Source organism: Geotrypetes seraphini, chromosome 13, assembly GCF_902459505.1.
Source record: "Geotrypetes seraphini chromosome 13, aGeoSer1.1, whole genome shotgun sequence".
Taxonomy (NCBI): Eukaryota; Metazoa; Chordata; class Amphibia; order Gymnophiona; family Dermophiidae; genus Geotrypetes; species Geotrypetes seraphini.
The window spans coordinates 72,153,731-72,275,626 of NC_047096.1; the positions used below are offsets into that span (position 1 = coordinate 72,153,731).

The following is a 121,896-nucleotide window of genomic DNA, read 5'->3' on the forward strand; positions in this document are numbered from 1 at the left end:
GGTGGGAGAGATAGGATGACATAAGGTCTAGGGAGGGGGATGAGATGGACCAGAATAATGTCAGATGCATGATACTGGTTCCCTCCCCCTGTTAGGAAGTTTAGATATCCTCAGAAGGACAGACTGAAGGAGGAGGAGGAAAGAAGGGAGGGGAGAAGTAAAGCAGAAAGGAGGGAAATCAGTGGAGAGAATTAAAGGGATAGGGAGACAAGGAGTGGAAGAAAAAAAGGGAGAGGAGAAACTAAGTGATAAAAGCACAAGAAATCTCTGTCCATTTAGGCATTTTAAAAGTTGTCAGCGTCCAACAGATTTGGGCAAGAAATGCACAATCAGTCCTAAGATCTGCCAGTGGGACGTTGGCAAGTGGGACGCTGTAAAGAGTTCCTTGCATATTTCACTTTGGCTCAGGAGAGGAGAAAGCATTTCTCTGGAAGGTGAATGGATTTCTCTTTAATGTCACTGTGCATTGACTGGGTTGCAAAGATTTTTTAGTCTGTTTGACACATGACCCCAGTTATATAAGACAGAAACAGTAGCAGCTAGCAACACAATTGCTTGGCTGTGGTGGAAAGGAAGCACTGGAGAGAATGCAGGGATGGGGACCTTTGTGTGCATGTAGGATCTGGAGTTGGACATATCTGGCTGTGAATACTTTGAAAACGGCAAAGATTAGTCTGTCTCTCTCTCTCTGTCTGCCTCTACCCATTATCCCCCAAACAGCGCTGTCACTTTACTTTATTCGAAATAACCTTGATTTGTTCTATATAATGTTCTTTTGAAAGTCATGATGAGATCATTTTTGTTTTTTTACAGAACTAGGTTAATATTTTTTATTAGCCAGAAATAAATGTTGGTGAGTTTATATGATGAAGAAAAGGCTCCCACATTTCAGAACATAACCTCTTCCCCCGCAAAAAAAAAGGATTCAGTTCCACAGTAATATAGCACACGATGCATATGTGTATATGGTAGCTGACTTTCTTACAGGCTTTCTAAAATTGCTTGCGACATCGCTGTGCCTGCGTTCGTGACCTCTTTATCTCCCAGTCCCTCCACCTGCTTGCTCTGAGGACTCTGCTTCAGCTGCTGCCCTCTCCTATGGAGGCTACCAATTTTCCCATACACCGTGGTGTTGGACTTCTCTCACCTTCTTGCAGATTTCAACCTCGTCTCCTAGCCCAGTTGCATCGCTTTTCTTCATTTGAAGTCCACTCCTCTACCTCTCTGGATAGTTGTCATTTATCATTCCCCCGACAAGTCCCCTTCCACCCTTCTCACCAAGTTTGACTCCTGGCTTTCCGTCTTAATTGATTCATCTTCACCTTCTCTCCTTCTTGGGGATTTTCACATTCATGATGATGATCCCTCTGACACTTATGTCTCTTGCCTTAACCTTCTCATTTGACCTCCAGTTATGCTCCACTACCTCCACTCACCGGCATGGCCACTGCCTTGATCTTGTCTTCTTCTCTAACTGTTCCCTCTCAGTGGTGTAGTGAGGGGTTGTACCCTAGGTCTTCTTCTCTTCTACCTCTACACCTCTTCCCTTGGTGCCCTGATCTCCTCCTACGGCTTCCAGCATCACCTATATGCTGATGATTCCCAGATCTACCTCTCCACGCTCGAGATTTCACCAAAAATCCAAGAAAATGTCTCCACTATGCTGCTGCCTGGAGGTCCAGCCACCAACTGAAACTAAACATGTCCAAGACTGAGCTGCTTCAATCTGATCCCTCCATTCTCCGTCTCTGTCAATTCTGCTGTTATCGTTCCTGTCTCCTCTGCTTATAACCTTGGAGTCGTCTTCAACTCTGACCTCTCATTTTCTACGTGCATCCAACAGACTGCTAAAGCCTATTGCTTCTATCTTTATAGCATCGCCAAAATTCACTGCAACCTTTCTGAGCACACTACCCGGACCCTTGTCCACACCCTTGTAACTAGGGACTTGTCCGGGTAAATCCGGATGTCTGGTAACCCTACCTGTAACCTCAAACAGACTACTGCAATGCAAACTCTAACAGGTCTCCCGTTGAACCGCCTCTCTCCCCCCCCCCTTCCCATCTGCAGCTTGTGCAAAACTCTGCTGCACAACTCATCTTCAGCCAACCTCGCTACACTCATGTTACCCCTCTCCTCAAATCACTTCACTGGCTCCCTAACCGCCTTCACAAACAGATCAGACTCCTATTATTTATTCAATTTTCTATAGCGTTCTCAGAACGGTTTACATTAATTTATGCAGGTACTCAAGCGGTTTTCCCTGTCTGTCCCGGCAGGTTCACAATCTATCTAATGAACCTGGGGCAATGGGGGGATTAAGTGACTTGCCCAAGGTCACAAGGAGCAGCGTAGGTTTTGAACCCACAACCTCAGGGTGCCGAGGCTGTAGCTTTAACCACTGCGCCACACTCCTCCCCCACACTGACGTACAAGTGTGTTCATTCTGTAGCCCCTCAGAATCTCTCCTCTTTTGTCTCTCCTCATAGGCTTCCCTGACAACTCCATTCCTCCTCCTCCACTGCCAATTCCAGACTTTGTTCCTTTCACCTCTCTGCCCCATATGCCTGAACTGGAGACCCCCAAAAGCTAAGCTTGGCAAGTATTTCATTTTGTATTACACACAATCAGGGCATAGCATGAGGGGGGGGGGGCCTCCTCTAAAATGAACATCTCTCTTGCTGTAACTGGTGGGGATCCCCAAGCTTCACCAGCTGATGACCACCTCCTCCCCCTCCTCAGGTCCAGCGAGCAGAACTCTCCAAGTTCTACAGCTGGCAGCAGTATTTCAGAGCTGCAGGCCCCCCCCCAGTCCTCCCCCAAGACAGCTTGGCGTTCATGCATGCATGGTTGGTGAAGGGACAGCAGTGGCACCTCGGGGATACTGCGATTAGCTGCAAAACTTGAAGATTTCTGGTTGCCAGACTGGAGGAAGAGGTCTTTATTTGGCAGGGCTTGGGATTCCCCACCAGATCAATTATTTATATTTTGCATTCAGGTGGAGAGAAAATTTAGTGCCTGCCACCCCCTCCCCCAATCATCTGTCTGGCTACACCACCGAATACAATACAAAAGCATTTATGATGAACATATCCCAAAGCTAACACATTCCAGTTAATAAATTCCTCCCTTTTTTTCTTTTCTGCCTCTATGCACTCAAATCTCACTCTTCTCCTTCTAAAATTTTCAATCTCCTCTCAGTCCCTGGGTCTCCCATCTCACTCCTTTTCCAGCCTGCTATTTCTTGTGTCCTTTTTGACAACAATATAATAACTTTATTTTTGTGTCCCGTAGTACCTTGCAGTTATGTTTATGTTTTATGTTTATTTTATTAATTTGATGAATCGCCTATCCATAATTTACTAAGCGAGTTACAATAAGATATATAAACATATTAAAAAAACATACAAATAATATTATATAAAAGGGTAAAAAAACAGACATAAACAGACGAAACAAGAACACAAAAGGATAAAAGGGGAAAAGTTACATAGTAAATGTTTTGAAAAGAAGAAAAGGGAACATTCAAGGAAAAGACATAAGGAGGGCTGACTTAGCTACACTATTTGAAAAGTATTTGTTTTAGAGACTAAAAGCATCTTTAAAAATGAAAGTTTTTAATTTATTTTTAAAGAGATCGAGTTCCTTTTCATCTCTTATATTGTGGTAGAGAGTTCCAAGTTTGGGGGGCCACTATTGAAAACATGTCATGACATCTGGTGCCTACCACTTTTAAAGAAGGGACTACCAGTAATCCTTGCGCTAAAGATCGAAGAGTGCGTGATAAATTATACGGGATAAGCATCCGATTTATAAATGATGGCTCACTCGTGGATAGAGTTTTAAATACCAGCAACAAAATTTTATAAGTGATGCGATGAGTAATGGGGAGCCAATGCGACTCGATCAAGTAAGGAGTTACATGGTCATACTTTTTACTATTGTGTAAAAGTTTGACTGCAATGTTTTGAATTATTTGTAAACGTTTCTTTTCTTTTTGTGTTATGTTGATTAGTAACGCGTTGAAATAGTCAAGCTTTGTTATAACCAATGAGTGTATTAAAATATTTAAAGATTTAGGCTCCAGAAATTTAGAAATTGAACGAAGCATTTGCAATCGGTAGAGGCAAGATTTGATAATGTTACTTATATGTTCATGATAGGAAAAATTTTCGTTCAGAGCGGTTCACATCAAGAAAAGCTGCGAATGAACGTTTCCATTTTAAAAGACATGGAAGGGTTCTTATCACTTTTCATGTATATTTTTCTCTATCTCCTGATCACTCTCCTTCTTTACTTTGGCTCCCAGTTTCTGGTTTTCCCTTCTCACTTTCTTCAGCTTTACTATACATCGGGCTGAAATGCCCGTGGTTCGTTCTCACAGGGGTGTGCAGTGGGCTGTGGGAGAATGACTAAATATTATTACTGCTACTTATTTCTATAATGCTGATGTACGCAGCACTGTACATTAAACATGTAAGAGCCAATCCCTGCTCAATAGAGCTTACAATCTAATTAAAACAGACAAACAGGGGTTAGCAAATTTCTTACAGAGGGAATGATCAAATGGACATGGGTACTTTCCAGTACGATTCCTTTCCTCCTCCTTTCTACAGTCTCTCCCCCTCCTCCCAATCGGAGGATCTTGCTCAACCCTTTCCAGCTGATCTGATCAGCAGTGATGGAAGTGGTTCCGAAATGTCATTTCCTGCTGTTTTTCCTTGTCTTCAGCTGCTTTTCTCCTATGTTCTCATCCCTTTTGGGCTTCCCATGTCTGAGAAGAGAAATACACAATGACAAGCTACAGAGTGGTCTCTTTCTGTAAGGGAATGAAGGGATTTTACAGTGTACTGGAACATCAATATGACAGCTTGGGAACTGCAGGGCAGGCAAAATCGTCTTGTTAAGAAATTAGCGATCATGGGTATTGGGAGCCATTTTTAATCAGTGGTGGGTCAGTTAGCATGGAAGGGAATTTGCCCTGTTGTGGAGGAGCCTTGCCTGGGACTGACACAGCTGATAACTGGTATACTGCAGGGGAGGATCTGTCAGTTGGAGCAATGTTCATGGAAACATGCCAATAGCAAATTCTCTTGCTGTGGAATTCACTAATTGGGAGCAGGAAAACATTACAGAAACAAAGATTTGCCCCAATTCAAATTACTTACATATTTTGGTAATCTTCATATTGTAGTTATACTCTGTCTCTCAAAGGCATTAAAACCCTCCATTGACTCAATGACAAAATTAGATTGCACTTGTAAATCTTCCAGGGGTACCATAAGAACATAAGAGTTGTCCATCAAGCCCAGTATCCTGTTTCCAGCAGTGGCCAACCCATGTTCCAAGTACCTAGCTAGATCGCACATAGTAAAACAGATTTTATGCTGCTTATCCTAGGAATAAGCAGTGTATTTCTTCAAGTATTTCCCCAAGCCATGGCCTATGGACTTCTCTTTTAGGAAATTATCCAATTTTTTTAAAACCCTGCTAAGCTAACTGATTTTACCACATTCTCTGGCAAAAAAAATCCAGAGTTTAATTACATGTTGTGTGAAGAAATATTTTCTCTGGTTTGTTTTAAATCTACTACTTAGTAGCTTCATCACATGCCTCCTAGTCCTAATATTTTTGGAAAGAGTGAACAGGCGATTCACATCTACCCTTTCTACTCCACTCATTATTTTATAGACCTCTATCATATCACCCCTGAGCTGTCTCTTCTCTAAGCTGAAGAGCCCTAGTCGCTTTAGACTTTCTTCTTAGAGAAGTCGTTCCATCCCTTTTATCATTTTTGTCTCTCTTCTCTGTACCTTTTCTAATTCTTCTATATCTTTTTTGAGATTTGGCGACCAGAATTACACACGGTATTTGAGGTGCAATCATAGCATAAAACATTTATAACATTTTCATCTTTGTTTTCCATTTCTTTCCTGATAATTCGTAACATTCTATTTGTTTTCTTAGCAGCCGCCGCACATTGAGTTGAGGGTTTCAACATTTCCTCAACTCCTAACATACAACCCGGCATCACACAGCTATAGTTCGGGCTCTTCTTTCCCACATGTATCACTTTGCACTTGCTCACGTTAAACAGTCATCTGCCATTTTGATGCGTAGTCTACCAGCTTTACATTAGAGATTTCTATTCCGCCATTACCTTGCAGTTCAAGGCGGATTACAAAAAAGTTATAAAAGGTGGGTTCCAATATTGGATTATTGGTAAATTCAAGAGAAGTTGAGAAGGCGGGTTACAAAAAGAGATATAAATGGTGGGATACAGTAGATCATATTTAATAAAATAGCTGAATAATATATTAACCATGTAAAGTAAATAACGGTATTGTCTATGCTGTCTATTAAGATGTTTTAATGTCAACTTTGTAGGATGCATACTATTTTATGGTTATTTATTTCAATAATTTATATTTCACATATCCTGCAATTTTATGCGGAGTACAATAGAACATCCAAATAAAAAAGCACAAAAACATATAATCAACATCTTATTGCTTATACTTGACTACTGGCTCGTTCCTCACTGCCACAGATTGAAAAAGTGCATAGAAAGAGACAAGTTTTCAACTGTTTTCTGAACCGTAATACCGATGATGCTTGTCTGGTAACTCAGAAGTTTAACTACAGACAGGGAAGGCACATCAAGAGAAGGCTTATCTTTAGAACGTAAACTCCGCGACGGCACATAAATGTGCACCAACGACCGCAGCAACTCAGGACCACCAACGTTCAAAAGTTTCAAAATTAAGCAGCGTCTTAAATTCAATACGAGCACGGATTGGCAGCCGATGCAGATTTTTCAAAAGAGGCGAAATATGCTCATACTGTGAAACATGCGCCACCGGACGGGCAGTGGCATTTTGAGCCATAACTATGCCATATTGTGTGATGTTATTTGAATAAGTTTACTGCCGTCATTGTCTCTTGCCTACGTTTGGCTGTATTCGTGCCTTAGGTAAATTTCTTAAAAGGCGATGAATAAATCCTAATAAACAAATAGTAAGCCTAGATCAGGGGTGGGCAACTCCGGTCCTCGAGGGCTGAAATCCAGTTGGGTTTTCAGGATTTCCCCAATGAATATGCAAGAGATCTATTTGCATGCACTGCTTTCAATGCATATTCATTGGGGAAATCCTGAAAACCCAACTGGATTCTGGCCCTCGAGGACCGGAGTTGCCCACCCCTGGCCTAGATACAATCTTGTCGTCCCTTGGATTGATTCAAGAAAATATTGCTGTCAGACCTACCGTATTTTTCGCTCCATAAGACGCACTTTCCTTTTTCCCAAAAGTGGGTCTGTGTGTCTTACGGAGCAAATATTGTGTCACAGACCGTGATGTGCAGTGTTCTCCCTAGTGTCTTTAAGCTGGGCGCTCCGCCTGGCTAATTTAGGTGAGCGCCCAGCTGTCTGCCAGGGAAACATACCTTTTTTTGTCTTTTTAAATCCTGGTGGTCTAGCGGTGTATTGGCAGGAGCAAGCTTTCCGCACCCCTCCCTCACTGGATGGCTGGCTCAGATCTCGCGAGAACTGACGACATCCATTCAGGGAGTGGCAAAAGCCCAGGCTGGAGCGTGAAAAGCTCACTCCTGCCTTGTGCGTCGCTGGCCGTGAGAACTGAGGCAGCTGTCCAGCGAGGGAGGGGCTCAGCACGGGGAAGGAGCGTGGAAAGCTCACTTCTGCTAATACATCGCTGGACCAGGTACCGGAGGAGGGAGAAGGGTAAAAAATTGTTAGTCGGCCGGGATGGATTCTTCCTGTCCTGGCCTACCACTATACCACCAGAGGAGGGACAGGATACATAAAACTAGAAGAGTGCTTGAACCTTAAAGTCTCTCCTCATTTGTTAATGACAGGGATGATGGTTCTTAATACCGTTATTTACTTTACATGGTTAATATATTATTCAGCTATTTTATTAAATATATTAGTATACCATTTAGTTCAGAATATTTTTTCTTGTTTTCCTTCTCTAAACCTAGGTGCATCTTATGGTCAGGTGCGTCTTATAGAGTGCAAAATATGGTAAATAATCAAAGGAGAAAAAAAAAATCACCAGAATATCCTCCTTAGATTGTCATGATTTGTCATCATGCACTGTTACAGGAGGAGGAAAGTGTGGCATAGTGGTTAGAGCTATAGCCTCAGCACCTTGAGGTTGTGGGTTCAAATCCCACAAGCGGCTTAATCCTCTACTGCTCCAGATAGATTGTGGACAGGTAAGGAAAATGCTTGAAGTGCCTGTATGTAAACCACTTTGAGTGTGGTTGTATAACTACAGAAAAAGGCAGCATTCAAGTCCCAGTCCATTTCCATTACATTTTAGTGCCCTTCGGCAAACATTTAAACTTTAAGAAGCATCAACATAAATGCAGGTCATGGAATTCCTCAACTCAACTGCTTCCACTTTATGGCAGTGCAAAATTGGACAGGGACCGATCGCTTTGGAGAAATGCTGACAATTTTCTGGTTCTGCCACACAGCTGACTTGTAAGATCCATGACAACAACAGTGTCTTAAGTTACCCACTTAGTCGAAACAAATTAGGTCAAAGGAGCTTACAGGGGAGTGAAGAATTATTGACTTACTTTATGATCAATCCGCTGCAGTAGGCAACTCTGGAGGACATGTCGATCTCTGCTCTTGGTCCCCAAGGGGATGCATGTAATAGGAATCGAAAAAGAGCAGAAATCACTGTTCCAGGACTGGCTACCACAAGTTTTCAGTATAATGTGGGGGTTACACCCCCCACACACCCCCAACATGGCAGCGTGAGGCAGTGCGATCCCACACCCCATGTCAGAGCCCTTTAAAATACGGGTTTTCTTCGGCGCAATTAAGCCCTGTGCTCAGTTGTCCGCACGCGCTTTTGACCTGTCACCCTAATGACTGTGTAGTCAATTCCGAGCGGTTTACATTAGTTTCAGTTACAGTGTTGCAATACATGAGCTTCAGTAATGGTGTTACAATACCTGAATTAATGATGTTACATGAGCTTCAGTAATGGTACAACTATACATGAGTTATGATGTTACAATACATGTGCTACAATTTAAGGAGATATTGGGATAGAAATTGGGATGGGAAAAGCAGGGAGGATAATTAAAGAGGAAGAATGTGATGACAAGGCTTTTTCAGGGGTTTTTCTCAGATATGTTGGAGAAAGGCCAGGGGTGGAATTGGAAGAGTAAAAGTGATGAGTAAATATTTCTGGTCAGTGTTCATAGAAGAAGTCTCTGAAGAAGGACCACAGATGGCCAGGAAAGGTGCAGATGAGAAAGAAGAGTACTTATCAACAATGTGCAAAACTGAACATGGAAAGAAAAAAAAAAAAACATGGGCTGGATGAAATACATCCCAGGATGTTAAGGGAGCTCACCTAGACTCTACTGAAGGAAAGAATAGTGAACTATCCTCCATTCAGTGGAGCAACATTTTTTTTTTTTTGTTTTGTTTTTTAAATTTTTTTTTTTTAACTGGAGACAGATTATATCAAAGGAAGCAGTTTGATTTTTTATTAAATTGGATGACTAGAGAATTAGATCAAGGACATGCATTCAAAGTGCTCTTTGGATTTCAACAAAGCCTCTGATATTGGAGGTTTATGAATATACTATGCAGCTGGGGGAGAGTCTTTAAGGTAGTGGACTGGGTTGACTGACAGACGACAGAGTGTGGTGATAATTGAAAGAGCAAAAAAGTAGTGGAGTACCTCAAAGTTTGGTCCTGGGACTGATTTGTTTCAATATCTTTGTGAGCAATGTTGTCAAAAGGAATGTTTCCTCTAAGGCAGGGATTCTCAGCCAGTCACGTTTTCAGGATATCTACAAAGACTGTGCATGAGATAAATTTGCATTCGCTACCTTTTATTGTAAGCAAATCTATCTCATGTATAATCATTGTTGGCACTGGTGTAGTGAGGGTGGGAGGTGCCCCCCCCCCCTCAGAACTATGAGCATGGGAAAGGAGACAAACAGAGGTTTTTAAACCATCTAAAGATGCTTGATAAGAGAACACAAGGACAGCAAAGAGTCATCATCCAACAAGTGTTGGAATGAACAAATATATTGAAAAGAGCAAAAATAGAACCTGACAACAGAGGAAATATAAGCATTGAAAGAGAGTTGCAAGTCTAGGGTGATGCCTAATACTTAAACGAGTTGACTACCACTACAGGGAAAGTCTGGATAGATGAAGCTAGAGCAGAAAAAGAGGATCTACCTCTTACGTGAAAAGCTGTGGTCTTGGATGGGTTCAATAGAAGACAATTAGTCGTCAGCCGGGCGTCTGCCACATCTAAACAGGATTTTAAGGCAGACAAATCAGGGATATAGAAACCAGAAGGATGTCCTCAGCAGAGAAATAGCTTTTGACATAATAGTGCTGGATCAAAGAAGCTAATGGTTAAGAAAATATTGAAAAGAATTGGAGAGAGGACAGAACCTCGTGGGACTCACAGCAAAGTGACCAGTGGGGCAATAGAGAGCAATCATGGGACATTGAGAAGGACCGATTAGAAAGAAAGAAGAAAACCATCTGAGAACTGGGCCAGTGATCCCAATAGAACAGGAGTAGAGAACTCCGGTCCTTGAGAGCCTATTCCAGTTGGGTTTTCAGGATTTCCCCCATGGATATGCATTGAAAGCAGTGCATGCAAATAGATCTCATGTATATTCATGGCAGAAATACTGAAAACCTGACTGAAATACGTCTCTTGAGGAACGGAGTTCCCTACCCCTGCAATAGAAGATAGCTTAGTACAGGGGTAGGGATGAACTCCAGTCCTCGAGGGCCGTATTCCAGTCGGGTTTTCAGGATTTCCGTAATGAATATGCATGAGATCTATTTGTATGCACTGCTTTCAATACATATTCATTGGGGAAATCCTGAAAACCCGACTGGAATACGGCTCTTGAGGACCGGAGTTCCCTACCCCTGGCTTAGTAAGAAAAAAGAGTGGCTGCCTAGGTGAAAATCTGTGGTAAGATCAATAGAAATCAAGAGGGAAGCATTACCATGAACTAACACAGAATGCAAGTCATTAAGAAGTGAAGCAAAGTCAATTCCAGTCAAATGTCCTAAGCAGAAACCTGCTTGAAATGAATGGAGGAAATCAGAAACTTCAACATGCTGGGTCGGTTGATCAAAGACCATCCTTTCAGCCAGTTTCACTAGGAATGATAAATTGGAAATGCACTTATAGTTGACAAAAATGTTGGGGTCCAGAATAGGTTTGACCACAGAGGTTTTCCATTCAGGAAGCACTTCCCCAGAGGATAAACTATTAGAAAATCATGGCTAGGGCAAGAGGGGCTAGACCAGGGGTGTCCAATGTCAGTCCTCGAGGGCCGCAATCCAGTCGGGTTTTCAGGATTTCCCCAATGAATATGCATGAGATCTATTTGCATGCACTGCTTTCATTGTATGCTAATAGATCTCATGCATATTCATTGGGGAAATCCTGAAAACCCGACTGGATTGCGGCCCTCGAGGACCGACATTGGACACCCCTGGGTTAGACCAATGGTCTCCAACACGTGACCCCAGAGCCACATGCGGCCCCTGAAGTCCTCCACTGCAGCCTTCAAACAGCTAGCTGAAATGCTCTTCTAAGCTTATAAATGTGTTAATTTCAATCTTGCCCACTTGATATAGTAATTGCAAGCAATCTCTTAAGTGTGCTACCTAGGTAAATTTATCCATGTGACTCCTTTGCTTCAGAGTCTTCATTGGCTCCCGGTTTATTTTAGAGTTCAATTTAAATGTGCTTGTGTTGCTTTCAATATTCTATATGGTATCTTTACTCCTCTTATTCCTTTATCTTGGAATGTCCAACAGTTTAAGTTATCCCTTTCTTCCAGGAAAGGGACTAAAGGAGTCAAGATTTTTAGTCAATCTTTGATTTTAAAATTTTCTCATCTTTGGAATGATCTTCCGCTTCTTTTAAGGAGTTCTGGTTCACTTCAATTTTTTCGTAAATCTTTAAAAGCCACTTTATTTGCTAAACATTTTCTTGAAATTTTGTCATTATCCCTTATGGTTTATTTCTGTTAAGTTAACTATTGTAAACCGAGTCGAGCTGTCTTAGAATGATGACTCGGTATATAAAGCCAAACCTTAGATTAGATTTATGGAATTTGCTACTGTTGCCGATACATAATAAAGTGAGTTTTTAAAATATATCCTTGATGTACAGGTATGTTCATGCTTTGTTTTCCTTGAAAAAACAGTATATAAATAAAATATATCCTTGAGGTGCTGCAGAATCAATATTAGTATCAATTTTTACTGTTTAATACCCAATATGAATAAGCAGGCCAAAGTGGTTTAAAAAATTAGTAGTATGTGTAAGCTTGAAATCTTTTGCTGGTCCTCGGAGCTTTCTCATAGTTACACTGTGGCCCTTTGTTGTAGGCCAGTCGGCTAGACCTTGAAGTAAAAAGCTTATCCATGGAGGTAAATACTCTTCTGACAGGACTGGAACAATTTATCAAAGGACGTCATGGACAGAATATTAAAATGTGACAAACTACCCCACCTCCTTTTACTAAACCGCGATAACGGTTATTTGCGCAGGGAGCCACATTGAATGCTCTACGCTGCTCCTGACGCTCATAGGAACTCTGTGAGCATTGAGAGCAGCGTGGAGCATTCAGCTTGGCTCTCTGCACTAATAATCATTATTGCAGTTTAGTAAAAGGGGTGTATATGAGAGCAGATAATCAGGCCTGGAGGAGTTAGGCAGAGGTGAAGGTGAGGGGTCAGGTGAAGAAGGTGGAAAAGAAGAGCATAGCTAATCTATTTTAGAAGCAAAATACAATGCAAAGTCTGTGGCTGCAGGGAAGCAGGGTAAGAAGATGACGGGGTGAAAGAAGAGAGTTGGGACGCTAAATTAAAAAACTTTTTGGGGGCACTGGAGATCAATGATGATAGGACTTTCCAGTACACCTCAACTGAGTGTGATAAGTGAGGAGAATCTGCAGATAACAAGAGTGGTCATCTGCTGAATGGGGTTTATGCCAAATGCATTCTGCCCTATGCTGATGTCCTTTCAGAAGCCAGAGGTCAGGTCTCTGAGCCAGGGCTTCAGATTGGTGCATGACCTGAGGCAACAGAGGGAATCTGGGTCACTACTACGGATCGTAGGGTAGAGTTTCAAAGAGCAGTCTGGTCAGCAACAGGAAGGGAAGGAAAATTGATGGGGAATGAAAACAAAAAAATGGAGATAAAGTGGAGGCGTCAACTTCCTGGAAATCGGAGTGTGGGGCAAATGTTTGAGCAGGTAATGGAAAAGGTTTGATGAGGTTATAAGAACCCTGATAATGAAATGGTCTGAGCAAGGAACAGGGGTGGCAAGAAGTTTACAAGATGAAAGAATTCAGAGGACTGTGACTGCCCCAGATCAAGAGTCTGGCTGGTCTCATGGCTAGGAAAAGGAGCATGCTTTTCAAGATCCAGGTCAGAAAAGAAAGCGTGTCATATCGAAAATGGCCTTCCACGTATCTGAAAGTTATAGAGGTGTCCCATCACTTAGGTGTCTAGCTAGAGTGTACTCTCCAGGTATTTCAACACACATTCTCTTATATTCTCTGCCTCTTCCATTAAAATCAGCATCAGGAAGGCATCAAAACTCTATAGTTTCCCCTCAGAAACCATATATAAACAGCTTTTGCCCCTTTCCTGAAAGAACACAGAACATAAATCTTCCTCTCCTGGTGAGGATATTTCTGCTTCATCTCTTGGATCTTGTGGCCTGGTCTGCTTCCTAAAGCCTGACCTTGTCATTTCAGGGCTACTGCTCTCCTGCTTGCAAAGAAGAGACATGAGAATGTCTGGAAGGCGTAAATTAAACAGTGGCACATACATGAAAGCAGGCTAGAAGCCAGCTGACTCACAAATGTGCCTAGATTGTCTAGCACAGCGGTGTCAAATGTCAGTTCTCGAGGGCTGCAATCCAGTTGGGTTTTCAGGATTTCCCCAATGAATGTGCATGAAATCTATTAGCGTACAATGAAAGCAGTGCATGCAAATAGATCTCATGTATATTTATTGGGGAAATCCTGAGGACCGACATTTGACACCCCTGGTCTAGCAGGTCAAGACCTGTGAACATACCTAGTCTGCCCTGTTGCGTCTTCCTACTGGGACTTACTTATTCTTCAAACATTTCCCTAATTTATCTCCTCCCTCTCCAGTTCCAGTCATGTTTGGTTGCAGTTCTGTTCTAGTTCTTACTGCTCCCTGGAGTAGGTGATTCACACATTCGGCACGCCTCTAAGGGAGAGGAAGGGATAGTAGTTGACATGGCAGACTAGATAGGCCATATGGTAGGGTTCCGGACATGTCTGGGGTTCCGGACGGCTTTTTAAAACCCGGCACTTTGTCCGCGTTTTGAAAGGCTTCCTCGAAATCGCCTTGGGCAGTGGGGGGGGGCAGGGCTAAGTTTAGTTTCAAGTTTATTATAATATTTGATATAATCGCAGTATCCAAATCCAATGCGATGTACAAAATTCAAAGTAGGTAAAATAAAAAAAATTTTTCAACAAACAGGGCATTGAAGACAATTCTGACATAACAACACTAAAGAAAATGAGGGGAAAAAAATGGATTAAATACAATATAAAAATAAATGAAAGGGTGGGTAAGGAAACAGAAGGTTAGGGGACAGGACTGGAACGTAACGGGGCAGGGATGGGTGGAACTGGGTGGACCTGGGGGTGGGTCTAGGGGGTCTGAATTTTACTATAGTAAAATCTGGTAACCCTACCATATGGTCTCTATCTGCCTTCATTTTTTTTTTCTATGCTTCTATGTGTGTCTATGCATGTGAATTTATAAATTTATGACCACACCTGATACAGTGCGTTTTCACTATCCGCACATTTTGTATTCATGGATTCGCTTATTCATGCAAAATAAAATGTAACCCATTTTCACTTATTCTCGGTCGTGCACAATGTGTTCCCATGAGGATGAAGATATTCATAGAGCTGTGTATGATTATTGTTATATCAAAAGACTAAAAAAAAATACAGTATACAAAATACATTTATAAAATGCAGACTATATAATAAGCATGCTGTTCTTTAGAACAGTGTTTTTCAACCTTTTTACACCTATGGACCGGCAGAAATAAAAGAATTATTCTGTGGACCGGTATCGGTCCGTGGACCGGCGGTTGAAGAACACTGGGCTAAGTCGTAGGCCAGACCCCGCCCATCTCTACCCAATCTCCACCCAAGATTCCGCCCCCATAATAGTACTAATTGCACCTTGCACGTCCCGTGCCTCATCTGGGAGCCTTCCCTCTGACGTTGCAACGTCAGAGAGAAGGCTTCCGGTTCAGGTGCAGGACGCCCGTAGGAGCCACTGCCCGTGGCTCTGTGCACTGAATCAGTTAGGAAGAGGGAGCTGGCTCGAAGATAACGCCGCATCGATCGCACCATGGACCGGCGGTTGAAAATCACTGTTTTGGGCCTGATGCACGTGCTGGCCCTGTGGACCGGCAGGAAATTTCTGTGGACCGGCACTGGTCCATGGACCAGTGGTTGAAGAACACTGCTTTAGAAGAAAGGTGCACAAAATGATGAATTTATGGTGTCAGGTAGCAAAAGTGTACACTAAATGGGGGTAACACAGGAGCCTAACCCCCTTTTTCTCAATGGTTCTGTTTTCAGTATTCTTGGGGTTTTCTAGGACCCTAACACCAGTGTATTGCATTTCTTTGAGACAATATTTATTTAGTTATTCAGTTTCCTATATCATTCTCCCAAGGGAGCTCAGAGCTGTTTACATTAATTTATTCAGGTACTCAAGCATTTTTCCCTATCTATCCCAGTAGGCTCACAATCTATCTAATGTACCTGGGGCAATAGGGGAGATTAAGTGACTTATCTAGGGCCACAAGGAGGAGTGTGGGTTTGAATCCATAGCCTCAGTGCGCTGAGGCTGTGGCTTTAACCACTGCACCACACTCTCCCCATTTTCTTCTTGGTTGGGCTGAGAACTTTTAGCGGCCCCTCGTATTGTGATGTCATAATGCCTCATTCCACTGATGTCTAAGAGCCATAAGAACATAAGAATTGCCGCTGCTGGGTCAGACCAGTGGTCCATCCTGCCCAGCAGTCCGCTCACGCGGCAGCCCTCAAGTCAAAGACAAGTGCTCTAAATGAGTCCAGCCTCACCTGCGTACATTCCAGTTCAGCAGGAATTTGTCCAACTTTGTCTTGAAACCCTGGAGGGTGATTTCCCCTATAACAGACTCCGGAAGAGCGTTCCAGTTTTCCACCACTCTCTGGGTGAAGAAGAACTTCCTTATCTTCATACGGAATCTATCCCCTTTCAAGTTTAGAGAGTGCCCTCTTGTTCTCCCTACCTTGGAGAGGGTGAACAACCTGTCCTTATCTACTAAGTCTATTCTCTTCAGTACCTTGAATGTTTCGATCATGTCCCCTCTCAATCTCCTCTGCTCGAGGGAGAAAAGGCCCAGTTTCTCTAATCTTTCACTGTACGGCAACTCCTCCAGCCCCTTAACCATCTTAGTTGCTCTTCTCTGGACCCTTTCAAATAGTACTGTGTCCTTCATGTATGGCGACCAGTGCTGGATGCAGTACTCAGGTGAGAGCGCACCATGGCCTGGTACAGCGGCATGATAACCCTCTCCAATCTGTTCGTGATCCCCTTTTTAATCATTCCTAGCATTCTGTTCGCCCTTTTCGCCGTCGCCACCGCACATTGAGCAGACGGCTTCATCGACTTGTCGATCAGAACTCCCAAGTCTCTTTCCTGGGAAGTCTCTCCAAGTACTGCCCCGGACATCCTGTATTCGTGCATGAGATTTATGTTACCAACATGCATCACTTTACACTTATCCACGTTGAACCTAATTTGCCATGTCGATGCCCATTTCTCAAGCTTGATTATGTCACGTTGCAGATCTTCACAATCCCCCTGTGTCTTCACTACTCTGAATAACTTCATATCGTCAATGGCTTGATTTCCCTATACTTGCCAAATAGGAAAAAATTGTCTTCCCTGTCTAGTATCCCATTCTGATAATTGCATACTTTCCATTGTTAAAATGTGTAACATTCTAGAACACCAATGACTATATGTTGGTCTTAAAGGTCCAATCCAAAGATAAAGTATGACTTTCAAACCTGATAAGATTGTTCTTTGAAGAAAGCCTTTTAGGCCTCTTGGAATAGGATGCTTAACATCAAAAATCCAAAATATGTTATAACTATTGAAATGCCAATCAATCTCCCACATTTGCTCAACTTTAGAAAAAACAACATTCCAAAACTGGCGTATCAAAGGACATGTCCAAAAAAACATGTGAGATAAATTAGCTTTAGGGTGACCACATTTCAAACAAGAGCCTAATGTAGCAAAATTCACCCTATAAGCACGCCAGGGGGCAATATATATTCTACAAATAAATTTATAATCCATTTCATAATAGGTGATATCAGAAAGAAGACCATAATCTTTGAATATGGAATCCCTGAAGGTGAATCCCCAACTCTTCATTCCAAAATTGAGCCATTTTATTGTAATCTAAATTAGGAGAAAGATTCACTAATGAATGTCTAAAATATTTAAGGGGTACAATCAACTGGGCATCTAACCAAAATAATTCTGAAAGAGCATCATAGACTTTAGCATTTAGTGACAATGAAGGATTTCACAAAATACCTCAACTGCAGATAAGAATATATATCCAATTTAGACCAATTATAAACAGTACGTAATTGTGATAATGTTGGTAAATTACCCTCATCAGTTAATATCTGGTAAAAATAGAAAATATTTCCTTGTTTATTAGACTGAAAACCTGCAGATGTTATTCCAGGTAAAGAAAGAGCCATTTCCACAAATAGGTAAAAGTGGTGTAATTCTAAAATCAAACTTCAGTCTTAAAAGACTGCTTTCAGCTGACATGCGTCTTTCTTTGCTAACTGTGCCTGTTGACACCAGAAGGTGAGAGCAACCCGGTGAAGATTGCTGGGTGCCAAATGAATGTCGTCTGCCTTTCAGCCATGATGCGTTAAAAATTTTAAAGCGGGGATCATATTATTACTGAGCTTCACCTGGATACCTAGTAACGACTTATCAATGGCTGTCAAAACACAATGTTAATGAAGAGAGGCACCGCAACCGAAAGCAGCTGTAAGACAATTCCTAATCACTATATTGAATATTCAGTGATAATTACAAGGACAAACACCTCATCAGGAGCTTTCAAAATAAATATTCTTTATGGTGCTTGCTTTTACCCTTTTCACGAGGAGCTCCCATTCCCTCCTCTCTTACAGCTAGAACACTGTCCGGGATGTTAGCTGCTCTGAAACGCTGCTGTCTGTGTAATTTACCTTGGGGTTTTCTTGGTAACAAAAGATAAAAAAGCTTCAGTGTGGAGATATTTAAGTGTAACATATGGAACGTCCCAACAGTACCACAGGGGAGGAGGATGTGCCAGAGAGAGTCGAAACACATTAGGAATCAAATCCATTATGCCCCTGGAAGGGCAAAAGGAGGAAGGGTAGTTAAATATATTCTATTTTTTTTTTGTCTGCTTGATTTTAACTGTGAATTCAGATGTGGGGAAACTCTGGGTAGTCTTAACCCAGAGGCATGCAAACTAGGATAAGAGGCCAGAGCCACAGGCAGGCTCATTCCTATTCAGCCTCTGTAGGTTCATTTGTCCCCCTTCAGATACCACAGGAAAGGCTACATAAGAACATACGAATTGCCATACTGGGACAAGTCGAAGGTTCATCAACAGTGGTCATAAGAACATAAGAAGAACATAAGAAGTTGCCCCCGCTGAGTCAGACCAGAGGTCCATCTTGCTCAGCGGTCCGCTCCCGCGGCGGCCCATCAGGCCTAGTGCCTGAACAGTGGTCCCTGATTAATTTTGTAACTTACCTCTAATCCCATCCCTATAATCTACCTTTACTCTTATCTGTACCCCTCAATCCCTTTGTCTTCCAAGTACCTATCCAAAGCTTCTTTGAACCCCTGTAGCGTGCTCCTGTTTATCACATCCTCTGGTAGCGCGTTCCATGTATCCACCACCCTCTATGTGAAAAAGAACTTCCTGGCGTTTGTTCTAAACCTCTCCCCTTTCAATTTCTCTGAGTGCCCCCTTGTACTTATTGATCCCCTTAATTTGAAAAATCTGTCCCTGTCTATTTTTTCTATGCCCTTCATGATCTTGAAGGTTTCTATCATGTCTCCTCTAAGTCTCCGCTTTTCCAGGGAGAAAAGCCCTAGCTTTTTCAGTCTGTCAGTATATGAGAGGTCCTCCATGCCCTTTATTAGCTTAGTTGCTCTTCTCTGGACCCTCTCAAGTACCTCCATGTCCTTCTTGAGGTACGGCGACCAGAACTGAACACAGTACTCCAGGTGCGGGCGCACCATAGCACGATACAGTGGCAGGATGACTTCCTTTGTCCTGGTCGTGATACCCTTCTTAATGATACCCAACATTCTGTTTGCTTTCCTTGAGGCCGTGGTACACTGCGCCGACGCCTTCAATGTTGTGTCTACCATCACTCCCAGGTCTCTTTCAAGGTCGCTCACCCCTAGCGCTGATCCCCCCATTTTGTAAGTGAACATCGTTTTTTTTTTTCCCTATATGCATGACCTTGCATTTCCCTACGTTGAAACTCATTTGCCACTTTTTGGCCCATTTTTCCAGTGTTGTCAGATCTTTTTGGAGATCTTTGCAGTCCTCCATGTTATTGACCTTGCGATATAGTTTGGTGTCATCCGCAAATTTAATAACCTCACATTTTGTTCCTGCTTCCAGGTCGTTAATGAATATATTGAATAGGAGCGGTCCCAGCACCGACCCCTGTGGAACTCCACTCGTGACCCATTGCCAGTCTGAGTAATGTCCCTTTACTCCAGCCCTCTGTTTCCTGTCCGCCAGCCATTTTATGATCCATCGGTGGACCTCCCCTTGCACCCCATGGTTCCATAGCTTCCTTAGTAGTCTGACAGAAACCCATATAGTAGCAACATTCCAGAGCTGAGATTGTGATGTCATAATGCCTCATTCCACTAGTGCCTAAGAGCCCAACTCATCAGTGATATCACAATGGCTTGATTTCCTATACTTGGCTCACATAAGAACATAAGAATTGTAGTACTGGGACAGACCGAAGGCTCATCAAGCCCAGTATCCTGTTTCCAACAGTGGCCAACCCAAGTATCTGGCAAGATCCCAAAAAAGTAAAAGAGATTTTATGCTGCTTATCCTAGGAATAAGCAATGAATTTCCCCAAGCCATCTCAATAATGGTCTATGGGCTTCCCTTATAGGAAGTTATCCAACCCTTTTTTTAAACTCTGCTTCATGTAAACCTTTTTTTTTCCTTTTCTTCCTATATTTTAAGTTCTTGTAAACTGTGCCGAGCTCCACATCCGTGGAGATGATGCGGTATATAAATTTAAGGTTTAGTTTAGTTTAGTTTATTGATTTCATCACATTCTCCGGCAACAAATTCCGGAGTTTAATTACACGCTGTGCAAAGAAATATTTTCTATGGTTTTCTGTTTTCACCGAAGTCATGAATAGTTAACAAAAGTTTGCAGCAAAGCCTAGTGCCACTGAGGAAGCGCTGAGATATTAGTATGGGGCACTGCAAACCCTGGAATAATATGAAGCTCCAGTTATATCTAGTGTCTTAATATCAGATGATCGACCCTGATAGCCAGTGTCAAACTTCCCCTACTGGCCAACAAGAAGAGCTCAGATACTCACAATAAGGCAAAGAAAAAACCTCATGAAAATCATGGTAGAAAGATATTTTCAATGTGAGATTTGCATGAATAGCTGCAGAGGTCTCCTATATAGCGTTTAAAATGCACAGAGGGTGACATACATACAAGATAAGGTGAGGATTTAACATTTGGTTCCCCTACACAAGCCTCTCCATTTAGCAACTGCAACCAAAGGCCCCTTCTACTGCCTTAAACTAGATGCCACCAGGGTGGCTAATTCTATTTTCAACAAACAAAACAATCTACAAATCCCAGCATGCTTTGTGATCAGAACAATAGCTCCACTTCCAATAACCAGTGATATAAATATTCTAGTGGACACGGAGACACCAGATTACCAGGGTCATATGACTTTTCAGAGAGACCTATATAGTTTGGTTTGGTTTGGTGAAAGAGAGATATCGCAATTACATAGTGGTCAAGTTTTCATTGTTGATAAAAGGACATTATAGGGCAGGTGTAGTGGACGATTGAAGAGTCTAAAAACTACCACAGTACAAGGGGCCACTGAAAAATTTCTGGCCCAACCAAGAAGAGAATGATGTGAAGCAATTAAACCTACAGTACAAGTTATTCCACACTTTTCATGACACTTTTTGTTTCAATGATATGAAATGAAACAAAAAGTGTCAAGAAAAATGTGGAAAAACTTGTAGGTTTCATAGCTACACATCATTCTCTCAAGGTTTTTGGACTTTTAAACTATGGAAAGTTAACATCTGTCCGCAGGTGTTATTGGAAAGTGGACCCTTAAGGTACTCTGTCCTTTTTGGACAGGTCCTTCATGTTCCAAGCAAGTAATAAAAGAACAAGAGGGCATTCAGAAAAGTTGAAAGGGGACAGATTCAAAACGAATGCTAGGAAGTTCTTCTTTACCCAACGTGTGGTGGACACCTGGAATGCGCTTCCAGAGAGCGTAATAGGGCAGAGTACGGTACTGGGGGTTCAAGAAAGGATTGGACAATTTCCTGTTGGAAAAGGGGATAGAGGGGTATAGATAGAGGATTACTGCACAGGTCCTGGACCTATTGGGCTGCCGCGTGAGCGGACTGCTGGGCATGATGGACCTCAGGTCTGACCCAGCGGAGGCATTGCTTTTGCTCTTATGTTAGTCCTGGCTGGGTAATTACATCAATGGAACCAGGCTGCCCTATGGTGCCTTTCGGAGAGCAAATAAAACCGTACTGTTTGACAAATTCATCTCCTAAACAGAAGCCTCACTACTTACAAAGTTATATTCTCCCTCTGTCAATTTCTGTTTAACATGCTGTCCCCTCACTTTCTGCATTCTGAAATTCGCTGATCGTTCCAGCATTATTCCTTGGGTTGCATACATGAGACCTATATTACAGATTCATATTTTCCCTTTTATCTATTTCCTGTTAATAAGTTATACCCTCACTACTTGCATTCTGTAATTCACCGACTATCCAGCTTCATTCTGTAATTCGCTTTATCCAGTATTTGGCTTTTTCTGTAATTCGCTTTATTCCATATTTCACTTTATTCTGTAATTCACCTCATTCTGAAATTCGCCTTATTGTCCAGCTCTATTCTATATTTCGCAGAGTGTCCAACTTTATTCCTTGGAATGTAATTCGCTGATTGTCCAGCCTTCTTTGATGTGAACCGCCTAGAAGTCATTCGACTTTGGAGGTATAGAAGAATAAAGTTATTATTATTATTATAAGCATGAACAAATGGCATGAAGGAGACAGAATAGTTGGTTGGCAAATCAAGGTCAAATACATCATCGTTAAAAATTTTTTTTTACAAAGAAATAAATCGGGACTCCTCTAAACCTTTCATTTCAGGCTTCTTGAGACTGTCAACTGAACGAAGAGAATCCTGTGTCATCTTTCAGTTCAAATATGAAAAAGCAAATTCCATCTGCATATGAAATGTTAAATATCCATGAGATGTTTGTGGAAGGGAAAGCAGGAGAAGTGTGACGGATGCCATGGTTACACATGCTATCATGATACTGAGAGGAGATTGGCTGAACCCAGGAAAATGTTTGAGCTTTCAGTTGTTAACCACCTTTGAACTGGATCCCATTTTTATTCAGAAGAAAAAAAGTTGCGGGAGATGTTTTCAGCAAACTTGTGGTTATGATTGCTCCAGGGAAGGTTCTGGGACAGAATCCCACTTGTTGACTGGCAGGCACTCAACATTCTGTTTACTATTACCAGTAGAGAACTGGGATGCCTGTTCATAATGGCAGCTCGGAAACACTGTTTGAAGAGTACTGATCTATTTAGCGATATTAGGGGTAGATTTTCAGCCATTGGCAGTAAGCAGTCGTTCCAGAAATTCAAGACCCTGCTGAAAATGTAATTTTTCCAAATTAGCTTTTGGACTGCAGATGGGAAGCTGAGTGATTGGCCGTACACTGTAACTGCTCTGTTTTATCTGAGTGATTGAGTGTTTGTATATGCTTTCCTTTTATAATTTGCAGTAGACTGCTCAGATCTGCTTGCCAGCTTGAGCAGTATATCAAATTAATAAACATAAACAGTATTCTGAGATATTTAATGCCGAGCCATATCTGGGCACCGGCATTGAATTTATGCAGCCAGCTTTCTCTTATGTGGTGAAGGGGCTCATTTTCAAAAAAAGGAAAAACGTCCAAAAAGTGTCATAACGGGGCAAATGGACGTTTCTCTCACCAAAACCCTTCCAGTTCGCTATTTTCGAAACCTATTTTCTAGATGGATTTCCATACTGTTTATCTAAATCTCAAGGGGGGGGGGTGTCAGAGGTATGGTTTGGGCGAGGCTAGGGCAGGCTTATGATTTGGAAATTTTTCTGTCCTAATTGAAAATTTTAGAATACGTCCAGGGCACAATTTGGATTCTTGGGGCTAGCCCCTTTTTTAACAACAAATAAGTGCCAAATTGACCAGATGATGACTGGAGGGTTAGAAACATAACCCCCCCCCCCCACTCCCCCAGTGGTCACTGACCCCCTCCTGATCTTCAGCAATTTAGTAGATAAGGACAGGTTGTTCACCCTCTCAAAAGTAGGGAGAACGAGAGGGCACACTCTAAAATTGAAAGGGGATAGATTCCGTACGAACGTAAGGAAGTTCTTCTTTACCCAGAGAGTGGTGGAAAACTGGAACGCTCTTCCGGAGTCTGTCACTCCAGGGATTCAAGACAAAGTTAGACAAGTTCCTGCTGAACCGGAACGTACTCAGGTAGGGCTAGTCTCGGTTAGGGCGCTGGTCTTTGACCAGAGGGCCGCCACGTGAGCAGACTGCTGGGCACGATGGACCACTGGTCTGACCCAGCAGCGGCAATTCTTATGTTCCCATGAAAGCACTAAGTGCTAGTAAAAGGGGTCATGATTGCTTATCAAATGGCGCATATTTGCTGGTCAACCGGGATTCTGCTAACATTCATTGTACAGAATAGCTCATGTGAAGGGCAATTCTATAAATTGTGCCTATAGATATTGTACTTGTGAGTTAAAGGATAGCAGACATATGATTGGCATCACTAATTGGCAATTGTGTTAAGTGCTAGGCGCCATTCTATAACATCTGCGCCAAAATCACTTAGGCCTAGATTCTACAAATGGCGCCTGAAGTTAGGTGCCTAGATCGATGCGCCTAGCCAATCTAGGCGCCTAACTTAATTTTTTAATTAGCTTAATTGGTACCATAAATGAGCAATAATGAGCTCCTAATTGGCAAAATGTAAAATTAATTGGGAGGTAGGCATCTAACTTGGTTGTGCCTACCCCCACTTATGGGTAGGCGCCCACCAGAAAGTGGGCATGGTTAGGGGCAGATTGTGGGCAGATCTTCAGCATGTTTTGTATCTAGAGTTGGTGACTCAGCACCTTGAGGCTGTGGGTTCAAATCCCTCGCTGCTCCTTGTGACCCTGGGCAAGTCACTTAATCCCCTCATTGCCCCAAGTAGACTAGATAGAGTTTGAGCCCACAGGGACAGATAGGGAAATATGATAAAGTACCTGAACTTAGGATATAAGTGGTATATAAGTAATTAACTATAAAATAAACAAGTGTAACTTATAGAATTCTGCCCTGAAATACACTCTTCAGGGAACATTTAGGCTCCACCAATTACAACTTTCTTTGACTTGGCATAATACTTGGCACCGAACTTTAGATGCAACAATGCAGGAGCGGTATATCAAATCTTAAATATACATAAACAGTGCCAGCTTACATTAGTATTCTATGATGGAATCTTGACACCAAGATGTCATTATAGAATTGACGCTAAATGCATGGCATTAGGATGTAATCTTTGCTCCAATGTATAGAATGGTCACCATAGTTTTTCTTTAAGAAACTGTCTAAAGGTACAGTACATAGGTGAAAAGGTTCCAGCATACTTTGGATTTGCAAGTGTTATAGGAAAACATTGCATGTTGAGAGAAGATGATTCCAAAGAAAGTTTGAAAACTTTAAGTTCTTAGATCTAGGAGTAACCTGCATGGAGCAGTAGGTACCACCCTGGCCTCCTTTCTAGGAGCATGCCGTCATTGACTTTGCTATTATTTCTCAACACCAATTATATACATTCATTGTCACTCCCAAGACTTGAGTGCAGATGGCCCCTTTTCTCACAGATACTTATACCTGCCTAGTAAAATGAGAGTATATTGTATTTTCTGTGAGGAGGGGAATTCTCCACCCAGGACAATCTAACAATTTATCTACCAGAAAGGTGTTCACTTGTTTCCAAGGCTTCTTGGAATACTTTAATTCAATGGTCAAATTTCTCAGAGGTGATATTTAGAGAGCTATTCTTGTTACTATGTTACCTTCACCATTGACTTACTGTATGCACACATACAACATGAGATTCAATTTTATTCATATTCTGATGATAGAAATGCCACTTAATGACAAATATGAGCAACCATATGAGAATAAGATTCCCAAATTGAAGAGGAAATCAATACAAAACTATTCACTCTACAATCTTTTCATACCTGGCAGCAAGATAGTGGAATCCTTTATCAGCACAATTAAGGAACACACCCACCTACCAAAACTTTCATAAAGGCCTAAAAACCTATCTATTTGGAAAATATCTTACTCCCCCTCACAAACAATAGGCTACAACCAACAGAAACCAAACAAGACATAAACCACCTCTCCCATCATGATAGATTATCAAGCTCTCTATATACCCATTACCCCACAAATCAAGAAAGTGACACTGATTCCAGAACCCGTAATGTTTCAAGATTACAACTCCAGATATGGTCAATCTTCTCTCCAAACCATAATCATACACCTACATGAACACAAACCAAGATATCTATGTCATAAACTCTAATGAAATAATGTAAATCCTGGACATGGCCATGCTCTTCTAAATTATAAATCGCATTGAACTTCTGGGGCATATTAGCAATCTGTAAATACTCCTATAATGTAATGTAATCTAAAAATAATTACTCTTTCCAAAAATACTAGGACTAAAGGGCAGGCAATGAAGCTACTAAGTAGTAGATCTCATCAAACAAACCAGAGTAAATATTTCTTCACTCAACATGTAATTAAACTCTGGAATTCATCACCAGAGAATGTGGTAAAAGTAGTTAGCTTATCAGCGTTTATAAAAGGTTTGGATAATTTCCTAAAGGAAAAGCTCTTAAGCCATTACTAAGATAAACTTGGAAAATTCACTATTCATTCCTAGGATAAGCAGCATAAAATCTATTGTACTCTTTAGGATCTTGCCTGGTACAGTACTTGTTACTTGAGTTAGCCCCTGTTGGAAACAGAAAACTGGGCATGATAGACCTCCGATCTGTACCAGTGTGTCAACTCTTATGTGTTTATGTATTCCTCTATCTCAGGGGTAGGCAATTCCGGTCCTCGAGAGCCGGAGCCAGGTCAGGTTTTCAGGATATCCACAATAAATATGCATGAGATAGATTTGCATGTCAAAGAGGCAGTGCATGCAAATCCATCTCATACATATTCATTGTGGATATCCTGAAAACCTGACCTGGCTCCAGCCCTCGAGGACTAGAATTGCCTACCCCTGGTATATGGTATCTATTCAGTCACTTTGATTACTGTGTGCAGTTCTGGTCACCGCATCTCAAAAAAGATGTAGAAGAATTAGAGAAGGGACAGAGAAAGGCAACAAAAATGATAAAAGGGATGGGATGACTTCCCTATGAGGAAAGGCTAAAGCGGTGGGGGTCTTCAGCCTGGAGGGGAGATATGATAGAGATCTACAAAATACTGAGTGGAGTGGGACAGGTAGATGTGAAATCTTTCCTGTAGGGTCCCTATACTATCAAACTGATGCTGGGAGTTGGGTTGGGTGTAGGAAGAATAATAAGAGAGAGTGGATGCTATGGATAGGTAAACTGGATGGGCCATTTGGCCTTCATTTGCCTTCATGTTTCTATCCTGGTGTCCAAAGATCTCTTAAACCAGGGATCTTAAAGTCCCTTCGTGAGGGCTGCAATCCAGTCGGGTTTTCAGGAATTCCCCAATGAATATGCATTGAAAGCAGTACATGCAAATAGATCTCATGCATATTCATTGGGGAAATCCTGAAAACCCGACTGGATTGCGACCCCTGTCTTAAACCAAATCTTTGAATCCCTTTAGTGTTAGTGGTAGGCCTGAGTGTGGAAACACAGGGCAATGTCTCAGTTTGCCAGGGGAAAGGCAATGAGGCAGACCTTGTGAAGGAAAGCAGTCTTTATTGATACATAAAAGCTCCCAGGATTCAAAGACAGTTGGCCAACATGACCACATTTCAAATGGCCGCAGGAGGAAACACATTTTTGATCGGTTTTGGTGACGTTTTCCCCGGCTGGTATTCTTGCCCCCGATGCAGTTGGATTTTGGCTTCTTTGCCTTTTTCCACGTTGGATCTAGTGGACCACCTGCCTTGTTGTTTTCTGAATTCACCAGGATACACTGCACCCTAAAATAAATCAATCAAAAAATGGGACAGCAAATCCCACATTAAAAATATGAAAACAAAATATAATAATTTAAGACTTTCAAGTCACATAATCCAATATATCAAATAAAAATCTATTTTCCTCTTTCTGTCTTAGTTTTCTATCTCTGATTTGTCTGTCTTGTGATTCCTTTCCATTTTGTGTTACTTCTCATTTTTAAATTGCTCCTTCTTTACCATCAATCTGATATTTCCCTTTCATCTCACCTGTGGCTCTTTTCATCCCTTCCCTAAGATTTTCATGTCTTTTGCTTTCTCCTTCTCTTTGCCTCTTACTCCACAGTGTCCCCTCCAAAGTGCCTTTCCCATTTCTCCATCTCTATCTCACTCCCACAGTTCTCATCCCAATCCTCTATCACCCTCTCACCTCCATCCTCCTTTTTTCCTCCTATATTTTGACTCTTCTCGCCTGTCTTTTTCTCCTACGCTTTTCCCTTCCCTCCCTGTGCAAGTTCTTATCTCCTCCTTGCTCTTTCTCCTTCTATTGGTCTCCTTCCTTCTTCACTCCCCTTACTGTCTCTCCTCCACTTTCTTGCTCTTCTTCTCTCTGTCCTTCCCTTTCCAGTGTGCTTTGTTTTCCCTCTTTCCCCCACCTCTTGCTCTAGCAGGTCAGTTAGAACCCACCCAGCATGAGGGCTCCTGTTTCCTAGAAGAGTGGTAGGAAAAGAAAGAGCAGGACCCCACTTCAAAAGGTTTGTTCTTCACAATCCCTCTCCTCAAGAACCATTTCTCCTCCACAATCACCCTCTCCATGGACTATCTCTCTTCTTCAAGCCCCAGTTCCCTCCAGACTTTTTTTTTTTTTTTTTTTTTAATATATAATTCTTTATTCATTTTTAAACTTAAAATAGCGCATACATGAATACATTACAGAATATATTTTTAAAAATAGCACTTATAACTTTCAAATAAATATATAAATAACATTTTCACACACATACACCCTCCTATTTTCATATAATCAAGAAAACAATCCAAATATAATATCTCCCTCCCTCCTACCCCCTGGATATGTAAATTCTAATCAGAAGTAAAGGGAAATATCATTCAAGTATTATCAATAAAGTTAGTCAATGGACCCCATATCTTTTTAAGTCCCTTAGAGTTGGATCTGCTCCAGGTGGTGACAGACTTTTTTTTTTTAAATGAAACAGGTTTTGGCTTAGAGCTTGAACAGCAGCAGTAAGTTATAAAAGACCATGAGCTGTGGCGGAACCAGAATGCTTTCTGCTCTAGGTTCCATGGTGGCCACATTGTCTTATGGCTCCATACAGGAGATAGGGCCTGGGAATTAAATGCATGCTGGCTCAGACCCTGGACTTTGCATGTTCACATCCTGTTTTATCTACTGCTATCACAGTTAGACCTCAAAAACAACCGCCTTATTGTCAAACAATTTTTATTGAGCAATAGAACAATGCATCGCACAGTAACCAAAATTCTTCATAGATTTGCTCATTTATACAATGAAAACCAAGGCAAACAATAACAAATTACCCTCCCCACTCCCTCTCAGGGTCCCAATAGAGTCCACCCTCAAACAACTGACTTCAGTACACTGGTGACATTTGACTACACACTGGGAATTACCCATTCAAAGCTCTTCTGCGGCCAACAGAGGTCATTGTGTTCCAGAATGGTCCCCAAGTAGCCAAGAAACGAGACTCTTTACTAGTAGATAGATTTGCACTGTTCCCTCTAAGCTGAGCAGGAGTCCTCCACCCACAGTCTCACCAACAGAGGGTGCTGTTTTACTGTCACATTTTTCAATTGTGAGGGACAGGCAAGTTCTGCAGGACTCCAGGGAACATACCTGTCCTTAGCGACTGAAAATATTCCACCCCCTAGTGGTAGCAATGCAGCTGGAATCACCCGCCATTCCAAGGCTAAATCTTGGATTACTTGTGACCTCCCTTGATTGCAAGGTTGGCCCATCATTTTCCATCCATTTAATCAGTATGCTTAACATTCTGCCTCATATGAAAAGGTTTGCAAGGGAATCGTGAATAGTTGCAGTAGCAGCACAGAGCAGAAGAGAAGAATAAAGTGTGGGAGGATAGACAGGGAGGCAAAAGACTTAGGGCTTTAACGCACGGAATAGCGCGCGCTGCATTGCCGCATGCGCTAGACCAGGGGTGTCCAACCTTTTGGCTGCCCTGGGCCGCATTGGCCGAAAAAAAATGTTTCTGGGGCCGCGCAAATGCTGCAGCAAGACAGAGGAAGGAGCCGGCAAGACGGTAAACACCCGGGGGCAGCAGAGGAAAACACCGCATTGCCCTCGACCGGGGCCACACAAAATACTTCACGGGGCCACAGGTTGGACAGCCCTGCGCTAGACCTTAATGCCAGCATTGGGCTGGCGTTAGTTCTAGAAGCGTAGCACACGGTAATTTCTTGCATGCGCTAAAACCGGCTAACGCACCTTAGTAAAAGGAGCCCTTAGAATACTAGTAATCATATGGTTTTTTAAAGGTCCTGCCAGCTGCCAGACTCCTGGCCAGATGTCAGGCCTGACAGCTAGATTGCAGCTGCTATAAAGTAGCCCTATCATTAGTGTGTTGCATGGAAGAGTCTTCTTGCTGGCCCTAGCACACATTTTAGCAGCTCCGTGGCATTCATGCACTGTTTGCTACTGTTAAGATGTTGTGAATCGGAGCACATATGGATTTCTTGGGGGGGGGGAAACCGAGCTCCAGAAAATATCAGAAGCCAGAGAGCATCTCTTGACATGCCTGTGTGTAAAAAAAAGCCTCAGCTGTTGTGCATTTTAGGCTCCTGGGAGGAGGAGAATGTGACTTGTTTTGTCGCAGCGTAAGAATCATCCCGTGATGATGGTGTATGTGAGCTTTGGGGACAACCTTATCCCTTCTGAAGACATTTAGACATCTGAAGAAGGGCCTGCTGTTGTCTCCGATGTACACAAGCGCTATGGTTTCTGGCTAATCCTGAGCGTGAGGCACATATGTTAGAAATTTCCAACCCAATGCCAGCAGATCTCAAAAGCCTGTGTCAGTCCCGGCTTTGAGTTTTCTCTGTCTCATCCTTCAATGAAGCCCCAGTCACTTTCTATAAAGAATCCTCTCTTGGCAGCTGCCATAATCCATCTGCCGGAAATCCTTTTCAGTTCCCCTTAACCAACCTCTGAATTTTAGGAATCGGCTGAAAATATGAACTCTAGGGTGTGCTGGAGGAGGTGTGGACAGATGGGGGGACGAGAACTCAGTGCGATGGCCTTACTCAGATATTTTGGTTTGCAATTAGAAAAACTTCAACAGCTGACATGTACATGTAACGCTAGAAAATATGATCATAGAAACATAGAAACATAGAAGATGACGGCAGAAAAGGGCTACAGCCCATCAAGTCTGCCCACTCTGCTTACCCACCCCCTGTCTATGCCCTGATGACCCAATTTCCTTATCTTGACCCTTGTAGGGATCCCACATGGGTATCCCATTTATTCTTAAAGCCTGACACGCTGTCTGCCTCGATCACCTGCGCTGGAAGCTTGTTCCAATGATCAACCACTCTCTCTGTGAAGAAATACTTTCTGGTGTCTGCAGCAGCCACTCTCTCCTCTTCTCCCTATTGGCTAAGGCTCTTAACATTTGCATCTCCTCTTCCTATAGGCTAAGGCTCTTTACACCTGCATTGTGATGTCATAGAACTTTCTGATTATAGAAACATAGAAACATGATGGCAGATAAAGGCCAAATGACCCATCATAGAAACATAGAAGATGACGGCAGAAAAGGGCTACAGCCCATCAAGTCTGCCCACTCTGCTTACCCACCCCCTGTCTATGCCCTAATGACCCAATTTTCTTATCTTGACCCTCGTAGGGATCCCACATGGGTATCCCATTTATTCTTAAAGTCTGGCACGTTGTCTGCCTCGATCACCTGCACTGGAAGCTTGTTCCAATGATCAACCACTCTCTCTGTGAAGAAATACTTTCTGGTGTTGCCATGAAATTTTCCGCCCCTGAGTTTGAGCGGGTGCCCTCTTGTGGCCGAGGGTCCCTTGAGAAAGAAAATATCATCTTCCACTTCCACACGTCCCGTGAGGCACTTAAATGTTTCGATCATGTCTCCCCTCTCCCTACGTTCCTCAAGAGTGTTACACCATTATTTATTGGCGCTCACTGGCTCCCTATTAGCCATCGCATATGGTTTAAGGTTATGTTGCTTATATGTAAAACTTTAGCTTACAACGAACCCCAGTTTATATCAAGAATGCTAATTCCCCACAGCTCTACGCGTGCACTCAGATCATCTTTTCAAAATTTATTAGTTGTTCCTTCTCTAAAAATAATAGGTACACAAAGATCAGACATGTTTTCTGTAATCGGTCCCCAATGGTGGAACTCTTTGCCTCAACACATCAAAAACGAAAAAGATATCCCTTCTTTTAAAAAATCCTTGAAAACACACCTTTTTAAAGATGCTTTTAACATTGAAACCTTTTTTGACTTTTTTGATATTTTTTTTTTTTTAACTACCCTGTTTCCTTTTGTTTTTTCCCTTATTTGTCTTTCTCGAAATAACAGATGTATCTTTTTACCCTCCTCCCCTTCCAACTAATGTTTGTCTCGTCTTAATCTTAATGTTCATGTATTTTGTATTTTTTAAACTCTATCCTATTTTATAATTATGTACATCGCTTTGTAAACAGATTCAGCGATTCATCAAATATTTAATAAACCTTGAACCTTGAAACCTTTACCTTTATTATCAGAAGTATATTTTTAGGAATGTCAGTCAAAGGCAGATATCATGGGAAAGAGAAGTTAATTTGATTTTCTGTTTGTAGTGGTTAGTTCAGTTCCGTTTTCTTATATTCTGCCTCTATTCAGTTAGCTCTAGTATGGATTATAGATCAAGAGAACCTCAACATATGAGGAATTATAAATTTTGTTCTTCAAAAAAGGAGGGAAACAAACTCAGACTATTGGGCAGTTATACTAAAGAAATATGTTTGGATAAATTTGCAAAATATTAAATAATCTTTGAATCATCTAATAAGAACATAATAATTGCTATACTGAGACAGACTGAAGGTCCATCAAGCCCGGTATCCTGCTTCCAACAGTGGCTAACTTAGGTCACATGTACCTGGTAAGATCCAAAAGAGTAAAATAGATTTTATGCTGTTTATCCTAGGAAATAAGTCTAATTTGCTCTAGGCCAGGGATCTCAAAGTCCCTCCTTGAGGGCCGCAATCCAGTCGGGTTTTCAGGATTTCCCCAGTGAATATGCATTGAAAGCAGTGCATGCAAATAGATCTCATGCATATTCATTGGGGAAATCCTGAAAACCCGACTGGATTGCGGCCCTCAAGGAGGGACTTTGAGACCCCTGCTCTAGGTAAATAAGACTAACTGCCTCTTTTACAAAACTGCGTGGCAACAGCCCTGAAGCCCTTTAAATCTCTTTGAGCTTCAGGGCCGTTAGCGCAGGGCAGCTGCTAACGCGGCTTTGTAAAAGAGGCCGTAAGAATGTTATAGTTTCTCTGTATCGCTCCACGGTGCGACCTCACCTTGAGTTCAATTCCGGCCGCTGTATCTCAAAAAAAGATATAGCGGAATTATAAAAGGTTCAAAGAAGGGTAACCAAGATGATAAAGGGGATGGAACTCCTCTTGTATGAGGAATGACTGAAAAGGCTAGGGCTTTTCAGTTTGGAAAAGAGACAGCTGAGGGGAGGCTTAGTTGAAGACTACAAATCCTCAGTGGTGTAAGAATGGGTACAAGTGAATCGATTTTGTACTCCATCAAAAATTACAAAGACTAGGGGACACGAGGAAGTTACAGGGAAATACTGTTAAACCCAATAGGAGGAAATATTTTATCACTCAGAGAACTGGAACGCATTGCCAAAGGATGTGGTAAGAGCAGTTAACATAGGCTGTTTTAAGAAAGCTTTAGACAAGTTCCTAGAGCAGGGGTCTCCAAAGTCCCTCTTCGAGGGCCGAATCCAGTCAGGTTTTCGAGTACATGCACATTCATTGGGGAAATCCCGAAAACCTGACTGGATTCGGCCCTCGAGGAGGGACTTTGGAGACCCCTGTCCTAGAGGAAAAGTCCATTGTCTGCTATTGAGACCTGGGATTGGTGGCAAGGAATGTTGCTACAGTTTGTTTTTTTTCCCAGGTGCTTGTGGAAACAGGATACTGGACTAAATGGACCATTTGTCGGAAGATAACTTATACTTTCTACCTTGAATCTCATGTACTGATAAAATGTATCTTTATTGTAAACCGCTTCGAACTTCACGGGGTAACGAGACAACGGCGCGCTGACAACTGAGCGCAGACAACTGAGCGCAAGGTTGACGGCGCGCCGAAGAAAAGCACTATTTTAAAGGGTTCCGACGGGGGGTGTTGGTGGGGAACCCCCCCACTTTACTTAACAGACATCGCGCTGGCGTTGTAGGGGGTTTGGGGGGTTGTAACCCCCCACATTATACTTAAAACTGAACTTTTTCCCTAAAAAACAGGCAAAAAGTTCGGTTTCAAGTATAATGAGGGGGGTTACAACCCCCCAAACCCCCCACAACGCCAGCGCGATGTCTGTTAAGTAAAATAGGGGGGTTCCCCACCAACACCCCCCGTCGGAACCCTTTAAAATAGTGCTTTTCTTCGGCGCGCCGTCAACCTTGCGCTCAGTTGTCAGCGCGCCGTTGTCTCGCGCGATTTTGTCTATGAACCCTTCACGGTATAGCGGTATAAAAGAAATAAATTATTATTATTATTTGTCTGACCCAGTATAGCTATTCTTATGTTCTTAATAAACAGTGGATTTCCCCAAGCCATCTTAATAATCATAAGAGTAAGCTGATTCCACACCAAAGATCCTAAGTAGATAAAAGTCCTAATTGAGTTTTACAACTTATATTTTTTAAACAAAGGAAAATCTAATTTAAGTAAATGAGTAGCTCTCACAGAAAGAAACCGTAAGACGCCAGTGGCAGCCAAGGAGAGAAAGAGGGGCTCTGACTCTGCACATCCATATGTTTAGGGTCAGTATTCAGCTGGCAGCAGTGAGTGTTGTTTTAAATTCTGACTGACGCTGGCAAAGTTTGACATAGATATTCAATGCTGGGCCATGTCTGTGCACCAGCAGTGGATATTTGGGCAAGCTGTGATGCCCAGAAGTAATGCAGGTATGGTCGCTATGGTCGATATCCGGTGCCATCCTCACATAACTAGCTTGGCAAAGTTAGGACTATTATTTATGTGGATCTACTTGCCTGGTTAGCTATACAGCACTAGGGTTACCATATGCCTCCAGAAAAGGGAGGACGGATTGAGACATCCGGGTTTTACTTCCAATGGAAGTAAAACCCGGATGTCTCAATCTGTCCTTCTCACTTCCTTTGCTTTCAGTGGAAGTAAAACCCGGATGTCTCAATCTGTCCTTCTCGCTTCCTTTGCTTTCAGTGGAAGTAAAACCCGAATGTCTCAATCTGTCCTTCTCGCTTCCTTTGCTTTCAGTGGAAGTAAAACCCGAATGTCTCAATCTGTCCTTCTCGCTTCCTTTGCTTTCAGTGGAAGTAAAACCCGAATGTCTCAATCTTTCCTCCTTTCTTCCTTTGCTTTCAGTGGAAGTAAAACCCGGATGGCTCAATCTGTCCTTCTCACTTCCTTTGCTTTCAGTGGAAGTAAAACCCGGATGTCTCAATCTGTCCTCCTTTCTTCCTTTGCTTTCAGTGGAAGTAAAACCCGGATATCTCAATCTTTCCTCCTTTCTTCCTTTGCTTTCAGTGGAAGTAAAACCCGGATGTCTCAATCTGTCCTCCTTTCTTCCTTTGCTTTCAGTGGAAGTAAAACCCGGATATCTCAATCTTTCCTCCTTTCTTCCTTTGCTTTCAGTGGAAGTAAAACCCGGATGTCTCAAACTTTCCTTCTCGCTTCCTTTGCTTTCAGTGGAAGTAAAACCCGGATGTCTCAATCTTTCCTCCTTTCTTCCTTTGCTTTCAGTGGAAGTAAAACCCGGATGTCTCAATCTTTCCTCCTTTCTTCCTTTGCTTTCAGTGGAAGTAAAACCGGATGTCTCAATCTGTCCTTCTCGCTTCCTTTGCTTTCAGTGGAAGTAAAACCCGGATGTCTCAAACTTTCCTTCTCGCTTCCTTTGCTTTCAGTGGAAGTAAAACCCGGATGTCTCAATCTTTCCTCCTTTCTTCCTTTGCTTTCAGTGGAAGTAAAACCCGGATGTCTCAATCTTTCCTCCTTTCTTCCTTTGCTTTCAGTGGAAGTAAAACCGGATGTCTCAATCTGTCCTTCTCACTTCCTTTGCTTTCAGTGGAAGTAAAACCCGGATGTCTCAATCTGTCCTTCTCGCTTCCTTTGCTTTCAGTGGAAGTAAAACCCGAATGTCTCAATCTGTCCTTCTCGCTTCCTTTGCTTTCAGTGGAAGTAAAACCCGAATGTCTCAATCTGTCCTTCTCGCTTCCTTTGCTTTCAGTGGAAGTAAAACCCGAATGTCTCAATCTTTCCTCCTTTCTTCCTTTGCTTTCAGTGGAAGTAAAACCCGGATGGCTCAATCTGTCCTTCTCACTTCCTTTGCTTTCAGTGGAAGTAAAACCCGGATGTCTCAATCTGTCCTCCTTTCTTCCTTTGCTTTCAGTGGAAGTAAAACCCGGATATCTCAATCTTTCCTCCTTTCTTCCTTTGCTTTCAGTGGAAGTAAAACCCGGATGTCTCAATCTGTCCTCCTTTCTTCCTTTGCTTTCAGTGGAAGTAAAACCCGGATATCTCAATCTTTCCTCCTTTCTTCCTTTGCTTTCAGTGGAAGTAAAACCCGGATGTCTCAAACTTTCCTTCTCGCTTCCTTTGCTTTCAGTGGAAGTAAAACCCGGATGTCTCAATCTTTCCTCCTTTCTTCCTTTGCTTTCAGTGGAAGTAAAACCCGGATGTCTCAATCTTTCCTCCTTTCTTCCTTTGCTTTCAGTGGAAGTAAAACCGGATGTCTCAATCTGTCCTTCTCGCTTCCTTTGCTTTCAGTGGAAGTAAAACCCGGATGTCTCAATCTTTCCTCCTTTCTTCCTTTGCTTTCAGTGGAAGTAAAACCCGGATGTCTCAATCTGTCCTTCTCGCTTCCTTTGCTTTCAGTGGAAGTAAAACCCGGATGTCTCAAACTTTCCTTCTCGCTTCCTTTGCTTTCAGTGGAAGTAAAACCCGGATGTCTCAATCTTTCCTCCTTTCTTCCTTTGCTTTCAGTGGAAGTAAAACCCGGATGTCTCAATCTTTCCTCCTTTCTTCCTTTGCTTTCAGTGGAAGTAAAACCGGAAGTCTCAATCTGTCCTTCTCGCTTCCTTTGCTTTCAGTGGAAGTAAAACCCGGATGTCTCAATCTTTCCTCCTTTCTTCCTTTGCTTTCAGTGGAAGTAAAACCCGGATGTCTCAATCTTTCCTCCTTTCTTCCTTTGCTTTCAGTGGAAGTAAAACCGGATGTCTCAATCTGTCCTTCTCGCTTCCTTTGCTTTCAGTGGAAGTAAAACCCGGATGTCTCAAACTTTCCTTCTCGCTTCCTTTGCTTTCAGTGGAAGTAAAACCCGGATGTCTCAATCTTTCCTCCTTTCTTCCTTTGCTTTCAGTGGAAGTAAAACCCGGATGTCTCAATCTTTCCTCCTTTCTTCCTTTGCTTTCAGTGGAAGTAAAACCGGATGTCTCAATCTGTCCTTCTCGCTTCCTTTGCTTTCAGTGGAAGTAAAACCCGGATGTCTCAATCTTTCCTCCTTTCTTCCTTTGCTTTCAGTGGAAGTAAAACCCGGATGTCTCAATCTTTCCTCCTTTCTTCCTTTGCTTTCAGTGGAAACTAAACTAAACCTTAAGTTTATATACCGCGTCATCTCCACGGAAGTGGAGCTCGACACGATTTACAGGAATTAAAAACAAAGAAAGGAACTCCAATGGAAGGAAGAAGGGCTTGGTGAACAGGAAGGAAAGAGGGGACTTAGAATAATGGAGAGGGAGGGTGTAGCAAAGCCTGGATGTCTCAATCCATCCTCCATTTTCTGAAGCCATATGGTATCCCTGTAATAACATGGCTGCCTGCATAATTCCAGGATTGCCCTGACTCCACCTCCAGACCACCCCCTGGTTTCACGGTGGCTGGTTAGAGCCACTATTCGGCGGCAATTAAGTGCCCCTGAATATCAGTGTGTACCAGCTCAGCAAGCCTTAACCGGGCAGAAACCTTTCCTGCCTGGTTAAACCCTTTTGAAAATCTAGAAAATCATTTTCAGATTAGGCAAAGAGGATACAGACTAGGAAAGGTTTTCCTGGTAACTTTCTGAGAAATGCTGGAAGGGCTGGTAATTCTCGCCTGAAATTGTTGTTGCATATATATCTTATTCCTAAGGTATTCAAGTTGGATTTCTATCCTACTCTTCCATTATGTGTGTGTATGGAGAGGGGGGAGGGGGAACAATTTATACCATTTAAGATCAATCAAGGCAGCATACTGTCTTGTTGAAGCTTGTCCTGTTGAGTAAATAGCCCTGTAAATATCCCAGCTCATCGGGTAAAGAAATGTAATAATACAGATTGGGTTAAAAAAAAAAACCCAAGTCTGATATTTTCAAGCAGGTGTTATTCGTTGTACCATGACATTAAGAATTCAGCAAATTGGATCTGGCTCTTGGGACCTTACTTAACTTCCCAAGTGGCATTCATGATTCCTTAAAACTGCCGGCTGGGAATTTCAAATTTTCCGCCCCTTTCTAATGATTTCTGATTATTAATATTATTTTTTTCTGTTGAGAAATGCCTGCTGTGGCTGGGAACAGCAACTCGGAGCCAAGATGGATCTTAATTAACGCACTGGAACCCTTTTCTTCTGGGTGGTGGGTTTTCTGCTCTTCTGCCTGTGTACCACAGTTTGAATCTGTTATTTTCCACTCCAGCGAAGCGCTGAAAATCCGTCTGCAGCAGACAGAGCTGACACTTGGGGGGTGAACGCGGGCTCATTTGCGGGGGCAATTTAAATAAAGAGCTTCTCTTGTTAGTGCCAAAGTGGTAAGAAAAAAGGAGGAGGGGTAGAAGGAAAGTGCCCATCTTAAGTGAAAGCAAAATGCTGTGTCTGCCATGCCTGGATTGTTTATCTTTAGACCTAAGCAACAAAGATATATTTGTCTGTTTTATTTTATTTATGGAAACTGCGCTGCCCAACGTACAAAACTCCAGGTGGCATATGACGGGAGTGCTGAAAAGTTCTCGGTACAACCAACCATCTTCCTAAATTCCGAGCGTTATTTTGCCACTGTAGCTGAAAAGAGTGTTATCTTATTTCGTTAAGTGCCAATCTGCAGAAACAAAATTCTATGTTTTGGCATCGATTCAACCATATCCACGTCATTCTCCTCTTGGTTTGGTCGAGAACTTTTCAGCACCTCCCTCCTAGTGTGAAGTTTGGTAACCAGAACTGAGATTGTGATGTCATAATGCCTCATTCCACCAGTAAGAGCCAACCTCATCAGTGATGTCACAATGACTCGATTGTCCTATACTTGGCTCACTTTTATTACATACAAAGGGGTGCTGCAAAGTTCTCAGCCCAACCAACCAACCAACCAACTTTCTAAATTCTGGGCGTTATTTTGCCACTGTATCTGAAAAGAGTGTTATCTTATTTTGTTAAGTGCCAGTTTGCATGTTTTGATATTGTTTCAGATCATTGATTGAACCATATCTACGTCATTCTCTTCTTGGTTGGGCTGAGTACTTTTCAGCACCCCTACGTACAATTGCCATATGTGCTGACAAATTGAAATCTAAAAAAATTGTTGAAAATGCAGCTATTTGTATCTGCTTTCATGTAAAAAAAGATTTTAATTTGTACAGGTAATTGATGGAAGTGGGCAAGAAACGTCATGAAGACTCAGCTTTTTGTAACGTTGCTTTTATGTTATGTATGTTGTATATGGAAACCAGCCATATATAGTTGGTATACAGTGCTCTCCCGCGAATTTGCGAATCGCAAATTCGCGGTCTGCTCTGACCGCCTCTTCCTGTAGTAAAATCGGGCTACACCAATCAGGAACTGCATGTCAAAGCAGTTTACTTTACTATAGGAAGAGGCGGTCGGAGCAGACTATGAGTGATTTTCTCCCAGCATCCCCTGTCTTTTGACATTCACGGTTTTTCAAAATTCACGGGGGTTTCTGGAACAGAACCCCTGTGAATTTCGGGAGAGTAATGTATATGTAAATTCTAAAAATAAATAAATAAATATCACAAAACTCAAACCATAACAAAACATGCAACAGTGAAAGGAATAAAAGCAATTAAGCAATATATGGAACATATTTAATAATAAATCGACTATCTATCCAAGGGTCATACTTCACGTGGGGCATGTGTATATTGCCAATATGCTTTGAACCTTGATCACATTATTTGAGAGATAGGACGGACTGCAATTCGTCCCAAGTTGTGTATTGGAACAGATGTCCATGTGATATGTGATATGTTATATATTGGTCAGACTAGGCAAAGCATTGAGAGTGGCTGAGAATCTGAGCTGCATATGGACTGGAAAAATTGAAGCACCCCATGTTGCCCATTGGCAGGAAAACAATCATGCTTTGGGTGATTTAAGACTTTTTGTCATTAAACAAATTTATTCGTATCAAGGGGGTGATGTCACTCAAGTATTGACGTACCATGAACAAAGGTTGTTGATTTTTGCGTGGCACACTGTGATCTCTAGTGGACTGAACAAAGAAATCAAGTAGGTCATTATATAACATTGCAGGTGTTTTCAAGTTTCAAGTTTTCATATTTTTATATACAGACTATCACAAGTATCTGGTCGGTTTGCAATCGTAAGAAATACAAATTATATTAAAAAAATAAAAAATAAAATTATATATATTAAAAGCAAAAAATAAAAATGAGGGAGTAAGATCGATACAAAGACTTAATTTCAAAGGGTATGAGACATAAGGGAGAAGAGGGAAAGGCAAGTTTTTAAATTACATTGTATAAATAAAAATAAAATGAGGAGAGAACTGAATATCAGTGACGTGACAAGGTGACGGGAAATATACAGTATAGACCAGGGATCTCAAAGTCCCTCCTTGAGAGCCGCAATCCAGTCAGGTTTTCAGAATTTCCCCAATGAATATGCGTTGAAAGCAGTGCATGCACATAGATCTCATGCATATTCATTGGGGAAATCCTGAAAACCCGACTGGATTGCGGCCCTCAAGGAGGGACTTTGAGAGCCCTGGTATAGACTGATGAGGGTAAGGCGTAAGTTCCACTAGCTGTCAGACGTATTTTCTTGTTCAGCCGGGCAGGAAGCTGAGGCTGAATAGTGATACGAGATTTGGCATTTGAAGATGTTAAACTAAACTAAACTAAACCTTGGGTTTATATACCGCACCATCTCCACGGATGCAGAGCTCGGCACGGTTTACAGGAAGTAGGATGAGAGAGGAAATACAGTGGAGAGATTAAGAGTTAGGTGTAAAAAGGGTGAGGGATGGGGGAAAGGCCGAAGAGGGGGGAAGTGTTACAGTTTTGAGAATAGCCAGGTTTTTAGGTGTTTACGGAAAAGTTGGAGGGAGCTTGAGGTTCGGAGCGGGGAGGTGAGGTTATTCCAGATCTCAGTGATTCTAAAGGGGAGGGATGAACCAAGTTTGCCTGCATGGGAGATACCTTTTGTGGAAGGGAAGGATAGTTTAAAAATTTGGGACGATCTGGAGGAGGTAGGGGTTGGGGAGTTCCAGGATAGAGGGATTACGGCAGGAAGGATGCCATGTAGGATCTTGTAGGCTAGGCACGCACATTTGAAGTGGATCCTGGGGATTACTGGGAGCCAATGGAGCTCAGACAGGAGTGGCGAGACGTGATCGAATTTGCCTTTCGCGAAAATAAACTTAGCTGCGGCGTTCTGAATCCGCTGAAGTCTGTGGAGGCTTTTCTTGGTTAGGCTGAGGTAAATAGAATTGCAATAGTCCAATCTGGAGAGGATGATGGATTGTACTAGGACTGCGAAGTGTTTTTGGAGAAAATAGGGTCTGACTTTCCTTAGCATGTGAAGGCTAAAGAAGCATTTTTTTACCAAGGATTGGAGATGATTGTTGAAGGATAGAGAAGAGTCTAAGGTGACACCCAGGACTTTGCTTGAGAGCTCGAGCTGTAATGAGGAGCCGGAGGACAATGGGATGGAGGAGGGTAAATGGACTAATTTTGGGCCGAGCCAAAGGAGTTTTGTTTTGGACTCGTTCAGTTTCATTTGCATTGTGAGTGCCCAGGATTGGAGGTTCGTTATGCATGAGGATATGTTCGTAGAGAGATTAGTGAGGTTCGAGTCGGTCTCAAGGAGGACGAGGATGTCATCAGCATAAGTGTAAAGAGTTTCAAGGGGGGATAGTTGGAGTAGTTTCAGGGAGGACATGTAAATGTTAAAGAGGATTGGGGAGAGGGGTGAACCTGTGATTCCTATTGTATCTAGTATTTGTAGCAGGATGTCGTGGTCTACCAGGTCAAATGCTGTGGTGAGATCTAGTTGAATAATCAGCATTTTTTTGCCTGTGCTGAGGTGTTGTCTAGCTGTGTCCAGAAGGGATCCTATTAGTGTCTCAGTGCTGAAGTTGGTTCTGAATCCAGACTGTGTAGGGTAGAGCAAATTGTGGTTTTCTAGGTAGTTGGTGAGGAGTTTAGCTAAGAGGCCTTCCATTAGCTTGACATATAGTAGAATTGAGGCTATGGGTCTGTAGTTGGATGGTTGATCTGTTGCTCCTTTTGGGTCTTTTAAGATCAGGGTGAAGATGATTTTGGAGAGGTCTTGTGGGAAAAGCCATCTGTGAGCATGGTTTGTATCCATTGCATGAGGAGAGTGCGAAATTTTAGGCTGGCGGTTTTTAATAGGTATGGAGGGCATTGGTTCAGGTCGCAAGCTGCGTGGCTGTATTTTTTTATAAAGTTTGTTAAGGTTGAACTCTATAAAAAATACAGCCACGCAGCTTGCAGTGCATTTCAGTGACTGCTGGTACAAGTTAGGCAGTACGCCACACCGAAGTTACAGATAAGTCTGCATAAATTATAACATTAAAGTTGATATAAATGTTACATCAAATGACATTAAGATCGGAATAAATTCATTTGAAAAATATACATGCGAGAGCCGACGAAGAAGCGTAGCGGCTAAAAAATCTCTATAAATTCTGTACCTTGCGTACAATGGAGTGGCGCTTCTGATGGCTCGTTCTTTTCTAAGAAAAATATCTTGGATTGTATGAAGAAGAATCAGTCCTCTAGAAATGAGATTTACTGCAAAGAGATGTGATTGGTCTGTTTTTGAATCTGAGTTATTTTTTCGTCTACAGCATAAGAGCGGATGGCAAAAAGAATAAAGTGGACGGAAAGGGTGAAAGCACTCAAATATTAGGAGGTCACTTGGAACTGTAAACCAGAAAGGGAACTTCAAAGCTGAAACATAGTTCTTCTCTGACCTCAGAAACAAGAGGGAAGTTGATTGATTCATGGCAAAGAATTTATGTGTGTTTGAAAGGAAGTTTATAGAATTTGAAGATACAGGATTAGTCCTGAAGAGGAGCGTTCTTGCCAAAGCTGATGCATTTTGGATTACAATTGCAAGAGCAGCACAAGATAAGCACAGGATTAAGGTCATACTGTTATTGGATGATTTATTTCACTTTTTTGTTTGTGCTCTTATAGGTATATTGGTTATACTGTGATGTGGCAAGATATTATCTGATGTAATCACATTTGGGGGAGGTTTTAAAACTGAGCACAATCACATACTTTTCTTATATAATTTTGATCGTTTTTGACAGTATTGGGGTTGATAGTAAAAATAATCACCTATTTTAACATCAGAAACACTTTCCCCATTTGTAAATCTCTGTCTACTTCTGGCATTGGTGTAATATACAGGCTTCCTTTACAGACAGAAGACGTTGACAGAGATTTGATAGTAGACATTCATAAGAACAAACGAATAGCCTTACTGGATCAGCCCAATGGCCCATCAAGTCCAATAGTCCGTTCTCACAGTGGCCAATGCAGGTCACTAGTTCCTGGCCAAAACCCAAGGTGTAGCAATATTCCATGCTACCGATCCAGGGCAAGCAGTGGCTTCCCCCATGTCTTTCTCAATAACAGACTATGGACTTTTTCTCCAGGAACTTGTCCAAACTTTTCTTGAAACCAGCTACGCTATCCGCTCTTGCCACATCCTCTGGCAATGCGTTCCCGAGCTCAACTATTATCTGAGTGAAAAAAAGTTTCCTCCTATTGCTTTTAAGCAGCGGTCTCAAACTCGCGGCCCAGGGGCCACATACGGCCCGCCAGGTACTATTTTGAGGCCCTCGGTATGTTTATCATAATCACAAAAGTAAAATAAAACAGTTTCTTGATCTTATGTCTCTTTAGCTATAAATGACAATATTATTATTAAGACTTGGCCAAAAGGAAAGATTTATAAACTATGAAGAGTTTTACCTCATGCAAAGTTGTCATTTCTTTAGTAAGACATTAACTATTTTTTCTGCGGCCCTCCAAGTACCTACAAATCCAAAATGTGGCCCTGCAAAGAGTTTGAGTTTGAGACCACTGCTTTTAAGAGTATTTCCCTGTAACTTCATCGAGTGTCCCCTAGTCTTTGTAATTTTTGACGGAGTGAAAAATTGATCCACTTGTACCCGTTCTACTCCACTCAGGATTTTGTAGACTTCCATCATATCTCCCTTCAGCTGTCTCTTTTCCAAGCTGAAGAGCCCTAACCGTTTTAGTCTTTCCTCATATGAGAGGCGTTCCATCCTCTTTCAGAATATAGCTGTGAAAGGGGAAGTATTACTAATAGGTGATTTTAACATGCCAGATGTTGATTGGGGTATCCCTATTGCAGGGTGTTCTAGAAGTAGGAAGATCCTGGATTCTCTACCAGTTCCAGCAGTTGGTAATGGAACCCACATGAATTGGGGCCATACTGAACTTAGTGCTTACAAACGGGGAAAGTATTTCTGATGTTACAGTGGGTGATCAACTAGCATCCAGTGATCACTGCATGTTGTGGTTTCATATTAAGAAAGGTGTAAAGGTTCTAGACTTTTAAAAAAACTAACTTTTTTCATATGGAGGATTACATCAAGGAATTGTCTGGATGGGAAAATCTGGAAGAAGTTATTGTAAGGACAATGAACCATTTTGTAAGGAAAGTAAATGAAAGAAAGAGGATAAGAAGGCCACTTTAATTCTCAAAAATAGTAGCTGAAAAGATGAGGAAAAAGAGGTTAGCTTTCATGAACTAGAAAAGATCACAAAAAGAGAAAGACAAGCTAAAATATCTGTAAAAGTTAAGAGAGGCTGGTCGAGTAGTCAGGAAAGCAAAGATGCAAATAGAAGAAAAAAATAGCTGACCAGTAAAATGGGAGGGCAAGACATTTTTTAGGTACATTAGTGATAGGAAAAAGTTCAAAAGTGGCAGTGTGAGACTCAAAGGTAAAGGGGAGATATTTGTAGAAGTTGAAAAAGATAAAGCTGAATTGCTTAACAAATATTTTTGTTCTGTGTTCACAGCTGAAGCACCAGGAGCGGGACTGCAGAAGACAAACACAAGTAGGAATGGAAGTGAGGTAGACCCTGATCGATTTTCAGAAGATTGTGTTCCTGAGGAGCTGGCTAAAGTGGGCCGGATGGTATACATCCGAGAGTACTGAAGGAACTTAGGAAAGTTCTGGCAGCTTTGCTGGCTGACCTTTTCAGTGCTTCTCTATAATTGGGAGTGATACCAGAAGATTGGAAAAGAGAGAATATGGTCCCTCTCCACAAAAGTAGAACAAAGGAAGAAGTAGAGAACTACAGGCCAGTAAGTTTGACTTCCGTGGCAAGTAAATTAGTGGAAACACTTTTAAAACAGAGAATAGCGACATTTCTGGATCCTGTGGATTACAGAACCCGAGGCAACATGGATTCACTAGAGGCAGGTCTTGTCAGACAAATCTGATCAATTTCTTTAACTGGGTGACCAGAGAATGGATAGAGGGAGTGTGTTAAATGTGGTGTATTCAGATTTTAGCAAAGCCTTTGACAGTATTCCACACAGGTGTCTAATAAATAAACTAAGGGCCTTCAGGATGAGCTAATTCAGGAACTGACTGAGTGGAAGGCAACAAAGGGTAGTGGTCAATGGAGATCTCTCTGAGGAAAGGAATGTTACCAGAGGTGTGCCTCAAGTTTCGGTTCTTGGGTCTGTTCTTTTTAACATTTTTGTAAGTGATATTGCTGAAGGGGTGTCAGGTAAGATTTGCCTCTTTGTGGATGATACCAAAATCAACAGTAGAGTAGACACCCCTGATGGTGTGAATAAGATGAGGAAGGATCTAGCGAAGCTTGAAAAATGATCTGAAATTTGGCAGCTATGATTTAATGCTAAGAAATGCAAGATCGTGTATTTGGGCTGCAAAAACCCGAGGGAACAGTACAATTTAGAGGGGTGAAGAACTTTTGTGCACAAAAGAGAAGTGGGACTTGGGTATGATAGTATGTGATGATCTAAAGGTGGCCAAACAGATTGAAAAGGTGATAGTGAAAGCTATAAGGATGCTAGGGTGCATAAGGAGAAGTATGGTCAGTAGGAAAAATGAGGTATAAGACTCTGATGAGACCTCATTTAGAATATTGTGTACAATTCTGGAGACCGCACCTTCAAAAAGATATAAAAAAGTTAGAGTCGGTCCAGAGGAAGGCTACTAAAATGAATGGTGGTCTTCATCATAATGAATATGTGCTATAATCACAGTGTGTTTATTGATTCTTAATTAAATTAGTGAATATCTCAGAACCAACACCCGTGAATGGTGAATTCACCAAACTGGGGTTAATTGTGGGACCATCATTGAAATTCACTGTCCCCTCACCATCCTACTTGGTATTAATAAAAGTTTCAAAATGTGGTTACTTATCTGTGAATCGGATGGTTAGATCTTGATATTATTCCCCAGCGGTGAAGAAAATAACTTGTGTTAATAACGTGTTAAAACCCACTGTAGTAACTCCTCCAAACATTATCCGTGTCCCCCCGACTCGAGTTTCGATGGATATCGTCTTCAGGGATGATTCAGCAACAGATTTCAGCCCCAAGCTACAACAGGGAGCCGATATAAGAGTCCTTCCCTGAAGACGATGATGGTCCCCCAATTAACCCCAGTTTGGTGAATTCACCATTCACGGGTGTTGGTTCTGAGATATTCACTATATTTAATTAAGAATCAATAAACACACTGTGATTATAGCACATATTGGTTTAAACTAACATCACAGTATAATAATCATATCTCTCCATATATAAGTGACTATTGGGTCTTCATCATAAGACATATAGGGAAGGATTTAAAAATCTCACTATATATACTTTGGAGGAAAGTTGGGAGAAGAACGATATGATAGAGATGTTTAAATACCTATGTGGTATAAATGCGCACGAGGCAAATCTCTTTCATTTGAAAGGAAGCTCTGGAATGAGAGGGCATAGGATGAAGTTAAGAGGTGATAGGCTCAAGAGTAATCTAAGGAAATGCTTTTTTACAGAAAGGGTGGTAGATATATGGAATAGTCTCCCAGTAGAGGTGGTGGAGACTAGAGAATGACATGGTGGATGTTACCTGCGGCTGGCCGCGAGTAGCCACGGGTAACCCACCAAAACGGTGGAGGGGGGAAAGGTGCTCACCACAGGTATGTGGACAAGGCCATCCACCGCCCCATGAAGCGGTGAATGGCCTTGTCCCCGCAGTTAAGGGAGGGAACGCATGCGTTCACCGATCACACGCGGCCCCCTCCCTCCTTCCTACCTACCCGAATCTATCTCCCTCCCTCCCCCCCCTTACCTTCACGGCGCGTTTTAAGGTGTGAGACTTGTTGAAAGCCGCCGGAGTGTACGTGCGGTCGCGTGCGTGTGTGGGCAGAAGCTTCTCCTCTGACGCAACTTCCCACACCCGCACGCGACTGCACGGACATTCCGGCGGCTTTCAACAAGCTACTCAAACCTTGAAACGTGCCGCGAAGGTAAGGGGGGAGGGAGGGAGATGCCTCGCTTCTCCATTGCAAATTCCAGATTCTGTGGTTTCTGTCTTGTGTTACCGTATTTTGTGCCTGGCTGTTATGACCTTGCTGAGCTGATGCATTTTGCGCTTTCTCACCTCTTTGAGATTGCTTTTAAATCAAGCATATTTTCACTACAATACTTGAATGACTGCTAGACACGGTTTGTACTGTCTACGTGGCTCAGCTAGACTGTACGCAGTATTGATAAGGGACTGTCTTTATTTTAGGTGTTTGTACAGTGCTATGTATACAGTGGTGCCTCACACAACGAACTTAATTGGTTCCAGGAGCAAGTTTGTTATGCGAAAAGTTCGTTATGTGAAACGCGTTTTCCCATAACAATACATGTTAAAAAAAATAATTCGTTCTGTAGCATAAAATATGCTAAGATGACATAAAAAAAGATAAATTTTTGGTTATTATTTTTATTTAGATACATCTAAAAACATAATTGTTTTTTAAAACAACACACATTTTTTAAATTTAAAGACAGACTAAGTAGAGTCTAATTTTACAGTGAGAGAGGGCAGAGTCTCAGCGGCAAAAACTGGGACTTAACTGTTCATTTTTTTTTTTTTTTTCTAGCATCGGGGAAGCGGCGAGAGTAGCTCCGCCCCCCCAACGCATCAGCAGTAGGCGCCGGGCCCCTGCGAGCCGACGGTCCGCCACTGCACAGGGAGCCAGGCGGAGAGAGGGCAGTGAAGCGCAGTGCCTGCGCGGAAGGATGCAGCTCGGGCGACTTCGTTGTGTGAAACGAAGTTCGTTGTGGGAAGCAAGACCTGAAGTTCGTTGTGCGCAGCGTTCGCTGTGCGAGGCGTTCGTTATGCGAGGCACCACTGTATCTAATAACGCTATAGAAATGTTTAATAGAAGCATTCTTATTCTGACGCTGACTGCCATAAGGAGAGGGGAGCAGACAGTTCTCGGAGAGCGCACAAGTGTATCCTCAAACCAATTCCAAGTTACTTCTATGGCATTTTGGCTCTGATTCTATAAAGCAGGGTTTCCTCAACTCGGTCCTGGAGTTGCCAGTCAGGTTTTCAAGACAGGATCCTTTAGAAAGCTCACTTTAATGGATATGGAAGAGCTCCATTAGAAAATGTTGATAAGCTCCCCACTCGCCCACCTATGGAGAGTACTAAGTATATGCAGCAATTATTTATTTATTCAATTTTCTATACTGTTCTCCCGAGGAAGCGTAGAACGGTTTACATACATTTATTCAAGCATTTTCACGGTATGTCCCGGTAGGCTCTAATGTGCCTGGGGCAATGAGGGGATTAAGTGACTTGCCCAGGATCACAAGGAGCAGCGTGGGTTTGAACTCCCAACCTCAGGGTGCTGACGCTGTAGCTTTAGCCACTGCGTCACTCTAGAAATCAAAATGTAGTAAAAATGAGCCAAGTATAGGACAATCAAGCTTTGTGACATCACTGATGAGGTTGGCTCTCAGGCATTGGTGGAATGAGGCACTATGACATCACAATACCAGTTCTGGTGATCAGAGGCTGAAACTTTTCACACTATTTATATATTTAATTTTCTATACTGTTCTCCTAGGGGAGTTCAAAATGGTTTACATGAATTTATTCAGGTACTCAAGCATTTTTCCCTGTCTGAACTGGTGGGCTCACACTCTTTCTAATGTACCTGGAGCAACGGGGGGGATTATGTGACTTGCCCAGGATCACAAGGAGCAGCATGGGTTTGAACCCACAACCTCAGGGTGCACCACAGAATGCAGAGAATGGGACTGCGTAGTGCAATTTCTCTTTATTTCCCACCCACCTTCTTGCTGTCTCTGACCCCCCAAGATAAAACAGGCATGCATGCGGCATATTTAGCCTGAGTCTCTCTCTAGGTGCAGGTGTTCCTAAGTACAGGATTTGCAGTGCTAGTTGTGTTATGCATTCTCTTAGATCTGAGCAGCAGGCAGCTCCTGAAAATAGCTCCTTCCCTCTCTCTCCCTTACTCCAAATGAGATCAGAGAGAGAGAGGAATACAATCAGTAGAGTACTCTGGAAATGATACAGGCCTTGTGTCAAGGGTAGAGGAGCAACTTGGCATGCAATGGAGAAAGAAACTGCACAAGACATTGTGCAATGCACATGACCAACTAGAAAAACATCTGAAGTCATAAGTATATAAATAATGTGGGTGTATTTATATAAAGAGATATTTTTGCCACCAAACTTTTCTACTATGCACTGAACTTGAGCCTTGAATTTCACCAAATAAAGAAGTTTCTGAACCAAAAGTCTCATAAAAAACAATCTGAATAATCCCTAGGATAGTCTCGGACCCTGGACAAGCTACATTAAAGATATTTTCGAACTGAGTTCTGCGTATTTGCATGAATGAGGGAGAAGAGTATGGGGAGAAGTTGTTTTTTTAAAAAATTCTTTATTGATTTTCTAAACTTCAAAAGTGCAATACACATATATATATATATATATATATATCATATAATAAGTTAATAAAAGCACATTCAATTTACAAATATGAATAACCAACCATTTTCTCCCCCACCCAATGATTATTCAATAAAACACAGAAACAGACTATCCCAATAACCTTACTCTATTCCGATTAAAAATATACTCCCACCCCAGGTGGACATACTCAAAAGTCAAATTAGGACAGAAATAGCCCCCCCTCCCCACCTCCTCTTTCCTGGATGTGTACGAAAATAAACCAAAACTGACTCATAATCAAAGATCTAATATATAATAATATAATATGATATAATATAATGTACTAGTCTTATAGCCCATTACATTAACGGGTGCTAGAATATATGTGTGTGTGTCTATCTTTTTTATTTTTTCTCTCTCCTTAGCCGCTTTCTGTATTTCTGTCTGTCTTTTTTTTTTTTTCCTTGGCTGTCCACCAACACCCCTTGCCTGCTCCCCCTGTCCTTTCTCCCTTCCTTTTACCTCCCGTGTCCTCCACCACCCCATCACTGCTCACCTTATCCAGCAGAAGCCCTTCTCCCTTTGTTTTACCTCCCCCTGTCCATCATCTGTCCAGCAGTAGGCCTGTCTTCATTTTTCTGCCCCCCTCCCTGTTCATCAGCACCTCTTCCCCTGTCCATCAACCCCTTTTCTGCCCCTCCATTTCCGTGTGTTGCAGCATTTCCCTCCCACCCCACTTCCCTGTGCAGTATTTTCCTCCCCCCCATACCTTCCTCCTGATCTCCATGCCCTACTTATGTCGACATCCGCCTCGGGGGGGGGGAGGAAGAGAGAGAGTGAGCTTCGGGCGGCCAGCAGCCGCCGCGGCCAACATCCGACTCGGGCCGCCGCGGTCGACATCCACCTGTGGGGGGAGGAAGAGAGAGAGAGAGCTTCGGGTGGCCAGCAGCCGCCGCGGCTGACATCCGCCTCGGGCTGCCACAGCCGACATCCACCTCGGCAGGGGGGGAGGAAGAAGACCAAAAGCCGCGCATGCGCACTTCCTAGCTACAGCTCACGGAAAACGGACGCACGCATACGAACTGCGCATGCGCGGCTTACTGTTTTATTATATTAGATAATATATATATAATATAATATAAAGAGGTAATATATGATGTCAAAGTCCCCAACCAGCTTAAATAAATTACTGTGCCCCAAACTATCGGCATTCGTGTTTTCATATCTATAGCTGGAGTACAAATTTGCCCACCAAATCAGGGAAAATAATATCTATTCATTGCAATAATTTGTTAATGGTCCACACACATCTTGAAATTTATTAAAATTCCCTTTCTGAATGGCTAATGTTCTTTCCATTTTATAAATATGACATACTGAATTCCACCAAAAACTGTAGTTTAATCTATTCCAATTTTTCCAATTACATGAAAGAATGGGGTGGGGGGAGGGGGGTGGTATTGAAGGGATGGGAGGGAAAGGGATAATTTTATGTAATATGAAGAACTGTAGTATTTCAAGTGATGTATTTAAATCAAAATGGTGTTACTTTTTGATGCACTTGATGTAAGTTATAAAAATGAATAAAGAATTAAAAAAACAAAACAAATTTGCCCACCAGAAAGGAAAATTTAGGCGGTTATAGTTCTTCAAATTTTGGGTTACCATCTGCATGGCTATCCCTGTCATGACAAGAAAAAGGCGGCATTTATAACGATCCATAGGGGGTTTAACATGTAATAACGTTCCACATATGACCGCCTCATACGTCAGTGGAATTGATGATTCCAATACGTTGTTAATCGTACCCCATATTGACCTCCCAAAGTTAAGTAGCAAAGGACAATAGAACAACAGACGTTCCAGCGTCCCTATGTCCAGATGACAATGCCAGCATCTATTAGATTTAGATTTTGAATTGTCTAACTTGTGCAAGCTAACAGGGGTCCAAAAAGATCTATGTAACAGAAAAAGCCATGTTTGTCTCATAGATGCTGACACTGTACATCTCATCCTCCAAGTCCAAATTCGGGAGAAGTCTAAATTTTAGGAAAAGCAGCTGGTCAGCCTTAGTGTAAGTTCAGAAGGTGCTAGGGGACATGACCTTGGCAGTGAACGAAGAGGGGCACAAAAAGGAGAGGTCTAAGGTCGCATATAACTCTTTCTGCCTTGATTAGATCAATCAGAGTAAGAGTATGGAGATATAATATGCAGATGAGGAAAAAGATAAAATGGTCTCATCACAGAAGTCTTAGAAACATAGAATATGACGGCAGAAAAGGGCCTACGGCCCAACAAGTCTGCCCACTCAAATAACCCTCCCCTCTAAGTTTCTCTTTGAAGTGAGCCCACGTGTTGATCCCATTTGATCTTAAAATCAGTCACGTTACTGGCCTCAACTACCTGAAGTGGAAGATTATTCCAACGGTTGACCACTCTTTCGGTGAAGAAGTACTTCCTAGTGTCACCATGGAATCTCCCTCCCCTGATTTTCAGCGGATGCCCCCTTATCGCCGTAGGGCCTGTAAGGAAGAAGATATCTTCTCAAGTTTCAAGTTTATTCGTTATTTGATTGATCGCCTATCACAATTCCTAAGCGATTTACATATACAAAAAATACATGATAAAACAATAACAATAATATAGTAAAAATATAAAAATCATTTAAAAAACTAGACAAATTACAACAGGAAACACTGGGATAGAGGAGAAAGAAATACAATTTATAATAGGAAAGGAGGGACCGTTAAGGGTAAAATACAAAAGGAAAGGGAAAACAAAATAATTTTTGGAAATAGTATACATAGCTGGCTAAAATGAAAGGGAGTTATAAAGAGCAATTGGCATTTCAATTAAATATTGAAAGCATCTTTAAAAAGAAAGCTCTTAAGTTGGCTTTTGAATTTATCAAGATTTTTCTCCTCCCTTAAATAAAGTGGGAGAGAATTCCATGTTTGTGGTGCTGTAACAGTGAAGATATATTGTCTTCGGGTATTTATGAATTTAAGAGTGGGAATGACCAATAAAAGTTGTTCATTGGATCGTAAAGTTTTTTGAGAGGAGTATGGAATTAAGACTTTATAAATAAATGCGGCCAGTAACATATTTGAACGTCTCTATCATGTCACCCCTCTCTCTGTGTTCCTCGAGAGAGTAAAGGTGCAACCTACCTAGTCGTTCTTTTTAGGGCTCCTTTTACTAAGATGTGCTAGTGTTTTTAGCCCACGTTAGCTGAAAAATTACCGCCTGCTTGTTGCATTTTAGCTCACACTATTCCGTGCGTTAAGGCCCTAATGCACCTTTGTAATAGGAGCCCTTAGAGCAACTTTTGTTGGCATAAGCTAAAGCCAGCTCTCCCAAAATAACCCCAATTCGTTTTTCAGCTTTTGGCCTAACACTTTCAAATACAGCATTTGGGATCAGATTCTTTAAATGGCGCCAAACATTTGGTGCTAAAAAAAAACCCCAATGCTCAATGCTATTCTACAAAGGGCTCTTCAGGATGAGTTGTCTATAGAATAGTATCGAACGCTGAATTTGGCGCTCAATTATGGGTCCGAGGACTTACGTCAGCTGAGACCTCTTAAATCCTGGCACCCAAATTCTGTTCTGTGACACTACATGTGTATCGTGTGAATGCCCCTGGCCTGCCCATTTCCCTCCTATGGTCACACCTCCTTTTGAGTTGCACACAATCTAATTTAGGTGTTCACTAGAACATAAGAACTGCCATCTCCGGATCAGACCTTCGGTCCATCAAGTCCGGCGATCCGCACACGCGGAGGCCCAGCCAGGTGTACACCTGGCGTAATTTTAGTCACCCATATCCCTCTATGCGTCTCATAAGGAGATGTGCATCTAGTTTGCTTTTAAATCCTCGAACGGTGGATTCCGCAATAACCTCCTCTGGGAGGTTACAGAATGGGTAGAACGGGTACAAGCGGATCAATTTTTCACTCCGTCAAAAATGACAAAGACTAGAGGACACTCGAAGAAGTTACAGGGAAATACTTTTAAAACCAATAGGAGGAAATATTTTTTTCACTCAGGTTGTGGTAAGGGCAGATAGCGTAGCTGGTTTTAACAAAGGTTTGGACAAGTTCCTGGAGGAAAAGTCCATAGTCTGTTATTGAGAAAGACATGGGGGAAGCCACTGCTTGCCCTGGATCGGTAGCATGGAATGTTGCTACTCTTTAGGATTTTGCCAGATTCTAGTGACCTGGATTGGCCACCATGAGAATGGGCTACTGAGCTTCATGGACCATTGGTCTGACCCAGTAAGGCTATTCTTATGTTCTTATGAATAGTGTGTAGCCAGAGCAGCACTCAGATCTTAATTAGTGCAAACTATGCTTGTTAGTTCCAATAATTAAATCACTGGCAGCAACTAAATAATTATTTTGAGTCCTCAAATTTGGGTGACCTTTAAAGAATCAAGGGCTGATGCCTAGCCTGTGTTTGATAGAAAGAGGAACAGATTTAAGCTCTTCTAAGAAACCAGGACCCACATTGTACTTGCATACCATATCTTAACAGAAAAAAAAGATTTACTTTGATAAACTGGGAAGTAACCCTTCATTGGACAGAGCTGGAATACTAATGATTAGCTTAGACCAGTGGTCTCCAACCTTTTCTATGTAAAGGGCCACAATGTAAATGTGAGAAAACTCTGAGGCCTAGCAAAATATTTCACGCTTACACATTTAAGCCCATGCTAGTTAAATGCATCCTTGCAAATTCTGTTCCCATCATGCACTTTTCTGTGTTTGAGCAAAACTTTGGCATGGTTTCCTCAATTCTCTGAGCACAAGTGTTTCACGGTTTCTATAGCTTTGTCATACCAATGCAGTACATTTGCATCTAAATATGAATCATGTCCTTTGACCTACGGCCATATGTACATATGGTGTAGGCATAGTAGGTCCTATACGTGCTCTATGCCATTCCAAAATATGATCCACTTCAACCTGGACACAGGAACAAAAAGTCAATCCAGAACGACGGCCATGGCACTGAACTTCCGAAAAGGGAACGACGAAGGGATGAGAGTCATGGTGGAGAAGATTAGTAAGAGGATAAGCATTGTAAAAATGCGAGAGCAAGCATGGTCCCTTTTTAAGGACACAGTCACCGAGGAGTAAAGTCTATATATACCGCATATCAATAAGAGTTCCAAGAGGAAAAAGAACAAGAAACTGGCATGGCTCATTGTAGCAGTGAAGACAGTGAAGATCAGAGAAAAGAAGACTTTGTTTAAGGAATGGAAAAGGTCAAAAACGGACAAAAACTGGAAAAAGTATAAACAACATCAAAGCTAAAACAGGGGCTAAAACAGACTATGAGGAAAAAATAGCCAAAAAGGCAAAAAATTTTAAGCCGTTCTTTTGATATATTAAGGGGAAACAACCCGCGAAGGAAGCAGTGGGGCCGTTAGATGACCATGGAATAAAGGAGAACATAAGAATTGCCGCTGCTGGGTCAGATCAGTGGTCCATCGTGCCACTCATGTGGTGGCCCCCAGGTCAAAGACCAGTGCTCTAAAAGAGTTCAGCCTCACCTGAGTACGTTCCAGTACAGCGGCATGATAACCTTCTCCGATCTGTTCGTGATCCCCTTCCTAATCATCGCTGACAAACTGAACACTTTTTTTTGCATCTGTATTTACTGAAGAGGATATCTCCAATATACCAGAAGCTGACAGGCTATACACAGGAAACAAAGACGGGAAACTGACAGGGTCAATAGTCAGTCTAGAAGAGGTATACAGGCAGATTGATAGGCTTAAAAACAATAAATCCCCGGGACCGGACAGCATCCACCTGAGGGTAATCTAGGAACTGAAAGGGGTTATAGCTGAACTGCTTCAACTAATAGTCAATCTGTCAATCAAATCAGGAAGAATTCCGGAAGACTGGAAAGTGGCGAATGTTACGCTGATCTTCAAGAAAGGTTCAAGGGGAGATCCGTGAAACTATAGACCATAGAGTCTGACTTTGGTACCGAGAAAGATGGTAGAGGCGCTGATAAAGGTCCGCATCATTGACCACCTTGACGGACACGATCTGATGAGGACCAGCCAGCACGGCTTCAGCAAAGGAAGATCTTGCTTGACAAACTTACTGCACTTCTTCGAGGGAGTGAACAGACAGATGGACAAGGGTGACTCAGTCAATATTGTATAGCTGGATTTTCAGAAGGCGTTCAACAAGGTCCCACATGAACGACTACTTTGAAAAATTGTGAGCCATAGAATCGAGGGTGATATACTCACGTGGATTAAAAACTGGTTGGCGGATAGGAAACAGAGAGTAGGAGTAAATGGGCAATACTCAGACTGAAAAGCATCATGAGTGGAGTGCTGCAGGGTTCAGTGCTTGGGCCCGTGCTCTTCAACATATTTATAAATGGCCTGGAAACTGGTATGACGAGCGAGGTGATTAAATTTGCAGACAATACAAACTTATTCAGAGTAGTGAGAACACAGAAGGATTGCGAAGACCTACAACGAGACATAAACACACTCGAGGAATGGGCTGCGAAATGGCAAATGAGGTTCAATGTGGAAAAGTGCAAAGTGATGCATGTCGGTAATAAAAATCTTATACACGAATACAGGATGTCCGGTGCAGTACTCGGAGAGACCCCTCAGGAAAGAGACTTGGGAGTACTTGTAGAAAAGTCAATGAAACTGACTGCGCAATGCGCAGTGGCAGTGAAAAGGGCGAACAGAATGCTAGGAATGATTAAGAAGGGGGATCATAAACAGATTGGAGAAGGTTATCATGCCGCTTTACCGGGCCATGGTGCGCCCCCCACCTGGAATAATGCGTCCAACACTGGTCGCCGTACATGAAAAAAGACATAGTACTACTCAAAAGGGTCCAGAGAAGAGTGACAAAAATAGTTAAGGGACTGGAAGAGTTGCCATACAGTGAGAGGCTAGAGAAACTGGGCCTCTTCTCCCTTGAAAAGAGGAGACTGAAAGGGGACATGATCGAAACATTCAAGATAATGAAGGGAATAGACTTAATAGTGAAAGAGAGATTGTTCACCCTCTCCAAGGTGGAGAGAACGAGAGGGCATTCTCTTGTTAAAAAGGGATAGATTCCATACAAACGTAAGGAAGTTCTTCTTCACTTAGAGAGTGGTAGAAATCTGGAATGCTCTTCCAGAGGCTGTTATAGGGGAAAGCACCCTCCAGGGATTCAAGACAAGGTTAGACAAGTTCCTACTGAACCAGAACGTACGCATGTAAGGCTAGACTCAATTAGGGCACTGGTCTTTGACCTAAGGGCTACCGTGTGAGTGGACTGCTGGGCACGATGGACCACTGGTCTGACCCAGCAGCAGCAATTCTTATGTTCTAAATGGACATTGTCTCAAAGGCTTCCAATGTTGTCTGTGAAGTCAACGGTGCTTGAGCACGTGAGGAGAAATACACTGCTCATTTCCCCTTACTGTTCCCCATATCATGGCTACAAATAATGCAACACTGCAAACTCAGTTCAGAGACAGTTTTGACACACTTGTACTAGATGCCATCTTGGCAAAGCAATATTGAATTTAAATAATTTACAGAACTTGAGGAACATTTCAGGCAGCCACAAGGGAGGACTTTGGGGCAAATCATAATCTCTCATCATCTCTGATGCCTACTTAAACTGTAGACCAGGGGCTTATTGTACCTGTATATAATTTATTACAGTGTCCTGCTTTAGTAGATAAAAGCCAGATTAATACTATTATATTTTAACATATCAGTTTTCAATACCATTTTAAGATAAGAGTAATCAATAAATACAAGTGGGTTTATTAAAAAGCATTTCGTGCTGCTCTTTGCACTCCTCACATCCTTCACATTCCACTGTCACCTAGGAATCACTCAGTTCAGGACCATGGTCAGCTCCTAAGACAGTACGACAGAAAGCCATGCCACCATTTTTTTAATTTATTTTATAGGACTGTTTCAAAATCATACATTTCTCTAGAGCAGCTTTGAACTCATAAGTCACCTAGACTGAAGCTTTTCCAGAAGGTTAAAATTAACTAACGTAAATGTGGAACAAAAGTTCTCTAAATACATGTAGGCAATGGGGCCAACAGTTGAAGGCTTCCTCTGCTGCGCTGGAAACTGCTTCGATTGCAGGTAGCCGTGTGGTATCAGTGACAGAATTAGAAGGAAGCCGAATAGCAGACAGGATTCACTGTACCTAAACTAACCCAGAAAGATATTCATTCAGTTTGCATTTCCGCGTGTTCAGTGAAGATAGATCCTGCCACCTCCTTTGGTGACATGTCCCAGCATTTGAGTACTCTCACAGTTAGAACATTCTTTATAATGGTTAATCGAAATCTCACCTGCTGCAATTTAATCTCATTATTTTTTTGGCCTATCCTCATTGGGCAAGAAAAGTATCTAATCATTCCACTTCAAGCAGGCATCTCTCCGCTCGAATGTTTTGTTAGCTATACAAATCAAAATTCAGGTTTACAGATCCACTTTAGATTTGCCCATGGCCCTAATGAACTGTTTTTGAATATCTTAGGAAGTTCCCTTTAAAATGTAATGCAATCTGGCTGGCTCTGCCCATTCATTGCCACAATTTCTCACTGTCCGATCTGTGACTTTTGACATCAGCTTAAGTGTGATCAAGGAGTGACATGAGATTCCTCAAGGAGAACACAGGTAGAGCTCGGATTCTCCAAATCAGAGCACAAGAAATCACATGCTAAAGAAAAAAAAACCACGGAAATACTGAACTCAGCTCTCAAAGCAGTAGATGGTTAGTGACAAGCTTGAAAAAGATGGAAATGCATGTGGGAGCAGGGAGTGAGGTCGAAAGAGGAGGAGACGGAGAGGAGAAAAAAAATCCAAGTATTGAGAAAATATGACATATATTTTGATGAAAGAAGACACGTCTCAGTTCACGCAGCCTAAACACTTTAATACGAGAAGGTAACGGTTCATGAAGCAAGCAAAACAGAAGAGAAAAGGCAGACGGGAAAGACACAAGCACAAATGGGGAAGAGAGAAACAGAAAACAGTAGAGGCAAGGAGGCCAGAGAAGAAATAGGTCGAAAGCAGGAGAATTTTAGAAGAAGGGGAAGAAACCAAAACAGAAAAGAAAAAGCAGACAGGAAAGACACACATAAGCACAAAGAGGGGAAAGAAACAGAAAACAGTGGAGGCAAGGAGGCCAGAGAAGAAATAGGTCAAAAGCAGGAGAATTTTATAAGGGGAACAAAACAGAAGAGAAAAAGCAGACTGGAAAGACACACATAAGCACAAAGAGGGGAAAGAAACAGAAAACAGTGGAGGCAAGGAGGCCAGGGAAGAAATAGGTCAAAAGCAGGAGAATTTCAGAAGAAGGGGAAGAAAGCAAATCAGAAGAGAAAAGGCAGATAGGAAAGACATACACAAGCACAAATGGGGGAGAGAGAAACAGAAAACAGTGGAGGCAAGGAGGCCAGAGAAGAAATAGGTCAAAAGCAGGAGAATTTTAGAAGGGGAACAAAACAGAAGAGAAAAAGCAGACTGGAAAGACACACATAAGCACAAAGAGGGGAAAGAAACAGAAAACAGTGGAGGCAAGGAGGCCAGGGAAGAAATAGGTCAAAAGCAGGAGAATTTCAGAAGAAGGGGAAGAAAGCAAATCAGAAGAGAAAAGGCAGATAGGAAAGACATACACAAGCACAAATGGGGGAGAGAGAAACAGAAAACAGTGGAGGCAAGGAGGCCAGAAAGAAATAGGTCAAAAACAGGAGAGTTTCAGAAAAAGGGGAAGAATGCCGAAGAGAGAAAATTGCAATCACAGAGGAAGGTAGCGAATTAGAGCTAAAGGAAGAGATACGGTATTCCATGGGAAGTGGTTATAGGCAGAGCTGAAGATTTTGCCTTAGTTTTGCACTATTTTTAGGAAAATGAAAATAAGAAATCTAGAGGGGGGGGGGGGAGTTCTTGGTTCCCGGTGTCCTCAATTAATAATAGGTAATCATAAAAATGAATCTGTAAAAAAGTCAATAAAGCAGTTACTTTTTTCTATAAAATAATACGTCCCCCTTGATTACTGTCATGAGGAAAGGGACAGAAAAAGAGAGAGCAGAAGTTTCTCGAAATTGTAAGCTCTATTATAAGAAATGCTATCCCCCCCCCCCCCGAAAATGATAGCAACTTCTACTCATCAGATACCCCATTCCCATCAGACAAATGAACTGAACATAACTATTCTCAGTTCTCTTTCTTGAGAAATGGCTTAACAGGATTTTAAAGAAAAGAAAGGTAGGAAATAGAAATGAAATCCCCCAGGATATGAGGTAAAAAGGAAAAAAAAGATTATCTGTCAACATATTCTGAATCTGGGGGGGAAAGAAGATAGTAAGTGAATTTGTGAAATCCCGACTGCCTCTACCTCTTCTCTGACAACCCCTCCCCGTGAAGAGTTACAAAATCAAAGAAGTGGAATAGCCGGAGTGATCAATCATTGTTCCCATCGATTAAATGCTCTCCCGTTCCAGTATTAGTTCTTAGGCCGGGGTCAGAGCGTCACCCTGCTTTTTAGACGTCTTCCCCCCCCCCCCCCCCCAGTGTTACTGTGTTACGTGAGTGCTGGGGCAGGGGGAGCAGGAAGTGTGCTCTGGTATTTAGGGGTACCAGAAGTTAGGCATCCGAGGGTCAAATAAGGACTGGATAGAAGAAAATGGAGAGGAAGAGGTAGAGAGAACGACGTAAAGGGAATCAGTGTACATGCAAAGGGAGTGAGAAAGCAAGAGGCAGACAGAAAGGGTTAAGGGGAACAGACTGGGGCAGGAAGAAAAGGAGGGAGAGATAGAGGCAGAGAGAGAAAATAGAAAAGGAGGGAGAGAGAGAGAGAGGCAAAGAGAGAGAGAGAAAATAGAAAAGGAGGGAGAAACGGAAGGAAGGGACAGAGGCAGAGAGAGGGAGAGATGTGGCCTCATTTCCACGTGTCTCAGCCGGGGGGCACCAGAGCAGCTGCTCTATAAAATCCCTTCTCTCCATCAATCAGCAGAACTCACTTTTTGCGTTTTCCCACAGCCTCTCTCGCCTCGATTTTGGCAGGAGGGGGGGAGCCCCCACCCGCCACCCGGCAGCAGGCACCATTCCTCCGCCGGGGAGACAGCGGGGTCAGCCTCTCTCAAGGCTCGGCAGGAAGACCCTGATCGCGGCGGCGGCGGGGGTCGTGATGCTGCTGGTGCTGGTCGTTCTCATCCCGGTGCTGGTCAGCTCGGTGGGCACAGACGGCCACTACGAGATGCTGGGGACTTGCCGCATGGTGTGTGACCCCTACCTGGGCAAGACCTCGGCCACCACCAGTGCCAGCATCCGGGCGGACGCGGAGACTCTGAGCGACCACAGCGGAGCGCCCCCGCTTTCCACCTTGGTGCAAGGACCCCAGGGAAAGCCCGGGCGACCCGGGAAGCCCGGCCCGCCTGGCCCGCCCGGGCCGCTGGGGCCCCCTGGGGAGAGAGGGGAGGCGGGTAAGCCGGGGCTGCCCGGGCTCCCCGGCCCTGGCAGCAGCAACGGGGCCATCAGCACGGCCACTTACACCACCGTGCCCAGGGTGGCATTTTACGCTGGCTTGAAGAACCCCCACGAAGGCTACGAGATCCTCAAGTTCGACGACGTGGTGTCCAACCTGGGCAATAATTACGACGCGGCCACCGGCAAGTTTACCTGTAACATTCCTGGCACCTACTTCTTCACTTACCACGTCCTGATGAGAGGGGGAGACGGCACCAGCATGTGGGCAGACCTGTGCAAGAACGGACAGGTAAGTGGGGCCAGATTCCCCCCTTCCTCCCCCCCCCCCCGGTGCCACATCCCTGCTCAGGTGGCATCAGAGCGCCCTGCCCCCCCTGCCAGGCAGGCAGGAAAAGTTGCTCAATTCACCCAATGCCCCTTCGAATTTGGGGAGCACAACGGGCTCAAACGTGCACCCCAAGATACAGAAATCCCCCCACCCCTAAATCAAACCCTGTAGTTTGGGGTTTTATCCAGATCCTCCTAAGCTCTGATCTTAGTCTTCGGGGAAAATGTTGCACTAAAGACCTTTTGAAAGAAAAGCGACTTTAATAGCGGTTGGATTGGTAGGTGAGGAAAAGCTGAAAGTGGATCTGTCAAATATCTGAAAAGTGACAGAGCCGCAAAAATGAAGAAAGTGCTTTCTCAAAGTCGGCTTTCAACCCTAAATGCGAAGTTGTCGCCTGGTCATACGGTAATTAGGGATGTCATATTTTGGAATCGTCACATCGGCAGAGGTTTAGCAGGCACGGAAGGTGTGAGAAAATTCATGCACACAAAAACGGACTGCTCAAACCCCTTTGCGACCTTCCTTCAGGTGTTGCTAGAGGGACAGGTATCGGTTTACAGACTCAAGTAACCCAGACATTGCTATACCGGGTCCAATCTAGGACTAGGGGCGCCAAATGTGGAGAGGGACTGTGCAAGTAACCCAGGAACCGGTGGATCTCTTTATAGACTGATGCACCGCCAACCCGAGAAGGCAATAAAGAAGACACGAGAGCTGAGTGCGGTGGACTGGGAAAGGCTTGTTTGCTCTTTCCCAAAATACTAGAAGGAGGCATGCAATGAAGCTACTAAGTAGTAAATTTAAAACAAACCAGAGAAAATATTTCTTCACCTAAGGTGTAATTAATCTCTGGAATTTGTTGGCAGAGAATGTGGCGAAAAGGCAGTTAGCTTAGCAGGGTTTAAAAACAGTTTGGATCATTTCCTAAAAGGAAAGTCCGTGAGCCCGTGATTAAGATGGGCTTAGGGAAAGGCAGTGCTTATTTCTAGGATAAGCAGCATAAAATCTGGTTTACTCTTTCGGGATCTTACCAGGTACTTGTGATTTGGCTTGACTGGCCTTTAGTCTGTCTCTATATGACAACTCTTCTGCAGCCTAAGTATAATAGAGACTGTGCAAGGCATTGGAGTGACAGATCTACGGCCCGGCACAGGAGCCGGTGACCTCTGGTCTGAGAAAGGGACCCCCGCATGTAACACAAGGACAGATGCGTCCCTCTATAGACCAAAACCATCCGGTGTGATAGGGAACTTGCGCAGGTAGCCCAGGGACGGGTGCGTCAATCTAAAAATAATTAGATGCATGGAAAAAGGGGTAGGGCTGAAAGCGTTATGGAATATTGTTCTCTGTAACTTACTCTGAGAGAAGGGGAGAGGGCTCTGACCGAGGGAAGGTGTCATAATGGTAGTCGACAAGCGTTGACAGCTGTATTGGGCTTTTTTTTTTTTTCTGTGTGGAATTAGTTCAAGGCCGGCAGCTCCATCCCGCTCTGTCTGGTAGCTGAAGTCCTGCTGGACTCACACTGTTTCTTTCTATTATACGCTACATTGTTTAACTTGCTTTTTTTTTTTTTTACCAAACTTTTCAAACCACCCTCGTATAAATGTATATCAAGATCGTCCCTTTGTCCGATCTAAATACTTGTGGAATAAGGCAAACCAAGTTTCAAGTTTTTATTAAAATTTGATGCTGTCGTTTATACAACGTCTAAGCGATTTACAGATAAAAAAAAATGGGGAAACAAACCCAATAAAAAACACCCCAAACACACGTCAGTGACAGTACAATCAAAAAAGATTAAAACAACTTGAGTAAATGGTGTAACATACAAAGAACGTAAGAATTCCTCTACTGGCTCACGCAACAACCCTTAGGTCAAAGACCAGCGCCCTAACTGAGACTAGCCCTATCAGCGTACGTCCTTGTTTAACTTTGTTTGGAGTCCCTGGAGGGTGTTTCCCCTATGACAGAGTCCGGAAGAACGGGACTAACATGATACAGTAGGAACTGGGGGGAGAAATACAGTCTATATACGATAGCGCACAAATGAGGGACGAGCAAAAGGAAGGGAGGTACAACGATCTGATTCTTTAAGAAAAAAGGCATGAGACTATTAGAAGAGCAGGAGGATCTAAAGGAAGGGGTTAAATATTAAAGTAAATTTAAAAGCTAGAAACACAATGGCCTCCTTTTAAGCAGGTGGTAATTTTTCGGCTAGTGTGCGCTAAACACGCTAGCGCACCTGTGTAAAAGGAGCCCGATATTTTCCTAAACAACTTACGACCTAGTCCAAAATTAAATAGAAGCATTCAGCCTATATGGCAATCACAATTTTCAGGATAAGTAGATCTAAACCAAAACTAGGAACCAAATTCATGTTTCCCCCATAAAACTTATGCAACTAGGTTAATATGGAAACGAGAAGAAGAACTACCATCGCCCCTCCCCCGCCCCCTTTACTAAGCTGCTCTGACGCTCAATGAATTCCTGTGAGCATCGGAGCAGCATTGGAGCATATAGCGCTCCGGACCGCTATAGAAACCTCTACCGTGGCTTAGTAAACGAGGACCCAAGACTTTTTAAGGCACGCACACAACTTGCTCTGCATTTTTTCCCTCCTGAGTCCTAAAGGTGGTCATTTCTACCCCCCTCTAATATTGAACAAAGTAATCGACTGTATCCAGGAAGTCGTAATTTGCATTGGGTTTAACATCTGCAATAATTTTTAAAAGTTGGCTTTACTAGGAAGTTTTTCTTTACTCAGCAGGTGGTGGACACCTGGAATGCGCTTCCAGAGGATGTAATAGGGCAGAGTACGGTACTGGGGTTTAAGAAAGGATTGGACAATTTCCTGTTGGAAAAGGGGATAGAGGGGTATAGATAGAGGATTATTACGCAGGTTCTGGACCTGTTGGGCCGCCGCGTGAGCGGACTGCTGGGCACGATGGACCTCAGGTCTGACCCGGCAGAGGCATTGCTTATGTGCTTATATGTACCTTTTCAGTAACCAGTGCAGGAGGACTTTATTACCTCCCGGGAAACAGAACAGAGAGGCAGCCAGACTCTTGAAAAAAAAAATTTTTTTACATTATTTTTTTCTAACGTTATTGTCGTCCAGTAGTATATCATTCTGAAAAAGTAAGATATTTGGGTTGTACAGAACTTCCGATCTTTTCTGTCTCAAATCTAAGCCCCCTTTTATCAAGCTGCGTTAGGGATTTTATCGCGGGGCGCTGCGGTAAAAGCTCTGACGGTCATAGAAATTCTATGAGCACTGGAACTTTTACCGCAGTGGCCTGCAATTTTTTTTTTTTAAAAAAACCCTAATGCAGCTTGATAAAAGGGGGCCCTAGTTAGGGAACGTGTTAAAAATCACATTCTTAGAACAGTGTACTGCAGTGAGCAAATGGAATTATAAGCTCAGGTTGTGGTTGGTCTCACACTAATGTGGAGATGCCCGATGCTACTTGAGGAAACAGGACAGCCCTCCTAAGCCAAAATGGCACATTCACACAGTGATTTCTACCAGAGAAACATTTAAAAATATTCAAATGAAAATTTCATTATCTCAAGCCTGTCCTCATTTGTCTGAATTGTATTTTTCAATGCAATAGAATATCTGCAGTAAAACAGATTTTAAGATTTTGTAATGACCTCAAGGAATTTTGTGGATTGCCTCCGTTTGGGGGACAAAATATTTCATACTGTCTCGTTTCCATTTTTTAAGGAAAAAAATACAGCTACTGCAGGTTCTGGACCACCCTGAAACAAAAAAATAACCCCACCCTGCAAAAGCAGTTAGAGCTGGAAAACAGGAGAAGCCTTGATCCCCGTGTCATGAGTACGACACCCCAGAATATGCCAACACAGCAAAAAGCAAACAAACCTGGATTCAAAATGTACAATTGTCCAATAAGAGGCTTCAACCACTCAGCGGGTTGATTAAGAGTTTTTCCAGCATGAAAAGCAGGTAGTCTGGGCAAATGTTGCAGCTTAGATCACACTTTAACAGATTCATGTTCCTTGTTTACTAAATAGTTTCCCTATAGACACAGAATGGGGAAAGCCATGAATGCACGCATCACATTACAATGTTTGTGTAATTCTGTTCTCACCTACTCAGCCTTCTTTGCTTGGTACAGGAGAGAGAGAGAGCAGGAAGTGCTGGTGGGTAATTTTTTTTTATCTTATATTTATAGATAAATCATATAACCCATGGAAAAGGGGTTTTTTTGTTTTTTTTTAATTTATCAAGTTTTCATTAACATATCAAGTATCCACTTTGTACAGATAGATAAAGTTAAACAGAAAAAGGAAAAGTACTTTACCAATACTAATGATTTAACCAGTATAATAGGAATTTAGTAGCTTAATTTTAACTCAAGTCCTCAAAATAGAATCCAAGGCTTAGAATCAGCGTGCAATTAATAACGCAAATAAGAAACATATGAAATAAGAAAAATCCATTAGTTAAGGAAGTAGATCAAACTTCAATAAGCACTCATGTTGTCCCTGCTTTCAGTCGGGCCTCAGACAAGAACTAAACGAAACTAAACTAAGCCTTAAGTTTATATACCGCCTCATCTCCACGGAAGTGGAGCTCGGCACGGTTTACAAAGCTTAAAAATAAAGAGGAGAGAGGGAAAAGATTTACAAGAGTATATGAAAAGAGGGAAAATAAACAGGAGAAAAGGTGATTATATGTTAGAAAAGAGCCAGGTTTTCAGTCGTTTGCGGAATCATTGGAGGGAGTCCAGGTTCCGCAGCGGGATAGTGAGATTGTTCCAAAGGCCCGTGATTTTCCAGGTTCCGCAGCGGGATAGTGAGATTGTTCCAAAGGCCCGTGAGGAGGGATTTTCGCAGTTTGCCTGCGTGGAGAATACCATGTAGAGAGGGGAAGGATAGTTTATATCTGTGGGCGAGTCTGGTGGTAGCAGAAGGTTGTCAGTTGGCTAGGGTAAAAAAAAACACCCATATTTTTGCATTTGATATTGTATCACACATTTGCACGGGTGACGAAGAAAGCCGGTTGGTGAGAATATGAAAGTTGAAACTCAAAAGATTTCCTTTACATTGGAAAAGGGTTTTATAAAAATTTGCTGGGGTCGCATACAATATAAAGTTGCCAAGGTGAATTTTTTGCATCTGCTTGTTATGTGACCCAAGTGTAGATGTGTTCGGGGGGAGGTGGGGGGCAGGGGGAGGGGGGAGCACAGATGGATAATAAATGATGGAAATAAATCAATAAAGAACAAACATACAAAAATATGTATGCGCACACGAACGTCACACATGTAAATTTACACCAACTTCCGAGCAAGTGAAAAGATGCCGGGGTATATTTTGCCTATGATTGGAGGTTTGGGGAGGCTGTTTTAGAGGTGCTTAGGTTGTCTTTATAGAATAATCCCAGAAGAAGTGCTGTTTGGACTTCCCACCTAGATGACCTGCTATGAAATGATCCTCCATACAGAGGACCATCTTGAATCAATACTGGGTCAGACTCTGACACCTGGTTGAAAGGGGATAGGGTTCATTTCATCCGCTTCCTTCTCGTCCGATGGTGCAAAAGCCCATTGCTAGACCTGATACTCCCCTGTTCAGAACAGTGGATAGGCTCAGTGTAGTACCAGGTAAGGACAATATCATTTTCATTTGGTTATGGGTGCCAAAAGAATTGGAATCACAATTGAATCATAAATGCAGTTGTGCCTATAACAGTCTTAATGTTTGTCTACTGGATGTGACTACTGTCTAATTTCTGCCAGGTTAACAAGGATACTGCCTTCTCCTGATGCAACGAATTTCCTGGAATGGAACTTCATTGTTTGTGACATGTAATTCCCAGTGAGAAGATGCGTGATAATGGAAACAAAACAAAATATTATAGCAACAGGATCAGAACCCATCAGTCAAATTTTGCAAAGCTGGTTTTGTGAATGTGGATGAGAACAAGCCATCTCCCTTAATTTAATTCTAGGGAGGGCTTCTGGTAGTCTCGGTCTTCCAATAAAGCTGATGTATAGTTTTCAGCTCCTATCTGTATTTAGTTTCCTGGCTATAAATATTCATTCTGTGATCTGATGCTATTGTGAAGGAGAAACTGGACTGAAGGACAGGCTGTGTTCTTGCTGGCATCGATGCCATTAGGTCATAGGATGACCGCTAATGACTTCATTTGATTCATTCATTTATATTCTGCATTTTTCAAAAATATAAATTCTGCTTATAGCAGAAGACAAGGTCATGGACAGTACAGAAGGATACCATAATAGCTTAGATACATCCAAAAGCCAATTGTTTACCTCTCATGCACATAGATCCGATCATGTTTCCCCACTACTTGGTCACCATCACTAGCTCTCCATTTCATTTTGGATTCAATTCAAAATTCTGACTCTGGCGGTGAAAGTATTACATTCGGGTAACCCCTCCTACCTTTCCACCCCTACACCCCTTTCCAGATCCATTTGTTCTGCTACAGTATCTTGACTGACATTGCCCTCATACTGCTCCCGTCTACTCACCATTCTGCATTTTTCTGTACTGTTCCCTCCCTCTGGAATGCCCTCCCTCTTGAAATTCATTCTGCATAAGCTCATCCATCCTTTGTGGACCCTCCTCAAAACCTTCCTAGTAAATTCTTGATGTTTACTACTTGGAGGTGGCTGTATGCATATGTCTGAGATACTAAAATGTAAAGCAAGGTGAAAACTCAACTTGGTCTTCCTTGTTCTTACTTTGGAGAAAAGGCGGGAGGAGGGAGATATGATATTTAAATACCTATGAGGCGAGTCTCTTTCAATTGAGAAGAAGCTCTAGAATGAGGGGAAGCAGGATGACGATGAAAGGGGACAGACTCAGAAGTAACATCAGAAAATACTTTTTCACTGAAAGAGTAGTGAATGCATGGAAGGACCTCCCGATGGAGATGAAATATACAGGGTGTCCCAAAGGTCCCTACACATTATTCTTAAAAATTACACAAGAAACTGAGTTTATTCATATTCTTAGCATCAACAAGAGACGTTGTAGTTTTACTTGCTAGGCTTGCCATCACGTTCCAATGCCTCGAAGACTAGTTGTATGCCTCCACATGAGCGCCTCCATTTTTTATAACTTTCAGCCACCTTTGGACATAAACAGCAATTGTGCAATGCTGCTCTAATGTCAATTGACAAAGACATGGTTAAGGGATGATACGCTTACAATAACTACAAAGCTGATGGCCTCAAGTCTCTCTGAATGATGCCTGGAATGAAATAGAAAAAAAAGTGTGCAGTGACTTTTGGAACACCCTGTATATCTGAATTCAAGAAAGCTTGGGATAAACTGAATCTCTAAGGCAGAGGAAGGGATAGTAGATGGCATGAATAGGCAGACTAGATATGGCCATATGGTCTTTATCTGTCTTCGTTTTTCTAAGTTTCTATGGATAGTGTTTTCTAGAGTCAATAAAGCAGACTCTCAGAGATTCACCAAGTCATGCAGTTAGAACATGAGAAGCGCCATCTCCGGATCAGACCTTCGGTCCATCAAGTCCGGCGATCCGCACACGCGGAGGCCCTGCTAGGTATACACCTGGCTTATTTTATAGCCAGCTTCAAAACATATAGCCTCAATTAGAGTTAGAATACATTCATTTATGACCTCAGCAGTACAAACTGTGAGAAAGGTTTCATTCACAGTATAATTTGCACTAAAGTCGTCACCGGTCAGAGGTTTCTATCAAATCTTATTAGTTGATTCATTTTTATTTATTTTTCTTTATTTTTCAAAATAAATTAAGAGAAAATACTCATCTCTTTATTAGAGCATAGCAGGGGTTCTTCACCTGTATATACTACTGCCCTATATATTTGTTTATTTTATAGCCAACCATATCTTTATATGCCTCTCTCAAGGAGATATGCATCTAGTTTGCTTTTGAAGCCTAGGACTGTCGATTCCGCAATAATCTCCCCTGGGAGAGTATTCCAGATGTCAACCACTCTCTGTGTGAAGCAGAACTTCCTGATATTAGTCCTGAACTTGCCCCCCCTTAGCTTCATTTCATGTCCTCTTGTCCGTGTCAAATTGGACAATGTAAATAATCTTCTCTGCTCTATTTTGTCAATTCCTTTCAGTATTTTGAAGGCCTCGATCATATCCCCACGCAGTCTCCTTTTCTCAAGGGAGAACAATCCCAGTGTTTTAAGTCGATCCTCATATTCCAGTTTCTCCATACCCTTCACTAGTTTAGTTGCTCGTCTCTGCACCCTCTCCAGCAGTTTTATATCCTTCTTTAGGTAGGGAGACCAATGTTGGACGCAGTATTCCAAGTGGGGTCTGACCATTGCCCTATAAAGCGGCATTATAACTTTCTCCGATCTACTCGAGATTCCTTTCTTTATCATGCCCAACATTCTATTTGCCGCTGCCGCGCATTGTGCCGACGGCTTCAGGGTCCTATCTATCAGTTGGGTCACATGAACATGATCAGCACAGAATAGATTCTTCAAGAGATTTTTAGAATGCATAGAAACCTCTCATTGTCCATCTGTATATGGTCTGAGTCTGTATATGGACGTTTGGGGGGAGGATGGGCTGGAGAGGGCTTCAATGGCTGGGAGGGCGTAGATGGGCTGGAGTAGGTTTTGATAGCGATTTCGGCATTTGGAACCCAAGCACAGTACCAGGTAGAGCTTTGGATTCATGCCCAGAAATAGCTAAGAAGAAAAAATTTAAATTGAATCAGTTTGGGCAGACTGTATGGACCATTCAGGTCTTTATCTGCCATCATCTACTATCCACAGCAGTTGCCTTTGGTTCCCATTGGACACCTTTATCCTTTGGAACCAGCTTCCACGGGGAACACAAACCATATTAAAGCTCAGAAAACTGAAGTACAGGGAGGTTAGGTGACTTGCCAGAGAACTGAGCTTAGAACTCATGGGTCCCGGGACCCCTTTCTGTATCATAGCTCACTGTTCTACACGCCTCTTCTCAGACTCTACAAATCAGAGCAGGACCTGAAGAGAAGCAAACAGAGGGGCTGAAGGGATCAAAAACAAACTTCCAAGCAAATAGCTCCTTACTTTTTTTTCTTTTTCAAAGTGCAAATGAAATCATGAGCCCAGACTGAGCACGGTGCATTCTATTTCACAAGCTGTGAACCTCAACAAACAGGTAGAAATGTCCGCGGTGTGCTGTGAGTATGATGATATACTATCAAAAAGAATGTCAGAGGGATTCCAGACTTTGGATCTGGTATTAGGCCATGGTATCTGGTTCAGGCCACCGACTTTAATAGGAATCACTTCTATCAGAACAAACGCCAGGAAGTTCTTTTTCACCCAGAGGGTGGTGGATACATGGAACGCGCTACCGGAGGATGTGATAAGCAGAAGCACGCTACAGGGCTTCAAAGAAGGTCTGGACAGGTACCTGGAGGACAAAGGGATAGAGGGGTACAGATAAGAGTAGAGGTAAGGTTATAGGGATAGGATTAGAGGTAATTTATAAAATTAGTCAGAGACCACAGTTCAGGCAGTGGGCCTGATGGGCCGCCGCGGGAGCGGACCGCTGGGCGAGATGGACCTCTGGTCTGCCTCAGCGGAGGCAACTTCTTATGTTCTTTTTATCACTGTTGCCATGGCTAAAGTCTGGAATCCAAAGTCTGGAATTTGATCATGTTTCTACTGATATTTTTCCCACAAATGGCAATATAAGCATTAGCAGGAACAGCAAAGAGATACTGGACATCCTTAACTGGCTTACTGTGTGTACAGGTGTGAGGGTTTTGGGCTACAGTGTTTAGGGAAATACTGTATCTAGGATATTGAGAAAGGATGTGTCTATTTCGTGGCATCATGCCCTCTTATCTTGGCATGAGCTTGACCTGGAACAGGGAGAATCTAGTTTTTGTACGTTGGCCCTCACAGCCGCTCGCATGGTACTCGCAGCTCACTGGAACCAACCTGTATCATCAAATTGGCAGAAGGTGGTACATAAATGAAAACATGTGTATTAATTAACAGCCCTTCAACATGGAAAGAGGCATGGGTATGATTGTATCTGGAGGAACTTTCTCTTGCGGTCCTGATTGCACCCTTGGGAAGGGGGGAATTTTTGGATATGTTTATTGAGTGTTTCTGTTCTGTTAGGGAGGGGGAGGGGAGGGGGGATTTGGGGGCAATTACAGGGGGATGTAGCCATTGTGGACTGTGTTCTATTCTATTTTATTGGACGTTTCGCTGTTAGCATGGTTTCCGGTGGATTCGCTTTTGAACTACTGTACTGCAGTGTTTCATACATTTTTGTTTCTGTGGCTGTACATACTTTTCTAACAATAAAAATTTTCAATTAAAACCCCCCCCAAAGAACCATAGGATAAGGAAAATCAAGGCCTGGACTCTTCTTCCTCCTCCTGTTTTTGCCACACTTCAGAGAGAAGCATAAAATCCACAGGAGCTATAATGTACATGCTTACATCTGCCTGAGGAACACAAAGAAACAGCGGAGGAGACGAGAAAAGTCAGAATAGCACAAACACAGGTATAAAAGGAAATTTATTATAGATGACTCTGTAATAAATTTGCTTTTATTCCTGTGTTTGTGCTATCCTGACTCTTCTCGTCTCCTCCGCTGTTTCTTTGTGCTCCTCTGGTTTGCGGAGGATTTTGGTCTTCTGTCTTGGAGTCTTAAATCTGCCTGAAGGCCCATTTTATACAGAGGGCTAGATTCAATAAATGCTGCGCGATTGATCAGTGATAAGCTATTCTGTAATGGATGGTCTGTGGGGAGCATCCTTTGGAGAATACTACCTTGGTAAGAATTTCCCCCCGCCCCCCAATTCTATATATGGTGCCTAAAAAATCAATACTGACCAGAACGGTACTTAGCACAATTTGTGTATTTATTTATTTAAAGAACTTATATTCCGCTTAACAGCACCGATGCTCATAGAATTCCTATGAGCGTCCGAGCTGTTCCCACCGCGGCCGGCACTAAAAACGCTAGCGCGGCTTTGTAAAGGAGGGCCTAAGTGAATTACAGAAAGAAAACCAAACAAACATAATTATAAGATAAAAACACCACAAAACAGTATAAAACACAATAAAACTACACAATACACAGATAACATTTCCATTAATCGCTTCATTCCTTCAGTCACTGCTTCTTAACCACTTAAAAGGTTCTGTAGAAACAGATATTTTAAATAATTTTTTAAAACTCTGAAAGTTATTATTCACTCTCAATTGTCCAACCAGATTATTCCAAAGCTTCACCCCTGCCACCGAAATAGCCATAGCTCTGATACTAGCATACCTCACAAGCTGTAACTCATTAACAGATAAACGCATCGTGTTCTCCGATCTTAAGGATCGACAGGGCTGATGTAATGTCACAGTATGTGAAAGATACCACGATATCTCTCGGTGAATTGTTTGAAAAATCAATACCTACACCTTAAACACTACTTGACACTTAAAAGGTAGTCAATGCAGGGAAGGGGTAAAACGCGGATCTCACGGACCTGATGGACCTCGCGGATCTAAAACCGCACGTCCTTAAAAATCTGAGGTCCATGTCACTTGTAGTTAGTTTCTGGCTCTAACAGACCTCGATGACAATTTAGCGCTGACGGATCCGTCTCAGCTTAGGGAGGGAAAAGTATTGGGATCCGTCAGCGCTAAAATGTCATCGAGGTCTGTCAGAACCAGAGACTAAAAGTGGCGCGGACCTCAGATTTTAGGAAACCGGTTTAAAGGATTCGTTTTAGAGTCGCTCCAGCACTAGTCTCTGGCTCTGACAGACCTCTATGACATTTTAACGCTGACGGATCCTAATATTTTTCCCTCCCTATGCTGAGATGGATCCGTCAGCGCTAAAATGTCATAGAGGTCTGTAAGAGACAGAAAGTACAAGTGGCACGGACACGGACCTCAGATTTTTAAGGACGTGCGGTTTTAGATCCGTGAGGTCCGTCAGGTCCGTGTTTTACCCTTTCCCGTCAATGCAGTTCTCGTAGTAAGTTTAATACTGACCACATCAGTAGTATTGTTAAATCCTCTTTTTTTTAGGCTTTGTCAAATTCGTTCTGTTTCTCAATTTCTTTGCGCTAATTCTCTCAATATTCTTATCCACTCTCTCGTTATTTCCAAAATAGACTACTGTAATGCCCTGTTCAACGGAATAGCTCAAAATGAAATCAAACGTCTACAAATCATTCAAAATGCATCCATTTTCAAAGCTAAGAAGTTCGATCACCTAACACCCCTTCTTAAGAAAGCGCACTGGCTTCCAGTTGCCCATCGGGTAAACTATGTCTGCTTACATTTAAATCCCTTCTTTTTAAAACTCCGGCTTTCATCTACAAGTTACTAATTCCTTACACTTCCAATAGAACATTAAGATCCGCTGAACAGCATTTGCTGACGATTCCTTCCCTTAGAATTATTAATACTAGACGACAATTGATCTTTTCAGTCACGGCCCCCCAAACTTGGAATTCTCTCCCTAGCCACTTAAGGGAAGAACCCAATATAGAAAAATTCAAAGGTAAACTAAAGAGCTTTCTCTTTAAAGATGCCTTTGTAAATTAGTCATTTAGTCTTCGAATTAATTTTATTTTTTTCTCTACAATTTTATTGAAGTAATTTTTTTATCTTCCCTCTCCTTATATATCTCCCTTATTTGTTTCTATAACTTTTAAACAAATTGTAACTCTTATCCATCTCTTCCCTTACGTTCCTAGTTTTGTTAAATTTGTCAATAGTCTCGTTAGTCTTAGTTTTGTTATTCCCCTTATTTTGTAATTTTATTATTATTATGTACATCGCTTAGTAAAGGTGTCACATGCTCAAATGTACTGCCACCAAAGATTAAACACGCTGCCGTGTTCTGAACCACTATATATAGAATCACGCTTAGCGCTCATATGCATGACTAACAGGTGCACGTATTTAGGCCAATGAAAACGAGGCCTAAATACTGTGCCTAAGTTATGAGCGGATTGGGTGTGTTCTTTAACAATGAGTCTAACTTTTAGGAACGCTTACGATCTGCTCATGCTCCTCCACTGGCCGTGCTGCCTTTTGAGATTCACGCACTAAAATTTACGCGGACCACTCTGTAGGATGTGCTTAGAAAGTTGTGTGCAAAACTTCTAATTAGTGCCAATTGTTTCTTGTTCATTGACCCTTATCAGTGATGATTAGCTCGTTAAACAATGAAGTTGCACTTGCAAATTAGCAAAATGCACCGATCTGCACATGCTACATTGGTTACACTTAGGGACTGATCCTGTAAGGGGCGCCTGTCACGGCAGGCGCCCACAAAACGGGCACCCGCCATGTGTCAATCACCGACAGGCACTGATTCCAGAATCATGGCTTGATGGGGCCTTAGGTGCCGGAAATGTAGGCCAGGGTTTCACAGGGTCCCATCAGAATCGCGGTCAGTGGCGCCAAAGTCTGGTGTCACCCTTAACCACACCCACTTCCAGGCTTCAGCATCACTATGCGCCACTAGCCACCAGGGACCTAGGTGCTGGTCACAGAGGCTGCCTAGTGGCACCTTTTCTTTTTTTATATATAAAGGGGAGTGTGCGTCACAGTGGGTAGCGCAGGGGTGGGGAACTCCGGTCCTCGAGGGCCGAAATCCAGTCGGATTTTCAGGATTTCCCCAATGAATATGCATTGAAAGCAGTGCATGCAAATAGATCTCCTGCAGATTCATTGGGGAAATCCTGAAAACCCGACTGGATTTCGGCCCTCGAGGACCGGAGTTCCCCACTCCTGGGGTAGAGCTACAGGCTCAGCACCCTATTAAGGAACAAGATAGCCTTGTACGGTCTGTGTCTGTACATGGCCGTTTGGAGGAGGATGGGCAGGGGAGGGCTTCAATGGCTGGGAGGGTGTAGATGGGCTGGAGTAAGTCTTAACAGAGATTTCGGCAGTTGGAACCCAAGCACAGCACCGGGTAAAGCTTTGGATTCTCGCCCAGAAATAGCTGAGAAAAAAAAAATAATAATTTAAATTGAATCAGATTGGGCAGACTGGATGGACCATTCGGGTCTTTATCTGCCGTCATCTACTATGTTACTATATATGTTACTATAATGTGGACTAGATTTGTGAAATAATTTCCTATCTCATAAGTTTTTTCTATTTATAAATAAATAACTTTTTAATTGGTTTTAAACAACGTGGTCAATTACCATGTTATTTAGCATCAATTAAAACAATTAAAGTTAGGCGACGGGACATCTACCGTCGCCTAGCTTTCAGCATCCCGATGAGAATCCGGGCCTAAGTGCCTAACTGTGTGCCCAAGCACCTATGCCCGCCAAAGGCTGGTATAAATGTAGGTGCCCAACTGATGGCAGTTAGGTGCACGAATCCAGGTATTCTGGCTAAATTCTGGGAACGCCCCATCATCTGCCCTTGCCCTCCCCATGGCCACTCCCCCTTTGGAGTTATGCGCTATGAAATTTACATGCACATATTATAGAATAGGGCAGATCTGTGTATAAAAGTCCTAATTACTGCCACTATGTGTGGTGCAATGGTTAGAGCTATAGCCTCAGCACGCTGAAGTTGTGGGTTCAAATCCCATGCTGTTCCTTGTGACCCTGGGCAAATTACTTAATCCCCCCCATTACCCCAGCTGCAATAGGTGGAGTGTGAGTCTACTGGGACAGATAGAGAAAAATGCATGAGTACCAGAATGCAAATCACATGAGGTTATAAGTAGTGTATAAATAATAAATGTTTGTTAAGTTCTGTAATTGATTGTTGGCACCTAATTCACTAATTATTTATGCCTGGGTCTGGGATCCCAAATTTGGGTGACCTGTGAAGACTCAAGGGACAACGTTGAGAGACTTCAACTAATACAGAATACTGCGGCTAAGTTTATTTTCGGTAAGAGTAAATTCGATCACATAACCCCTCTGGCTCAAGGATTTACATTGGTTCCCAGCGTATCTCAGAATTCAATTCAAGTGCATTTGTATTGCGTTTAAGATCTTATTCGGCATTTTCACCACTTTGATTCCTATAGACTGGAATGTGCATAGGTCTCATCTTGCCAGAAGTTCTCAAAAATTAAAAATTAGGGCTAAGAACATAAGAATTGCCGCTGCTGGGTCAGACCAGTGGTCCATCGTGCCCAGCAGACCGCTCACGCGGCGGCCCTCCGGTCAAAGACCAGCGCCCTAACTGAGACTAGCCCTACCTGCGTACGTTCTGGTTCAGCAGGAACTTGTCTAACTTTGTCTTGAATCCCTGGAGGGTGTTTTCCCCTATAACAGCCTAAGGAAGAGCATTCCAGATTTCTACCACTCTCTGGGTGAAGAAGAACTTCCTTACATTTGTACGGAATCTATCCCCTTTCAACTTTAGAGAGTGCCCTCTCGTTCTCCCTACCTTGAAGAGGATGAACAACCTGTCTTGATCTACTAAGTCTATTCCCTTCAGTGTCTTGAATGTTTCGATCATGTCCCCTCTCAATCTCCTCTGTTCAAGGGAGAAGAGGCCCAGTTTCTCTAATCTTTCGCTGTACGGCAGCTCCTCCAACCCCTTAACCATCTTAGTCGCTCTTCTCTGGACCTTTTCGAGTAGTACCGTGTCCTTCATCATGTACGGCGACCAGTGCTGGACGCTCTATTCAAGGTGAGGGCGCACCATGGCCCGGTACAGCGGCGTGATAACCTTCTCCGATCTGTTCGTGATCCCCTTCTTTATCATTCCTAGCATTCTGTTCGCCCTTTTCACCGCCGCCGCACATTGCAAGGACGGCTTCATCGACTTGTCGATCAGAACTCAAGTACCACCCCGGACATCCTGTATTCGTGCAGGAGAATTTTGTTACCGACATGCATCACTTTACACTTATCCACGTTGAACCTCATCTGCCATGTCGATGCCCATTCCTCGAGCCTGATTATGTCACGTTGCAGATCTTCACAATCCCCCTGCGTCTTCACTACAAAGCCGCGCTAGGGCCTTAACGCACGGAATAGCACGCACACGCTAGCCGCTACCGCCTCCTTTTGAGTAGGCGGTAGATTTCTAGCTGTGCGCTAATCCAGTGTGTGCAATAAAACCGCTAGCACGGCTTTGTAAAAGGAGCCCTTAGTGGTAAAAACAGAACCTTCAGGAGATTTAGTCATTCTTTTGCATTTCAATTAACCAAATTCTGGAATGCTTTACCACTTACACTAAGAAGTTTAGGTCCCTTTTACTCCGGAAAGCTCTGAAAACCTTCTTGTTTGCTAAACATTTTGGAAACTAACTACTCTAGTCTACTTTTCCCTGTCAAGTTTATGTATTATGCATTACATTACTTTTAACCGAGTCGAGCTTCTTTTAGTTGATGACCCGGTCTATAAAATTAAATTTTAGTTTTGTTTAATTTAGTTTAGTTAGAATTGGTTGGGTTGGCTAAATTCTGGCAATATTTTACAAAAGGCTCAAAAAAAAAAAAAAAAAATCCTCACACACAAACATGGAGCCTTTTGTAAAATACATGTAAGGAAGGGACATATACAGTGGGAGCATCCATTTACAAATTTACATAGGCTGAAAAAGAGCAGCATCAGCTTAGCATCTTCCAAATCTAAGAGCCATTTCCAAATCTAAGGCAATTTTGCAATACACATGTAGCCGGTCCTATTTTACAAACCCCAGACATCTAAGTGCCACCGATTAAGCCGTTTTTCGTATGGTAGATCCTTGAGTCCCGAGACCATCCGAGTGGCCATTCTTTGCACCGACTCCAGTCTTATCGCAAGGATGTGCTGAGACTGGAGTCGGTGCAAAGAATGGCCACTCGGATGGTCTCGGGACTCAAGGATCTACCATACGAAAAACGGCTTGACAAATTACAGCTATACTCGCTCGAGGAGCGCAGAGAGAGGGGGGACATGATCGAGACGTTCAAGTATCTTACGGGCCGCATCGAGGCGGAGGAAGATATCTTCTTTTTCAAGGGTCCCACGACAACAAGAGGGCATCCGTTGAAAATCAGGGGCGGGAAACTACGAGGTGACACCAGGAAATTCTTTTTCACTGAAAGAGTGGTTGATCGCTGGAATAGTCTTCCACTACAGGTGATTGAGGCCAGCAGCGTGCCTGATTTTAAGGCCAAATGGGATCGGCACATGGGATCTCTTCACAGGGCAAAGGTAGGGGAGGGACATTAAGGTGGGCAGACTAGATGGGCCGTGGGACCTTATCTGCCGTCTATTTCTATGTTTCTATGTTTCTAAGTAACGAGATTAAACAATTTGAGGGAGGGGGGGTGGCAGAAATAAAAGACAGGTGATGATTACAGAAAATTACTACCTTATCCCTGGGCAAAATGAACACTTTTTAAAAACCATGCTCCCAGCTGGATCAAAACTGCCCCCCCAGTTTTGATCCAGCTCGGGAGGGGGGAGGGAGTTTTTGGTGACACATACATGGATTCCAGTTATCACTTAGGCACTAACTGCTAATTTTCACTGGCACTAACCAGTAATCACTGCCAAAAATTACTGGGTAGCTCTGAACAAGCAATTTAACAGATCAGTGGACATTTTTGGCTGGTTAACTCATTTTTAATATCGACCAGTGCATCTTTTTATTGTGAAACGTCTTTGAATTTTAGGCTTTCAGGTGCCCAGAGTAGAAACTCTTCTACAGGATGAAGCATGTCTGTATGAATAAAAAGGAGGAAAGGGCCTTTTTGTGGCTACACATTCAAAATGGTTTACATTTATATAGGTATTTATTTTGTACCGGGGCAATGGAAGATTAACCCCCTTTTATACTAAGGCATGGTAGCCATTTCAGCGCACGCTAACATGTCCATAGAATATAATGAACCCCTAAGTGACTTGCCCGGTGTGATACAGGATTAAGTGACTTGCCCAAGGTCACAGGGAGCAGCCCTGGGATTTGATACCACAACCTCAGGTTGCTGAGGCAGCAACTCTACCACCAGGCCACTCCTCACCTCTGAACGACGAGGGAGCATGTCTGTCAATCCAACAGTTTAATTGGTTGATAATTTAGCGTTTTTCCAATGACCTTGATAACTGGTTTACAGAAGTTCATTAAAGCTGAGGTGAACTGAAGTGCCTCTCTCATATACAAGCCTCACCAGAAAGCTCTGTGAATTTAAAATAAAACCACATTTCTACCAGGATCAGCATCGTTGGTCTTCCTCCGGAGACTGGGTCTCTGGGGCAGTTTCGCTCCTGACACAGAGGTGGTACTTTGAAAAGAATGTGAAAACAGAACCTGATATAACCTCTAATTTCTCCAGAGATGCAGTTTCCAAAAACTGGAGCCAACTGTAAAAGAAAGTCAAACAGGGAGATTTAAAACATGATGAAACGCTTCCCTTAGAGGAAGTCTCTGTGATAGTCAGTCAGGATAAATGTTTGAGAGGATCGGGCTCTGAAACTCTCCCGGTGAACTCTGACTCTCATCTGTCTATTGAAATGAAAGAAAAGCAGCTTACTTTGCGCAAATGTGATGCCATATGTTGGGACAAATCGAGCTCTCAAAATGTCACCTCTCATTAACACATTTTGGCAAACGCTCTTGTTTTGGATTGTGCATTGGATACGTCTGTGACTCGGTGACTATTGCTGAGTTCCTTCTCTTTCTCTTGGAATTTCCTGCACCCCCTTTTTTTGCTCTCCTCCCTTCTCTCCCACACCCTGAAATATGTTCCGGGCTGCTCCATTTTTCCTTCTCTCCCTCATCTCTGCTTCAGGTATCTCCACCCTATTGGTCGCTTTCCTCCCTCACTCTGGTTTTGTGCCTTCTCTGTTGTATTGTCATACTTAATGGTATCCTGACCGCTTCAGGTCCAGTTACATTTTTCTCGCAATTTCCAATAAAGGAGACATAACTATGGCTCAAAATGAGGAACCCCAGTCCTTCTCAGTGCTGAAAGAAGGGTATTTTCACTGGGAACCACAAAGAATGCACTGGATGATCTTTCCTAAGTGTGAAAGCCCAGCTCTTCCTTCTTAAGATTAAGTTTGTATGAAAATACTGGGTATTGCACTGATGTCTGGAACTGTGGCTGTGGTAATTTGGTTTATTGTAAAAGGAGAGGAATTCTGCAGACTGGAGGGACAGAGGAGGAGTATTTGTTAAAGGATAGGAAGAGAGAAATGCAGGTGAGAGATAAGAATAAAGGGGGGAAAAAAGAGCGAGGGAAAGGGGAATAATAATAATAATAATAATTTTATTCTTATATACCGCCATACCCAACGAGTTCTAGGCGGTTTACATCAATTAGGTTAGGATCCGCATTGACATACAGATTTACAACAATATATCAGGTTTAAAACATAATTAGCCGAGTTTGGCAGATGAAGAAGGAGGAGGGTAGAAGAGAGGGGGGGAAAGAAGTGATCAAGAAGGAGGAGCTGAGTCGGGCAAAGGTCAGGCGATTACCGGAAGGGGGCGGTTAGGGGTCTTATTTGCTGAATAGGTGGGTTTTGAGTAGTTTTCTAAAGCCGAGGTAGGTGGGGGCCTCCAGTATCATTTGGGCTAGCCATGGGTTCAGCTTGGCTGCTTGGAAGGCGAAATGAGAATAGAAAGTAGGAAAGTGTGAGAAAGGAAGAGAACAGAGGAATATAAAGAGCAAGAAAAAAGGGAATGAGAACGGAGAGCAGAAAAAGTATGAAAAAAGAAGAGAACAGAGGAATAAAAAGAGAAAGGAAAAGGGAATGAGAATAGAGAGTAGGAAAATGTGAGAAAAGGGAGAGGTTATTTAAATAGATTCAATTACAAGTAGAAAAAACACAGGGCTCCTTATACAACGTGGCTGTATGGATTAGTGTGCAAGGAATGTGAAGAAGCACCATTTTTAAAAGGAGCCCAGAGTTTCTCTTGGCAAGATTTATGGTACAATATCCCAAGCTCAAAGATTTGCACTGAATTTTTGTGCAATAATTTTCATTTGTTTGAATTTAATGCAAATTTTTATATACCATAGCATACCCTAAATAGGGACCTCAGTGGTGCACAAGAATAGAAATAACTTTAAAAGCAAAGAAATAATAGAGGCATTCCAACTCTGGCCCACATACAGAGAAAACAAATTTAAATAACACACACACTATATACGTTATTTACATTTGGCTTGGGCAAGACTAAAATCTATATGCGTCTTCTCCATTTTACCAAGTAAATACTCACATATGGGGGAAAATGGCTACATCAGCCTTTACACTAGCTCAGAAGCACACATAGGTATTAAAAAGTCAAGTGCTCATGTTGGCCAGGGCTTTACAGAAGGGATTAAGGGAGCCATTCGCCTTAACTTTGTGTAGTTTATTTCTTCCTCTACAATGAAGCCAATTAAAAGTTACAGCCTCGCTGCTTACTTGGCAGCACTGACAATTGTAGCTTTTTAAAATGGGGCAGCTACACAGACACCCATGTTAGCGCCAACTCTCCATAAAAAACGACCAGGTTTGTGACGCTCATTTTTACAACACGTACAGGATGGAACTCCTCTCGTATGAGGAAAGACTAAAACGGTTAGGGCTTTTCTGCTTGGGGAGATATGATTAAAGTCTACAAAATCCTGAATGGTGTAGAATGGGTACAAGTGAATCAATTTTTTTTTTTTTTACTCCATCAAACATTACAAAGACTAGGGGACATTCGATGAAGTTACAGGGAAATACTTTTAAAACCAATAGGAGGAAATAGTTTTCCACTCAGAGAATAGTTAAGCTCTGGAACGCGTTGCCAGAGGATGTGGTAAGAGCAGATAGCGTAGCTGGTTTTAAGAAAGGTTTGGACAAGTTCCTGGAAGAAAAGTCAATAGACTGTTATTGAGAAAGACATGGGAGAAGCCACTGCTTGCTCTGGATCACTAGCAGGGAATGTTGCTACTCCTTGGGTTTTGGCCAGGTAATAGTAGCCTGGATTGGTCACTGTGAGAATGGGCTACTGGGCTTGATGGACAGTTGGTCTGACCCAGTAAGGCTATTCTTATATTCTTATGTACTAAGCACTAAAGCATGCTTACTGCCGCCTAAAAATGATACTAGCAGCCATGATAAGGAGCCAGACGCTAACTGTAAATTAGGTGCACACCGCCCACATGCAAAAAAAATACTTTTTTCTTTTTTTGCATGGGCGGTATGTTCAGGGGTGGAGGGTATGCTTGCCCTGCACTAATTGTGGGCATTGGTATGCACTAGCCAATTAGCACAGGATTAGCCTGGGAACCCTTAGGGCCTGATTCCATACATAGGGCCTAACTCCTAGGTGCCATTGAGAGCGATTGTCAATCATCCACTAGGCACTGTTTATAGAATCATGCCTAGTGCTGCCTAAGTAGTCTTTCAATCCTTTGACTCCGGTAGGCATTGAATCCTTAGGTGCGCTGTAATATCCTCTATCTCCCCTGCCTTGCAAACAATAACAAAACAACTACAAACAATCCAAAACACAGCACTGAGACTCATCCAGGGCAGGATTAATTCATCGAGGGCCCCTAGGCAAACAAGTACACTGGGCCCCCTGCCCTGCCCCACCCCACCATGCGCCCAGGCGGAAACAGGACGCTGCATCAGAGGGAAGCTTTAGGCAAGCAGCACCGCTTGCACAATTACAGTTCCCGTTGCCTTTCTTACCCGCATTGCTTGCTTGTCTTACTTTCCATCGATGGGGGTGGGGGCCCGCGTTGCCGATCGATGCTGGAGGGGTCCATCGCCGTTTGGAAAAAACAATGTTGAAGCCCTCCTTCATCGGGCCCCCCTGACCATTTTGGGCCCTAGGCACGTGCCTACTTGGCCTATTGGTTAATCCTGCCCTGGACTCATCTATTCATTGAAGAAACATGACCACATTACAGAAGCATATCTCAAATCGCATTGGCTTCCAATCCCAGCAAGAATAAAATTTAAATTCTACTGTCTACTATTTAAGACTTTATACGGAGACAGCCCAAACTACCTGAACAACCGCCTCATCCACAACCCCTCAACCAGACATAGGAAAACTCACACCCCATTAAGGAGATCAAATGGAAAAAACTATATGATGGCTTCCTGGCCACTCAAGCAGCCAAACTAGACAACCAAATCGCCAATCTACTGACGGCATCCCTAGACTACAAAACTTTTAGAAAAGAAATAAAGACCATACTCTTCAAGAAATCTCTGGAAAAGAAATAACTCCGCAAGTGTCAAATACCGCCTCTCACTAAAGCCAACTATCCAAAACATCTAGCCATACTCATTTCTTACTCTCTTTGAAAATGACCAAATCTCTTTTTGGTAAGATCTTTTTGTAATACATCCTTGATAATTCTTTTGTAATCCGCCTTGAACCACAAGGTGGAATAGAAATCCCTAATGTAATTTAGGCCAGGGTTTTCTTAGCCTAACCTAACCTAACCTAAGTTAATCGCCTACCAGCGCCTAAGTCAAACCACGCCCCCTATCCATCCTGAATCTGGCCAGAATCCACCCCTAACCACATCTACTTGCCGATAGGTGCCTCTGTGAAGACGCCTTCCTTGAAGTGGTAGGTGCCTATTGGGTTAGGTGCCTACCAGCTAATTTTTTTAAATCATTTTTTATTTATTGCCATTGATTGATCCAGTTAAGAAAATTAACCCTCCCTGGTTGTATGAAAGCTTTGGACAATTTCCTGGAGGAAAAGTCCATAGTCTGTTAGTGAGAAAGACATGAGGGAAGCCACTGCTTGCTCTTGATTGGCAGCATGGAATGTTGCTACTGTTGGGGAGTTCTGGAATCTTGCTACTCTTTGAGATTCTGGAATGTTGCTACTCTTTGGGTTTTGGCCAGGTACTAGTGACCTGGATTGGCCACCGTGAGAATGGGCTACTGGGCTTGATGGACATTGGTCTGACATAAGAACATAAGAGCATAAGAAGTTGCCTCTGCTGAGGCAGACCAGAGGTCCATCTCGCCCAGCGGGCCGCTCCCGCAGCGGCCCATCAGGCCCATTGCCTGAGCAGTGGTCCCAGACTATCCCTATAACCTACCTCTACTCCTATCTATACCCCTCAATTCCTTTATCTATCCAAACCTTCTTTGAAGCCTTGTAGCGTGCTCCGGCGTATCACAGCCTCCGGAAGCGCGTTCCATGTATCCACCACCCTCTGGGTGAAAAAGAACTTTCTGGCATTTGTTCTAAACCTGTCCCCTTTTAATTTCTCCGAGTGCCCCCTTGTACTTGTGGTTCCCCATAATCTGAAAAATCTGTCCCTGTCTACCTTTTCTATACCCTTCAGGATCTTGAAGGTTTCTATCATGTCTCCTCTAAGTCTCCGCTTTTCCAGGGAGAACAGCCCCAGCTTTTTCAGTCTGTCAGTATATGAGAGGTTTTCCATACCCCTTATCAGTTTCGTTGCTCTTCTCTGGACTCCCTCAAGTACCGCCATGTCCTTCTTGAGGTACGGCGACCAGTACTGGACACAGTATTCCAGATGCAGGCGCACCATTGCACGATACAGTGGCAGGATGACCTTCTTCGTCCTGGTCGTGATACCCTTTTTAATGATACCCAACAAGGCTATTTTTCTCCGCCCCTAAACACACCTACTCTAGTGTTAGGCATGGGTAGCTGCCATGCAATAGGCATCTATCTTATATAGAATCATGCATAAGAAAATAGTCGCCTATCATGCAATTAATTTTTATTTTTTTCAATTATGAGCTTGTTAAAGCTCATTTGAAGCCAATTTACTAATTAAGATAGGTACCTATTTTACTCCCCCCCCCCCCCCATTTTGCAAAGCCGCACTAATGTTTATAGCACTGGCCGCCGCGGTAACAGTTCCAATGCTCATAGAATTCCTATGAGTGACCGAGCTGTTACCGCTGTGGACGGTGCTAAAATTGATAGCGTGACTTTGTAAAGGAGAGAGTTATTTATGGCCTAACTTTACTTACTTCTTATAGAATTTACCCCTAAGTGCCCCTGTGTTATGTCTGTGTAAACCAATTAGCGCACGTTAATTGAAATGCACTAGCTGGTTAGCACAAACCTGTCCATTCCCCTCCCCCGCCCCACCGAAGAATTTCAAAAAGTTCCTTCTTATCTTGGTTTTTTTTTTTTTTTTTTTAACTTTTTAAAGCTTGGTCATTTCAACATTATTTTTAAATTGAGGTGTTGGAGATTTTATTTTAACAGTTCTGTATATTTGTAATTTTTTTTTCTTTGAAATTGTTAATCGTAAACTGCTTTGACACTAAGGTAATAATACATTCAGTCCAATCTATATCTCTCGCCATCCCAAAAATATTTTTTTTAACTTGTAGTGCACAGTTTTGTGCACACAAACAGGGGAAATGCTGCGAAACACTGACATGTTTATGGGGTAGCCTGTTCTTGCACACTAACCATGGGTTAAGAGATTAATGCCCTTTAGTAAAAGGACTTCTGAGTTTGTACCTAAGGCAACAGAGGATTAAGTGACTTGCCCAAAATCACAAGGAGCTGCAGTGGGGTTTAACCTGGGCTTCCCCTGGCTTTTAGCCTGCTGCTCTAACCATTACCCCCCACACATGTCCAAAGCTAGAATCTTGCAGTCCATTCCTATGACCTTTACGGAGAGGGTGGTGGATGCCTGGAAAGCGCTCCCGAGAGAAGTGGTGGAGAGTAAAACTGTGACTGAGTTCAAAGAAGCGGTGGGATGAACACAGAGGATCTAGAATCAGAAAATAAGATTAAAAATTGAACTAAGGCCAGGACTGGGCAGACTTGCACGGTCTGTGTCTGTATATGGCCGTTTGGGGAGGATGGGCTGAGGAGGGCTTCAGTGGCTGGGAGGGTGTAGATGGGCTGGAGTAGGTTTTAACAGAGATTTCGGCAGTTGGAACCCAAGCATAGTATCGGGCAGAGCTTTGGATTCTTGCCCAGAAATAGCTAAGAAGAAAAAATTTAAAAAAATTTATATTGAATCAGGTTGGGCAGACTGGATGGACCGTTCGGGTCTTTATCTGCCGTCATCTACTATGTTACTATGTTAAAATGGCAATCTAGAGCTGAACCTGATCCAGTCCCTGCTCCCATCTTGTACTGAATTGCGACTTGTGGAGGGTTTTGAGGAGGTAAGAACGCAGGCAAGGCAAGGCACAGTGATTCAGTCAGACTGAACCTGGTCCGTAAACCAGCACAGCCCAGTGCCAAGAGCAGGCAACCATTCCACCAACATTCAGTATTCATACTGCAGCCACAGTGCAAACACAGACCACTGTAAGCTGAGAAAGAGACTTTCATTGCTCTTCAGGCTGCCTTACTGCTTGCTCTAATAATTAAGATTCTGGGGTCATATCCCAACTCTGTCACCGTACCTTCAAGGCCTTGACCGGATCCTTCTCCTTCCCTGCACCTGTTTGCCTATCTAGCACTAGAGACTGCTGACTAGGGTTACCAGATTTTACTTTAGAAAAATCCAGACCCTTAGGCCCGCCCTCAGGCCCACCCAGTTCCACCCATCCCTGCCCCGTTACACCTCAGTCCTGCCCCCAATCCCACCCGAACCCTGTCCAGCCCCACCCCCGCTGCCGGGGCAGGAGGGCATCCGTGCATGTGCAGATGCAACATGATGACATCACACACACGTGCGCGTGCATATGACATCATCGCGTGGCATCCACGCACGTGCGGATGTCCTCCTGCCTGATGCGATTTCGAGGAAGCTTTTCAAAACCGTGTTTTGAAAAGCCGTCTGGACCCCCGGATATGTCCTCGAAAAGGAGAACATGTCCGGGGAAATCCAGACGTCTGGTATCCCTATTGCTGACACTATATTTTCTTTCTTCTGGGAGGCGAAATGTGGACCCCCTGTGTTGGGAAAGGGGACTTAGCTGTTTGCATAGTCCTGAAATACACTGAATCCTGTTTGGATACAAGGTGCAATTTTCTCTGTCCAGGGTCCTGAACTATGGACTCTTCTTCCTAGTCATCTTAGACTTCAAACTTCTCTTAATATTTTCAAGAAAGATCTTCAGACTTTTTTTTATTTACTGATGCTTTTTCATAGATGTTTGATTTTAAAATCTTTTGTAATACAGAATATTCCAGTTTGGAACACATATACCATCCCTTTGACCTCTTGTGTTATCCTTTCCCATCGCTTTTCTATCATCAATTGTAGTTCATCCCTGTTACCCATTCGTGTCATGCGATGTTTTCATTAAATTTTTACTTTATTTTCATTTTATATCTATTTTTATTGTAAGCCACTTAGCTATAATATGATTTGCAGGGTATCAAAAAATAATAAACATGAAACTTGCAATTTGTTCGTTAAAGTATAATGAAACCAAATGAAAAATCCCTTTATGAAACGTGTTTATAAATTGGACAAAGTAAAGACATGAACACACGCATTTGAACAAAGATGTACCTATTCTGGTAGCATCCTTGATAGCACAGAAAAGGTCTTTAAGTGGTAGCAGTGCAGCCTGCATACAGTAATTAAACCAATTACATGAATAAATGACTGCTGTGCTGAGGAGCTGTGTAGCATTGATCCTTCATTTTCAGGCTGAGGGGCTCTGCTCTGCTTTTATTGACACTTCTGGCTCATCTGACGCCTTGTTTATTGATAATGAGGAGAGGTATGTTCTTTTCCCCCACTACCCTTCCCGACCTCTGCTGGTCCTTCCTTGGCCTCTACATGTCCCCAGCCTCCTTCAGCGCCGCTCGGAATTGAGTTGTCCTGTTCCTGGAAGGTTAAAACATGCAAAAGGTGCATGGGTTAACGATGCAGGAAGAGCTGACGCATTTAGAAATTAGAACAATGGAGAAGGCCCTCAAGGAGTCTGGGACTGATATGCCAACATTTTTTTCTCATTCTGCATCAACCATAGGAAAAAAAGGAACATTAGTAAATCTGTCTGAGTCTAGTGTACTAAATACTCCATGGTGGACAACAACTCAATGCCAAGCAACATGCTGTAGGGCAAAGTAATGAAACAGAATGAGACAGGCAACACCACAACAAAATAGAAACCTACCACATTTATCATACAATAATTGGTTCCTTCTGGATTGCTTTACAACATGAGATATCTTAAAATACACTTGCAGAACTGTCCCCCAGCCCCCACCCCCCACCCACAATGGAAAAAGAAGGCCAGTCCTGATTTTCTAGTAAACCCATATTCCCAGTTCAGTACCACATTGCATTTCATCCTGATGACCTGGAGTTAGACAGACAGCAACTCCATTTGCTAAAACAAAGAGCTGGGGGCAAGGAGGTGGGGAGGAAAGATCTATTTTCAGATAAGGAGAAGGGCTGAAGAGAAGGAGGGAAGAGGGAGGAAGACTGCTCTGGATTCTGAGAACAAAGAAGCAGAAGGAATGGCCTAGAGCAGTGTTCTTTAACCTTTTGACACCTATGGACTGGTGGAAATGAAATAATTATTTTGTGGACCGGCAGTTGAAGAACACTGGGCTAAGTCATGCCCATCTCCACCCAATCTCCACCCCAGACCCTGCCCCTATAATAGTACTAATTGTAACACCATTTTTTCCATTCATTTTTCATATATACCCACACAATATAATCGTATTAACAACACATAATGGTTAACCACAAAATTAAAATACACAAAGCACACTGTATGCTTTTCAACATTCATTCCTACCAGAAAACAGATACCCCCATGCAAATGCAGGACTAAAAACTAAAAGTACTAATATTTACAAACAAATCCTAAGATGCAAGACTCTGCAAGCAGTACAACCCCAGAGGAAAAGAAACAAATGCATTTCTTCCTGAACAGACAGTAGATGTAAATCAATCACTAACTAAAAAAATAAAAGCATTCCCACTACCATTGTTGTCTTTCTCCCTCCATGCTGTGCCTTGCCTTCAGGCCTGCCCCCCAATGTTATCTTTGGGCCGGTCCACAGTGCGATGAACGCGGCGTCTTCAGGCCGGCTCCCTGAGTGCTACAGTGCACAAAACTGTGGGCAGCGGCTCCTCGCACACGGCCCATGCCTCATTACATTACATTAGTGATTTCTATTCCGCTAATGCCTTACGGTTCAAGGCGGATTATATCAAAGTTAACAAGAATTACATTAAAAGTGTGCAAGAACAGGATAAGCGATGTCATAATATTTACTTAAGAAATACCAAAGAGTTGTCGAGATCTTAAGGTGATAAATGTTGGGTAAAGAATTACCAAAGAGAAGTCAAGATCTTAAGGAGATAAGTATTGGGTAAATTAGAAGTATTTTAGATTATGTTGAGTAGATAGAAGAACATTAGAGAGTATTAAGGGTATAGAGAGGGTTGGGGGGGGAGGGTTGGGTAGGGACTGGTCGTGCTAGATGGGTTTTATGTATTTTTTGAAGAGTATGGTTTTAATATCTTTCTTGAAGGTTTTGTAGTTTGTGGTTGATGATAACAGAGTGGTGATTTGTCTGTCCAGTTTAGCTGCTTTGGAGGCTATTAGGTTGTCATATAGTTTTTTTCGTTTGACATTTTTGGATGATGGGTGTGTGAATAGTGAGTGGGTTCTCCTGTGCCTGGTTGAAGAGGATTGAGTTAGTCGGTTATTCCAGTAGGTTGGACTTTCTCCGTTAATAGCCTTGAAAAGTAGGCAGTAGAATATGAAATGTACTCTTGCTTGTATTGGAAGACAGTGTGAGTCATGGTATGCCTCTGTGATATGGTCATATTTTTTCAGTGAGTAGACGAGTCTCAGGGCTGAATTTTGTATTGTTTGTAATTGTTTTATCATGGTCGCTGGGCTTGGGAGGTATAGTATGTTGTAGTAGTCTATTAGTCCAAGAATAAGAGATTGTACCAAAAGTAGGAATTGCTTCTTGTCGAAGAATTTTCGGATTTGTCTTAGATTTCTCATGGTCACGAACGATGCTTTTATTACTTTGTTGATTTGTGGTTGCATGGTACAGCCTCTGTCAATTATAACTCCTAGAAGTTTTAGTGTGGGTTGAATTGGGTATGAGAGCAAATTTATTATTAGATTTGTTAAGGTTGGAGTTCTGTTGTTTTCTAGGAGGATGAAGTTTATTTTGGCAAGGTTAAGTTTTAATTTGTGCTCTGTCATCCATGTTGCTACCGTTTTGAGTGTTCTGTGTATTGTGCTTGTCATGATGGGTTCTGGGTGTCGAAGGAGAGGAGAATAGTGATGTCATCTGCGTAGCTGTATGAAGTTATGCCATGATTGTCTAGGTAGGAGCTGAGGGAGGCTATGTATATATTGAATAGTGTGGGTGATAGAGGGTGATCCTTGGGGAACTATGCAAGGGTTGGACCATGGTTCTGATTTTTCTTGCATTGTTTTAACCCTGTATGTTCTTGATTGTAGGAAGCCTTTGAACCAAGCAAGTACTTTGCCTGAGATTCCTATGGAGTCTAGAGTTTGTAGAAGAATGTCGTGATGTACCAGGTTGAAGGCTGCAGAGAGGTCTAGTTGTATGAGCAGGATTTTCTTGCCTGTACAGAGGTATTGTCTTGCAGTGTCCATTAGTGTTCCTAGTAGTGTCTCCGTGCTGTAGTTGGCTCTGAAACCCGACTGTGTGGGGTGGAGTACGTTGTGATTATCTAAGTAAGAGGCTAAAGTTTTGGCTACGAGACCCTCCATCAGTTTGACGTACAGTGGGATTGAGGCTATGGGTCTGTAGTTGGAAGGTTGGTCCGTTGCTCCTTTGGGTCTTTTAATATCGGAGTTCTGATGATTTCGCTGAGTTCTTGTGTGGAAGCCTTCCCTCTGACATTGCGACGTCAGAGAGAAGGCTTCTGATTCAGACGCAGGACACACGTAGGAGCCTTTTCCCACGGCTTTGTGCACTGCAGCACGCAGAGAGCTGTCCCAAAGACGCCGCGTTGATTGCACCGTGGACCGGCGGCTGAAGAACACTGTTGGGGGCCCGATGGATGTGCCAGCCCTGTGGACCAGCAGAAAATTTCTGCAGACTTGCACCAGTCCACGGACCAGCAGTTGAAGAACACTGGACTAAAGGACAGTAGAATTTTTATCTTGATGCCACCTTGAGTCATTATGCATGCATCCTACCATGATCGTTCAATTGTATGCCGCCTAATTATTACCCCCCCCCCCCGTATTGCTCTGCTCTCCTGTATATTAGCCATGTCTCCTCCTATGTTGAAACTATGTTCCTCCACTGTTTGAAACCACGTATGTTAACTAGTAACCTGTCCTGAGCTTTCTCGGAGGATGGGATATAAATCAAAATAAATAAATAAAATGATATATTCAAAATAAAATAAACCTTAATGGGGGGCCCTGTGATGATTGCTGGCTGAATAGATGCCTAGCAGTCTTTCTCCCATAGGATTCCCTCTTATAATCAAGGTTATAAACCATTGTATAGGCAATCACTGCTCCCCTCCCCCCCAGTATACTTTAGAACACTATCAACTTGATAATTAGTGCCTCTGAGAATTAAGGACTCAGCATGGTGAGGAAATGATAGAAAGCAGGAGAGGAGAAAACTAAGGTACAAGAGGACAAGATGGCAGTGGAATACATGCACATGGATAGCGTAGCTGGTTTTAAGAAAGGTTTTGACAAGTTCCTGGAGGAAAAGTCTATAGTCTGTTATTGAGGAAGACATGGGGGATGCCATTTTCTGCCCTGGATCGGTAGCATGGAATATTGCTACTACTTGGGTTTTGGACAGGTATTAGTGACCTGGATTGGTCACTATGGGAACGGGCTACTGGGCTTGATAGACCATTGGTCTGACCCAGTAAGGCTATTCTTATGTCCTTACTGTACAAGAAGAGGCTGTGCAGGAATTGACATGGAAGCTCTAAAATTAAATCCTCTTTTAAGATAAAAGAAACGCAATCAGTACATTTACATCAGGCTGAGGAACTTATTTTGGTGAAGGAGGATAGAGTGATAACACATGAGGAAATGCATCTAGGCCTTGGAGACCCAGAACCAACAACTCCTGGCCTGAATGGACAATCATGAAAACAGGTACAGGAGGAACAGCCTTTGTTTTATAATAATAATTTATTTCTTATGTACCGCCAAAGCCGTAGTAGTTTGAGGCGGTTTACAATAAAGAAGGGCTGGACAAACAGCAAAAATTGGTACAATCAGCGACAGAAGATATAATTAAGAGGGCTGAACAATCAGCGCATATTGGGACAGGATATAGGTACAATATACAATCAGCGAGTGAGGATACAATTAAAGGGAAGCAGGATACAGGTACAATAAAATATAACGGGCCATATGTAAAGGTGAGCAAGGGACGGAGGGGAGGCTAAGAGATCTTGGGAACAAGAGGGCGGGCATAGGGGAGTTAGGTATAAATCGGTTAAATAGGTTAGTTTTTTATAATTTCCTGAAGTCTAGGTAGGATGAGGAGTGCGAGATAATGTTGCCCAGCCAATCGTTTAGTTGACCTGCTTGGAAGGCAAGAGTTCTAATGGCTGAACAGATGGGTTTTGCGTGTGGGTCTGGAAGGGCGGTCTAAGATAAAATGGGGAACCAAGTATAAGGGGGCCGAACCAAGGATGGATTTGAAACAGAAAAAGGCAAACTTGAACTGTATTCTTGCTTCCAAGGGTAGCCAGTGGAGTTTTTGGTAGTAGGGGGTTATGTGTTCTCATTTTTTTAGCCCATATGTCAGACGTATTGCCAAATTTTGGATGATTCTGAGTCTTTGAATGGTTTTTTTTTTAAAGACCCCAGATAGATGATATTACAGTAGTCAAGTAAGCTTAGAATGGAGGATTGCACCAGTAAGTAGAATGAGGTAGCATCGAAGTATTTTCGGATGGTTCTTAATTTCCATAAGGTGGAGAAGCCTTTCCAGAGAGCATTAAGGATCGAGAGAGCCTCATGATTCTGGAAATGTGGTTTCCTGAAGAAGCTTTGGGTCTGCTTCAGAGTTCTGTGCCATTGTGGGCCTACTGTGTGGAGCCCAGGAGAGAAGGGAACCAGAGACCAGGATGAAAATCTGTTTTACTACTGGGGATCTAGCTAGGTACTTGGGACATAGGTTGGTCACTGTTGGAAACAGGATACTGGGCTTGATGGACCTTCGGTCGGTCCCAGTATAGCAATTCTTATGTTCTTATGTATGGTGGCCTCTGTCCTCAATTATCTGGACAGGGCAAGAATTTTGTTGCTATACATACAAAGAAGAGAAATGACTCATGATGGAGAAAAATAAATTTATACACGTTGGATACTCAAAGGGGGCTTAACTGGCTCCTGCCCAGTTATACTCTGATGAAATGCCTGGCCACCAATATTCAATGCACTTTACTGGACAGTACTGTGAATATCTCCACTAACTGGCCATTCCCTAACCAGCTAGGTTAAGGGCAGTCTAAGAGTGGAGTATGGACGGAACCACAACTTAGCTGGCTAGCAGTGATAGAACATAAGAAATGCCCGAACCGGATCAGACCATGGGTCCATCTAGTCCGATGGTCCGCACCTGCGGAGGCTCAGCTAGGTGTTCCCCGATGAGGACTTTGGTCACTCGTATCCCTCAATGTGTCGTGCAAGAAGATGTGTGGCCAACTTGCCCTTAAATCCTAGAATGGTAGTTTCTGCCACAACCTCTTCTGGGAGTGCGTTCCAGGTGTCCACCACTCACTGTGTGAAACAGTATTTTCTGACATTTGTCCTGGTCTTGTCTCCCTTCATTTTCAGTCCATGACCTCTTATCCGAGTCACATTTGACAATGTGAATAACGTTGTTTCTTGCTCTATTTTGTCGATTCCTTTTAGTATTTTAAAAGTCTCTATCGGATCCCCCCGCATTCTTCTCTTCTCGAGGGTGAACAATCCCAGTTTTCCGAGGCGTTAATTGTATCTCACGTTCTCCATATTTTTAACTAGCTTCGCCGCTCTCCTCTGCACCCTCTCCAGTATTGCTATATCCTTCTTTAAGTAGGGAGACCAGTGTTGGACACAGTATTCAAAGTGTGGTCTGACCATTGCTCTATAGAGCGGCATTATGACATCCTCTGATCTACTCGTGATTCCCTTCTTTATCATGCCCAACATCCTGTTTGCCTTCTTAGCCGCCACTGCGCATTGAGCCGACGGTTTCAGGGTCCTGTCTATTAGTATCCCCAGGTCCTTTTCTTGCTCGCACTTTTCCAATTTTACACCTAACATTTTATATTCGTGCTCCTTGTTTTTTCTGCCCAGGTGCATCACTTTACATTTCTCTATATTAAACTTCATATTAAACTTGATATTCAGTTCGCAACTGCTAAATCAACATATAAAGGGCATAGTAGTGATTCCCCTGAGGCAAATGCATGAAAGCTCATATGAATTGAATGGACTTCGGTGCATTTGCCACAAGGGACTCGCTACTACGGCTTTGTAAAAAGAAGCCAAAGTTAGGCCAGCACAAAGGCTGTCCTAACCTCATATACCATAACCTGGCACTGATCTGAATATTGGTCGGTCCCCAGTTATCTTCCAGGTCAGTGCACATACCCTGATACTCAATGCCAGGAGCTTTGAATGTCTGGAGGTTAGCTCAGTCCAAGACGGTGAGCAGCTTACAAGTCAATCAGTTACCTTAGAGGGGTTTAAAAAAGGCTTGGATAATTTCCTAAAAGAGAAGTCCCAGGTACATTAGGTAGATTGTGAGCCTGCCAGGACAGACAGGGAAAAATGCTTGAGTACCTGAATAAATTAATGTAAACCGTTCTGAGCTCCCTTGGGAGAACGGTATAGAAAATTGAATAAATAAATAAATAAATAAAAGAAGTCCATAGGCCATTATTGAGATGGCTTGGGGAAATCCACGGCTTATTCCTAGGATAAGCAGCATAAAATCTCTTTTACTACTTGGGATCTAGCTAGGTACTTGGGACCTGGGTTGGCCAGGATACTGGGCTTGAAGGACCTTTGGTCCGTCCCAGGATGACAATTCATATGTTCTTATGTTTACAAGCTACTTGTTGCCATGGGCTGAATATCAGTCCTGGAGTTTTTATCAGCTAGAAATTAAAGTTTTAGTTGAGTGAAGAACATCCAATCTTCTGCTGGAAAAATATGATGCAGGTGACAGCAATGTTTGAACTTAGACAGAAAAATCAGCAGGGGATAGAAAGTGCCCCATATCAACCATCTATGGAAACAATATGTGATTTAATATCCAAATTCTAATAGCAATAACAGGGTTTCTTATATATTACTGTATTATGGCTAAGAGTTTTAAATGGTTTCAAATAAAGTTAAAAATATTGATTTATACAAAAAAATAAAAAGAAGTTGTATCAAAGTTATAAAACCCCCAAATAAGATAAATATTTCTACATTTTGGTAACTTTCAAAATTTAGGGTCCCCTTTTCAAAGCCATGTTAGCGATTCCCGGCGCTACAAATGCAACAAAGGACCTCTTCTATCAAACTGCACTAGCAATTTGTAGCGCGGTGAGCTGCGCTGAATGGCCCGCGCTGCTCCCGACGCTCATAGAGTTCCTATGAGCGTCGAGAGCAGCGTAGGCCATTCAGCGCGGCTCTCTGCGCTAAAAACTGCTAGCACAGTTTGATAGAAGAGGCCCAAAGTCCATTCATTTTCTATGGGCTTCGTTGCATTTGTTGCACCGGGAATCACTACCCTGGCTTTGTAAAAGGGACCCTTAGTTTACCTAATTTTTATCAGTAAAGAGTTCCACAGACTAGATGCCATTTGAGTACATAATTTCTTAGGAGAAGATATTGGTCGCCGTACCTAAAGAAGGATATGGCGATACTCAAGAGGGTTCAGAAGAGAGCGACGCGTTTGATAAAAGGTATGGAAAACCTTTCATACGCTGAAAGATTAGAGAGACTGGGGCTTTTTTCGCTGGAGAAGCGGAGACTTAGAGGGGATATGATAGAGACTTACAAGATCATGAAGGGCATGGAGAAAGTGGAGAGGGACAGATTCTTCAAACTTTCAACAACTACAAGAACGAGAGGGCATTCGGAAAAATTAAGAGGGGACAGATTCAGAACCAATGCTAGGAAGTTCTTCTTCACCCAACGGGTGATGGACACCTGGGACGCGCTTCCAGAGGGCGTGATAGGGCAGAGTACGGTATTGGAGTTCAAGAATGAATTGGACAATTTTCTGAAGGAAAAGGGGATAGAAGGGTATAGATAGAGGGCTAGTATACAGGTCCTGGATCTGATGGGCCATCGCGTGAGCGGACTGCTGGGCATGATGGACCTCAGGTCTGACCCAGCAGAGGCACGGCTTATGTTCTGATGTCCTTATGTTATAATCTCATGGTTGAAACAAGATATTTCCAGATGGGAGGAGAGGACGGGGAGTTGAGGGGTATGTTTGGAAGTATGTGTGAGAGACTACGGGCTCATTTTACTAAGGTACGCTAACGTTTTTAGCGCGCGCAGAATATGAGCACGTGCAAACCCCCACGCTAGGTGGAAAAACTAACGCCAGCTCAATGCTGGCATTAGCGTCTAGAGCGCGCATTAAAACCTCTATTGTTCCTTAATAAAAGGAGCCCTATGTGGAGGAGCAGGAAGGAGCGAGGGGGGAACATAGAAAAACATGGTACAAATGTAAGAAATATGAAATTGTGTTCTTTTCTGAAAATTATGTGTTTGATATGCCTGTTGTGAAGAACTATCTTCCTATCTACAATTTTTGTATGCTACTTAAAAGTTAACAAAAACTATCAAAGCGATGTAAAATTATAATCACCCTGCCCCCCCCCACCCCCCAAGCCCTTCCAAAAAATGTTAAGGCTATTTTATCTCCCACCCGCCCTCTTCCTACATATACAAAGCAACAAATAGAACTCAAAGTTCTAGAATATACCCTAACACTACTGCAATATTGACCGTCTAAACCCCTCCCCCCAGAAGATTCCAGATCAAGAGCAGACACCCAGTGGTCTCTCTAACACACTACATGGAAATAACCAGGTTTTTAAAGTTTTACTAAACCCCTTACAATGATCTGATTTGCAGGGTCAGGGGGCAATTTATTCTACAACATGGGGGCACCTATGCCATTGTATAGATCCATGGTGAGGCCCCACCTGGAGTACTGTGTGCAATTTTGGAGGCCGCATTATCGCAAGGACGTGCTGAGGATGGAGTCGGTCCAGAGAATGGCCACTCGGATGGTCTCGGGACTCAAGGATCTCCCGTACGAGGAACGGCTAGAAAAATTACAGCTATACTCAATCGAGGAGCGCAGAGAGAGGGGAGACATGATCGAGACGTTCAAATATCTCACGGGCCGCGTCAAGACAGAGGAAGATATCTTCTTTTTCAAGGGTCCCACGGCAACAAGAGGTCATCCGTGGAAAATCAGAGGCGGGAAACTGTGAGGTGACACCAGGAAGTTCTTTTTTACTGAAAGGGTAGTTGATCGCTGGAATAGTCTTCCACTTCAGGTGATTGAGGCCAGCTGCGTGCCTGATTTTAAGGCCAAATGGGATCGACACGTGGGATCTATTCACAAGGTAAAGGTAGGGGAGGGTCATTAGGGTGGGCAGACTGGATGGGCCGTGGCCCTTATCTGCCGTCTATTTCTATGTTTCTATGTTTCACCTACAGAGAAGGCTCTCTCTATCTCTATCTGTGTGTGTCTCTCTCAATACATATAGCGGGATATAAAGCCATGCTGTATTTGCTTAAAAAGGTGGGAATCAATGCAATTGGCTGTTTCAGACTTGTCTGTCGAAGAAAACTAGAAAGTATAGCAACACATCATCTGGGGTGTGGAGAGGGGTATTATCGCAGGCATTCCAAATCCTCCTCCATCTTGTGAGAAGGAGAGCCCCCAGTGCTAATTGTCTCCTGGTTTATAAAGATATTGGCAACGAGACATGAGGAAGCAGCTGTGCCCCCTCCCACACTGTTTTTTTATCTCAGGCGTAAGATAACAGATGTAAGTAGAGCAGAGTAAAGAACAAACCCAGGCAGCATTTCAATCTTACTTTTTAAGATGTATTTCTGACTTATTATCTTTAGATAGCTGTCTTTTTCTTTTTTGCAATTAGAGGGTAGAACAGATGGTGAAGTTTAGTTAAAAGGTGACATACGGTACTTATTACAAACAACTTTCGCTTTCATCCTAGGCATTCTTTGCTGGACCAGAAATTCACTGAATTATGACTGGTTTCATACCAGTATTGCTAAAAACCATTGAAGCTGGAAGGAGGGGGAATGGGTGTTGCTTGGATAATACGAAGGGCCGCTGAAAAGTTCTCAGCCCAACCAACAAAGTTGGGGCAGTCTCATCAAGGGCTATACATTTAGTCAGTGCCCCCTCCCCCCCCCTGGCAGTCCGCCCTGGGTGCTATACATCATTCTAAAAAGGAGTCCAGTTTTCTCCACAACAAAATACTGGCATGGAATTTTTTTACATTGGAAATGGGAGTAGTACCAGTGTTCGAACTGAGTAATTGAAAATTAAACCCATTGAAGAGCACTGGTGTTCTCAGATCTCAAATTTGCTTTATCTATGTTTAATTATCTTTATTAAAAATTGCAGAATCACAATCTCAAAAGATAATATGAAGGAACACCAGCCACCTATATAGTGAAAGTGATTTGGCTATAACAAAACCACTGAAATAAATTTTTGTCATAGGAACATAATCCCACCTATCCTACTAAGATATGCACCCCAAAATCCAACCCTACCCCTCTTTCCCATCCCTACAACTGACAGGAGTAAAAGTATATAACAGATTCTAGAGCAATAGAAACAATAACAATTATGAATACTTTATATGCTTGAGTATAAGTTGATCCGAATATAAGTCGAGACCCCTATTTTCCCCCAAAAGGAGGAAAAATGGTTGACTCAAATATAAGTTGGGGGAGGCCCTTAATATTCAAGTGCCATGCCCTGCCAGGCATCTGGATCTGCACCTAGTGTCCCCTCCGTCACGCCCTCCCCTGCAAGGTTCTGCACTCAGCCCCCCTCCCTGTCAAATTCTGCACCCAACCCCCTTCCCTCCCTGGCCTGCACTCAGTCCCATGCCCTATCAGGCTGTAAACCAAGCCCTCTTCCCTGCCAGGCACTGAATACAGTCCCCCCCTCCCTGCTAGGCTCTGACCACTGTCCCACCTTCCTTCCCTGTACCCTCTTCCCCCTAAAAAGAGCCAACCTCATCAGTGATGTCACAATGGCTTGATTGTTTCATACTTCCCTCTGCCCTCTAACCCAGCCAGCAGATTAACCCTTCCCCTTAACTTAAACCACCTAGTGGTAGGCCGGGATAGGAGGGAACCCTCCCGTCTTCTGCCCCAGCCAACACTAATAATTATCACTCTCCCTCCTTCCCTCCCTCCCTCACGAATCTGTTCCCTGGTGGTTCAGCGTGTATCCCGCGCTGAAATCCTTTGTAAAGGTAGTAGCCAGCAGTGCACCCAGGCCGGCACGCAGGAGCGAGCTTTTTGTGTTGTCGGCCGGCCCTGCACCGCTCCTTGATAGGCTGCCGTGAGAACTGTGAATCCCATGAGAACTCGCGGCAGCCTATCAAGGAGCGTTGCAGGGCCGGCCTGGGTGCACTGCTGGCTACTACCTTTACAAAGGATTTCAGCGCACGATACATGCTGGACCACCAGGGAACAGGTATGTGAGAGAGGGAAGGAGGGAGGGTGGTAATTTTTAGTGTCAGCCAGGGCAGGAGACGGGAAGGATCCCTCCTGTCCCGGCCTAAGGTAGGTCTGCAGGAAGTCCATGAGGGTTTATAAACCGGGACTCCCATTTTTGGGCTAATTTTTTGGCCCCAAAATCCCGGTTTATATTGTGTCTGGGCTTTTGTGACCCAAAATATAGTAACCCTAAATATCAGTCAGTGGCAGATCTAGGTGACTGAGAACAAGTATAAAGAATGAATTTGCATGTTCTAAGCTCTTCCGCTTAGGTCCTTAAAAACTAAAATAGGCTCTAAACTGAACTTGGAGACAGTGTAACTGAGACCAGTAAAATATTCCTAAATGCCACCCCATTGTAATTGCTGCAAGAGTCATAACAAATACATAACATAACGTGTAATTAAACTCTGTAATTTGTTGTCGGAGAATGTGGTGAAATCGATTAGCTTAGCGGGGTTTAAAAAAAGATTTGCCGAGGATGACGGGTACTGGCGCCCACACCAAGAGGGCACCCGGAGTGGACCACCCCAGCACCCTCTTACTAGGCCTCTGCTGGTAGGATGTCTCTTGTCCTAGCAATGTCACTACATATCCATCAAATTTGAATAATTGACCTCAAAACATTCAAAGTCTCACTGAAAACACTCTTGTTTAAAGAAGCATACCAACTCCTGACGATCTGAAGTACAACTGTACCACACTAGGAATAGCCATGTAATAATCAGTGTCACTAGAACCAGCACGGTGTGATTTTTGAAAGGTATAGCCTATATTGTTATGTCCTGTTAACTATCCCCACCTTTTACAAAACCACAGAAGCGGATTTTAGCTCAAGCCGACACGCTGAATGCTCTGCGCTGCTCCCGACACTCATAGAGCATTCAGCGAGCCAGCCTGTGCTAAAAACGTACTGATAGTGTGGAATATAAATATTATAAATAAATAACTAAAACATTCAGCCCCTAAATGGCCAGATTTAGTGCATAAATGGGACCACATAAATGTCTGTCCTATTTTTATGCACTAGCCCATGGCCGCTTAAGTGCTGAATATCAACTTAAATGGCTATGTGTTAGCTGGCTTAGAAATAACTGGATATTAAAAGCCAAAGCCCGCTTAGGTCCCAGCTTTGAATATCCAGGAATAACTCCGTTGGCGGTAAGCAAAACATTCATTGCTGCTGTACCGGGCATGAAGGACATGCCGTGCATGCTGTACCGGGCATGCTGGTCGCCGTGCATGAAGGACATGGTACTACTCGAAAGGTTCCAGAGAAGAGCAACCAAGATGGTTAAGGGGTTGGAGGAGCTGCCATACAGTGAACGATTAGAGAAACTGGGCCTCTTCTCCCTCGAACAGAGGAGATTGAGAGGTGACATGATCGAAACATTCAAGGTACTGAAGGGGATAGACTTAGTCGATAAGGACAGGTTGTTCACCCTCTCCAAGGTAGGGAGAACGAGAGGGCACTCTCTAAAGTTGAAAGGGGATAGATCCCGTACAAGCGTAAGGAAGTTCTTCTTCACCCAGAGAGTGGTAGAAAGCTGGAACGCTCTTCCAGAGGCTGTTATAGGGGTAAACACCCTATAAGGATTCAAGACAAAGTTAGACAAGTTCCTTCTGAACAAGAGCGTGCGCTGGTAGGGCTAGTCTCAGTTAGGGCACTGGTCTTTGACCAGAGGGCCACTGTGTGAGCGGACTGTGGGCATGATGACCCAGCAGCGGCAATTCTTATGTTCTTATGTTATTAGCTAACACAAGTTTTTAAAAATGTACAAGTTTATTAGGATTTTAGATACCGCCTATCAAGGTTATCTAAGCGGTTTTACAATCAGGTACTTAAGCATTTTCCCTGTCTGTCCTGGTGGACTCACAATCTATCTAACGTACCTGGGGCTATTGAGGATTAAGTGACTTGCCCAGGGTCACAAGGAGCAGTGTGGGATTTGAACCCACAACCCACACACCTTTCAAGACAATCGAAAGCTAGGTTGAAAACTCAGATTTCAACATTTGTCCTCTCTTAAAGGAAGCGCCATAGTTTTGGAAAGAAAGATGTGCAAGGAGGCATGAATAGCGAAACCTGGAGCAAAATGTAGAACTGCACAGGCTGAGAAAGTGCAAGTCCAGTGATTAGGAAATGGGAGCAGATGGCAAGTGAGATCCTGGCAGTCAAGGTGCTGATGCCAAGTGCATTGAACAGTAAGCAGATCCTGGGTCATCCAGGAGAGAAGATGTTAAAGATGAGCAGAGGCTCTGGCACAGTCTCCCCATCATCTCCACTGAGTTCACCACAGCACCAGTGAGGAAATATGCCTTTGTCTAGTTCAGGGGGGTAGGCAACCGTGATCTTTCAGGGCCACAACCCAGTTGAGTTTTCAAGATTTCCTCAATGAATATGCATGAGATTGATTTGCATATACTGCTTCCATTGAAAGCAGGTTTCTATCACAGCACAATGCAATTTGTGTCCTGCGCACAGCATGTCAGAGGCAATACAAACAGTGGCCTATATCACTGGAGGTTGGAAACTTTTGCTCTCCTGCCTCTGGTATATTTCCTGAAAATGCACAATCTTTTCCCACCTTTAGGGTTGCCATATGGCGCCAGAAAAAGGAGGATGGACTAAGACATCCGGGTTTTACTTCCATTGCTTTCAATGGAAGTAAAACCTGAATGTCTTAATCTGTCCTCTTTATTTCTGGGAGCCATATGGTAACCCGAAGAATGACCAATAAACCCTATCCTGGAGGACCCCCAGGCCAGTCGGATTTTCAGGATAGCCCTAATGAATATGCATGGAGCAGATTTGCATGCCTGGCACCTCCATTATATGCAGATTCATTAGGGCTATCCTGAAAACCCGACTGGCCTGGGAGTCCTCCAGGACAGGGTTGGGAACCACTGATCTAGATAGCTCCAGTGGCAGACACATTTTTAATTTTGGAAACAGGTTAAAAACTTGCTAAAAATAACGTGTGATGTTTCCTTATCATCAGAGAAGCTCTTTTCTAGATCCTCTTATCTTTAAAGCACAAATCATCTGGCACAGAAATCTCAGCCTTCGGTTGCACTAACTCTGGAATTTCTTGATAGATTCTTAATCCCATATGCCCCTTCAAGAACACTGAGGTCAAATACCCAACATCTTCTATCCATTCCATCCATGTGTCTCATTAGCACGACCCGTTCTACCATCTTCTCAGTTACCGCCCCCATGCTCTGGCCTTCAATGCCCATAGAATTACGTGAAGAAATGATATTTAAACGCTTTAAAACAAAACTATGCAAAAATGCATTTGATCTTTAATTTATAACATTTTATTGAAGGAATCCAATAAATATACAATAATATAATACAATAAAATAATCATTACATTTACATTCACAATATTAATTTTCAAACAAATGTCTATCATTCCTTCAAAATAAATTTCCATATTACCCATTACATACCTCTATATACCCCCCTGTTTCCTTCCCCCCTTCCCTTTCCCCCTATTCACCCCTCCCCCCTCCCCCCCATATTAAATCTTTCTCCAAAACCTTTATCTACCGGCAGGTCCTCTCCTAATGTACTACCCTTTAGTGGCTTTCTATCCTATTTTGATATGTAGTTCTCTCCCTCTCCCCCTCTCTCCTTCCTGTACCAGTACGTACAAGTACAAGGGGGCACTCAGAGAAATTGAAAGGGGAGAGGTTTAGAACAAACGCCAGGAAGTTCTTTTTCATACAGAGGGTGGTGGATACATGGAACGCGCTGCCGGAGGATGTGATAAACAGGAGCACGCTACAGGGCTTCAAAGAAGCTTTGGATAGGTACTTGGAGGACAAAGGGATTGAGGGGTACAGATAAGAGTAGAGGTAAATTATAGGGATGGGACTAGAGGTAAGCTATAAAATTAGTCAGGAATCACTGTTCAGGCACTAGGCCTGATGGGCCGCCGCGGGAGCGGACCGCTGGGCGAGATGGACCTTCTTATGTTCTTATGTACGTCTGTATGTCATAATCTATGTTACCCCGATTTGATATTTTAAACGTATACCACTTAGAAGCTTGATAAGCAGAATATCAAATTTGAATGAAACTTGAAGTGACATCAGAGGCCGGCATGAGGAGCAGGTTGGAGCTGCTGCTCATGCTGGCAAGGAGCGAGAGGTACGGTGGGGGTGAATTAAAGGAATGGGAAGGAGCACTGGGTGGAGAGGAAGGGAGGTGCCGACGCCCCCACCCAGACGGCGCCTGGAGCAGTCCACCCCCCTCATGCAATGGAGTCAGTGCATGCAAATTTTTCAAATGCATCCTCATTGTGGATATCTTGAAAAGCTGACAGGCCCTGAGGAATGGGTTGAGAAGCACTGGAGTAGAGGGAATGCAAAATCCTCACATGTCAACTCTTCTGCACACGCATCCCCGTTCTTTCAAAATCTGGTAGAACGCCCCAGACAGGTGGAGAATTGCTAGCTCAGTAAACAATGGAAAAAAATAGATTTTCAGTCCTTAAAATAGGTATAAAGGTGCTGAAGTGAAAAGAGCCTGCTAACTCCTCCTGTCACATTATCTGTGCTCTGCATATGTCTCTTCCTGAGTTGCTGAGCTCTCTGATTTAACACAAAGGCAATTGCTTTTCCATCACATTTCGGTCGAGGAGGGCTCCTTCAGGATTTGTTCCATCCTACGAGATCCTCAGCTCCACACAAATGTTTGTCTCTTATCATTATAGGGACCTGATATACCTTCTTTCAGGAGCCACCAGTAAGAAAGATATAGGGCTCCTTTTACTAAATACTAACGCAAGCTCTCTAGAGGCATTAGCGTTCAACGTGTGCTAAAAACCACTAGTGCACCTTAGTAAAAGGAGCCCATAGTGGCGCTAGAAAAGGTTCAAAGAAGAGCGACCAAGATGGTAAAGGGGATGGAACTCCTCTCGTATGAGGAAAGACTAAAACGGTTAAGGCTCTTCAGCTTGGAAAAGAGACAGCTGAGGGGAGATATGAGTGAAGTCTACAAAATCCTGAGTGGAATAGAAGGAGTACAACCACTAGTGCACCTTAGTAAAAGGAGCCCATAGTGGCGCTAGAAAAGGTTCAAAGAAGAGCGACCAAGATGGTAAAGGGGATGGAACTTCTCTTATATGAGGAAAGACTAAAACGGTTAAGGCTCTTCAGCTTGGAAAAGAGACGGCTGAGGGGAGATAGGAGTGAAGTCTACAAAATCCTGAGTGGAGTAGAAGGAGTACAAGTGGATCGATTTTTCACTCTGTCAAAAATTACAAAGACTAGGGGACACTTGAAGTTATAGGGAAATACTTTTAAAACCAATAGGAGGAAATATTTTGTCACTCAGAGAATAGTTAAGCTCTGGAATGCATTACCAGAGAATGTGGTAAGAGTGGATAGCGAAGCTGGTTTTAAGAAAGGCTTGGACAAGTTCTTGGAGGAAAAGTCCATAGTCTGTTATTGAGAAAGACATGGGGGAAGCCACTGTTTGCCCTGTATCGGTAGCATGGAATATTGCTACTCCTTGAGTTTTGGCCAGGTACTAGTGACCTGGATTGGCCACCATTAGAACGGGCTACTGGGCTTGATGGACCATTGGTCTGACCCAGTAAGGTTATTCTTATGCTTTTAAGAGCATAAGAACTGCCATTTCAAGATCAGACCTTAGGCCAATCAAGTCCGGTGATCCGCTCATGCAGAGGCCCAGCCAGGTGTAACCTGGTGAAACGTAGTCACCCGTATCCTTCTATGCATCTTGCGAGGAGATGTGCATCTAACTTGCCCTTAAAACCTAGAACGGTGGGTTCCGCAGCAACCGCCACCGGGAGAGCGTTCCAGGTGTCCACCACTCGCTGCGTGAAGCAGAACTTCCTGGATTTGTTCTGGGCTTGTCCCCTCCCTCAGCTTCAGTCCATGACCTCTTGTCCTGGTCACATTTGACATCATAAATAACTTTTTATCCTGCTCTAGCTTGTCGATTCCTTTTATTATTTTAAAAGTCTCAATCAGATCTCCTCACAGTCTCCTCTTCTCAAGGGAGAATAGTCCCAGTTTTTAAAGTCGTTCTTTGTAGTTCAAGTTCTCCATACCTTTAACTAGCTTCGTTGCTCGTCTCTGCACCCTCTCCAGCAGTTTTATATCCTTCTTTAGGTAGGGAGACCAGTGTTGGACACAGTATTCCAAGTGTGGTCTGACCATTGCTCTATAAAGCGGCATTATGACTCTCTCCGATCTACATGTGATTTCCTTCTTTATCATCCCCAACATTCTATTTGCTTTCTTTGCCACTGCCGTGCATTGTGCCGGTTTCAGGGTCCTATCTATCAGTACCCCCAGGTCCTTTTCTTGTACGCTCTTACCCAGGGTTGCACCTGACATTCTATACTCTTGCTCCTTGTTCTTTCTGCCCAAATGCATTACCTTGCATTTTTCCACATCAAACTTCATCTGCCATTTCTCTGCCCATTTCTCTAACTGGCTCAAATCTCTCTGTAGTTCCTCACTGTCCTTTTGTGATCTGATTACCCGACATAACCTCGTGTCATCTGCAAACTTGATGATTTCACTGGACGTTCCTTCTTCTAGGTCGTTGATGAAAATATTAAATAAGATGGGCCCAAGAACTGAGCCCTGGGGCTCATCGCTAGTCACTTTCTCCCAGTCTGAGAGCTTCCCATTTATGCTCACCCTCTGCATTCTGTTTTCCAGCCATTTGCCTATCCACCTTAGTATGTCTCCCTCTATTCTGTGGCTTTGTAATTTCCTGAGAAGTCTTTCGTGTGGAACTTTGTCAAACGCTTTCTGGAAGTCCAAGTATATTATGTCCACTGGTTATGTTCATATGACTTAGGAAGCTCAGAGCTGTCAAACAGGAGCAGGGTTTGCTTCAGAATTCTGGCAATATCTCTCCAGTTCCCCCTACAGTCAGATTAATGAGGAGACTGAGAGGAAGATTCTCTAATATTGGCGGTAAAATCCAACAGGCGGCTATTGCGGACATAAATGTAACAATTTCAAAAAGATGTGTCATTCTCAAAAAAACATGCATGCAAATGAAGTTCACGAAGAGTCGTCAAATTTACATGAGATGAGTCCCAATCGGCACATGCGCAGAATGAACCATGCTAAGAGGCATAGAAGTGGACATGTGCTGAGAAAAGCTACACCGTAAGCACCCTTATCATGTGCGTGCCTTATTGGAGGGCATGCCTTGCTGGGTTACATAGAAACATAGAAAGCACAAATGATGTCATATACTGAGCCCATGGAAGGCATGGGTGGATATGAGGGGCAGATGCTAGGTCATTGTGTCAGTCATAAGCTTGCCAGCACTATTGGGAGGGAAGGGAGGAGAGGTGCGAGCATCGGCTTTCAACAAGCATGCGATACTACTGCTATCAAATGCTTAGTTAATTGGTCATTGTTACCCTACTGTTCTGTATTTAAAACTTTCAATAAAGATTATTGAACAAAAAAAAAGACATGCCTTTAATACACGCACTCGAAAAGGGTACTTTTGAGATCTTTTTTCCCCCCCCTCCTACTATAATTTATGCGAGTGGTGTATTTTTTTTTTTTTAATTTATGATGAGCTACAGCCTGAAAAACACACCTCAGATGCATTTTGCACAGTATCGGCACCCCCAGACCATCCAGTAATTTTTGGTTGTCAAAAGCCAATGCTGTGCTTGGGAAATCACCTGATGATGATAGAGAATCGCCCAGAGTGCTCCTTTAAATATTGATGAGCCCGTTTTACTACCACTTTAATATTTATGACCTCATTGTAATACATTTGCATAGCAGAGTCAGAGTCCACTAGGAAGCTTGGAAAAGACCATGGTGAGCCGTTCTGGTAAAATACTGCCATGTTAAACTGGCTAGAGCCAGTTTAGCCATCGTTAAAGGCAAGGTAAGTTTTGAGAATCCTCTTGCAGATCATAAGTAAATTCAAGCTGAGTCAGATCAAGGTCCATTGAGCCCAGCATATTGCTTTTGGTAGATTATTCCAGAGGACAGGAGCCAACTGAAAACAAATTGCACAGAAGTGAGTAGATCCCAGTGAGTCATGGAAACATGAGGCAAAACCATTTTGTAGTCTTATAAAGAGACCCTGGGGAAAATTCTTTAAATCAGGGGTAGGGCACTCCGGTCCTCGAGAACCGTATTCCAGTAGGGTTTTCAGGATTTCCCCAATGAATATGCATTGAAAAGCAATGCATGCAAATAGATCTCCTGCATATTCATTGGGGAAATCCTGAAAACCCGACTGGAATACGACTCTCGAGGACCGGAGTGCCCTACCCCTGATTTAAAGAATTTTCTCCAGGTCTCTTAGATCTTTATAAGACTACAAAATGGTTTTACCTCATGTTTCCATGACTCACTGGGATCTACTCACTTCTATGCAATTTATTTTCAGTTGTCTCCTGTCCTCTGGAATAATCTACCAAAAGCAATATGTGGAGAAATGAGCTTAAAGCAGTGATTCCCAACCCTGTCCTGGAGGAACACCAGGCCAATCGGGTTTTCAGGCTAGCCCTAATGAATATGCATGAGAGAGATTTGCATATGATGGAAGTGATAGGCATGCAAATTTGCTTCATGCATATTCATTAGGGCTAGCCTGAAAACCCAATTGACCTGGTGTTCCTCCAGGACAGGGTTGGGAACCACTGGCTTAAAGAAATGTAAAACCTAATTAAAGGCTCATTTCTTAATAGCTTTTAATATTGAGCCTGAAGAGAAGAGAAAGATTATATTGATGGAGATGGAGAATATGATGTAATAGGTAGGATGTGCTTTTCTTTTTCTTTTGTTTGTTCTCTTTCCCTCTCTCTCTCTCTTTCTATTTTATATAGTGAGTAAAATGGTAGGGTAGCCATTTTAATCCACATTTTAAGGTAATCGATAGAAATAAAACAAAACAAATATCTGAATTTCTGATCTGAAGAAGGAGTTATTGACTGAAAGTTAATCTAAACCAGGGATCTCAAAGTCCCTCCTTGAGGGCCGCAATCCAGTCGGGTTTTCAGGATTTCCCCAATGAATATGCATTGAAAGCAGAGCATGCACATAGATCTCATGCATATTCATTGGGGAAATCCCGAAAACCCGACTGGATTGCGGCCCTCAAGGAGGGACTTTGAGACCCCTGATCTAACCTGTATTAAGTTAGTCCAATAAAAAAAGAATCGTATTGCTTTCTTTTCTTTGTATTTATTATCTTCTATATAGGAATGTATGTATTAGGTCTGTCTTATTGACAATTATGGAGTTCCTTTCTATAAACCATAGACTAAAGTCAAAAAGAACTGCAGAGAATTTTTAACTTTTTAACTTAATTGTTATTAAACAAACAGGAACAAGTCTCAGACTATGGAGTAAATTTTCCCATTCTGGGATTTCTTGCAAGAGAAAGAAGACTTCTTTTCTCTTACTCCTAATTACATCTCCTAATTGGCTTGAACCTCCCCTCCCTACCAAGACTAAAAATAATGCTAATTATTTATTAAATTGATATTTAGTTCTTAATTGATGCCTAATCTTGATTAATTCATTTAGAAAAATCTCTGGTACAAAATCCCAGAATGAGAAAATTTACTCCATAGTCTGAGGCTTATTCCTGTTTGTTTAAATAACAATTAAGTTAAAAAGTTAAAAATTCCTTGCAGTTCTTTTTGACTTTAGTCTATGGTTTTTTGATATTTTTAGTTAATTAATAGATAACCATTTAGGGCCTGTTTTACGAAGCTGCGCTAGGGGCTGCGCTGTGGTAACAGCCCCGAAGCCCATAGGGATTTAAAGGGCTTCGGGGCCGTTGCAGCGCAGCTTCATAAAACAGGGGGTTAGTCTTTTTGAGTTCATCATTTTTTTTGTAAACCACTTCAATCCGATACGGCCAGGTGATATATCATGATGGTTAGATAGGCTGGAGTGAGCTTGGACGGCAACTTTTCAGCATTTGGAACATAGGACAATACCAGACTTTACAGTCTGCAGCCTAGAAATATCAAAGAAGATACAAGTTAATCTAATCATGTATTTTTTAATGAGTATAACTTATGGGCATACTAGATGGACTGTTCAGATCTTTATCTGCCGTCATTTACTATGTTACTATATCTGCATGGCCAGTAATTTTGATGTTTTTTTATTATTATAGTTTGAACCATGTAGCTTAGCATTGATGTCAACCTCAATAATCATAGACCCTATAGTTTATGGATCACCCCTGGAAATTTTATTTTTTTTTTAATCTTTATTGATTTAATCTAAAACAGTGTCATACAAATGAACAAACAGTTAGTATTACATACATTACACTAATATCTGTACAGGTAACATATATATCATTCAAGATTTTCAGTTATCCTACATATAATAACATAATATAACATAATATATAGTATAAATAAAGAATAAAGTTACCCAAATGTCTCCATCAATATTTATTCCCCACCCCCCATGGATATGTAAAGGTAAATGAACAAAAGGAAAGATAAGATAAATATACATTATAATTTTACAAATTTACATTGACCAACCTTCAATTCTCCATGTCCATTCTCCATCCATGCCCCATCTAAAGTTCCCTCAATGTGCAGATTAGCACAATGTAACTATACAAATACTGTCCACGAGACCAGTTACCGTGTTTGAGTGTTACACATGGCCATACACTTTACTTCATGTTAACAGCCTCTGCAATTCAGTAAAACGGTCCCCAAATTATTTTGCATATTTAAAACAGAAGCAGTCTGTGAGGAATTGCAAGAGGACATGCTAGACTGGGGAAGTGGGTGTCAAATTGGCAGGTAGATTTAATGTGGATATGCAAAACGATGTTGTAGGAAAAAATTATCCCAATTGTTGGTACACATTGCTGCATTAGGAGTCTGTATTAGGAGTCACCGCCCAGAAAAAGGATCTTAGAGACACTGGGCCTAATATTCAACTTGAGGCAGTAAATGGCTTATAAGCTTCTCACAGCCGCAGACTAAATTAACCCCGAATATTCAATGCTGCTAGGGGTCATGGTTTGTATGGGAACTTGGGGGGGAGGGACCTGTTTGGGGAGCTCTTCTTCAGAGAGGATCAGGATGGGGGGAAGGGGGGGCTGGAAGTCATGGCTAGGAGCACTGGGCCACAACTTGGCAACCTAATGCTCTGGGCCACTAGAATAATGCTGTTTGCAGGTGGCTCACAAACAGCGCTATTCATTTACCACAAGGGTCAGCAACCTGTGGGACTCTTGTACCCCAAGTCGGTGACTTCCATTGTAAATCAAGGTGCAGTAAAAGTGGAAAATATAAATAGGAAATGGGGTATAAACCCTTTCAAATATGACGACCAAGGAACACTCATGAAACTAACTGGTAGTAAATTTTTTTAAAAAATATTTTTAATTATTTTTCATTCAACATACCGAAAAGTCATGAAATGTCTTTATGAAGGCTGTGGTTTGGGCAAATTGCAGGTAACAGGTAGGCTCAAATAATGTTACCTTATACGGCCAGGAGCTAGATCTAAAGATCATCAGTCTGTCCCAGTATGGGAACTCATATGTTATATATTGATATATATTTAAGTACAGGAGATATTTTGCTGTTTCTGAGGAGCTCACAATTGCAATAAACATATATAAGAAAAAAAAAAAAGCTGAACTGGAATTTGAACCTGGGTTCCTGTAGAGTTCACTGCACTAACCACTGGAGATGATGCGGTATATAAACTTAAGGTTTAGTTTAGTTTAGTTTAGTTACTCCTCAGATTTGCTTCTTGCTTTGTTAAGAATGTCCATAATACCTGAGGCTATCATAGAGCCTGGTACCCTTTTGGTTTCACTTTCAGGGGAGAGTGAGGGGGACAGCAACCACTGAGGTATTAAAGAGGTACAGGGGCTGGCATTAAGGGCGAGCGAACTGAGCAGTTGCCCAAACCTGCCTGAAGTTGGAAGAGGGGCAGCCTGCAAGCAAGCTTTGGGGCCTCCTCCCTAGCATCTATCATGCGTAGCACTTGCCCTCCAGTGGACAGCTGCTCAATCAGAGACTTTTTTGTGCCCTGCACATGCTTGAACAGGCCTAAATAAGGATGTCCTTTTTTTGTTACTACATGAGCATTTCTTCCCTTTTGGAAATTGCTCTTGGACATCTAAATTTCAACTCAATCAAAACACGCCCACAACATCCCCCTATCTGGATGTCCTGCAGTTTTGGATGTCCCTTTTCTGCTTTTGTAAAATCAGCATAAATACGCATGAGGTGAGTCTCTTTCAATGGTGTCAGATCAAAAGCGCGCCGGGACAAAGGCGCGTGCAGACAATTGAGCGCAGCGCGGAGGTGCGCGCCGCACAAAATTACAGTTTTTAGGGCTCTGATGGGGGGGCATGGGGGAACCCCCCACTTTACTTAATAGAGATCGCTCCGCGTTGTGGGGGGTGTGGGGGGTTGTAACCCCCCACATTTTACTGAAAACTTCACTTTTTCCCTGTTTTTAGGGAAAAAGTTAAGTTTACAGTAAAATGTGGAGGGTTACAACCCCCCAAACCCCCCACAACGCCGGTGCGATCTCTATTAAGTAAACTGTGGGGGCTCCCCAACAAAACCCCCCGTCGGAGCCCCTAAAAACTGTAATTTTCTTTGGCGCGCACCTTTGTCTTTCGCGGGGTTGTCTATGAACCCTTTCAATAGAAAGGAAACTCCAGGATGAGAGGGCATAGGATGAAGATAAGAGGTGATAGGCTCAGGGGTAATCTAAGGAAATACTTTTTTCAGAAAGGATGGTAGATGGTGGAATAGTCTCCCAGTAGAGGTGGTGGAGACAAAGACTGTGTCTGAATTCAAGAAAGCGTGGGGGAGGGATCTCATAGGGAAAGGAGCAGATAGTGGATGATGCGGATGGACAGATTGGATGGGCCATTTGGCCTTTATCTGTCATCATGTGTCTATGTTTCTAAGTACATACTTGGATGTTTCAAGCGTATGGAGATCCATTTTGACCTTTTGAGATGGTTATATGCTTCGAAAAAAAAAAGTACCGTGTCGCATCTAGATTTAGTCAATCAATCAATCTGCACTATAGATATAAATATCTTCCAAGGGATGTAAATCTTCTACAAAATCATCAGCAAAAAAAAATGGACGCCTTGTCCACTATTTTGTCATACAACTAAGTGGTCACAATTCCTGGTGGTATAATAGTTAGGGGTTGAGCCTTGACAAAGCTGAGCAGGCGAAACATGTTGGCAGTAAGATCCCTAGCCAGAGACCACACAACTTTAAGCTAAGTATGTGCTTAAAATAATCTTAAATAAGTTCAATGCACATAAAAGATAAAAGCTAAAATATTAAATAGATAAATAAGATTAAAAAGTGGGACCCGATGACGAGTTGACACATAAATCTTAGAGCAATGAGATATCTTGAGCTCTAAGTGGTGCCGCTGAGGATCCCGATTAAGACATTAATAAGGGTCGTACGACAAAATAGTGGACAAGACATCCACTTTTTTATGCTGATGAGCATCTAGATTTAGGGCATCTAACTTTTAGGGCTCTTTTTACAAAGGTGCGCTAGTGTTTTTAGCACAGGCATCGGATTAGCGCGCGTTACCCGAAAAACTACCGCCTGCTGAAGAGGAGGCGGTAGCGGCTAGCGTGCGCGACATTTTATCATAAGCTATTCCGTGCATTAAGGCCCTAACGCACTTTTGTAAAAGGAGCCCTTAGTGTCTCTTGAAGGATATGTACAAGATCCACCCTGGTAGTTTCACTTTCATCCTTCTTCTGTTCCTCTCCCTCTCCATTTTTTACTAGGTGCGGGCCAGTGCAATTGCTCAGGATGCAGATCAGAACTACGACTATGCAAGCAATAGTGTCATCCTGCACCTAGATGCTGGTGATGAGGTCTATATCAAACTGGATGGAGGCAAAGCGCATGGAGGCAACAACAACAAGTACAGCACCTTCTCAGGCTTTATCATCTACTCTGATTGAGGGAAATGGGAAAGAAAGAGGTGGGCCTTCTTCTCATCCATGACGGTTGTCCATGTTGGATTTCCATGCAGCATGGCCTCCAGAGTTCCCACAACCGAAGAGGACAAAGGGTCAGCACCCACTTACCAATGGTTTTATCCCTCATGTACAGAATACTCAAGTAAAAATATGGACAATTTTCAGTAGGATTCCAGAGGATTTTCTCCTCCACCCAAAGAAGTTTGCTATGGGATCCTGGATTTCCTAGCTGATATAACTATCCCATCCAGTGTTTGTCTTTTAGCTTATGCTGGTGCTTTATAAGGAGAAGAGGGACATGGAAAGCAGGAAGACATTAGGGGTCCTTCTTCAGGTGGGTACTGTGCAGGAGGAACGACCTGAGATACCTGCAACTGAATCTAATGCCAAAATACCTTTGGGGCACAACAGGTGTGCATTAAAGTGTACTGTAGGTGCTCACTTGCCTATGAGAAATGTTGTCTATGTGGGGGCAATTATATATGCATGTTTGGGCTTCAGAGAGCAAGATACAGCCAGATATCAATTGCTGTGCTCTTCATGTGATTGATCATTTTCCCAGGCTGGGTAGAAGCCCTGTAGGTGCCATTGCTGGAGCTTATCCTAGCTGACAAATTCACCACACAACCAGATAAAGCTGCTACTTATTACTCCTACAGCCAAGCCGAATTCCCAAATGTCCATGTCCCCATCCATTTCTAAATCTTGGACCATTGTGATTGTGCAGCGTACTGTGAAAAGGCATTAGGGCTGTTCCCCACATGGATGCCAAAAGGGAAGAATCCCTTTCTTCATATACGAAACATGTAAATACATATATGTACAATATGGATGTGTGTATATTTTTGGGGACAAGCATTACATACTTGTGGAAATGACAATAGCAATGTTTTTGCTGGGCATGTGTAACAAAATTCCCTTACCTGTTGGTTGTCTGGCTTTTGTACAGAGACAATCTCCACTTCAGACCCCGTAGCCTTCTCTATCCCCATATCCAAGGGCTCCTTCTCCAATCCATTATATCTCAAAACTCCTTTTCCACTACGATCAAATTAAAGAAGTCATGTCTTAGAGTCTAGTGCTGTTCTTTGCTGGGCAGTGGAAAACTTTCTGTGAAAAATATAAGACGAGGACTATGAAATCCAACGTCTGATTTTGTCTGAGGCCATGTTCTTTCCTGCATCCTATTGCCATCCACTTTTCTGCCATGTGGGAGATGAGGGGAGGGATTAGCTCTGTATTCTGCAACATGGCTAGAGGATGTGCTTAAGAAGCTCATAAAGATAGTCATCTGTCTTCAAAAAAAAAAGGCTGAAATGCTTGAAAAGAATTCTGGATGGAGTTAAGTTAACCCAAAATGCACAACTAGTAGCACGGTTCTGTGCGATATACTTCATCAACAGCAATATGAAAACTGTGCATTAGGGCATGATGAGAAACCATTGTACACATGTTATGGGTATGTAAGGTGGCAGAAAGAACAATTAAGTGTTTTCAGCACAAAGAAATATAACAAAATCATTGACTGCACATCTGTACCTATCCTGTGTCATTCAGCTTTAGAGGAGACAGATTCTGTGTCCATGTACTCATCCCCTAAGACCAGGGGTCTCAAAGTCCCTCCTCGAGGGCCGCAATCCAGTCGGGTTTTCAGGATTTCCCCAATGAATAGGCATGAGATCTATGTGCATGCACGGCTTTCAATGCATATTCATTGAGGAAATCCTGAAAACCCGACTGGATTGCGGCCCTCAAGGAGGGACTTTGAGATCCCTGCGCCTAAGCCCTCTAGTTCTACAGGAGATTTGATTTGATTGATTAAATTTGATATACCACATGTACATGAGTATTAAGCGGTTTACAATACTAATATATTAAAATGAGGTAATCCCCTCTGTCCCAGCAAGCTATGTATTCCTGTGCCCATCTCTATAGCCATCAAGTCTTAGAAATGACAGGCCCATTTCACGAGTTGTATAAGCCTAGAGGTGACCGGTTTTGTATCCCTGCACTCTTCCTCTGAGTCATGTAATCCTAGAGGTGACCAGTTCTGAATCCCTGCACTCATTTCTCAAATTATCTAATCCTAGAGGTGACAGGCTCTGAATCCCTGCACCCATCCCCTGAGTTATCTAATCCTAGAAGTGACAGGCTCTAAATTCCTGCGTATCCCTTAAATAATCCAGTCCTAGAGGTGACACTCATCCCATGAGTTATCTAATCCTAGAATGACAGGTTCTTAAATCCCTGTATCTGTCCCCAAGATCAACTAATCCTAGAGATGTCAGGCTCTATAGCCCTGCACACATCCTCTGAGCCCTCCATCACAGGGGTGGCAAGTTCTATATTTTTGCATCCATTCTCTGAGTCATCTAATCCTGGGGGTGGCAGGATCTACACTTCAGTGCCAAGATCTTGAGTCACTGGGCCCCTTGGGTGAATGTGTTTTTCTTCTTCAGATTATCCGCCGAGTCACACAGTTTTCCTTCCCTTCATCATCAGAGAAAACAAAACTCTGTGGATTTGATGTGTTAAAGCTTAAGGTAGCAGATTATGTTTTGCTAACAACTGCTTTCTTTCTCTTTTTAGTTAATTCTATTAACCACATTTCTGATGAGGCCTGTTGTACAAGTCCAGCCTATAAAGCAGGAAGGTCAACAGCATCTGTGAGCTTTTATTCCCAGGCAATCAAGCTGTCCACTTCAATGCCCATCTGCAGCGAACAGGGCTTTGGGCCCATTGTTGCCAAATGAAATGGGATTTTAACAAAAATGTGTGCAAAATATTTATTTTTAAGTCACGAGCGAGGCCACTTTCAGGATCAGATACAATTAGCATTGTACATCTGAATGAAACATGTACTGTATACTCACTTGAGGAAAAACAATCTTGTCACAGTTCTTTCCAAATCCCACAAAATACATCTGAGACAAGTAGATGCATTAGATTCTTACAAAGAAAGACAGAATAGCCTAAGAGATGGAGCAAGTATAGGCATAGTTTGGGATGGGCATGGGGAGTGATTTTTCTACCAAATGTTACAAATGCTGAACTGATCTCCCTGTCTCCCACTGCCAATATGACTTCTTTCCTTCCTCGGCTGCCCCCTCCCCCTCCCCAAAAGAAAACAAGGAGATTAATTAACCTCCAGAAGCAAGAAAACCTTAAAGACAGCACTACAATAACTTGTAAGGGGGACTCAACCTTAGTCCTTGAGAGCCACCATGACATCTGGTTCTCAGGATGACCACATGATTAAAAATGAATTGGTTCAATGGTCCAATGAGCAGAAATCTCGTACGAGCATCCATTCTAAATACCTGAAATACCAGATTGGAGTTGGAAAATATTGCCTTATCATTTCAGTGCCTGACCTGAGAGTTGAACTGGAATGATAAGAGGGGAAAGCTAAGTTTTTAAGTTCACAAATAAAGATCCTAAAAGGGAAGCCTTTGCCTTTTCCCTTTCCCCTCTGTGAGCCTGCTAAAAAGAAAAGGAGAAAGACCAGGAAGCAAACAAATGGGAAGGAAGGGAGGTTATAGTACAAGACTCTAAAGGGGTGCACGATGAAAAGCAGAGATGACCTTAGAAGGGTACGTAATGAAGGATCAGATATTCTAAGCATTTACCGCATAGACATTGGGGTAATTTTAGAAAAAAAGGCTATGTGAAAAGTTCAAAATGATACTTCTTTTATGTCTTTATAAAATAGGCACCCAGAGCTATTCCCTGTAGTTCAGAAATTACATCTGCTCCACAGATTTAAATATGTGCAAGCACTCTAAGAGTGGAGGAGTGGCCTAATGATTAGAGCAGTTGCCTCAGCACCCTGATGGTGTGATTTTGATTCCCACTGCATCTCCTAGGAAATGACACGGGGAAAGAATTTGTCCCCATCCCCGCAGGAAACCATCCTGTGTCATTCTTTAGTGTCTCTCTCAACCACAGTCCTTCTACACCAACATTCTTCAATGCAAGGCTGTGGTTGTGCCCATTCATACTCTGATTCTTATGTGAGCCAAGTATAGGATAATGAGCCCCATTGTGACATCACTGATGAGGATGGCTCTTAGGCATTGGTGGAATGAGGGATTATGACATCACAATATCTGCTCTGGGTACCAAAGACTGTCATTCTTTAGTGTCTCTCTCAACCTAAGTCCTTCTACACCAGCATTCTTCAATGAAAGGCTTGAGGGTCAGTGGCTGTGCCCATTCATACTCTGATTCTTATGTGAGCCAAGTATAGGATAATGAACCCCATTGTGACATCACTGATGAGGTTGGCTCTTAGGCATTGGTGGAATGAGGGATTATGACATCACAATATGTGCTCTGGGTACCAGAGACTGTCATTCTTTAGGGTCTATCTCAACCTCAGTCCTTTTACGCCAGCATTCTTCAATGCAAGGCTTGAGGGGCAGTGGCTGGGCCCATTCATACTCTGTTTCTTCCCTCTCTCCTTAAAGAATGTCACGGAGATGGTTTCCCGTGTCCCCCATGTCATTCTCTACGTGGGAAAGTCACTTAACACTTCATGGTCCTAGGTACAAAATAAGTACCTGTCTAAAATATATAAACTGCTTTGATTGAAACCACATAGAAAAGCAGTATATCAAGTCCCATCCCCTTTAAGAGGGTAATTCTACAACTGTGCACTTAGAATTAGGTGCCCAGAGGGCATCTACTAGGAACCTATTCTATAAGGGAAAGTAAAATATATTTTATATATGGAACATGCTTTTTAAAATTAGCTCCTCTTGGGTCAATATTTAAAGCCAACATTGAAAATGTTATTTAAATGTTGCCAAAATTTAAAATTTGGAAATTAGAACTTTCCCTCTTCAATTTACTGCCAATATCTCCTGCCTTCCCGAGGAAACTGCCCACCTAAAATCCCAATCAATCAGGTTTGAGAGCTCACTATATAAAGATGAATTGCATGTCTCACAGCACACCCTGAAAAAAGCTACAGCATGATGACTGAAACATCTGTCCCACTTACTCGGACGTGGCAAGACCCAGACAGCCACAACACTCATCACTGCTTTGTGTTTGGCTAAGTGAAACGCTCTTGTTCCACCCAACACTATGTAGACAGTGCTGGAACACTCAGAGAGAATTTTTAATAGTCACTGAAAGTTCACAGATAGGCATTTAGCAGCCACTCCTAGGAAGTAAATTCTAAATGTGTTGTCTAAAAATTTGGTGCTGAAAAAATCAGCTATTCTATATACCACCTCTGGAGTTAAGCACTATTTATAGAATCATGTGTAGTGCTCATCCATGTGAGTAACATTTAGGTGCAAGCAGGGCCGGCTCAAGGGATTGTGGTGCCCTGAGCCAACTTTTGCTTTAGCGCCCCCATCTCCACCCCTGCGCCCCCTCCCCACCCCCTAGCATCTCCATCCCCATCTCTTCCTCTCTCTCAAGGGTGACCCATCAAAAGCATGCCGGACATTGGCACGCCAACAATCCTGCGGTGACATTTGTAACTATGTCTTACCCTAAATGTCATGTACCCTCCTGGAAATGTCCAGCTTCTTCTTATGTAATCCGCTTTGAACCGCAAGGTACAAGCGGAATAGAAATCACTAATGTAATGTAATGTAATGTAATTTGCGCCACCGTTTCTGCTGATTTCAGGCCTTCAGGTTTGCGCTCTGAGGGGGGTGTGGGAGGGAACCCCCAGTACACTTAGAAGTCTTGTTGGGGGTGTTGGGGGGAACCCCCTCCCACTACACTGAAAACTCCTGTTCTCCTTTCTTTGGGAGTTTTCAGGGAGTCAACCCCCCCCAAGGGGAGCGCCAGGACTTTCCCCCCAACACCCCCCTCAGAGCACAAACCTGAAGTCCTGCGCACAAATGTCACCACGAGTTTATCGGCGCATCAATGTCCAGCACGCCGTAGTTACGGCACCCTCTCAAGTCTACCCCTCCTGCAGGACCAGGTGAGCCCCCTGATAAAGTGTGTCAAAATCCCAGTCCAGCATCTATCCCTCTAGAAGTCTGAAGGTAGACCTGACTGGGATTTTGGAGCCCTTTATCACCAGTGCCCTGGGCCAGAGCCTCACCTGGTCCATAGGATCCTGGTCGCAGGCATTACTGCCAATGACAACCAGACTTTTGTATGCAGATCGGGCGCATTCTATAACAGTGCATCTAACTTGTAGGAATGCCCACAACCCGCCCCTGCTTCTCCCCTTGCCATGCTCCCTTTAGAGATCCATGCACTGGAATTTACGAATACCACTTTATAGAATACGCTTAGAAAGTTGTGCATGTAAATTTTAATTAGTGTCAGTAATTGCTTTGTCAATTTGCAATTATTGGTGCTGATTGGTTTGTTAACCAATTAAAGTTGCACGCACTCAAATCTGCAATGCGTAGAGATTTGCACATGCAACTTTGGTCACAGTATATAAGCTCAGGAGGTATATGCATGTCTTTTTGAACACTGACCCATTAATATGCTGAGCTGGAAGAGAGCTGGAAGTGGGATACTTGTACAAAACTTCCTTAAAAGTCAGATACACATTCTTTTATTTTAAGAGTTATAATTCCAAGGATTGAATTTACCATTTTCTTCAATTACCAGCAAACAAGCAGTGGGGAAACAATATGTAAGCTTTATTCTCTAGCTTCCTTTGTGGTTTAATTGAAATTATTTCTTCTACTAATTATTCGTATCCATACTGACAGATTCTGATAGCTTCTGCTGTACGAAACGAAAGCATATTGGGATGCTGATTGGATGAAAGGTACTTACAGCATACAAATTAAAATTATTATTCTATGCACTTGGGGTGGCTCCAGCACTTGTCCAGAACTGGCATCACTTTCCTATTCTCCTGCTGTTAATGTGCTCCAACCACTGTATCCTCCAACCCGCACGGATCAATAAAGCTATCCTCCGGATCTGTCAGCCCATGCAGACTGAAGAAGGTAGCAGAAGGAGCAGAGAAGCAGTGTCAGGAAGGGGACAGTGGCCCTTTAATCAGTGGACAGGGGATAGGGATAACTGGTGTCTCAGGAACACCCCTATGCCAGCATGCCACAGGGGCAGTTTCTTGGGAGCTGGGGGAAGGGAGTGTACAATTACGCTGTACAAACTCACAAAGATGACAGTCCCTGCTCGAAAGAGCTTACAATCTAAACAATTCCATCCTA

General features: G+C 42.8%; 1 protein-coding gene across 2 annotated transcripts; it reads left to right on the forward strand.

Annotated features, from left to right (window-relative positions):
* Positions 1-61,472: 61,472 nt before the first annotated feature.
* On the forward strand, positions 61,473-116,329 carry C1QL1 (complement C1q like 1). 2 transcript variants are annotated; one of them, XM_033918911.1, is made up of 2 exons: positions 61,473-62,060; positions 114,530-116,329. In XM_033918911.1, exons 1-2 carry the CDS (start codon positions 61,473-61,475, stop codon positions 114,707-114,709), a joined length of 768 nt encoding a protein of 255 aa, XP_033774802.1. In that variant the 3' UTR covers positions 114,710-116,329. The 2 variants fall into 2 exon arrangements, 1 of the variants encoding a protein (XP_033774802.1); XR_004536817.1 differs by lacking the exon at positions 61,473-62,060 and adding an exon at positions 108,490-108,625 and having other exon boundaries at positions 114,530-114,664.
* The last annotated feature ends 5,567 nt before the right edge of the window (positions 116,330-121,896 follow it).

Excerpts from the sequence above, each read along its gene's own strand:
- C1QL1 (XM_033918911.1), top strand. The coding sequence starts at position 61,473 with ATGCTGCTGGTGCTGGTCGTTCTCATCCCGGTGCTGGTCAGCTCGGTG. Across the intron at positions 62,061-114,529 it reads ACCTGTGCAAGAACGGACAG|GTGCGGGCCAGTGCAATTGC; the intron begins GTAAGTGGGGCC and ends ATTTTTTACTAG.